General features: G+C 39.2%; 1 protein-coding gene across 2 annotated transcripts; it reads left to right on the forward strand.

Annotated features, from left to right (window-relative positions):
• The first annotated feature begins 10,948 nt into the window (after positions 1-10,948).
• THBS2 (thrombospondin 2) lies at positions 10,949-85,109 on the forward strand. 2 transcript variants are annotated; one of them, XM_075203520.1, is made up of 22 exons: positions 10,949-11,208; positions 26,696-26,767; positions 28,239-28,792; positions 30,410-30,494; positions 43,842-44,029; positions 45,520-45,660; positions 47,418-47,511; positions 47,883-48,050; positions 48,140-48,316; positions 48,842-49,015; positions 54,825-54,952; positions 55,039-55,191; positions 55,698-55,916; positions 56,485-56,592; positions 63,985-64,144; positions 67,448-67,566; positions 68,978-69,212; positions 75,455-75,682; positions 76,487-76,758; positions 76,842-76,939; positions 78,641-78,780; positions 84,274-85,109. In XM_075203520.1, exons 2-22 carry the CDS (start codon positions 26,701-26,703, stop codon positions 84,279-84,281), a joined length of 3,516 nt encoding a protein of 1,171 aa, XP_075059621.1. In that variant the 5' UTR covers positions 10,949-11,208; positions 26,696-26,700; the 3' UTR covers positions 84,282-85,109. The 2 variants fall into 2 exon arrangements, with proteins under 2 accessions (XP_075059621.1, XP_075059620.1); XM_075203519.1 differs by having other exon boundaries at positions 10,950-11,208; positions 47,880-48,050.
• The last annotated feature ends 59,070 nt before the right edge of the window (positions 85,110-144,179 follow it).

The following is a 144,179-nucleotide window of genomic DNA, read 5'->3' on the forward strand; positions in this document are numbered from 1 at the left end:
GAAACGAAGAGTCAAGAATAGACTCTGTATCTATTGTGCTGATTCCACTCATGTCCTCAGCTCCTGCCCTAAGAGATCGGGAAATGCCAGGCCCTAACTAGTTCTGGAGAGGTGAAGTTAGGGTCCCTGGAGTCCTCTCCATCGTCTATGAAATCTAAAGTCTGCGCTTTTGATGTGACTATTTCCTTTGCTACCAAGACCTTTGAGTCACAGGCATTGATTGATTCCGGAGCAGCAGGAAATTTTATTTCCAAATCGTTAGTTAATCAATGGTCTCTACCAATGATTACCTTAAAAACTCCCATTACTGTGACGGCTATCGATGGATCACGTCTCATCAACGGTCTCATCACCCAGAGTACGTCTCCAGTAACCCTTCAGATTGGTGCTCTGCATCATGAAGAGATATCATTTTTAATTCTTCCTGTTACGACAAGTCCGATTGTCCTAGGCCTTCCATGGCTTCAGTGTCACTCTCCCCAGATTGACTGGCGCACCCCTCAAGTCACGTCTTGGGGGCCTGAATGTCACCATCATTGCCTTTCCCAAGTCATTCCTCTCAAGGTACAGCAAGCTTCCATTTCAGCTATTTCACCGGGACTCCCTCCTCAATATGCTTCATTTACCGATGTTTTTGATAAAGCTCAGTCTGAACGTCTTCCTCCTCATCGTTCTTGGGATTGTCCGATTGATCTTCTTCCTGGCAAGACTCCTCCCAGAGGCCGGGTCTATCCACTCTCGTTACCTGAAACTCAAGCTACATCTGAATATATACGGGAGAACCTCCAGCGTGGGTTCATTCGACCTTCCACCTCGCCCGCTGGAGCTGGGTTCTTCTTTGTCAAAAAGAAGGATGGATCATTACGCCCTTGTATAGATTTTCGTGGACTCAATGCCATTACTATCAAGAACCGGTATCCCATTCCGTTGATCACTGAGCTATTTGACCGCATCAAGGGAGCCCGTATTTTTACTAAGTTGGATCTTCGTGGTGCTTACAATTTAATCAGAATCCGTTCCGGTGACGAATGGAAGACGGCGTTTAACACCAGAGACGGGCATTACGAATATCTGGTAATGCCTTTCGGGCTATGTAATGCCCCCGCTGTTTTTCAGGGCTTCATTAATGAGATTTTTCGGGACTTATTATATGTATGTGTCGTCGTCTACCTGGACGACATATTGATTTTTTCACAGGACCTGCCTTCTCACCACCAACATGTGGCAGAAGTCCTCTCCAGGCTACGGAAAAATTCATTGTTCTGTAAATTAGAAAAATGTTCATTCGAATTACCCCAGATTCCATTCTTGGGGTATATTGTTTCCGGAGTTGGTCTGAAGATGGATCCTGACAAAGTAAATGCTGTACTACATTGGCCCCAGCCAACTACCCTTCGTGCCATCCAGCGTTTTTTAGGTTTTGCCAATTACTATAGACGCTTCATTCAAGATTTTTCTTCCATTGCATCTCCTATTGTGGCCCTGACTCGTAAAGGGGCTAATCCTAAGCAATGGTCTACTGAGGCTATTCAAGCCTTTCAAACATTAAAAGAGTCCTTCTCTTCGGCTCCAATCCTTCGTCAGCCTGATGTGACACTCCCTTTTTTCCTAGAAGTAGATGCCTCTAATGTGGGCTTAGGAGCTATTCTCTCCCAATGCTCGGAACAGCAAAAATTCCACCCTTGTGCCTTCTATTCTCGGGGTCTCCTACCCGCAGAGAAGAATTATACCATCGGAGACAAGGAATTACTGGCTATCAAAGCCGCATTAGAGGAATGGAGATACTTGTTGGAGGGAGCTCGCCATCCGGTGACGATCTTCACGGATCATAAGAACTTGTCATATCTCCAGTCTGCCCAATGCTTGAACCCTCGTCAAGCAAGATGGTCTCTTTTCTTTTCCCGTTTTGAATTAATAATTACCTTCAAACCAGCTGCCAAGAACAAAAAAGCTGATGCCTTATCTAGAGCCTTTGCTACGTCCTCTGATATAGAAGAGGTTTCCAACCATACCATTCTAGACCCCAAATGTATCTCACTGGCTGCTTCATCCACCAAAACGCTACCATTTGGGAAGACCCTCGTGCCTTCTACTCTAAGGAGGAAAATCCTTTCGTGGTTCCATGCCTCTCGTTTTTCTGGACACGCCGGTGAACACAAGACTTTTGAGATCCTCTCTCGAAGTTACTGGTGGCCTTCAATGAGGAGAGACGTCAAAGAGTTCATTGCTTCCTGTGAATTATGTTCGCAATTCCAATCCTCCCGCAGAACCCCAGCAGGGTTGCTGCGACCACTACCCATTCCGTCCAAACCATGGACCCATATTAGTATGGATTTCGTTACTGACTTACCACCTAGTAAGAACCATAATACTATTTGGGTGGTAGTGGACAGATTTTCGAAGATGGCTCATTTCATCCCTCTGTCTGGTTTGCCTTCCTCGTCTATCCTGGCTGAACATTTCATTAAAGAGATCTTCCGTATCCATGGATGTCCATCTGAGATTGTGTCTGATAGAGGAGTACAATTCGTGTCCAGATTCTGGCGAGCCCTTTGTAAAACCTTGGGCATACGATTAGCACTCTCATCTTCTTACCATCCACAATCCAATGGACAAACCGAACGTGTCAATCAAGATCTTGAGACTTTTATAAGGATATTTTCATCAGCCAATCAAGACAACTGGGTAGAGTTACTCCCTTGGGCTGAGTTCGCCCATAACAACATGTACCATGAGTCATCATCCAAAACTCCATTCTTTGTGGTCTACGGTCACCATCCGTCTTTTCCGGAATTTCCTGCCCTCCCGCCCACCCAAGTTCCTGCGGTGGAGACTGTTTGTCAGACCTTTAAAAATATCTGGTCTCAGGTTAGAACCTGTTTAAAGAAGACATCTGTCAAATATAAATCTTTCGCGGATAAGAAGAGGCGGGCTATTCCACCACTAAAAATTGGAGATCGTGTCTGGTTATCCACAAAAAATATTCGTTTGAAGGTTCCATCCATGAAATTCGCCCCTCGTTTTATTGGTCCATATAGGATCATTCAAGTTATCAATCCAGTATGTGTGAAACTCCTTCTTCCTAAGAGTCTTCGGATTTCTAATGCCTTCCATGTATCTTTGCTCAAACCTCTTATTATCAACCGTTTTTCAACTCCTCCCTCAGCTCCGCAGCCAGTTCAAGTCCATCAGGAGGAGGATTTTGAGATTACCGAGGTACTAGATGCAAAAAGTTCGCGAGGAGTCCTCCACTTCCTCGTTCATTGGAAGGGCTTTGGTCCTGAGGAGCGCTCTTGGATCAAAGCTGAAGATCTTAATGCTCCTGCCCTTTTGAAGAAGTTTTACTCCAAAAATCCGGACAAGCCCGGTTCCAGGCGTTCTGTGCCCACCTTTAAAAGGGGGGGTACTGTCACTCACCGGACCGTGAGTGCCTCTTCCCGGACATTTAGGAACCGTGGCCGTCCACCATCCTGAGGGTCTGCGCATGCGCAGCCCTTTTCTATACTTCAGTGTATACCCCTTTAACTTAATTGGCAGATCAGGCAACCTCCCTATATTAAGCACCTGTGGTCACTACCACGTTGCCTGATCTTGGAGTCTCATTCCTCATGAGTCTCTGAAGGTGTTCCTGTATTACTTGTGTATTCAGTGCTGCTGATTCCTGTGGTTTCCAAACCACTTCTACTACTGTGGTTCCATTCCACTTCTACCATCAACTGTGTCATCATGACTGTTTGCTGATTCCTATCTGCTGCCTCCGTGCACTACAGTCTTCTACACCACTTCAACGTTATTTTATATCTATGTGACTGTTTACTCATTGCTATCCGCTGCCTCCGTGCACTCCAGCTTTTATCTCTCTCACCTGCTTCTCATCAAGTCTGTTTGCTGATTGCTATCCGCTGCCTCCGTGCACTACAGTCTCCTGCTTGCAACTCGCCTGTGTTTAACATCGTGACTGCCAGCTGACTACTATCCGCTGCCTCTGTGCACTACAGTCTCCTGCTTGCAACTCGCCTGTGTTCAACATCGTGACTGCCAGCTGACTACTATCCGCTGCCTCTGTGCACTACAGTCTCCTGCTTGCAACTCGCCTGTGTTCAACATCGTGACTGCCAGCTGATTACTATCCGCTGCCTCCGTGCACTACTCTCTCATCTCATCTTTGCTGTGCCTTCCTCGAGACTGCCGCTTTTCATTACCATCTGCTACACTTCGTGATCTACAGCTCCTGCCCTGCGCTGCACTCCTGTTTCCCGTCGCTGTTGGTTCCTGTGGTTGCTACTGGTTACCTCCGTGTGCCGCTGAGTCCTGCCGCTGTGGTCAGCGCTATCGTCCATCTCCTGCTGATCCACTCTCCACGCCTTCACGTGTTCCACTGGCCTCTACCCTCCTGTCAGCATTGGATTTGTATCTCTTCTACTACCCTCTGCTGGATCATCTCCATTCTCCTGGGTTTCCTATGAGTCCAGTTCCACGTGTTGCTGACTCCTGTGGATTCGTGTCCCTGTCGATCTACTCACCTGTGCGCTGCACCTGCTAGACCGCTGCTTCTCCTATCCAGGGACTTCCTATCCAGTCGGTCTCCAGCCGCTCAGGTACCGCTGCAATTCCCTCTGACTGCTACTGCTGAACCACGGTATGCATACTTCTCATTGACTGTGCTGTGTATTGCATATCTTGCTGGACTGTGTTTGGTTCTCTCTGGAGTCTGCTATCCGCTGAGTCTATTGCCATCATTGACTGTGTTATCATTGTGCTGGACTACTTCAAGAGACTTTCTAGATTGCAGACCTGATCAGTCATTTACATATATATATACCTATATTGTGCATATTACTGTGGATCGTGTATAAGGTGCCTGTGTATATCCTGTGTTGCAGTCTTTCCCCGTGCACCTCCTCACATATATATGCAGTGTACAACTTGCTGATGTCAGACCACTGATCCCTGTTTCCGGTATCACCTGTTCCATTATCCTCTCACATAGCAGTGGTATAACTTGCTACCGCAGACCACTGACTACCTGGATACCTCCACTTGGATTCCATTCCTTCACTCAGACAGCGGTACAACTTGCTATCCGCAGACCGCTGACTCTCATCACCTCCTTGTTTCTGTTGGACATTCCTCCTCACTATAGCAGTGGTACAACTTGCTATCGCAGACCACTGACTACCTTCACGTGTCCTTGTCCATACAGTTCCTTGTGTATCATTACCTCAGTATTACCAGTGTTGCTAGTCATAGACTTTCCTGAGCATCTCATCGGTCATCATTTCATGTTCCGTGATCACCCAGCTACCAGAGTACCCTATTACCATCTACATTGCTCTGGTAAGCCTACCATCTGGTGATCCCTGGGTAAAGACTCCTAGTGCCCGTGACAAACTATCATTCATATAGTCCTTCATTATTATCACTAAACCATAAATGTCCCATCCTCTAAAGCATACACTCTTATTTTAGGCACTATGTGGAGCACTAAACCACAGCAAATTATAGTCTGACAATTTATTCTTGTAGTTTAAAACCATGGTGTCTGCACTACAACATTGTGAGTCAAAAGCATAGAATGAGTCCATCAATCACATCGGTGCCCCGAGCTTGGCCACACAGATTGAATTGCTCTGGGACTTGCAGCAGGATTAATCTGTTGTAAGAATAACATTCTGGTAAGTATATACTTACATCACTATCACTGAGGAAGAGATGGGGAACCACAGTTTTTGATACATGGCTATTGAGTCATTCTGCTCTACTGTATTTATGAAGGCAACTTATTGAACATGCACTGTAAATTAATAAAACATTTATGATTGCTTTAAGGAATATTTCATTATGAAACTGTAGACTTTAAAATTCTTTTGATGACAAGCTACTAATTTTGGAAATCAAATTTGATGGCTTTGTAGTTTTGTCCTTCTCTTTTTGTTTTGTCCATGTATAAGAAGCATTTGGGTCATCCTGTGTCATGACCATGATAATAATTCATACAAATCTCTGAAAACATATTCAGTTACTTCATATTACTACATATTCACTTATAATCTGCACACTTGCGTTATATAAACAAATATAAGTGAACATACTTAGTTTGCAACAAGGTATAATACAGACAAATATTGTCTTACGTTCAAGAGAACTATAAAATCATAATGGGCCTGATTCATTAAAGAAAGTTAAGCAAACAGTTGAGTACGTTTTTTTACTTAAGTGTTCTGGACAAAACCATGTTGCAATGCAAGGGGTGCAAATGAGTTTATTATTTTGGAAATAAAGAAAATACTGTCTGTTTTTTCATAGAGCACACAAATACTTAGCTTACACTAGCTTATTTGTATGCTGAAATTTAACGTTGATCTAGGACATGCCCTATCCCAACAATAAATCTGCCCTCACATTTTAAATTTACTTTTGCTTATCATTCCTTAATGAATCAGGCCCGATGTCTTTAAAACAACAAGTTCAAATTTGCCTAGTTGAATTTATATTACAACCATTTATCAAACCAAAATAAGAATGGAAGGTGCCATGATTCTGTTTAAACCACCAAAACACTTGTGAATGTGGCTCCACCTCCACCTTTGCGCAGTAGAGCATGGACATTGGGAAGTTGTTATCAGCGAAGAAAATAAGAGACAATTTCACCTTAAGAAAATATTGGTTCCATAAAATAGAAGGGTTTCCTTAAACTTCTATGCTGGTACAACATTTTACATTTCATTGGAACTATATTCTTACAATCCTTAGGAGATGAATACATGTCATATATAATATTTAGTAACAACAAATACTGGTTAGCAACCAGCAATAGTCTTTATAATGCTTTGTGCTATCAACTGATGTAACTATGTTACTGTTTGCTGCTATTGCAGTGTTAGACGCTGAGGATCATTTACAAAGGGCAAAACTGCAGGCCCATAGTGCAAATGCCTTTTTATAATGTCATACACCTATTTTTATGCAACTTTGCTGTTTACATGTAAAAGTTCATAGGTTGCAGGCGAAGGTGGTGGTGTCTGTAGACATGAAAAATATAGTACATCCTGATAGGAGGAGTTCATATGCCTCTTTTTACATCTTTTGCACCTTCCAGGTGTACTTTGTCACACACCAGGCTCTCAGGTTCTGTCACTTACCTCTTCGCTGCATTTTCAAGCTGTCCCTGCAATTCTCAGGCTCTACTAATTTCAGACCTCTCTGTAAGATGCTGTCCAGTCTTTCTCCACTCCAGACAGGCGCGGGCTGGCGAACGTCAGCCCGGGGGGCGCACAGGCGGCCGCATCGCCTGTCATGTGATGTGGCCGCCTGTGCGCTGTCGCTGCCGCATCACTTGTTTAGTGATGCGGCCCGAACAGGGGTCAGACGGAGCGATGCCCCCCTGCCCCCCGGCCCAGCACGCCCCTGACTCCAGAGATCCCTCCAGAATCAGAGTATGGTCATGGACATCTTGGATTTGGTCACATGATTCCTCTCACCCAATCAGGTTATAACAGTCTCCATCACAGATACCCTCCAAAACCAATTCATGAGAGCTGTCATCTTGGACTTAGTCACCTGATCTATCCCAGCAACTCAGAGTGCTGTTTTAGCCAAGCTGACCACAGTCTACAATCAGGAATCAACATCCACTATAAAAGGACTTCCTGGAGCCCTTACTTGCTGCCAGTGCAATGTTGTATTACAGAAGCCAACTTGGTTCCAAGCAGTTTGCAGTCTTGCTATCTATCTTGCTACAGCCTTGCTATTAATCTAGCTCTGACAGTGCAATCTGCATTCTGGCTCCAGTCCGATTCCAGCACTCTGGTTCCAAACACTCTGGTTCCATTCCAGTTACTGCATTCCGGTTACAGCGATTCACTGCTAGCAATCTGGTTACTGCATTCCAGTTACAGCATTCCGGTTCCAGTCCGGTTACAGTGATCCACTTCCGGCATTCTGGTTACAGCATTCCAGTTCCAGTCCGCATACAGCAATTCTCTTCCAGCATTCCGGTTACAGCATTCCGGTTTCTTGCCGGTCCAGCATTCCAGTTTCTGTTTAATCTCCTCTGCTATGTAAACACCATCGGCACCAGTCAATTCACTACATGCAGAGGAACATTATCAGGCCACCCAGCTTTGTCCACGTATTCCCCAGTCCAGCACCAGAGACACAACCCAATGTGGGTACAGACAGATCCTCAGGCGTGACATACTTCATATAGGATAGTGCAGAAAGTGCCCATTGTAATAAAAATATTCAAATGTGACATATGGAATATCACTCGAACATTTAATTTAAAACATAAATATTGCGATATCAAAATTTAATTTTAAAGACAGTAATGGTTCTTAAAGTGTAGGAAACTGTAAGGTAGTGATGATTTTATTATTTTCACCGTGCATATTTCAAATGGAACCTTTACACTCCAAAAAAGTAGGCACAAGGTTTTACAAAGGCAGGTCCAAATACCTGAATGTGGGCGTGCTCCTTATGAACGAGGCAGACAATTAGGTGCATTTGTGCAAAATGAAATGCTCATATATTATGTGGTTTGAAAATAACTTATATTATCAGAGTTGTCTAGTAGCCTACAATGATTTGAAGTAGCCCACTCCTCTACCATCCTCATAAAAAAAAAGTTTATTTATTTTCACGTTCTGCATAGGGCTGCTGAAAGGGTACAATGCACCATAGGCTTCCCGCCAGATGCCTCTACCCGCTTAGAGATACCCCCTCACAGAGGAGGAACTAGAAAGCTGTGGGCCCCAGTGCAGGGAAGAGGGGAAGAGGGAACTGGGGTTTACAGCTCGCTAGTTGCCCCATTATCTCCACGGGCTCCAGTGTACAGCACCTGCTGCACTAATGGTAGTTCCACTTCTGCCATCTTACACACAATACCCTCCTCCCCCACTTTTTACCTATGTGGAGCAAAAAAGTTGGGGCAGCAGGCTAAATAGGAATTCTTCTATGCTGCCAATCTTCCATGTCCGGTTGGGAGTATGGCGCTGGGCTGTGACACTCCCAGCCTATCACTGACACAGAGAAGCTGTATTTATATTATTAAAGAAGTTATATTATTAAACACACCCAATCTAAACTCTTTGTTAACCAATAAAGAAGACGCACAGTGTGGGGTGTCAGGCATAGTAAAAATACAGAGTGACATAATATCACTGATTCAGAAAGAAATGCTGGCGCTATAGACGAACGGCTTGGATCACCCAATGGTTGCACTAACCCTGGTTGTGCTGTATGGAAATCTGAACCAATATGCCCAAGTCTCAGAAATTCATTATATTTTATAGAAGTATGGGAAATTATATTTAATGTCATTCTATTCTAAACTAAGCTACACAATGGTAAAATCTGATTGAATGCTGTGGGTTGCAGCACTTAAATGATACCGTATTGTAGTTTCATATACATCCCAAAATAAGAAACACTCAATAAAACATATGCATATATACTATTATTCAAGATGCAAAGTTAAAATTAATTAGCAAAAAAACTTATTTTTTCTATTTGGGATCTGTTTTGTTCACTAATGAGGTAAGATAAATATTACCATATTATTATTATATTCATAGATTTGTAAGGGACCACAGTGCTCTGCAGCACCGTACAGTAGGGAAAACAGCACATACATAAAACAGGGACATACAAAGTAGACAAAATAAATGCAGACATAAAAACAAAGGGCACGAAGGACCCTGCTCATCAGAGAGCTTACATTCTCAATGGAAGAGGGCACAACTGAAATAAGAGGAGTAAATGTTTTTTACAGTGGAGATTGGGATAGTTGTGAGGGTACATTAGTGTGAATAGTGTTATCAAGGATAAGGTCACCTCTAAAAAAGAGATGGGTTTTCAAGGAGCTTCTAAAGATTTGAAGACTGTGGGAAAGTCTGATTGACCGCGGTAGGGAATTCCATAAGTGGGGAGCAGCACGGGAGAAGTCTTGTAAGCGGGAGTGAGAGGTGGTTACCTGAGATGAAACAAGGCGCAGGTCAGAGGTAGATCTAAGAGGGTGGAAGGGAGAGTATTTTGATATGAAATTTGAGATGCATGCAGGGGTAGTGTTGTTGAGGGCTTTGTAGTAAGGATAATTTGAATTTGATTCTGGAAGACACAAGGAGCCAGTGTAGGGATTTGAAAAGTGGTGCAGCAGATGTGGAGCAGTGAGAGAGGAAGATCAGCCTTGATCTACCATAGACCCCCCAAAAAAACATCCCCACCTATCTGGACGGTGTCAAAATGCAGTAGTAGACATAGATTACAATACATGTAGTGACTTTTGAATGAATGAGGTTTCCCCTTTAATTTAGACGATTTATGCTAAAGCCTATATAATGTTTGATGTATCTTTCACAGGGAGCATACATTGCCAAAACTAAATAGAAAAGAGAGTGGAAATCATCTTGTATTCTTATTAATTTATTTTTTTTGTAATATCCATGTCATCTAAATCAAAACGTGCCTATTTTGTTTTTTTTAAATACGTAAATGAAAAAAAAAAAAAGACTAACGTATTAAAGGGATCACACAGTTATGTGTTTTAAGCCGTAGATAAGATGGACATGGAAGAGTCTGTTTGGCAGCAACACTATTTTATTTGTCTACCACGTCCACGGTCAGAAAACAGTGGCGTCAGCCTTCACATTCTGTGGGAAGAATCTACAACGATTCTCTAAAATGACCTTCAGATTAAGAAGTGGCTGCAGTGCTCAAAAGTTACTTCAACAAAAAGAAATGACCAACACGCTAACCCGTTACTTTTATTTATAGCTCCTAACACAAAAGACGAAAATGTGTCTGTCCCACACCATCTCCTTGTAACCCCTCCTTAACAGGCTAGGAATGTCCTCCTCACGCACAGAAGGAGGCAGGCTTTAGCATCACCTCAACACTGCTAGAGAATATTGTCAGGTCTGAAGAGGATTATGTCATTCCACATAGAACTGATTTTTTTTCAAACTTCTTGAAAGTGCTTCCTTATGGGGCTGATTGACAGCTTGCAGCGGAGAACTGAGTATATAAATGACTGAACGTTTCTCTCTAACCACTCTAGACAAAGCTCCCCACAAGTAAAGCTAAGCTAGCTCTTTTAGGAAACTTTAGATTTGAACTTTAAGGCATTTTATGGTCGCTTTATTTCTATTCACCTACGGATATTTGGATTGGCCACAAACAACAAGATTTTAAAGCACTTTTCAATAGCAGGTAAGGTTTTTGCTTTGTTTATATATTTTACTTTTTATCATAAGATATATTCATTTCATCTATTTTTTCATATCTAATAATGTCAGTAATATTTAATATGTGTGAAGGGCAGTTTTGTTTAGATATTTACTGATTTATTTTATTTTTTTTGAGGGGGGGGGGTAACTAATAAGCATGTCATTTATTCACTTTTATGCAACATTTTGATTAAAATTATTTTCTTTTAACCCCTTAGTTGACAAATGTAGCATAGGCAATTATAAAAGATAACCTTAAAACAAGACAGATTTATTTAACTAATGGATGGCTATTTTATGGAGATCATTTATGCAACAAACTAAATATATGTATTGAACAGATTTTAAGACAATTTGATACATTGTAGAGCTTGGTGCATTTACTCTTCAGTAGTAAGAGAGTATCACAGTAGTAGACCAACTGGCAATAATACTACACAACAATAAATTTATAAAACGTGACATCTCCAATTATTAGAAAATGATTAATTTGTTAAGCATTTGTGTCTGCTGAAATGGATAGTACAGGATGTGTGACCTGTTACACACTGGTGATGAATTGGCCGGACAGTTACTTTGCTACTGGTCTGTTAAGTTCATAACTGGCCCTAAAGGGATTCAGGGGGAAACTAATCTAATCACAAAGCTATGTTATTGTTCCAACTGAAATGCTAATCACAAAAGGAGCTATTGTGTTGTTGACACCACTTATGAAAAAAGTAATACTAATATACTTAGCAAAATTGATGCATTTTTCTTTTATATATGCAAAAGAGAAATTCAGTTAACATTAAACATTTAAGGGCAATCCCTACGGATTATGGAAATAAATAGTAGTGTGTTTTATGTATGGAAAGTATTACTTGTACATTTGCAGAGATGTATGAGCACTTTGCATTGCTGACTATTGCAATATTAAAATCTGCCATTGATGCCTTATGACCCTGCTGCTTTCCTCAACAGCTTATTGTGGTGAGTAGCTATGTTCTTTAACACTTTAAGTGCCAGTTGATTGCACTGCTGTCATCACATAGCTTCATTTTATTTTAAAGACTAACAATAGAAGAGGAATGAATTCTCTATAAGATCTTATATTAGAATCTGCTATATTTCTTTTATTTTGTCTTTTCTGCTTCACTGCTATTCTTTGTACTCACCATTTTTTTTAAAGCAATATTACATTTTCTTGAACACAAATTTGAATACAAAATTGACATGATAACAAAATATTAACTAGCTGTGTTAGTGTGCTTCCTCTTACATGTGGTTGTTTTAATAAATCTGTAAAACATGCTAAAATTTGCACTATTGTGCCCGATTTTGCTAAGCCTGCCTTTTCATGTTTTTTAAACAGTTTCTGCTTAATATAGAAAGCTACTGTGACTAATGAGTACAGTTAGGTGAATAATTAGCAATGAATGGAATGCTTTACTGGAAGGTACATGAGCAGGATTAATACAATGATGGCAGGCAGCCAGTAGTGATTCAAACACTTTTTATTTTATTTAAATAGTGGTATCTCCATCAAGTTGATTTTATAGCATGTATTTCTAGTGTACCATTAGTTTCCATACTCTGTGGTTACAAAAAGTCTTTAGAATTTTGTGATATTTATCAAAACTTTGTATGCGGTCTATAATGCATAGTTCCATTATTCCATAAGAATATTTAAATGTTGGGTGACCACCGTAGTGGAGAAAAAGCCTTACTTTACACCATGTTGCCAATCTCTCCATATCCCCATGGGCTTCTTGGGACCCAGTGCCTTAAATACTCACTTTAACCTCTTAGGATTAAAGTAACAAAAATTAGAGAAACATATAATGATTTAAAATGTAAATGGTCTCATGATTCCTCTCTTAATGGTGTGAGTTAACTCACATACACGTAAATATAAACGTTTGGCTAAAACACATCAATGGATGACCTCAGCTGCCTCTTCAAATTCAGAGAATTTTATTTAGATCTGACGTTGGCGCTGATTTGGCTCATGTGCTGTGTTAAGTGGTTTCCTTTGTTATAATTTAACATGTGTACTCTATGCACATGTGCCAAACTGTTTGTATCAAGCTGTAATCAGTTTGGCTGAAAAATATGTGTGCTCATATTACAGGAAAACGCTCTTTAATTTATTTGTCATTATCTAAAGGAATTCAAAAGTACAAGACTCAAACTCAGCATCAAACTAAATTATGTTGTCTCTTTGATTAAATACCCATTGATCTTATAATGTCTTCATTTTAATTCAACTTTATGACATTTCTGCACTTAAGTATACCATATAATTTATTTCATAAAATGATCAAAAGATAAACATGAGTTGTCTATCAATGTCTTAGGAATGTCCATTTTTTTATGAATTAATTAAACATATTTAGCTATGAACAGCAATTATGTAGTTTTGTTATTGTTACGATAATTTGTGCAGCAAAAAAAAAGGTGGGTCAAATCATTACATTTCAATGGGAAGGTTGTAAATTTCAGTTTATCATCAAAGTGCCGCCTGTCAGTCTTTTACTCTTTGAAGTGTGGGACTCATTTTTAACACATAATAGCTAAGACTGATTAGTATGATGCTCATAGTTTTGAGCACAGTAGCGAAACAACCTCTGGGTGGTGCCAGTATCATACTGGTATTTTATATGCTAGCAGTTTATTATAATGATTATTCGCTAACCTACCAGGAGGAAACACTTGCACCTTTGGGATTGGATCACAGTAATTAAATAAAATTAAAGTATAATTGTAATACTCAGCAGGAAATCGCTGATCAGTAATGGAGGGAGAAAGGAAACCCAGGGCAGGAACTCACATAAATGCACAGGACAAGTTGGTTGGGGTACTATGTTAAAATGGCTTATCAATTAAGGACATAGCAAGAGTTATACAGGGAATTGATTACAACAAGAGAATATTTAGAAAGGCCAGGGTCAATAGTCTGGAGGGGCAGTTATACATCCAAGTGTCAAATTGAAATGGGTAGTCAGCCAGGCAGGTATCTGTAGCAGGAGTCAAATAAAAGCTTAAAAAGGATACATACACAACATAGACATCATACAGAGTCAGGAATAGCATGAGGATGGGGAAAGACCTGCCACCCAAACTGTTACTGGAGAGCAGAGTTCCAGTCTCAGCGTGCTCTTATAGCACCTTTTCCCTCTGGACTGTGCTCACATACTCGAATGCCCCCAGGACTTAAAATAGCACAAATAATGTCTGAACTACAGTAGGGAAAATGATTGTTTGACATATGCAGGGCAGATAAACAAGGGAAGGTAGTGATAAAATCAAAACATGGTAGACAGAGGCTAAACAACTGAACAAGGACAATAAGTTATACTAGACACATACTAAAACAAAGACGAAAGGCACAAAACAATTTACTGAAACTAAAAGTGAAACAAAGATGCAAAAACTTTGGCCCCAAAGATAAAAATCAGGGCTGTACAAAGGAACATGGCACCAAATATTCTTGCGAACTCCTGAGTTTTAGCAGGCCATATATATGCCGGGATATTGCTGGGAGCTCATTACAGTATGGGCTTGGTAAGGCAGAGAAGACCAACACAGAATGGAAAGACAATACACGCAATGGAGAGATAGACCACATGACCTACTCTAATACTTTGAAGGCTAAGGAGCCAGGGGAGGGCTGGCAAATTTTAGCGTGAGTGGCAAGGCTCGACTCAGCAGCCTATTAGGAACATAGGGAAAAAATGCAGGTGGTCTAGTGACCCAGCCCAAGGTAGCCCACTCTGGGACTGGCCCAGGGGGCAGATGCCCCCCACCGTAGGGGCAGTTGAATCAGAAATCTTGCTGTAGCTCCAGTTTACTGTAGCTCAAACTAAAGCTACCCAAGCACAAGTTTAATGGTATAGGCAAAAACATTGTATGGTTCAGCTCATTCATGTCCCGAGGTGGGTAAGTGAACTGTGCTATTTCCAAGTTACTATAATCAGCTAATGACCTGACATGCACTGGACTTTATACTTGTCCCTATGGACATCTTATCTTTCTGGTCCCGATCAGATGTTGGACAGGACTGCCAGCCTTTTTTGGTCCAAGCAGTCAATTTAGTAAAAAACAGTAGTAACTATGTCGATGTACTTCAATAAAGTTTAATCCATATACAAAACTGTCAGTGTGTTCCAGCCCTTAATACATTTCCTGAAATCTGAAAAGCAGAAGCACTTTTTTGAAGCATGTCCATGAATGCATGGCTTGCCATTCAGCAGTTCCAGTTGAAAAACTAAGAACTTAGACATCATCTGGAGATATTGTTACTTCAAAATTCTGTATTTCTGCTTCATCCTTGAAAAATTAATCCTGGATCTTTAGGGTTAATAGGTTTAGATTTACTGCTCACATATGATAGTGAAGAAGCTTGTCATTTTTTTGTGTACATCACTTTGTCTTGACTTTAGTGCTTGCACAGAAAACATGATGGTTAGATGGTTAGATTTCCTAACATGATTTTGCCTTACATTTTCTGTAACGGAATTAAATTACCCATACTGAACTTTCAGTTAAAGCAAATGGATTTATTTAACAATGTTTATTGTTTATTAACAGTTTATTGTGTAAAAGTACATTTAAAAGGATTATTGTACAAGTGCCACTGGTTTATGGCAAGGTCCGCTAGCATTTTAGTATTATTTGGTACACTGATAAATCACTTGAATCTGGCATCATTACTTTTTGACATGATTTGCCATAAAAATAGTTGCTGTACTATGAACCCCATATGTTAGGTTTATTAATTTAAACAGTAAATTGCAGAAATTAAATGAAATATTTTGTGCATATTCATTGTAAAAGATGCGTGATTGATGTACATCAAGTGCATTAGGTGCACTCAAGTCATTCATTCATGCTAAACTCAAATATGCCTACCAAAATTAGTATAGTTTGAGATATCCTTGTATTTGCATAACTGTCTATGTGGGAATGGTTTCTGGTAGGCCTAATTACTGGAGGTCAGCCCATAAGAACAAGAGAGCATTGTTGAGTGGACTGGAGGGATATGTAGTCTGAGATTTTCAAGGGGTATGCACTCTGTGTAATTTTCAAATGTGATTTGCTTTGTGATGGCTCTGCAGTGAGCAGCTTATTTAGTTACCATACTAACATAATAATCTTTTAATGTAGAGGACTGATAAAAAAAAGTCACAGTTAGTGAATGTTAGTACAGGATGGTATGGGAATACCCGTCAAATAAGAAGAGCCCTAGATCCTCTTCACGAGGTCTTCACCTATAGCAGCCCCCTTTCTTGTAGAATGCTATATGGTTGCAAATACGTAAGCACTCCTATAGTGGTAAATTAGCCAGCACACCTGAACATAGTTTGGGCCTGGCCTATAGGTGATTGTAAAACTGAATCGGGAGAAGAACATTGCTCAACGAGCTTACTGTGGATTCAAGGTTTTATAGTTTCAATGTACTGCAAATATTTGAACTACTAATGCACATATGAGACTGGTCTAGTTATATTTAGGATTACATTAATTATTTTTACTTTGAGCTATATATGTTATCACTATTCTAGCAATAAATTTCAATGTTTTATTTTTAACCATTCCAAGTCGTACAAATGATGTCTGCCATAAGAAAGATAATTTTATAAGTCACTATATTTACTCTCTGTCTTTTTAATTAACTAAGCGCTGTTGTTTGTTTATAATCGGAATATAAGAGCCCCCTGTTGCAAATTCCTTCTCCTGGCAGTGTTCCTTGCAAACTGTCTCTTTATCCTGATAGACAATTACATTAGACTGCCAGTGAACTGTATAAGAGCATGCTCATCTTGTTCTGATAGGACAGTACGAAAGTGACTCTTAAGATCCAGATCATTACACTTCAAGTTGGAGGATGACCTTCAGACTTCAGTACAGTAGTTCTCCACAGACATTAAGCCTTGGGTTGTCATACAGAAGGCCTAATGCATCAAAAAAGGAGTTCACAAATAAGATAGTTCTGAGCCAGAAGAGGATGGTCTTAATATAACTTGTAAATCTCCCTCTAGTTGCACAAAAAGTTTTTGATTGACATATCAGACAACTTCATTTTGGGTTTCTTTTGTGTTTGAGTGTCGGCTTAAGAAACCTCCTCTTGAGTGGGCAATCCCATAAATAATTCTTATACCAACTGAGAGAGGGTGTGCTAGTGAGACATCAGAACCTGCACTGTACTCTCCATGGTGGTCGGGTCCACAATATATTTTGGCTGGTGATAATGTTATGGAAATACCCATCAGCTAATAAGAGCCATAGAACCACTTCACAGGGGCCTCACCTATAGCAGCCCTATTTCTTGTAGAATGCTATATGTTATACTATACTTGGTTGCCCCAGGAACTAACCCATATTAGTAGGGGCTTATTAACTTCAGGGTATTTGATTTAATGGGCAGGACACAGGAGGAGACCAGCAGACACAGTACAGTAACAGTGATGAGATAGTAACACTGGGTTATTTGGCAAAGGACACTACTCTTCTAACAAGTAAAATAAGACCAAGGTCAGTCAGGCAATGGTCAGGGTCTGGCAATGGTCCAAATAGAATTGTAAAGCAGAGGAACATAGTAGTTAGCAGTTAGTAGTACACTCATGCTAACCTATCATCAGCACAAATGGTAGGGAGAGAGTGATTAATGAAAGCTGAGGGAACCAATGAGATTTGCACTCCCATGGTGTTAAATGAGCCTGCTAATGTATGATAAAAACATAAAGCTAAGCAGGTTGGCAACTGTCTGGGAGCTAGTCCTAATGGGATACAAGATAGCAGTTGTTACGACTGAGTGAGCGGTGGCCCTTGCCGAAACTAACACATGACTTTACTAAAGGTCATGGAAGTTGTACATGTTCAACGCAGACAGAACAGTATCATTCTGGCACATCTATAAGGCAAATATATGCATGTTACTTTCACATCCACCACTTCTTTGGATCCTCCTTCACATACAGATACACATCCCTGCTGGGCCTATATATATATATATATATATATATATATATACACACACACATACATTATTTTTTTTATTTTTTACATATGAAACCCAGCCAGCTTAACATTTCGAACAGGACAGGAGGACAAGAGCAATCAGCAAATTATGTGTATGTGTCATATTTGTGTCCAAAAGGTAATAAATATCTCAAAGAAAACATTAATATTTTAACTGACAAATTAATTTAGAACCTGAGGCATCCAGCATTACCAAATGAAACCAGTGAGATTCTTATTCTAGTTCAGTCTTGTTAATAGCATAGGAATCTGCATAATAGTTCAAATTAAACTGATCAAAATATTGCCTGATAAAATGTCTCCTTAAACTGGCAAGTTCATTTTAGTTTAATATAGCATTTTGCATTATACATGGTAAAAGAAGGGAAGAAAATTTGTTCTACACAAAGGGACACATTTACAGAAGTCAGTGGAGGAGAAAAGTCTCTTTTTCTAGTTGATTCCATTTCTAATTTTATTTACAATGAAGAAAGTCTGATATTGCCTGACAGCTTATTGCACTCTGTCTTCCTGGTGTCACCAATATGTCTAGGCAATTGGCAATTTACAACTACCGAGTATGCTCTGGGGCAGGGACCATATAAATCTAGCTCACAGAGAAAAGATATCACAATTAAGCATCTATTTACATGAAAATAGGTTTGTTTTAGAATGTACTTGGTATTTATCAGGGATACACATAAAGGGAGTGCAAATTAAAAAAAAGGAGTAAATTTGCTCCTGGACAAACCATTTTGCAATATAATTTTGCTGCATAGAACAAAGATTGATCTCTTCATGGAGCTGTTATTTAGACCCTTCCATCCTAATTTTAAGTTTCAAATTAATATTCAAATTTGGTTTGGGTTTCAACATAATATTTTGTAGCAGGACTTGTTATTTAGCCAAAGATAAAAATATGAATTTAATGTATTCCTATCCCATCCATTTACAGGACACTTTTATCTAGAGAGAAGCCTTGAAGGAATTAGAATGGACAGTTATGTTTTCTATTCAATTTAGGGTATCCTATTTCTAAATTGCAGGATTTAACCTGCCATCACATTTCACCACTGGTCACTGGTAGTTTGCTAAAAACATCTGTTAGATCACTGTGATAAATGTCAAAGAGCAGCAGTGGGCAGCACATTTTATTTTAGCAGTGTTCAACAATTAGCAGCAAAGAACACACAGGTCTATTTACTGATCGCAATCTTTCAGTGATTCTGTCCCAGGGTGGTAAGAGATAATTTACCACTTTGCTGGGCCAATCTCAGAGGATTTACCGGACATTACTTGGGTTTTCAGCTCCATTCCATTGACGAAAACATATTTTAAAAATATTAAAATGATGAAAGAAAAAAATATTTCAGCACGTTTCAACATTAAAACAAAGCTTTATTCAGATAATAGCGCATTATTTCAATGTTTTTCTTCTGTAATCGTCATCCTGAGACATACATATAACACCTCAATGCACGTTAAGTGGAAGCTGTCACTAGTAGTTACCACTAGCGATAGCACTGCTGTCACCGCCAGTGACCTCTTGATGTATAGAATGCAGTCCTATTGCCGGAGATAGGGCTTTTTGCCCTTTAATAAATAGATCTCGCAGAGAGAGCAAGCCTGTTATTAAACAGTGATGTATGTACAATGTTGAAGCTCCCCAGACAACAATCTACTATATAAATGCCTAGTGGCGTGTGTGAAAAAAAAAACCCAAGCTGCAGCGCCACCTGCTGGGCAGAGTTATACACTGACCTATATATTTCTTGAAGGAGAAGTGACAGTTAGGAGTGGTTGGTGGTTGCCGGGGGTGACAGTGGGGAGTTTTTAACACCTTAAGTAGCTTGATGAAGGATGTGGCGATGAAGATGAAGGATGAGGTGATGGAGAAAAATGATGAAGTGGTGACATGTGGACAAAACCACGTTAAAAAAGGGCGCTTGCGTCGGGAAGTAACGCTCTTCCCCTGAGGAGGCCTGGGCTAGGCCCAAATGCATGATAAGAACCTTTTTAACACCTTAAGTAGCTTGATTTGACTAGAATGCATGAGTATCATGCACGGGTTAACTTGTGTGTAATATATATATAGTCTGATACTGCTATAATCCCTCGTAACCCGAGTGCAGTGGGTTCCAGGAGATATACTTAGCTATCGCCTTGGTGTATTGGAGGATGGTGTAATAAAACAGCCCTATCCGGCCTTACCTGATGCAAAGGGGGGGGGGGACAGGATTAAACAGGATATTCCTGACTTTCCTAGTACAGTGTATTATGACTCCTCATCTACCCCACCAGAGCCTAGTGTCTATTCTAGTGACATTCTACATGTCCCCCTTTGAGCCTGGTGGGGGCAGGATAGCTGGAGACCATACTGGAGATGGGGAATGGGAACTTTTTGATATCACCCAGCTGTAGGATAGGATTAGACCCCATCCCTCGTATAGTCAAGGGATAGATTAACATTTTAAAAAATAAGATATCAATTAAAAAAAACACATACAAAGATACCCCTCGTAAAATACCAAACTTACCAAATTACTTGCTGACATTTAAAGTGTAGCTAAATGGAATCTTGATCCTCAGTTTTCATCAGATGTAATCAATAGCATATTTTGATTATAGCTCTTGAGCCTTTCTTGATCTAGTGTTGCCCAATATCTTCTTTCTTGATATGCAATAGCTCACCAGTGATTAAAGGGAACAAATACTGCCCCCTATCCAGGATACTTGGATGGTTGAAGCTCCCAACTTGTAACATACATAAGAAGTGGTGCGAGAAATTTTCAACCAATTATATAAGTGTTTATTGCTTATGACCTAGTACTCGCCAAGCCTCTATCTACCTGACTTTAGACTACAGTTGAACCCTCTGAGATAGTCAGCACCCTCTTACACCCTCTCTTTATTTGGTCCCACAAATGAAGAGGAAGTATCTAGACTCTTCTAAACTTCCTACTCTACTCTGTCCTCTTGATCCTATACCATCACAAATTGGTAGATCTCTGTCTCCGATGCTCATTCCACCTCTAACTAAAATCTGTAATCTCTCTCTCTCTCTCTCTCTAGTATCTTTCCATCACTATTCCAGCACACAGGGATTACTCCTATTCTCCTTTGAAATAGCTGTTCCTCTGCTGAGCCACTCTATCAGTTTCTACATTGATTGCCTCTCGATCTGCACAAGATCTGTGTCTTTTTTACCTTTGCAATCTAGCTGGACCAATTTGCAATATGTAGCACTTACCCTTATGTATCAAACTCCCATTGTGCCATAGATTCTAAGCTTGCGATCAGGGTCCTCTTACCTCTCTGTCTGTCTGTGTTACCCAGTATAGTTTTATTACTGTTTGTTCTCAATTGTAAAGTGCTACGGAATTTTCTGGCACTATATAAATAAATGTTGATGATGATAATGATGATGATGGTCATAGATCTGTAAATATCTAGCCCCATATTTATAGATTACTTTCAAATAGATGTTGCTTAGTGAAGTAATACAGTAATTGATCATAAGAAAAGTCAAACGAATGTTATGGGAAAGAAAGACTATACTACTGGACTTATAAATATAATATATAATATCCAACCAAATAAAAACATGAAAATTTCTTGGGAACATCATGTATTACTGAGTGGCAAATATGTGTTAACCAAGAACGTATTTAAGTAATTTAATGTTCTAGTAAGTCATGTACTATTTATGATGTTACAGTACATTCCTATCATGAATTCATTAAAATATAATTGAGCTTGGCACAATTATAAATACTTGCCATTTATTTGAGCTGCTAGAAATTGCTTGTGTGGTCCTGTGTTATTACTTGTAGAAAGACAATGCTAGTGAAAAACAATATATATACCCTTCTGGCTTCATAAGAGTTTTGCATAGTGAAGTAACTTGGATGATTTTCAGTCTTGCCAATACATTTGTTATGATCGGGAAAACAATGCAATACATTATTTCCCAAACAGCAAACTGGATATTAAGCTAATAAGGTCACTATTAATGCAAATAGATATAAACGTCAACACTCTTTTATGTACAATATTCAAAGTCCACTAGTGTTATATATATTGACAATCAGGGTTATGTATGTAGCAAACACCTGTGTCGATTTGGAAACAATGGGCCTGTGGGACACAATCGTAACTCGTGATTGCTTGAAAGTGTATATGTAAGTATTCTGGGTTGAAGATGCATCCAGGTCTCAATAAGTAGGGGATGAGTCCCCTTGAGAACAGAAACATCCCCGGACACTTAGGTCCAACTTGCAAACGTACTAAAACCTTTTATTTTATATGTTACGAACGCAATTGCTATGAGGCATCTTTTAAGCTTGAATAACCTAGCTAATACAGCAGGAATAACGTCCAAAGAATAAAATAATTTTCTTTAGCTTTGCTACAACACTCTTGGCAAATCTTAATCTATGGCCAGGCGACTACTAAAGTCTCAATAAGAGCCTGCAAATCATTTGCAAACTTCTAATTATGTTCATCATAGTCAGCATCAGCTATTTACACCTGAACCTGACTACACACAAATAAAACCCCAACTATGTCCCAATCTGAAACTGTATGCTATTGCTTATACATTGACGACATTAGCAAAACACTTCCCTCCCTCATCAAGCCTTATCAGGTGTAAAGAGTAATAAAGTAAGTGCCAAAATGTTGTAGGTCTGAATAGTTGAAATTCAATTTCAGAGCATGCACAGTGCGACGAAACACAAAGATACGCTACACAAAACTGTCATTCGTTTCACTCTGTATCGGGTAAAATGCAATTACTTTTTTTTTTTAATCAAAAATTTTTATTAAGTTTTTGTCAGTACAGAAAAATAAACATGTTACCCACTCTACTGACTAACTCTAGTTCTAACAATACTACTTAGCCTAAAAGCAAAACATTGTATATTATGATATCTTCAATGTGATACAGCATTTCAACAACATAATCTTATACAACCAGTTCCCAACCATAGTGACCCATTTTTGGCGCATTATAGTGCCCAGCACCAGCGATCATATGATATAAGCGGCTACACCAGGCCCAAATGGGTGTGCGGCCATTATGACGAGAGCCGGACAGGAATCCCCCCAGCAGAAAGCCTTCCCCTGTTGCCCAGACACAGACCGATTACATGTTGCTAATATACATGTAGTTCAAATGGTCCCGAGTGCACCCCAGGGCCATTCATACCTTAGGTGGAGAGGAGACACACTCAGTCTGGATCAAAATCGTTCACTAGCGAATGTACTGCATATTTTGATTTTGCCAATTTAGACCAGACTTTAAAGTATTTAGACATTGTATTACGGGTCTGTTAAGTAAACCATTTATGCCCCACAGTTTCATTGACCAGGGAATCTCAGTTGGCAAATAGCCTCAATGTTGTAGCAATGATAACCTTGGCCAAACTGAAGGGATTTGTAATGTATTTGGTCGAACTCCTATGAAGCAAAAGGTCTAGGCCCAGTACAGATCCTGGGAAACAGTATTGATACAGTGTCTCGTATCCCCCCCCCCCCCACCTCTGACCAGGAGTTTAAGTCACCACAGATTCCATAGCGCTGGATACAGAATCAAATAACAAATAGATGAGGTAATACGCATAAGTAGCACAGATGAGTGTCAGTAATGCTATGGGGACTCACACAGAGTGCAGCAAAACACATGACAGGACGAACAAGGGAGTCAGACAGTAGACAGACGTGGGACAATAGATAGAGAGGACCCCACCAGCAAGAACTTACATTCTAGAGGGAGGGGTGGTGAGAGACAGTAGGACATCTGGGAAGAGATGGAGAGGGCAGATGTGGAAGAGGAAGTGATGGATAGAATGGTTAGGAGGTGGTAGGATAAGCAGCTTGAAAAGGTGACTTTGGAGTGAGCGTTTGAAGGGCTGAATGTTGGGGTAGAGTTGAGTGAGACAGGGTAGGGAGCTCCAAAGAATAGGTGCAGCACGGCAGTTGTCTTGGAGGTGAGCATGGGAGGAGGTAATGAGAGGTGGAGGTCAAAGGCAGAGCGGAGTGGCTGGGTATGTATGTACCTTGAGACAAGGTCAGAGGTGTAAGAGGGAGAAGTGTTGGTAAGGGCTTTGTAAGTGAGGGTAAGAAGCTGTAACTGAATTCTGAAATGAAAAGGGGGTCAATGAAGGCATTTACGCAGAGGTGAAGCGGAAGAGGTGCGGTGGGAGAGGAGACCAGAGAGATGGAGGTTGCAATAGTCAAGACGAGAAATGATGTGCGAATGGACCAGGATTTTGGTTGCTTCCTGAGAGAGGAAGGGATGGATTTTAGTGATGTTATGGAGGAGGAAGTGGCAGGATTTGGTGAGGGACTGGATATGAGAGGTAAAGGTTAGGGCTGAGTCAAGAGTGACTCCAAGACAGCGGGCTTGGGTAACAGGAGAAAGAGTGATGTTGTCAACCAAGAGGGAGATATTGGGAGGGATAGCAAAATTGGCAGGAGGAAAGATGATGAGCTCAGATTTGGAGACGTTGAGCTGTGACATCCAGGTAGTTATAGCAGAGAGATAGCTAGATACCTGGGTTAAGAAGGCGGGAGAGAGGTCAGAGGAGGAAAGATAGATTTCCGTGTCATCAGCATAGAGGTGGTATCAGCATAGAGGTGGTATTGAAAGCCCAATGATTAAATGAATTCACAGAGAGAGGTGGTGTAGAGAGAGAAGAGCAGAGAGCCAAGGACAGAGCCTTGGACTCCAATAGAAAAGGGAAGGGGGGGAGGAAAAGTCAGATGCATACATGTTAAAAGAGCAGCCAGAGAGGTAGGAAGCAAACTAGGAAATAGCTGTTTTGCAAAGACCTAGGGAGTGAAGGGTGGTGAGCAGAAGAGAATGATCGACGGTGTCAAAAGCAGCAGAGAGGTCTAGGAGTAGAGAAGGGAGAAGTGACCTTTGGACCTAGCTGAGAGTAAGTTGTTTGTTTGGAGAGGGTCAAAAAGAGAATAGAAAGAGAGAAAGTAGGTCAGAAGATTGAAGACATGTTGTTCGAGAATTTTAGAAGCAAAGGACAGCAGAGATATGGGGCAAATGTTGGAGAGAGAGGATGGGTTGAAGAAAGGTTTCTTAAGAAAAAGGGAGATGAGAGCATGTTTGAAGGGCGAGGGGAATATACCAGTGGAGAGATATGGCGTTAAAGAGGTGAGCAAGGTGCTTTAGAATGAAGCTACAGAAGTCAGAGGACCCCTTTTAAAAATTATTTTCAGTAGTTCCTACCAATTATATATTTAGCATACAAAATCACTCATATCTAGCTTCTCAAAAAATGTTCTATTATTTTCAGAATTACTGGTAAACATAAAAAAAGGTTCATAAACTTCATTGGAAAGGAGTTTTAGCTAGATTAGGTTTACTGTGCAAAAAGTGTTTTTACTTAACTAAATCTATACAAAATGCTACCTGTCCACTCTGTTTACTGACAAATGACATTTGTGAAAAGTGCAGTGCTTGTGTGTCTTGCATCCCTGGAAGAAGGAAACAGAGATGGGACAGATACTGTCTTGCAACAGAAACTATATGTTAGATTAGTAAATTCACTCACAGAGACATGACCAATGATGCCACAGCAAACTTAACTGACATGTTACCTTTTACTTTAAGCTTTTTTTTTTTACTATATCAACATCTCTCTAGCTGTGAGTGTGACCTTTTCTTTTACTGTTGGGGATAAAACTCCTATAAATTACCGTTTGAGCAAAACTGTAGGGAGAAGTCTTGGTTACTCTGAATGACCTTCATGTATCTATTAATTAAAAGTTGTCCTATATTTCTCTGCTGCAGTCCTCCCCACAGCCAGTACCTCCTTTAGGTCTTGTATTATAGATACAGCTCTGATGTCAACAGCATCTTCTGTAATGATTAGCGTTAATGGAATGCTGAACTCCGTGGGCCTGATTCATTAAGGAGAGCAAAGCAAAAAAAGGAGTAACTTTGCACCTTGTCAAAACCATACTGCTTTGGAGGGGGGGTACATTTAAAATGTGATGGCAGATTTATAATTGGGGTTTGGCATGTCCTAGATCAACTTTAAATTTCAGTGTGTGTATAAAGCTATCAAGTATTTGTGTGCAGATACTGTGTGTATTTGTCCGCATTTGTTAAAACAGACTTATGTGCAAAATAATAAACAAATTTGCACCCCTTGAATTGTAACATGGTTTATCCAGGAGAAAACTTACTCTTTTTTAGCCTTACTTTCCTTTATGAATCAGGGTCCATATGTCCATCTAAAAATTCACTACTTGTAAGAGTACTATTTATATCAGTGGTCAAAGTGGAAATTGAGAAGTGGCAACATGTAAGTGAATGGAATGTAATAGTTTTACAATGAAGACAGGAGAAGTAGCGGTATGGCATTCTACTGTATACCAGCCCACTGGTTTATATACCAGCGTTTCAAAATGTCTAATTCTGTATTTTCTTTCTTTTCCTCCTGTAGGAGTTATGCTGCAGAGACAACTACTGTGGTTGCCTATATTTCTTTCTTTCTGTGCTTCCCTGCATGCTCAAGGTAAGCATTTTATTTTAATGGTGTACAAATGTTTTCATTGATTCACAATTTATCCAAATAGAAGCATTGTAAATTTACTCACAATATAAAGAAAATGCTACAAACATTTTAGCACCATAGACACGACAATCCTGATTTCTTACACTACAGAAGTGAAATAAAAAACAAAAGCACCCATGTACAAAAGACTTGGGGACAAGGGTGTTGTAGGTTTAACATTCAATAGATTTCTGTTGCCATTATTCACTTTTATACTAAAACATACCTCCTAACATTTTGACTTGCAAAATCAGGACATAATAATCCCCACCTTAAACCAGTGGCGGATCCAGGGGGGGCGATCGGGGCGATTGCCCCCCCTAGCAGGGGCTTGCTGCCGGCGGCTGCACAATATGTGCAGGTCCGCTCGGCAGTGACAGTGTGCTGCCCGGCTGCTCTGATTGTGTTTAAAACACAATCAGAGCAGCCGGGCAGCACATTGTCACTGCCGAGCGGACCTGCACATATTGTGCAGCCGTCGGCAGCCTTGAAGTCAAAAAGGGGGCAGGGCCTAAATCGCCCCCCCTAAATCGCCCCAGGTAAGAAAATTTTCTAGATCCGCCCCTGCCTTAAACCAGATGAAAACCTTGTCCCCTCTGTGGCCTATGAATCGGGACTGTCGTGCCAAAATCAGACAGTTGGGAGGTATGCTAAAGCACACAGTGAAAGATAGAAATATTAAAGAATTATACTAATCTTATATGACTGGCATCACAAAAAAGGGAAATTACACATCATAAACATGGAACCCTTTTTTGTAAGTTTAAAGCTCTACTTCCACCAAGTAAAAGATTTTTACTAAGGTACCCCCTCTCCTTAGCCAGAGCTCAGGGGGTTACTCTGTGCAGTCATACTATCTAGGGCTCTTCTGTTCCTCTCCTAGCCGCTGCCAAAAACCAGGGAGGTGTGAGCATGAAGATCAATCCTAAGCCGCAACTTCTTGATTGTGGGTTGTAATTGTTCCTCTCACTCACACTTTCTCTCTTTTGCCATTTAAAGTTGGTTGTCTACATTGGTTTGCTGGTTTTGTAATACAGTGTTTTAAGGCTGCACTACCACCTAGGTAAAATATTGTTTACAAAGATGCCCTCCCCACTAGCCAGGGGTCTGGGGGCTGCTGCAGACAACCATTCTACCCAGGGCTCCAGCTAGGGGGAGAGGCACCTTAGCAAAATCTTTTACCTTTGTGCTAGTGCCGCTTTAATACATTAGCCCCATTTAGTAGTATAAATAAATATATATATATATATATATATATATATATATATATGCCTTAAGAAAGAGACCATAAGCATCTCTAAACATTACACCTGTCTGACTTATAAGTTTCCTGCTTGCAGTCCTGAGCGGGGTGTCAGCTCTGTTTTAACTTCTCTCTCTCTCTCTCTGTATATATATGATTATGACATATGTAAATTATTTGTAACTATAGATGAAGAGAAGGAAGATGAGACCACTTTTGATCTGTTTAAAATCAGTAACATAAATAAGAAGACTATTGGAGTCAAAATGTTTCGTGGACATGACCCTGGTTCTCCAGCATTTCGATTCCTACGTTTTACTCACATACCACCTGTACAAGCTGAAAAGATGAGGCAAATTATTGATCTGATGCAGCTAAATGAAGGTTTCATCCTCACTGCCACCATGAAACAAGACAAACACAACCGCGGAACAATTATTGCCATAGATGGTCCTGGCATTTCCAATAGATTGTTTGAGCTTGTTTCAAATGGACGAGCCAATACTCTGGACCTAATTTACTGGGTAGATGGCTTTCAGAATGTGATATCCTTGGAGGACGTTGAACTGGCAGACTCTCACTGGAAAAATATTACAGTTCAGCTGACGGGTGAAAACTTCAACCTTTATGTTGGTTGTGACCTTATGGACAGCTTTCGCCTGGAGGAAACCTTCTATGAGCATCTGAAAGCTGATAACAAGATGTATTTGGCTAAGGGCTCAATACATGAAAACCACTTTAGGGTAAGAAAAAACATTATTCTCATTGAAGTAGTATTTTAATTATGTTCCTGTTTGTTTTATTTAACTAATACATTCATAAAAGAAAACAGTCATTGGCATAATTAATGCAGAATACTGTAAGAATGTAATTTAATTTGGAGAGAGATCTCTATTCTAGTAAAGATAAGGGTGTATATCATACCTCCCAACATTTAGAGTCCCGAATGCGGGATATAATAAGCCCAGCCTCTGTTCCAACCAAACTCTGCCCACACAATGCCAACTTAAGTCAAAACTACACCCACGTTCCTGTTAAGTCCCACCTCACTTGTAGTCTGCAATTCTGCATGCCCCTCCAAAATCGGGATCACTGGTAGGTATAGTATATCTATTTCCAGATAAGTTGTTCCTTGATTCAAGAAGTGGATTGGAAAGTTAGTGCTGAGAAATCAAAATATGGTGCAAGCTGTGTGCATGCACAATGCAACATATTTTATGCAAGTGACGAAAAAAGACACCTCTCATCATTGATCATCTGTTAAACTAAACCACAACTATCGAAATAAACACAGCAAGTCTGATAAAATAAAAATTAATACATTTATGAAACCTCGTAACCCCTCTGAGGCCTGTGAATCGGGACTGTCGTGCCAAAAGCAGACAGTTGGGAGGTATGCTAAAGCATAGTTATAGTTATAGAAATAGTTAAGAATTCCACTATGCTTATGTGACTGGCAGCACAAGAAAGTGAAAAATTAGACATCATAAACATAGAACCTTTTTATGCAAGTTTAAAGCTGTACTACTACCAAGTAAAAGATTTTGCTAAGGTACCCCTCTCTCTAGCCAGAGGTTAGGGGGTTACTTTGTACAGTCATATTATCTAGGTCTCTTCTGTTCCTCTTCTAGCCACTGACAAAAAACAGGGATTTGTGAGTGTGAAGATCAATCCCAAACTGTAATCTCTTGATTGAGGATGGTAATTGGTCCTCCCACTCACACTTTTTCTTTTTTGCCATTTAAAGTTGGTTGGCTACATTGGTTTGCTGTTTTTTTAGGCTTCTGGGTATGGGGAGATGGTGTAATTTCTGTTCTTCCTTCCCTCACTCTCCTACACCCCCCCCCCACCTCTCTCTCTCTCTCTCTCTATCTCTCTTTATGAAACTGGAGCACACAAACAAGATGAGCCTTTTTTACTTACTATCAGAAAGAAGAGAGAAAAACTACAGTCCATTCAGTTGGACTACACCGCGGCACCTGCCCTGCTGATAATCTCACTAGGTCTCATTATTCAGCGTTGCTTGATTTTTGCTGAAATACATAATATATAAACACAGAAATACATACACAAATTTAAACAAAGGGGGTTACAACCAAGCACAAATGTGCCATAATAACCCATAATAACCAGCCATCCTTTAGCTTTGACTGATCTAGGACAAATTAGTCAATGAAAGCAAATGGTTCATGTATTGGGTAACTACACATTCGCACTTATGGAGTAGCATCGTTTGTAACCAATGTTGTATATAGTAGTAGCTGTGCTATATCAAGTGTTTTGTTTCAGTTGGTTTGATAGATGAAGCCAATATTTACTGTAAATTCTCAGAGTTAATCTGTTTTTAATTGCTTCTGTAGGGACTGCTTCAAAATGTTCGCTTAATATTTGACACTTCAGTTGAAGATGTTTTGAGGAAGAAAGGTTGTCAGCTAAACCACAGAGGTACAACTATTTATGTGCATGCCAAGTGTCTTCCGTTATCCAATTATAGTAATTTACCTGTCTCCTGTTCCTTACTTTTGACTGATCTGTAACCTTTGCGGTAACCTTGTAACATTGTTCACCATGAAATTGACAGAATACACTATTATGCAATTCATTTTCCATTGGATTGTGTCATTAGATGTTTCATTGAAACTACAGTTTTTATTTCTATAGCATTTACATTATAATTCAATATTAAATATAAACTCTGAATACAAAATTTCTCATTAATGTCTTCATTTAATGAATGTTAATATTTTATTTCATGAAGAGAGATGCTAATACAATACTCTGTTAATAAATATTGCATCCTGGGTCAGTGCCTGGAAAATTTTAAGGGGTGTGGTGGAACATGTTGGCGTGACAGCAACATATGTTTAGGGCCGGATTAACCATAGGGCTAACTGGGCTACAGCCCAGGGGCCTCGGGCATCCAGGGGGCCCTTTTAAGTGCTCAGCAGCAGTATTGATCGGTTGGGGGCGGGGGTGCCCCCGGCACGATCAATGATGCTGAGCACTTTCACTGCAGTCCTTCCCCGACGCGCTGTAGCCTCCTTATTGAGGAGATCTCGTGAGTCTCACTCTCACGAGATCTCCTCAGTAAAGAGCGTACAGCGCGCCGGAGAAGGACTGCAATGCCAGGAGAAGGAGGTAAGTGCCTTGGGGGCGGCTCGGCTCACGGGGGGGGGGCAGCTCAGATCACGGGGGAGGCTTGCATGGGGGGATGGAGGCCCCCTAAGCCCAGGGGCCTCCATTCCCTTAATCCGGCCCTGCATATGCTGTCACTATATAATCTCGTGCTGCCATCAATCTGAGACTTCAAATTCCCAGCCCTCAAGCAGTTTCAGGTTTCTTCTGCAGCAAGACCTGAACTCATCAGTGCTTGGGTAAAGGTGAGGAACAATTTAAATATTTCTGCCTGGGTTTGGTAATGCTAAATAGCAGTGTGTGGAGTTTAGGTAAGTTGATGTTTCCATTCCAAGGCATCTTCATGAAAAAATTTCAAAATGTTTTCATATTCATCACCTCTTAAGCAGTCCATTAATTACATTGCTGAAGAGATGATAAATTGCTAAATAGTCTCTGACATTGTTATTTGTTTGAGAAAGCTAAGAGATAGGAAAGGGTTGAATACTCTGGAAAATAACATATCTGTTCTTTTTTCCAAGCTTTCAACCGTGGTCAGATGTTTTCCTTTTGAGGATAAAGTTACACAAAACTCGACATGCATGTGACGTGAGCTAGTTACCAGAAATATGCAGGATAACAAATTTTGAAACCTACATATATGCCAAATATTTACACCATTTACACTGATTGTTTGCTAGGAGGTCCACTGGTTTACTGTATATGAAAAAAACGATTTACAAGAAAAAACTTTACTCAGTACTATAAAACTTTTATTATGTTCACATATCCAAATACATTGCATTCCAGTACTCAGCAGGGGTAGGTGTGTATTTAATGCTAATTTACAGACCTTAACAACATTCCCTGAAGGGACAGAGAGATATCATAGGGCCTTGTCTGTAGGTCAAGGAGCAACTTCTCCTTGCTGCTTTCATTGTCAGAGATCAACACAATGTGAAGGTTTTGATTATAAATGGCCACAATCATTTTCAAACTCATTTGGTAAGTGACAGATTAGAGGCGAAGAGATACTAATGGTCCTGTCTCCACAAGTAAAAGATTAATATAGGCTGTAATTCCATCCATCCTTTGAAGGCAGGTAATTACTATTAAAACAACAGAACTGTTGTATTTCACTAGCACAGTATATGGAACATAACCAAAAACACAGACATGCAGTTTAGATGCTGTTTTGGGTGTTACTTTTATAGGAAAAAATGACAACCTTCTGTGGAAATTAGTCTAGAGTTTTTTCTAATGTACCCATGATATATGATAGTGTTAAATAGCTCACAAGAGTATCAGTGCTAAACAAAGCAGCGGCTTAAATTTTACAATTTATTGACCAGGAACCCCCTTCTAGATGTGTGTAATTCCCTTTTCCATTCTACTGTGTATCCACAGAACATTAATGTGTGTATTAAATGTTGCAATCTATTTTATGGATATACAATATTGTCACAATTATGTGGTGGGGAAAAATAATATCTATGCATTAGCTATATTTATGCAAAAATTAAAATTTTACTAACCGACTCGTTAGTACGAAAGTTAAAAAGCTTAATGCAAAAGTCTACGTTTGTAGAAATGCACTAGTTTTAATGGAGCAGTACATGCGTTTTCCAGGTGATGAGGTAGGGATGCAAAACTTTGAATCCCATTTCCGAGTGAGATTATGGAGATGAAGTGGTGGAGAGGACACATTTAGGGGTAGTTCCCTGCTTTGCTGGGGGAAGTACAGCCCTTTCCTTCCAAAAAAACATGATTTATTTTATTTTTTTCCACATGCTTGATGCATTTACCCTCAGATCTTGTCCTATCCTTTTAATGGGACACAATTGTCACTTTCTAGCTGCAGGCAAATTTAAAGGTGCATTTCACTCAATTTAATATTAAAATAATAATTCTATAACAAACAATATATTCCTTCTATGCACTCCCTTAAATGAAAAGAGTATGAGCTGCCAATCAGGAGAAAGGTATATGAAACCAATCTTATAAATAGAGTGTACAAAACAATAACCTCCCATGTGCTAGAAAAACAATATTATGCAATGAGTATATACAAACAAATATGTACCAAATGCAAAGATATGACTTGCAAGGTAAGCATGTATTTAATCAACAAAAAATGAGCTTCTGGCCAGTAAGCAAATAAACTCTATAGTGAATAAAAAACAAAAAACATAGAAAAATAGAGACAAATAGCAAGTGTCACTGATTGAATGTTCACTTGGTATATATGGAAAATCCAAAAAGGCTATGAATTAAGCCAGTGATGAAAAACATATATAGGAATCAATAAAATTGTAAACGCATCAATCTTTCAGAATGAAAACGCTGATATTATTTACCTCTTGCGACAAAGGCAGTCTTTAAAGTGTTTCCAGCAGAGTTCCAGTAAGCTTCCTGAGTTAAAGAGTATATATAGAAAGGTTTCCTCACTCTATAGAATAGATATCCAGAGTAGATATCCAGCCGCACTCACAGCAACAGTGTGTAGATTACCGTGACTAGCAGATGTCACGTGTCAACCACATCATGTGATCTGGGTGTCTCGAAACAGTGTAAAAGTAATAATTCTATACATGTGTTGCATGATTAATTTAAAGTGAGTAGTATTTTAAGAGAAAAGCTGAAAAGTTTAAATGAATGAAGGTAGTGGCCCTAAACTGTTAGTAGGTTGGGTTTAGAAGTGACATTCCACTCACTGAATTGTGTATCACCAACCAATAACCAGGAGCGGAACTGTCATAGATGCTCATAGTTTCAAGGGGTGTAGCTGCATTGGGACCACCAATTTCTACTTAGAGGTGGGGACAACAGTCTACAAAAGTGAGCTAGCCATCTTAGGTCACCCTTTATCTATCTTGTCTGGGTCATTTCACCCTGATGGGGTGGAGCCAGTAGAAGTTACATTGCTGGTAGAGACTTTAAGAGATTCTTTGCTAGATCATCTTATATTAGTGTTTCCACTTATAAATTTTTCTCCCTGATCATCATCATTTATTTATTTATATAGCACCACTAATTCCGGCGTGCTGTACAGAGAACTCACTCACGTCAGTGTTTACCCCATTGGAGCTTACAGTCTAAATTCCCTAACACACACAGGCAGAATAGGGTCAGTTTGATAGTGTTATGCTCAGGAGAGTTCACTTAGTCTAGATTGACACAGACCTAGCAAGGCACGGAGTCTAACAGCCCCCTGGTCTTCTCCAAGAACCACCGCAAGACAGGATGGGTTTAGTGGCTAGACTAGGAGACTGCAGGTTACGGCCCTTGGTTCGGTCCCTAGACGTGAGAGAGGTAGGAGAAATGGCAGCGAAGCAAATAACAATGGCAGTACCTTGGAGATGCTGAAGCGGAGAGATGATCGGTAAAGCTGACACTCTGCAGAGAGGAGATCCAAAAGGGATGGTCAGTAATAAAGCCAGGTCTGGGACACTAGTCAGATGGACGACTTTACACAGGGATGAAGCAAGAGAATGAACAAAAGATAAGCCTGGTTCGCTACAAAGGTCAGATATCTGAACAGCAGAAGGAAGATCCAAGGAGAGTAAACAGCAGGCAAGCAGGATAGACCAACAGGAACAAGCAGCACACACAGGAGTCAAAAGGTAGGTAACCTGTTGCTCTGACAAAGGTTTAGCGTCAGAGCCTCTCTTTTATACAGGAAGGGATTTCAAACTCCCCGCCGCAGGATCATGTGATCACCCCACTCCAAGGAATCATGTGATTGGGCCTGCCACGCACCTGGAAGTGCTGTCAGAACAGGACCGAGGAGAAGGTAAGAATCCTCACAGTACCCCCCCACTTTATGGGTCGACCCTGTACACCTTAAAAGGTTTATCAGGAAATATTCTGTGGAAACGTTTGAGGAGATCAGGAGCATGGAGCTTTCAAGCTGGGACCCAGGAAGTTCCTCAGGGCTGTAGCCTCTGGAGATATGAGAATTGATTAACCTCAAATTCCTGATTTTGCACGGAAACAGCAGGGCGATCTCTGGTGCAGAGAGAGAATTTATTAATGACCACCGGTTTAAGCAGGGAAACATGGAAGACATTAGGAATCTTCAAAGTGGGAGGAAGTTCCAGTCTGAAGGCTACAGGATTTATAATTTCCAAGATTCTGAATGGACCAATAATCAAGGTGAAAACTTTCTGGAAGGAACCTGGAGCCAGAGATTCCATGTAGACAGCCAAACTTTATCTCCAGAACTGAGTAAGCGAGTAGGACTTCTTCTCTTATTAAAGAATATTTTACTGGAGAGAGAGGCTTGAGTTAAATTTTGCTTGGTGAGAGACCAACGGGAGGAGAAATCTTGAAAAAGAGAATTAACTGCTGGAACTCCAGAGGGAGAAAACTCTCTAAACAGAGGAAGTTTCGGGTGAAATCCTTGAAGAGTATAGAAGGGAGAAACAGAAGTAGCCTCATGAGAAATATTATTATGGGCGAATTCGGCCCAGGGTAATAAGTCAACCCAGTTGTCATGAGAAGGTGAAATATAACATCTTAGATACTTCTCTAGTTCCTGATTAGTCCGTTCAGTGAGGCTGTTGGTCTGAGGATGATAGGCGGAGGTGAATTTTAACTTGATACCACAATGATGACAAAATACCCTCCAGAATTTAGCCACAAACTGGGTACTGCGAACAGAAACAATTTCATCCAGGCATCCATGTAGACCAGTGTTTCTCAAATCCAGTCCTCAGGGCCAACTAGCAGTACATGTTTTCCATATCTCCTTGCTGGAGCACAGGTGTATTCATTATTGACTGGCACAGTGTAGCATAGTAGTATAATTATTTCACTGGTCACCTGGGAATCTTGCACTGTTAGTGGGTCCTGAAGACTGGAGTTGAGAAACATTGATGTAGACAGAAGATATCTTTTATAAAGAGTTGCGCCAAAATAGAAGCAGAGGGTAGGCCTTTCAAAGGTATGAAGTGGTCTGCTCAAGAGAGACAATCAGTAACTACCCAGACCACAGAGTAACCTTGGGATAACGGAAGATCCATGATGAAATCCATAGAAAGATGACTACAAGGACGATCTGGAACAGGTAAAGGATGTAGTTACCAATATGGGTGCTTTGTGGGAATTTTGCTTTGTGCACAGGTAGTGCAGGAGGAGGCATACTGTTAAACAACAGAGGATAAGGATGGCCACCAATAACTTTGGGTGATTAATTCTTTGGTCTTTTTGATTCCGGCATGACCAGAAAAATGAGAAGCATGAGCCCATTTAAGAAGTTTACCATGAAGATGAGATGGTATGAACGTCTTTCCTCTGGGAATCATTGGGCCAGTGGGAGTAGTGGCTAAAATACATTCAGGATCCAGAATTGGTTTTAGCTTGTCCTGTTCTATATCTGAAGAGTCGAAAGAACGTGAGAGGGCATCAGCTTTTTTTTCTTTTATCGTGGTCTGAAGATGTCAAATCGTGACAAAAACAAGGACCATCTGGCTTGACAGGAGTTCAAACACGTAGCAAATTGTAAATATAACAGATTTTTATGGTCAGTATAGATGATTACTGGAAAAGAAGCACCCTCCAGAAGATGTTTCCACTCCTCCAACGCTAGTTTTATAGCAAGTAATTCCCGTTCTCCTATACCGTAGCTAATCTCCGCAGGAGACAACTTCCGTGAGCAGAATCCACAGGCAGGGCCGCCGAGAGGGGGTGGGAGCGGGTACTAATTACCCGGGCCCTTGCGCTGCTGATTTTTTTTTAAAATATATTTTCTTTAAAACGTTTTTTTTTTGTTTTTTTGCGGCGGCGGGGGGATGCTCGGTCGTTGGTGGGGGGAGCGGGCTAGTTTAAAAAAAAAAAAACATACTCACCTGATCGCGGAGCCGGCATCCCTCCTCTCTGCTGTTCTGTGCTCTATTCAGACTGTCTGAATGCCGGGTGTGATGTCATGCCCAGCATTCAGTCAGTCTGGAGCAATGGAGCACAGAGCAGCAGAGAAGACCAATAAAGGAGAAAAGGTAAGTGAAGGGAGGAAAACGAGGGGGGCACAGAGGGGTTAAAAAACGGGGGGGGGGGGCAGCATGACAGAGGGGTTAAAAAATGAGGGGGGGCACAAAGGGGTTAAAAAACGGAAAAGCAGCATGTCGGAGGGATTAAAAAATGAGGGGGAGCACAGAGGGGTTAAAAAACGGGAAAGCAGCATGTCAGAGGGGTTAAAAAATGAGGGGAAGCACAGAGGGGTTAAAAAACAGGAAAGCAGCATGTCAGAGGGGTTACAAAAAGGGGGGGGGCAGCATGACAGATGGGTTAAAAAATGAGGGGGGCACAGAGGGGTTAAAGATGGGGAGGCAGCATGACAGAGGGGTTAAAAAACGGGGCAGCATGGCACAGTGGGGTTAATAAACAGGGGTCAGCATGGCACAGTGGGGTTAAAAAATGGTGGACAGCATGGCACAGTGGGGTTAAAAAGGGGGGAGGCATGGCACAGTGGGATTGAAAAAGGGGGGGGAGCAGCATAGTATAGTGTGATGAAGGGGAGCCAGATGAAGGGGGCAAAAGCAGCATGGAGGGCGCAGTGTGATCATAAGGCATGGCGATGATGAAGGGGCACATTATTGTAATATTGGAGCTGGAGGAAGGCCTAATTATTAATCGTGGATGGTATTGATTTAACGCCAGGGTTGTTTGGAATTATCTAAATGTAGCTCTTTTTTTCCAAATAGGGCCCCCAGCATTCCAGGATCCAGACAAGCCGCAACTAGAGAAACATGCAGCAACAGGTGGTGAAAGTGAGAAGAACAGGTAGGAGAGAGCAGGACAGTATGTGATATGTTGTGATTCTAGTAGGGACAATGTAAATTTTTGGTGAGTGTTGTGCCCAATGTAAGGTGGAGGCCAAGACTGAACTCTTTGTGTACACACTGCATTTTTTCTATACTACATTTTGGTGCTAGATGTCCTGAAAGTCAGGAGTGCTTGGACATATGTGACACTCGGGTGAATTGAGAGCCTAGTGATTTTGATGTGTTAGCCACGCCCCAATGGTGCATTTGCCACACCCCCAAATGCATGACCACACCTCTGAAAATTTTTGCGCCGCCGTAATTTTTTTTACCATACTCAACTATGAGGGGGGCCCCATGAATTTATTGTACCGGGGCCCTGAATTCCTCTTGGCAGTCCTGTCCACAGGACAGGATTTTTTCCATGGGGGACCTTTGGGATAAGCATCGACTCCAACGGAGGAAGCACTGGTGCGGTAGTAAAGGCTTTCTTTAGTAAATGCTTTCTTTAGTTAATGCTTTAACCACTTCTGGTGACCAAACTTTAGAATTGGCAGAGCGTTTAGTTAGAGCAGTGATAGGTGCTACCAGAGAAGAAAATACCTGAATGAATTGTCTATAGAAGTTAGCAAATCCTAAAAATCGCTGAATTGCTTTAAAGCCGACAGGCTGAGGCCAATCTAAGATTGCTTGAAGTTTCGCGGGATCCATCTAGAGACCACAGCCATAAAATATATAACCCAGGAAGGGCAGACGTTCACATTCAAAAACATGTTTTTGAGGTCCTAGATATAACTTGAGTGGAGCAGAGCTGGGGAGCTCCCTTCAAAATGTTGTATTTATATTTATTACTACCTGAATTACCTTGCATTTCAATCTTCAAGTTATTAAGTTATCAATGAGTTGAACTGTCAACCTTTTAAAAATAATTTGCAGCTTATCAGCTCTTCCAACATACCCTTGAGGTGGCTGACCAGTGTTTTTTTTGTTTTTTATTAAATGTCATCCAACTCCATCCAGTGGAAAGCCCAGAATAGGCTCCCTGGACAAAGTTCTGCCCAGCGTACACCAATGGAAGGTCCGATCGGGACCTCAACTCCTTAGTATGTTTTCTGGGATCCATTGCTACCAGGTTGTGAAGTTTTCATCCAAATCCATCCAGTGGAAAGTTCAGAACAGGCTCCCCAGTTCAAAGTTCTGCCCAGTATACACCAATGGGAGATCCAACTGGGACCCTAACAGCCCTAAAACCTGACCAGGATCCAATTGGACCAACTTGCATTGGTTTCATCCCAATCAGTGAAGGGGTGTCCAAATACATTACCTCACAAACAAGCAGACCGATGACAATTATATATAAGATATATACTGCTATTTATTATTTTTATGGTGGACAAACTAAGATAATTTATGACAAACTATGGAATGAGATGCAAAGCATATTCAATTAAATAATTCGGGTCCTGGAAGAAAAAGGTTAAGAACCCTTATTCTAGATAGTTAAAATAGAAAACTATATTTCTTGTGGGATAACTATTTGTATTCGCACTCATTGATATCTCCAGGGCTCCATTAGAAAAGGTAAAAGGACAAATCCATATGTTACAAAGGACACTGTAGGGATCTATAATCTGTTTTTAGTATTAAATGCTTGTATGATTAATAGTGCACATGTATGGTATTTTAGGCTCTGCAGGGATAGTGCGCCTAAGAAACATAATTCAGCAGACACTTTGACAATACCATATAATATATTTTAAAAGTGTTCTCTTTCAAAAATATTTTATATTTTCGTCAAACATTATTGCTTATATAGTTATAACTTAACAGAATTCATCACAGTTTAAAATGGGATAAATCTACATAGCATTATTAGAATAAACAATAGGAAGTTCATTCTCATAAGAGTTTGTAGGTTTATCCAAGGTTTATTTAATCAATGTGATTATATATAGTTAAACAAAACTTATATCTACAGAATATAGGTCAAGGGCATGGAAGCGACCTTGTACTCAATAGTTTTCATGCCCACTCAATAATATCCTACTTTAGTCATGTCCACCGTGTTATGTATGAAGGGATACATCCCTAGTAGATGGTTGGAGAGCATAGTATGGTATTGTAAAAAGTAAACAGCATTTGTAATTAGAGATGAGAGAATCCTTCCACATTTAACAACTCTGCAACTGATGGACAGAAAATGGTGGATGCATACCTATAGTGCTTCCATGTGATTATGATCCACTAGAAAATTGGCATAAGAAGCTTGACCAGTAGACTGAATTCTAAATGTAATCATTGTTAATTAAAAGCTTTCTTGCACATGTGTATACCTCCTAACATTTATAATCATGAAACCAGGAAAAAATAAGCCCACACCTTGTTCTGCACATCCCAACCCACAATTAATTATGTTTATGGAAACCCCACCCACTCTTTGTTAAGCCCTGCCCCTTTTGTAGCCGGCAAATGGGGATTTCCAGACAAAATTGTGACAGTTGGGAGGTATGTATTGTGTGATATGTGCAGCCGCGCTAGGTCCCATTACAAAACTGTCCTAAATATGAGATATATACAGATATGCATGGAGCATCAGCTATCTCTAGTGGAAATGGTGAGGTAACTTTTTAACAGAGCTGCAAAGAAATGTGAGGGTAACGCTGAACATTTCATTTTTGGGGTTCAGTGGTACGTCTTTATTTCTTCTGTATACTTACATAGCTTCTAGCCTTTAAGTATATTGTAGGTAGACACAGAGGGCCTCAGTCATTAAGGAACGTTAATTCTGATATGTGCCATATTTTACATAAAATTGCTATGCTGATGCCCACAATTGGCCAGTGAATGCAAGAACAACCAATTAATTTTTGAGGGCAAAGTTCTCTTCCAAAAGCCTACAATTTTATGGGTGGAGCGGTGAGGAGAAGGGGCATATGCATTCAATCAATGTATAGTACAGGTGTGCCAAGCTCAAGCACACGTAGCAACGTCTTATTAAAGCTTTGGGCATCTACATGGTGCGTATTTTTCTGTCGTATCACTTGCACCAGCTACAGGTCAGGTGTTCCGAGTGATAGTGATGATGTTTGGGTATACATGCCAGAACAAATGTTTGCAATCAAGAGAAACTGCATTAATGGATTTTATGTACAGTAGATTCTAATAACATTATGATAAATATATTTCAGTTGTTTGTTTTTTTTATAAATGACTATTTTGTTAACAGGTGATGATAATTACTGTCTACATATGGGACAGTATATTCCTCATATGTATTGGACGTATTCTGCTTGTGTACTGTGTTTGTCAAAGCAAAGCATATGTAGACCTGTATTCAACAAGAGACGTTTCTTCATCTGCTCCTAGTTGAATATGGACATGCATATGCACGAATTATGTGTATTTTAAAATAAAAACGCAATTTACGTTTGTTTTCCGTGCCTTAATGAATCAGGCCCAGAATATAAAATATTCAGGGAACAGGGAATTATAGCTTGAATTTTACTACAAATTAAAGTATTTACATATATGCTTGTGAATATTAAAATAATCATGTTTATAATAATTAATAATAATAATAGATCGACTTGGTGGCACCCATGGGGACGCGCAGATCATAATCAAAACACATGCATTTGATCAACTTGAATTTTAGGTTTAAGTAAACAGGACGCTCATAGAGCCATCAGTCCAAAATCTTGTGTCATATTTCCATGTCCCCTCCATAACCATAATGTAACATGTTGTTCTGACATACCCCCGCTCTCTTCTTCTCACACCACTATTTTTATTTTTATTATCGTAGATTTGTAAGGCACCATAGTGTTCTGCAGTGCTGTACAGTAGGGAAAACAGCACATACATAAAACAGGAACATACAAAGTAGACAAAATAAATGCAGACATAAAAACAAAGGGTATGAAGGACCATGCTCATTAGAGAGCTTACATTCTAAGTGGAAGAGGGTACAGCTGACCAAGAGGAGAAAATGTGGCTCAGAATGGAAGTTGCGACAGTTGGGAGGGTGCATTAGTGTGAATACTATTATCAAGGATAAGGTCACCTCTAAAAAATATGGGTTTCCAAAGAGCTTCTAAAGATTTGAAGGCTTTGGGAAAGTCTGATTGAGCATAGTAGGGAACTCCATAAGTGGGGAGCATCACAGGAGAAATCTTTTAGACAGGAGTGAGAGATGGTTATCAGAAACAAGGCGAAGGTCAGCGGTAGATCTAAGGGCGGGAGAGAAAGTATTTTGATATGAGATTTGAGAGTTATGCAGTAGTAGGGTTGTTGAGGGCTTTGTAGGTAAGGGTGAGTAATTTGAATTTGATTCTGGAGGGCACAGGGAGCCAGTGTAGGGATCTGCAAAGTGGTGCATTGTACTGTATTGTACTACAAATGGATTGTACTGCTCTGGTTTTGGGTTACTGCTTTGCATGTAAATAGCTGATAAGTGTACAGGAGGACCCAGCAATGCATTTTATAGTACATCTGCCTGTGTATAGCATCGTGGCTTACAATGTGATTGATTACCATTCCCATAAGCTGAGAATCCTGGTTTACATTATGGAAGTAATTTGTAATATGAACTGAAAACTCATACAGTCACACGATGGGACACATGGCTAGCTCCATCACTTAGAAAAAAAAACCTCAGGTAGACTGGTAGACAACTTGAGGAGGGGAAACATACAGCAAGTGGATTTTTTTACATAGATTTGAAGTTTCCTTTCAAATAAAAACAAATACCACCTTAATGTGTGTCAGAGCTATACAATAGCCTACAATATACTTTAAGATACACAGCCAAAATTATTGACCACTCATTGTACAGTTTACAGTACTGGTCATTTCAGGCAGTATTTTGCATCAGTAACTAAAGAACTGATGCCAGACCAAAATGTTTCAGTTTCTTCTGAATACTGACACAACTTTTTCAGAGATCAGACTCTTGTAAAAAAAATACTTTTCAGACAGCAGTTGAAGCTTCCATGAGAGGAAACTTTGTTTATTTAGACTGTAAAATCTCTGTTTAAGAAAGTCAATATTTTTGAAAATATCAAACTGGCTTGTAGCATTAAACTGCAATCTGTAACTTAGTATATGACATAATTTATACTATAATTTATTATTGTATTCTAAAATATATATGTTAATGTATGTTGGTGATGTGTTTATCGAAGTTTTTTCTCTTAAACTTATAATTGAAAATGTGTACTTTCTGAATAAATAGCATTAAACATTGCATTTATAAAGTGTCTGAGAGTCTAGAGCAGTGGCGGACAATCAGACATTCCTTCAAAATGGCTATACATTACCCTTAATTTGAACAATTAAAAACAGACCCAAAACGACCATGGCACCCCCAAATCACACCTCCCACTTGTTATAAAATGTCCCCCGCATGCCCTCATACCCCACATATAAATGACATTACATTTGTTTTGTCTCTGTAGACAAACCACTTGACCAGGGGCTGATCTCTGCATCGCCTGGCTCCATAGCAAAGTTCGGGTAGGAGCCAGGCGATGCAGCTGTATGCTTCTAGGTCACTTGCTCTGCTCTGAAAAGGCCTCTTGTGAGCATGCATGGCCACTACATGTTTCCACTGCGCATGTGCAGTCGCATTGAAAAGAGTACTTCCATCCCCTCTGTTCCTCTCAGATCAGAGCAGTAGCATCGGGGAAATGTGTGGAGGCTCCGGGGTTGCAGAGGGAGGCACCTGTAGCAGCCACACCCCCTGCACAGAAGTTCCACTACTGCTCTTGACATTTTAATGAGAAAAGGCAATTCTTATCTTGCATACTTACATCTTCAATATTGTTATAATTTGTGAGGACAGTCAACTTGGGGATTTATAAATCTAGGGTAATCAAATTTTTGTGGAAATCTGAGGCCAAATGTTTGATCTTCATAGGTGATAATGCAATCAGTGAGAAAACAGAAATGATCCATCTCTCCCCCATCACTGAATATGTTGGGAAAAAGGAAGATAGGCAGGTGGACTTTTGTGACCGGTCTTGTGACGAGCTAACAACTATGTTCACTGAGTTGTCCAGCATACGCCACGTTGTTAATAATCTGCTTGAAAACCTTCAGAAAGTGGTAAGTTTCATTTATCAACATGTTTATTTTTCAACTGAATACAATTATCGGGATAAATCTTGGTACAACTGATTATGCCCGATTACAACACTGCTGATTGGTCATGTCAACACAGAGTGTCATTTAGTGTTAGGAGCAAATCCAGCTAAAGGGTGCAAATGTGCACCTGGACCAACCATGTTGCGATGCAAGAGGTGCAAACACAATTTATTTTTCATATAGTTAAAGAACTGTCTGTTTTTGCATATAGTACACTAAGCAGCTTTATTTTTGTACTTTCACTTACCGTTCAGCTAGGACACATCCACCTCTCAACTCTGTCCACACATTTTAAATTTGCCCTCTTACAGCACCAAAAGGTTTTGCCAAGATGCAAAATTATGCATACTAGATGAATATACTCATAACCCATAAGGACCAAAATCATCAATAGATTCTGAATTCTATTTTGAAAGGGATGTTTTCTGCAGATTGTCTGACAAGCTTTAAATTGAGTTTTGCTGTCCCCAGAGTTGTTCCCTGATTGGTGATTTTTCGAATAGCAATGACTTGAGAATTCTAAAATAGGTGAGCATCTTGGTTGCAATTGGTAGCGGTGTGACTGTATAATGGAGATTGTAAGGGTGTTACAAGGCAACTGTAATTCTGTAACCATGTAAAATATATTACAACAGAGAACAAAGAACTATAATATAACAAAGAACTTTTAAACAATGTAACAAATCTTAAATACATACATAGGATATATCCTGTTGTGCAAGCAGGGAAAAATCTATGAGACATGATTTTATTTATGGTGACAAATCATAGCACAAATATCCAAGCCTTGACAAATCCCAGGCTCCTTTAGATCATTAGGATATCAATATGACCACTGACATCTAAAATGGCAGCATTGGCAATGATGTAGGCTGGAGCAAGGTCTACGATGCTCAGACAAGCTGAGAGACAAAGCATCTAGCAAGCGTTGTTTGTATATTCTCATTGGGCAACATTTATGAACATGAATGTAAAGGAAAATAACTGTTGACCATAACAGCCAATCAGATTCTGGCATTTCTCTGGTACGGTTAAGTAAGTGAAAACAATCATCTGATTGTCTGCTTTGGGCAATACAACATGTTTCATTTGTATTAGTAAATCTCCTCCATTACTAGATTCATGGCTTCTGGCTGTCAATAAGGTTCATACTTATGACTTGATTATATCGTTCTAAGATGATACCTGCACCCAACCATGGACTTTGGACTAAATAACATATTAGCAACTTGTCCTTGATACTTTTTGCAATAAAAAAATGTTGTAAAACATTATGGAACAAATGTTATTTCTATTTGTGTTTTTTTTTTTTCATTTTGCCAGATGCAAAATACCAGAATTACTTGTCTCACTGTTATAATTGAATGATATCACATTGCACATAATTGTAGCCAAATTATTTAAGGCATGTTACAGTATTAATGTTGCCTTCATTTAAAAAATCATTTCAGTCTGAAGAAAACCAGGAGTTGTGGGAATTGATTGGCCCAAATAAAACTTTCAGAAACCAGTCATTGTGCTGGCAGGATGGACGTGTCTTTGCTGATAATGAGGACTGGATTGTAGACAGTTGTACAAAATGCACCTGTCAGGTAACAGTACTTCAAATTTAGAATACCAGCTCTTGTATGAGATACTTAATGGAAAATGGTCAGAAAATATAATTAAATTGCATATACTATGTACATGAATAAATAGAGAGTGTTTAGTAACCTTAAAAAAGATTAGTAATTTCATTTAAATGCAAAAAAATTATATTTAAAATCTTATTTATGATCCACACTTACTTCCCTGAATCTATATATTGACTGCCTGAAAGTTCGCATTGTCTGTTCTGGTTCTATATAAGGTGACAGTGGTACAGATCTTCAGTCATACAATATACATCAACCACTATATACTATACATAATTATGCTGCACGCATAAATCCCTATGCGCTATATCACATGACATATTAGACATATTAATAAATCACTACACATTGAATATACCCATACACATCAATTTCTGAAAAATACTTTATTAATTACTTTGGTAATACATACTAATAATCCTATACATGTGTAACTCTCCCTTTCCTCTGCTAGGGTTTGCCTTCCAATCCTTGTGTGTCTTGACTGTGAATGTACTCTTTATCGTGTATTCAGTGTCACACAGTGCCTCCATCTTGGTACTGTAGACTCTTTGTGGGGTAGTGTCATGAAGTTAGCAACACCAGTGAGAGACCATGGAACCCTCCACCCAGGGGCGCACGCAGGCGGGTTTCTGGTTCTACAGAAACCCCTCCCCTCCGCGAACGAACGGGCACTAAACATTGCCCTGTACTGTACAGCAGCCGCGGCACTGTCACAGAAGCGTCCGCGGTGGTGCTGTGTTGTACTACAGAATCATGCAGTCTTTGTTAATAGGCAGTTCAAATACAGAACACTACGTCTCTTTCCCTGGTGATTTGGTAAAACATGCTCGCTCGTCCTTCTATACTCCAATTTAACACAAATGCAGAATACGATTGACACCCTGCTGCTCCCTCTCTACTTTTTAGCATACAGTCGCTTTATTAACAGCTGGCTCTTGAACACACATTTATAGGCTTTCCCACAGACAGCAGATAATGCCAAAGAGTTTGGAACAGTTTTTATCAGTTTTAAACTCAGTCTCTGTCCCCTAACTATCTGTCCCTACCCTTCACCCTTGTTATTATATCACAGTCCTGCAAAACCGTATTATACAGTATTCTTCAGGTCTCCCCATCTGTTCCTTACCTGACTAGTAACACAATACTCAGTTCAAGCAAGTCAATAGTAAGGTAAATATAGATTACTTACTCCCACTGTTCTCCAGTATCTGCATCTCAGATGGCTCCTCTCAGTTCAGCTGTCTCTTAAGCTCACTGAAAATCCTTTTCCACTCCCGCCTTACGTCTATTACTCAGACCTTCATTCAGCTCTCCAGTTGTCTTGCTGCAGAGGACTCCCTCAGAATGTCTGTCTCCCTGAGTCCCCCTATATTTCCAACTGCCATTAGTAACTGCTCCTTCACAAGCTCCTTCCCCACTGCATACTGGAAGATGTAGTTCTCTGTCTACAGGGGAGGCATCCAAAGCGCATGTGTGGCCCGCTCGGTCGCCAGCACCACACATGTTGATAACTGCATACTCATGTCATACACATCATTCTCATTTTGCTTATGTGACAATGATCTATAGTTACTGGGTCACTGTAAAACATCATTTATTTTACACTATAAGCATATTTTTAACTTTATAAAAGTCATATTTTGTTTGTTTTTTCTGTTTCAGTGAAAAATGTGTGACTTGTTTGAACTTGTATCTTTTATTTGTTTACACAGGACTCAAAAACCGTTTGCCAACAGATCACGTGTCCAACTGTGAACTGTGGCAGCCCAACATTCATTGAAGGAGAGTGTTGCCCTGTCTGTTTCTGTAAGTGTCCCTTTAGTCCCCTAATTTATTTTAAGGACTGTTCAATTTTAAACATTGTAATGGAAAGCACTGGCAATACAAGTTTTTCAGATTAGAAGTGCAAAACATTTCATACAAAATTTACATTATGCTTTTAGCTATTTTAACTTTTTTCTTTATATATGTTTCTTTACTTTACATTTGCTCAGTGACTGATAGATATCCTTATGAAGGAAATAGTTATTTTCCTCACTGTCAGATTTTCTGTTATACATTATATATACCTGTAAACTTATTGACTTTCTAACTTATGATTTTAAAAAATATATTAAATGTAGTTTGTGATAAATTGCATCATTTATTAATTGTTATCTTGTTGATTTTATTAGCAGTAGATAGTGAGGCTGGTTGGTCTCCATGGTCCGAGTGGACCGACTGCTCTATTACTTGTGGCTCTGGAACTCAGCAACGTGGAAGATCATGTGATGCTACCAGTAGCACATGTGTTGGCTCATCAATCCAAACTAGAATGTGCAATGTTGGGAAATGTGACCACCGCAGTAAGTGTTTACAGTGTCTCTCCAGTAAACAGCAGATTTGTTTTTTCATGAATCCTGGACTCCAATTCTTTTATTCTTGTCTTTAAAAGTACGTCAGGATGGCGGTTGGAGTCATTGGTCTCCATGGTCAGCATGTTCTGTTACCTGTGGAATTGGCAACATCACCCGTATTCGCTTATGCAACTCTCCGAAGCCACAGCTAGGAGGGAAAAACTGCACTGGGAGTGGACGTGAAACAAAACAGTGTGAAGGAGCCCCATGCCCAAGTACGTTTTTCTGACTAATATTTCTAATTGTGTATTTATGGTTACGAAGAGAATGCCATATTGCTACACAATTAAAGAGTATTGAATTTATTAGAGCCTATTTTAAATCACATTCAGCTCTTACTTAAGTGGACTAGTATCTTCAGTTGATAATAATGGTAATAATTTGTAAACACTGTTATTTAAGTTGAAAAACAGCATTGAAACAGTTTGTCATCTTATCTGCAGCATAAGGGTTAATTGTTTTGCATAATGCAACATTGTATTAGCAACATAAAAAAAATAACAGTTTTAATTTAAAATCCTATTATGGTGAATAGAGAGTACAGATATCTATATTTTTAAACTCAATTGATATATGTCCAGCTCAAAAGTACATAGGTTAGAATAAACTAAAATACATGTATATATGTTTATATTTCTAAATCACCATGAGGGATATGATTTGAAATTTGAAATTTGTGATTGGGAATTTATGCTAAATGCAAATTTCAGATTACAGAAATGTTCTTTCTCATATTTCAGTTAATGGTAAATGGGGTCCTTGGTCACCATGGTCTAGTTGCAGTGTTACCTGTGCTGGAGGTCTACGAGACAGGTCCCGTCTTTGCAATAACCCCAAGCCACAATATGGAGGGAAAAAATGTGCTGGAGACACAAAAGAAAAGGAGATGTGTAATAAGCAAGACTGTCCAATTGGTAAGTTATAAATGTGTGAGAATGTTTCATGATTTTTCTACTAATTACCAGCTTCGGTCTGCTGTGCAGACTTCTGGCTCTCTACCACTACTTCTCACTGACAGTGTTTGAAACCAATAAGTACTCTGGTATGGAAAAAGGGGCCAGCTGTGAGATGACAGAGATGTGCCCAGTCAATAATTAGTATTCCGGGTGCGTATTTTACTGTGTACTGGGTGAACAGAGGGGTTAGCGGGAAAAAAACATTTTCTCATTACATTTCTTTTACTGCCCTGTTGATTAAAGAACTTTTCACCTTGATAAAACAATGTTGCATTGGAGGGGGATGTAAATTTAAAATGTAATGGCAGATTTATATTTGGGGCAGGACATATTCTAGATCAACTTTAAATTTCAGTGTAAAAATAAAGCTATCAAATATTATTAAAATAAAAAACTAATTTCCACCCCTCTCATTGTAACATGCTTTGTCCAGGAGAAAAATTACTCATTTTACCTTATTTTCCTTAATGAATCAGGCCCAATGTTCTTAGAGGAGTAGCTGTTTTTGTGTTTATTAGTTATGTTTTAAGCATGGAAGTGACAAAATAACAGTTTTCTAAAGTGCACATTTGTGGAGTTCCTTTTTATATTGTTTAGTATTATTTTAGGCTTGTAGGTCCTCATATAACCATTGATCAGTAAATATTCAAAGAGGCGAGTTAAACATTACAAATGGCACAGCCCTGCTTCAAAAAAATGGCGCACTGCAGCTTATTAGTACACAAAGCCCTTGGGCCTGAGTCAGTGAGGAAAGCAATGCATAAAAAAAGGAGTAATTTTGCACCTAGGTAAAACCATGTTGCATTGGAGAGAGAGGTAAATTTAAAATGTGGGGACAGGTTTATAGTTTGGGTAGGGCATGTCCTAGATTAACTTTAAATTTCAGTGTAAAAATAAAGCTATCAAGTATTTGTATGCTACATGAAAAAAAGCAGCCAGTATTTAACTTATGTGCAAAATATTAAAAACTAATTTGCACCCCTTGCATTGTAACATGGCTTGCCCCGAGAACAATTTTTTGCCTTACTTTCCTTAATGACTCAGGCTCTTAGTGTTTAAGTTTTAGGTGCATTTATAGGAAGTGTGATACTTACATGCTTGCTGGGGAAAAGACAGCTAGGGGAATTCAATTAGCCGTGGCACAGGTAAAAGTAACGCAGGCTGCGCATTATTACTGTTATTACAGTAATAATGTGCTTAATTACCGTTATTACGGTAGCTCCCTGAGCTGCGAGCAGAAAGCCGGGTTAAAACTACCGTAATAACGGTAATAGTTTTAACACCGCGCTAATTCGGGGGGAATTGAATTCCCCCCAGGAATGTTAACAGATATTACTCCTCGTTACCTAGATGGTTCCTTTCTGCAAGAATGTATCACATACTTGCCCACTTTCTTCAGCTCCCTTCCGGGAGACAGCCAGTGGAGGGGGGCGTGAGGGGGGCGGGACGACCAAAATGACGTCATTTTGGCCCCGTTCCCTGTGACGTCATGACGCAAACGCGTCATTTGACAGCGGGGGCGGGGCCAAATGCCGCGATTCACCGGGAATCGTGGCGTTTGGGATCTAATTCTGGGAGATTGCCACACTCGCCCGGGAGTCCGGGAGACTCTCGCAAAATGCAAGTATGATGTATCAGGCTTGAGACATCTACATGCCTTTTAAAAGTGCCTAGTTTATCATTGACTGTGTTTTACAAATAACAAATGCTTTGTGAATCCCTTGTGTAATCCATCTCATCCATCTCTTCTAATATATGAATGTAAATAACAGATCTAAGGCATATTGTGACATATTTTGTTTTCTAAATGAACTGAAACTGCAAAAAAACTTCATATAACCAAATTTCAGAAATAATTTTCATAAACTTATATGTGTGATAGTGAAAGCAGGGATCTGCAGCAGCTGTTTTTATGAATTCCAATCTCAGAGGCTATATGCTTGGAGTAGAAATACTGTGCTATGTAGCTTTGTGCATACCAGATTGTGAAGAACAATATTATAGTTTTAGGCTTCACTGCAATTTCCTGAAAATTACCTGAGTTGATTTTCAGAGTCTAAGGGTGAAGGCTAAACATTTGGAATACTGGGAATGTCAGATGTGGTAACTGTAACATTAATTCTCTGAAAGTGGATAAGGAAGTGATGATAAAATACAGCTCAAGGGTAGAAACTTTATACTTCCTAACTGAAATGTAATATAACACTTACATACATCATAATCACTAAAGTAAAACATACAGAGTGAATATTTGTAATGAATTATATTATATTTTAAAGGTCAACACAATTGTAACTATGAATTTTGAAATATGGACAAATCCCAAAATGTCTCAGAAAACCCAGTGGCTTAGCTGTACAAGCCATGTGAGAGAATGCTGTAATATATTACAGCCTACAGCAAGGCTAAGTGGCTTGTTACTCTCAGATGTTGTAAATGACTTCACTGGTTTTGTGAGGCTATGTCCTTTTAGTAGATATACTGTACATTGTGAAAAAAACATGGAATAGTGGGATTAGCTCACTTAGCTGGAACTGTATATTATCAAAGATTCTCTGATTGTACAGCGCTGCTTTCAAATGACAATGTGTGCCTTTGAAATGTCAAACAGCTCATATACAAATGTTAACTGTAGTCTATACATTTTTGTATGGTAAATACATTGGATAAAAAAAACAGATCCTCTACTAAATAATGTATCAGTACACAGTTTTGATTGCGTTTAGTGCATGAAATATGATTAAAATACATGAAGGGAATGCCTCTGGCTTGTCCCTCATTCCCTCTCCTTGCCTAGTGGATAATCATAGTTTAAATAGAAATGGTTAAGGAAGTATTGAAAAAATGTTCTAAAATTAAAAATAGTAAAATTACTTGCCCTGGTGGTCCAGTGAGTTTTAGGGCAAATCCAGGCCCATTATGAGGAACATGGCAGTGTTTTGACCACCATGCTCGTTGATCAAAAGGAGGGCTGTGGGAGTAATCAGTAGCCACAGAATAGCAGCATCAGAGGTGCTTCTAATAGGAGTACCAGGAGGCAAAGTGCTATACTGGAGCCCTGATGGATTTGGCTCCCATCCTTCTGGCACCAAAACCAGCTTGTAGAGGTGGTGGTGGGGGGGGGGTGGGGATCAGGTACTGGGGACAAATGTCCTGTAAGTAATTTGGGTGGGAGATTTAAAGATAAAATCTCCTATACAGGATGGATAGGAAATTCTCCTCTTCTACCAGTGTAATGTTAAACTAAAAGCATTGATCAGGCTGATTTCTCTTGACAGAAATCAGTTTGGATTAGTTAAAATGAATTAGGAACTGGTTTACCTTTTAGCTTTATGTTGTGTAAAAACTAGAAATGTTCACTGACCCCCCCGTGTTCTGGTTTTGGTTTTGTATCTGGATTAATTTAGTGTTTTGGTTTTGGTTTTGGCAAAACCGCCCTTGCGTGTTTTGGTTTTGGATCCCGTATGTTTTCTAAAATCCATATTTTTCTCCAGCTAATATCACATATTTTTGCTTTTTTTCCCCCTACATTTTTATTAACCTCAATAACACTAATTTCAAGTAATTTGCAGTCAATTTTGACCACCTCACAGTTAACAATATTTTTTTTATACACTTTCAAACAAAGACTGCAGATTTAGAAGACCAAGCCTGCCAGGCCTATTATTTTTATTTCAGCAATGACAATTAGCAATGGAGCTCTCCTCTTTGTATGTTACCTATATAACACAGTACAATGTGACTGCAGATTTAGAAGACCAAGCCTGCCAGACCTATTATTTCTATTTCAGCAATGATAATTAGCAATGGAGCTCTCCTGAATGTCACTGGAGGCTTTGAAGAACACTGCTACCCCTCCTCTTTCTTTTCTACCTATGATGCTGCCCAACTGCACTAGAAACTGCCAAGAACTGTGCTTCCCCTTTTGTGTCCCTCTGTGAAATGGCGCTGGATTGCCGTGGAGGGCGGTACTTATAGAATCCAAAGCTCGCGAGATCCAAGATCTGACAACGTAACAATGAGGTTTTGCCTCGTTTTCAATTCCGAGGGCGCGTGAAAGGGCTCGGTACTTGTAGCTGCTAAGTTCGGGTGTGTTTAGTTCCCGGGGAACCAAGTGTGAGCATCTCCAGTAAAAATTGTGTAGAAGAAGGGTCCTGTAGCCTAAAAAGTGTATAGCATCTTCACTTATGATGGTATGTGCTCCTTCAAGAGCTATTTCTGGGCAAATAAATTTTACTACTACTAAAGATCTGCTGTGTTCCTGTGAGACATCTACAACTGTTGTGACCTACAGATAAAAACTAACACTTTATTCAATTCCCTGGCTGTCCTGTAATGACCCTAGCATCCTGAGTCAATGTCCTTTCTGCCCCGAGCTGTACTGATCTAAAGTAATCCATCAAGAGGAAACAAGCGTTTCCAGGTGCTGGTGAAGAAGCCTGGTTGTGTGCAGTTGTCTTTCACAGTTAGTGAGTAGTTGGTTTGACCATGTGGCACCAGTAGGAGTGGTCAGTAATTACAGGTTACTGACAGTAAGCAAAACGCTAAACAATCTATAAACCCCTCAACGGGAAGGCAAAATAAAACCATCCTGTTACATATTAACTCAAGTGGTGGGATAACCTCGGGCAGCTGCCCAAAGGCCAGTGTTACAGAGGGAACTTAACTAGGATGTAAATAGCTGCAGCACAGTTGGGCACACAGCATGTCCAAGTACAGTGGAATATACATGGAAAATCTCAGGATCCTGAGCCCAGCAATATGAATTGACATCCCCTATTCTACAATGAGAGATGAGATGAAAAAGGTGCTTATTATCTGGGATGAACAGCATGTCAGAAGCGGAGGAAGTTGATAGTGACCAAAATTATTGCCTATCAGCACCCACAGGTGGAACAACAAGGACCTGTCAGAGCCATTACCAATAATGGTCCCTTTAGCTGAGGACACTGCCAAGGAAAATACTTGAGATCTTAGGAAGATACATTGTGCTGTACCCTAAGGAATCCAGACTTGTACAATTAAAACAATTGTCCCCTTTTGAAGATTTAATTTGGATAGATCAGAAATTAACACAGCAGGGCAGAAGCTGCAGCTGCAAAATTACATTGATGTGTTGCATGGAGCTACCTCATGATCTCTGCTTTCAACCTACTTGCTGAACAGTTGATCAATATTAGAAATAATAGCCCTCATTAAAATAAAGAAATAGAAAAATAGTTTTTCAATTCTCTTTTACATATTAAGGATCTAATGTATTCCCTGCATTTATTTGTAATACTCTTGTCCCCTTCCTCCCTGATCTTATGCAGAGTCATGGAACTTCAGCCGTTGCAGGCATGCAGCCACTATGGGGCTGGAGGTGAGTGAAGCCCTTAGTCACTGCATATTCTGCAACGGCAGCAGTTCTGGTCTGCCTGAATCCACTATTGTCATTGAGCATGCACAGTAAAGGCCAAATTAATAAATAATGGGTAAATAACAGATAAATAAAACTCATCATCCTTTAATGGCAGTGAAAGCATCTTAAGTGATACTTTAAATGATACACTAAATAAATTAGATTAGTGATTACTCCTAACAGATCTGGACTGAAAGTTTGGTGGACTGACATAGTGTATTATAATAGTAAAGTGTAATGAAAATATGATATATTCAAAACTTGTTAAGAGTGAAGAAGCCTTTTTCTTTGGATGTATTTATGCGATGTTGACTGTTTCTTACTAGGTTTTTTTGTTTTGTTTTTTAAAAAACCTCCTTTTTACAGATGGATGCTTATCTAATCCTTGCTTTACTGGAGCTGAATGCAATAGCTACCCTGATGGGTCCTGGTCATGTGGAGCTTGCCCCCTTGGCTACATTGGCAACGGAACATTTTGCGAGGATCTTGATGAGGTACAATATACATGAGAACAGGAAAATATTGCTGGTGTCACATTATCTTAAATGCTTTTTAAAAAATATTCTTTCTTTACTGTTAGTGTGCACTGGTTCCGGATGCTTGCTTCACGTTGGGTGGCGTCCACCGATGTGTGAACACAGATCCAGGTTTCCAATGTCTGCCATGCCCACCTCGCTACAAGGGAAGTCAACCATTTGGTGTTGGATTAGAAGTTGCAAAGAAAGACAAGCAAGTAAGTGAGGCTTAAATGTAATTAATATTGGGACAGGAGGTCATATGTTATTCTATCTACAAGGGACTTAGTCAGTCATGCTAAAAGTGTATCACCTAACCTGATGGGAGATCTGTCTCCCAGTTTCCTTATGCTAACCATTAGAGAGAGTAAAGGCAATTACTTCGTCTAGGGTAGCTAACACAGTCATTAATCTCCACACCATATTTTAAAACTCCTTCGAAGAATCCTAATGAACAGCTTCTGTCAAAACAATTTGCTATTTACTATGAAGAGTGACAAGTCTGCAGTGGAATGTACAGGGCAAAGAGACCTTTATAGCAGAGGAGACTGGAATGTGGACTATTTAGGTAATTTTGTTTAGCCTGTAATTTTAACAGAGTAGGCATTATTTGTATAGCCCATGGAAGAAATATTATTTCTGTATTGGACGTAGTATTGCTAATATGATATTCATATTCACTTGGATCTTAACACATATTCATTAAAAAAAAATCTATTTCCAGCAATGTGAACCTGTAAATCCATGCAAAGACAAAACTCACAACTGCCACAAGTATGCCGAATGCATTTATATCGGCCACTTCAGCGAGCCTTCCTTCAAGTGTGAGTGTCGAACAGGTTATGCAGGTGATGGCATTATTTGTGGGGAAGACTCTGATTTGGATGGATGGCCCAATAATAACCTGGTCTGTGCTGCCAATGCAACATATCACTGCAGCAAGGTAAGTAAAACATGTGGTTGATAAATAACTACAGATGTAACCAGCAAGGCATTGTCTTCCAATGCTGGGTGACTTAAGTTTCCTTGTGAGTTCCCAAAATGAAATTCCCTGCAATATGTTTTTCGCTGAGAGAATTGTATTACACATGTCTGTTGAATAAAAGTGTGCAGCACATGCTTAAATTAACAAATCTGTGCTTGGAGCAGAGGTAACTGTCAATCAATAGCATAAAAACACAGCTACTGCAGAATATCAGAGAACTGCAAGGGATTGACAGTTACCTCCTCTCACACAAGAGATGCTGCCGATAGTAAATATTTAAAAAATCGGCAGGGTCCCTCCCGAATGCTCAACCATCCCCAATGTTACACAGTCTGGGCTGGTTTCCACTGTACAAGGAGGCCACATATATAAAGTCCCTGCTATAGTGAACCAACTTCAGGTTTCATTTAGTATCATACCATGGGAAGAAATGTAGTTCAAATTCAAATAAAGAGATGACACTTTAAGGAATAGATTAACATTTTTGTATTGCTTTACTTTATCAGCACTGCTTTCTTCTTTGCAGGATAACTGTCCGCTCCTGCCTAACTCTGGACAAGAGGACTTTGACAAGGATGGCATGGGAGATGCATGTGACAAAGATGATGATAATGATGGAGTAGATGATGAAAAGGTAAGGGCAAATGTAAACACATTAATGCCTTTATAGAAGTGATGTATCAGTTCTGTTATCTAACTGTTATGGACAGTAGACTACCTGCGTATAAATTACATATTTTGTTATGTAGACCGCAAAGAATTTCTCTTTTGAGAAGTTGGACACATTAATGTGATACAAAAAGGCATCTCAAAAGTCAAAAAATATATATATACTGTATATATTTTTGCAAAACATTCATATAAACATTTTGCATTGTATATACACATAGTCATTGTTCTTTGTTATTTGCCATATTGAAAGTTATCAGTATATCAATATCATCATCATCATCAACATTTCTCTATATGTCGCCAGCAAATTCCATAGCACTCTACAACTGGAGACAAACACAGTAATAAACAATACTGGGTAATACAGACAAAGAGATAAGAAGGCTCTGCTCACAAGCTTACAGCCTGTTTTGGGGAAGACCAGTAAGGAGGGAATTGTTAAAGTCTATGTAGGAGATGATGAGTGCATGAATTAGAGGTTTTTTTCTTGTGTAACATATGTGCATATTCTGGAAATGTTTTTTAAATGCACGTAACATGATTTAAATATAGTCGATGTGGTGAACAAATGATAGTTCTGAGTCACAGTTCTGAGGATCACATATAGGAAGCAATCATGTGGGTGGGATTTAGGGTCATGTTGTGAACAGAAATAGAAATGTCAGCTAGATAACTTCTGTTGGTGGGTGGGAATATTATTAACTCTATTTTTGAAAGTTGACGAGAGGACATCCAAGATGAAATGGCAGAAAGACAGTCAGTAACGCCGGGACAACACAGATGGTGAGAGATCAGGAGAAGATAGATAAATTTGGGTTTCATCTGCAGAGATGATACTGAAATCAAAAGGAGATTATTCGTTTTCCTAGAGAAGTGGTATGGATAGAGAATAGCAGAGGACCTAGGACTCAGCCTTGTGGTACTTCAAGTGATAAAGGAAGCGAGCAGAGGTGGATCCAGTGAAATTAACACTGATATAACAATTACAAAGGAAGGATGAGAACCAGGATAGGACAGTGTCTTGAATACCTAGGGATTGTTGCATTTGTATGAGAAGTGAGTGGTCAACAGTGTCAAATGCAGCAGAGAGATCCAGGAGAATTAGAAGTACATAATGACCTTTAGTTTTAGCTGTGCTCAAATGATTGACAACTTTAGTCAACGCAGTCTCTGTGGAGTGTTGCAAACAAAAGCCTGACTGAAGATGGTCCAATAGGTTGTTTGCAGAAAGAAAGCATGTGAGGTGAGGGTAGGCAAGTCTTTCTAGAAGTTTGGAGGGGCATGGGAACTGAGAGATGGGACGGTAATTTGAGAGAATGTTTGGGTCAGAATTTTGTTTTTTCAGTATAAGCAGTGGTTCCAAAACTTTCTCAGTTCGAGGCATCCTTAGTTTCACCACAATTTTACCAAGGCCCCCCTAAGCCAAACTAATTACCGGGTAGTCCCGTTTTTTAAGTAGTTGGGTCAAAATGACGTAAGATGTATTTAGACCCCTTCACCATCACATTGTGCCCCTTCATCATATCACCGGGCCCTTCACCATATCACTCTGTATCCCCTTCGCCATCTCACACTCTGTCCCCCTCTTCATCAGCTCACACTCTGTACCCCTCTTCATCAGCGCTCACTGTCCCCCTCTTCATAAGTTCTCACTCTGTCCCGCCTTCAGCATCTCACTCTGTGTCCCGCATTCAGCATCTCACTCTGTGTCCCCCCTTCAGCATCTCACTCTGTGCCCCCTTTCAGCATCTCACTCTGTCTCTCCCCTTCAGAATCTCACTCTGCCCCCCCTTCAGCATCTCTCTCTGTCCCCCCCACTTCAACATCTCTCTCTGTCCCCCCTCCTTCAGCATCTCTCTCTGCCCCCCATCAGCATCTCTCTCTGCCCCCCTTCAGCATCTCTCTCTCTGTCCCCCTCCTTCAGCGTCTCTCTGTCCCTCTTCTTCAGCGTCTCTCTCTGCCCCTCCCCCCCTTCAGCATCTCTCTGTCCCCTTTCACTCTCAGTTCATTTACTTACCTTTTTTCCTCATTTTCTGCTGTCTTCTGTCCTGATCTCCTCTCTGCTGCTGCTCCTCACTGACACTGTCGGACGTGATGACGTCATGCCCGGTAATCAATGAGAACAGTGAGGAGGAGGATCCAGCGCTGGATTAGTAAGTCCTTTTTTTTTCGAGGGTGATCGCGGCACTCCTTTGACAGCGCCACGGCACCCCAGGGAGCCGCGGCGCACACTTTGGGAACCACTGAGTATAAGGATTGGTCACTTCTTCTTAATTTGTGTCAGAGGGTGCTGGGAAGGAGTTGAGCTGATTGCTTGGCGAGGAAGATGATATCATTTCTAGTATGATCTTATCAATCTTGTTCTTGAAGTGGGAAGCAAGATCATGGGCACTGATAGTAGTCGGAAAGTTTGGGGTGGGAGGGTTTAGAAGAGATTAAAATGTGTTTAAAAGGTGTTTGGATTTAGAAACCTGAGCAAAGAGCGAATGGAAGTATGTTTGCTTTGCAGAGTCCAGAGCATTTCAATAGGAGTGGTACATAGAAGTATGTGTGAAGAAATCATTAGAGGTGCGATATTTACACCAGTGACATACTGCTTTACAGTATTTTGTGTTACTTTAGTGTGCCACGGCTGTCATCAAGTCAGGAGCACGTGGAGCATGAATGCTTGCTGGAGCCATTTGATCAAGGACTGTTGCTAGGGTTTGGTGAAAATGAGGTACTGCCATATCAGGGAAGGAGAACGTGGAGATTGGGGAGAGAAGGTGTTGGAGAGAGGTGGAAAACTGTTGAAAATTAATAGTTAAGATTTCTGTGGGTATGAGGAGGCTTGGTAGAGTTTGACAGCAGAGAGGTTAAAGGAGTGGGGGTGAGCCTATAGCTGTTAAGATGATGATCCGAGAAGGGGAGGAAATCAGAAACTGAGCATAGTCTAGAGAAAACAAGATCAGGGCAATGGTCATCCTTATGAGTAGAGGATTCAACTCACTGAGAGAGGCCAAGGGAGGAGGTTAGAGAGAGTAGTTTGAAAGCAGCATTGGAACATGGATCACCCAGGATGATGGTGGGGATGTTGAAAGATAAGAAGTGAGGGAACCCTACAGAGAAAGGTTCAAGAAATTGTTGATGCGATCCAGGGTGGCGATAGGTAATTGCAAGACGCATAGAGAAAATTCCAAATAGCATGTACTTCAAAGGATGTCAGTGTAAGAGATGGGATGTTTCGTAGATCTCTGGAACTCTGAATGTGCACTGTGGGGAGAGAAGTACTCCAACTAAACCTCCTTGTCTGCCTCCAGGTCTGGGGGGGAGAGTGGGTGAAATAGAAGCAACCAAGTGCAAATGCAGGTGAGGCAGTATCTAATTGTGTAAGCCAGGTCTGTTATTGGTAGAAGGTTGATGTAGTTTGAAAAGAAGAGGTCGTGTATGGAGGTAAGTTTGTTACAGACATAGCGTGCATTCCAAAGGGCACATTTAAAGCCCTTTGGAAGAGAGGGGAGGCAGGTGATGTGTTTGAGGTTTGCTGGATATTGCTAGTGTTCTCATATATGTGTATTGGAGGAGTGTGGGAGACCTGGATTAGGGGATATATACCCAGCTAATAGAAGCAGAGAGAGTGAAAGATAAGTAAGATGTTTGTAAATGTGTTACCTTATATTTTCTAAAAACATACTAGTAAGTTAATTGGCTGCTATCAATTGGACCCTAGTCTGTGTTTCTGTCTGTCTGTGTATGTTAGGGAATTTAGACTGTAAGCTCCAATGAGGCAGGGACTTATGTGAGTGCGCTCTCTGTACACCGCTGCGGAATTAGTGGCGCTATATAAATAAATGATGATGATGATGATTATACAGGCTGACACAATATAATAAAAGGAGTTTCAGAACTACCACAAAAACCCTTATTGGTAAAAAGTTCTCATTATGATTTTATGTGATTTGAGAAGTACATGTTGGAAAGATTTTTTTAAAGGCCTATGAGTGACTTTTTGTTTTCCTGGAAATTCAGACAGATCCAGTTGCCTTCTGTCTGCTGAGACTTGGGTTTCAACCAGACACTTTTGGCCCACGGCACATGTCTACTTATTATAACTAGTAAATCTTCTGTCATGTGCAATGCTCTTGTTTTTCGTCTTCTATTTCACAATCAGCTTGCCGATAATTGCAAAAGTTCACACTGCCATTACTACTGCATTCACAGTAATACATATTTTAGTTGGAGCAAATAGAGTAGCTTAGATATGGTAAGGGTGAGCATACTTTGAGATATACTGATGCGGGTTGAAAGCTAAATGTAAGAAACTAGATAAGAATGGTACAAATTTTCCATTGTTCTATTTGTGTTTTATAGTATACACTACATTTGTGTAACAGCCCTGTGGATAACACACTTTACCTCACCTTTATAGCTTCTATGCAGAATTTTACAGTTTTATTTGCTATTTTTTATGCAGTAGCACATTGAGTTTTATCTAGTACAGTACACTAAAGAGTTCTAGTGCCGTTTTCCTTAACTTTCTAACTTACAGTTCTTGATTTGGTGTCTGGGAAACAAGGATTCACAGTGGATTCACAAGCCTTTTCTTTGTTTCTGATGACACCTCTTTCCTGACTTAAAATGGATAAACATAAGTGGTTGAATCAAATGCAGTCACAGCACTCATAACATTATAAATTACAATTAAAGCAGCTTGAAATCTATAAGTTGTATAGTACGAGAACAAACTAGCTCCTGTCTACACCTCTTTGAAGTGATTATTGCTCTTTATCAAGGCTTTATTGGCTACTGTGTCAAAATCCTGACTTACAAAAGGTGATATTGAAAGGGTTTGCTAAAATAGAACTGCAAAAAAAATACCAACAAGGTACAGGATTGCTCACACAACTTTATAAATTGATCTGCTGCATTCAACATTTTTGAGATATTTAAGTTTAACGCACACGTTGCCTACAGGCTCTAACATAAACCTCGTAATTTGTTGTTCCCTCTCATGTCATGTTCATTGCATAGCATGTGAAATCATAAGAATGTCCACTATTGTTTTATTACATGCCTGAGGAACTATATATGAGAGTTAAGCTCATCCATACCCTATTGTTATGCCAGGATCCTTTATCTCAAGAATCCGAACACAAAAGAGAGTTGGTATTTTGGAAAGCAAATAATTTTAAACACAAAATAACCAAGTCAATAATATTGTTTTCATACCAGTTTGAGTTGTATGTATGTACTGTTGTGTTGTACTATGTATAAATATACCATACTGCTACTTCCCCTACTGCCTACTTTGTAAAACTTTAAAATTTCATTTACTTACATTCCATTATATTTTTACTTTTCGCCACTGCTAAATCTCCATACCGACACTCTTAAATTTCCACTTCGACAATTCCCATGTAAGAGACAGTTTCTTTGTGTAGGGCTATATTATATCCTCACTCATAACTAATTTTTGTTTGAATGCCAAATTTGTTTGCAGTTTCAAGGCATGTCAATGGGGTCAAAATTTGTGCCCAGCTATACCAATATTTTTATGGTGTTGGGAAGAAAATTACATTTATAATTCTTCTGAAATAAATGGTAAGAGTATGTTTTATCAGCACTATATTGATGATCTAATAGTATACTGATAATATTTAAGGCCAACATTTGTCTCCCAAACCTAGGGTGGTTTATAGGCGAGCGAGTAATTTAAAGACCATATTGGCCCCTAGCCTCTTGAAAAATTAAACAAGTAACAATAATTCCTTAAGTAATTTATCTAATCATCCTCTGTTGTGTGTTATAAATGGACATGATCCCTGTGAGCGATGTAATACTTGTAAACACATGGAAAAGTTATTCCTTTATGAATAATGGTAAAGATTACAAAATAAATAGCCGAGTCAAGTGTATTTGAACATATGGTCTGTGCGATTAAATGTGGTTGTAATCTTACATATGTAGGGAAGACTAAAAGGATGTTGAACATCAAGATACAGGAGTATATATATATATATATATATATATATATATATTTCATAGAACAGACCAGCAAAAGTAGTGAAGTAGTGACTTTCTTCAGAAAAATTTATTGAAACGGTCGTTGGGCATGTGTAACGCAATGTTTTGCTAATTACATTTTTTTCTTATTCAGTCTTTTCAATAATTGTGTTGGTCTGTTCTATGAATTGGACATTGTGGATATACAAACTTTATTAATGTACCTTCACAGTGAATCTGGTTTTTCATTTATGTACTGTGTGCTTCCTCTCCATGGATTTTTCTATACACATACAACCACAAAAGACAGAACAACGTTTTAATTCACAAAATCATTAACTTACATGTGTGTCATTGTCGACATCATAGCTACGCACCCAGCTGCCCAATGACTCGGTCTGCGTCATCACAGAGAGGAGGGTGGGGCCTGAGGAATTAGTTGCATCATCAGGCCCCATTCACTGCAGCGCAGTGACAAGAATCACCTGCACTAGCTGTGGAATCACATCATCCAGGCCCCACCCACTTTACAAGAAAGAGAAGCTGGATTCAGGAGGGTGGCCTACTCTCCTGGATGTCTTTGAGTACTACACAAAGTTAGTAAGTCTCCCTGACGTTCTGGGAGAGTAAGCAAGTATTGTAGTTTGTGTTGCAATGCCCTCAAAGTACAGCGCTGCGTAATATGTCAGTGTTTGTAAATAAAGACTTATAATAATATACAGAACACTATTGTCATGTATCTTTACAATCAAAACAAGCTTTAGCTGTCAAACTATAAGTTAGTTTATAAAAACATGGACTCTCATTTTCAGAGATTGATGATACATGGTTCGCGTGCAGTGTTATATAAAGTTTAAACATTTTCTGTATTTCCACTTTAATTGAAAATGTATTTACAAAAAGTGAACTGCAACAGCATAACATAGCTGTTTGACTATTACTGTGACATTTATACCTTCCTATGCCTCTGGTGGGTAGTCTAACATCCACTTTTTGATGGTTGAAGCATAGGTAATCCTTTTGTGGTATCAGCAATGCAGAAACAGCTACAGGTCAACTTAGGAAAAGAGCCAAATCTTTCAGGATCTGTCACAAGCTGCTTTATAGCAACACATATTAAGGCAGATATAGTATAAAAAAGGATTTTAGAGTTGGTGTTGAAACACAAGGTTAGTTTGTCAATTAAGTTCAGTGTATTAAGGTCGAAAAGGCAGAGAAATGTAATTTAGTAAAGAGGAGGAAAAGGAACTTGGTGAGAAAAGACAGTACCCATGAGATTGCATCACTTGTGTAATATAATAGCATACAATTTAACATACAATTATATTATGTCTTGTTAGGGTAATAATGCAATTTAATTTTTATGTTGCAGGATAATTGTCCTCTGCTTTACAATCCACGTCAGTATGACTATGACAAGGATGAAGTAGGAGAGCGATGTGACAACTGCCCATATGTGCACAATCCTGCTCAGATTGACACTGATAATAATGGTGAAGGAGATGCTTGTTCTGTGGACATCGATGGTGATGGTACGTTGTCAAATCTTTTATTATTTAAGTTATATGTGAAGGTGTTAGATGTATGTTTGATAATATGAATACATTTCTGTTTTTTTACATTTCAAGAATAGTACTGACTTTTCATGTAATACATGTCTGTAAATTGGCCAGTGATGTGGTTGATACCAGACATTTTTTCACATTAGGATATTTTATTTAAACAACACAGTAGCTACACAGAAATGGGTGATCTTAATCATTCTGCTGCCTGTTGTACCAATTGAAATGGTGTCCTTTACTAAACTGTGGGTTTGAAAAAGTGGAGATGTTGCCTATAGCAACCCATCATATATCAATTATTTAGTACATTCTACAAAATGACAAAATCTGATTGGTTGCTATAAGCAACATCTCCACTTTTTCAAATCCACAGTTTAGTAAATATACCCCCAAGTGACAGATCTTGAATTGGATGCAAAGAATTCTCTTTTATTTATATGGAAATATATGTACGGACACGTATGTCAACATTGTTATTATACATGCTAACTTAAATATATGCACACCACAAAGTTGCAAGGTACATCCCTTAGAACCTTCTTGTGTAGATGCAAAATAAGATACACTGAAAGCAAAATTCTGATGTATCTCAATTGCGTAGTTAATGCTTGCCTAATCTCTCCCGAATTTCGGGGAGCCCACCCGTACTTTCCAGAAGAGGAGGCAAAAAGATGCAATTTTGAAGCCCCGCCCCTGCTATAAAATCCTGTGAATTTTTGCAATAGTGTCGCCACGCCCCGCCCCCTTCTACCCCCTGTCACGTAACATGCTGCTGAAAGTTCCGCTGCCAGATGTGCACATATGCATTGCATCAAGTTTTGCATAAGGAGTGTCTCCATACCCTAACTGTACTGTAGTTTTCTCATGAATGTCCCTTTTACATCTTTGAAAGCACAAAGGGCCAATAGTGTCAGTTACGTGCTCCTGAAAATAGCACTGCCAGGTGTGCGCAGTGCGCATGTGCAATATTGCAAATTTTGTGTGTGGTGCAAAATTGCAAAGAGTAAATGCAGTTGTGTCCAACTCTTAATCAGCCTCTAACGTACAGTTGTGTGCTAACGTTTGGACACAAAATGCTTGTTTCACTGAATCTGTAAGTGAAAAGAATTTAACATAGCCTCTGCATGTTATACATGTAAACATAGCATATTTCTGCACATTTTAATGTACAGCTACTATGTATTTACTGAATTTAACAGGTTAAAAAATAATATAGTAAGTAAGGTATCTGTAAAAGTTAGCATACCATTTCAGTCTGTACTTGGTAACACATCTTTTGCAGAGACCACAGCTTCCAAATTCTTCTTGTAGCCAGCTAAACGTCTTTCTATTCTTACCCAAGTTTTTTTCTATTCTTCCTTGCAGAACTCTTCTAGCTCAGAAATATTCTTTGGTCTTTTTGTATGCACTACATGTTTGAGATCTCCCCTATATATTCAATAATATTTAAGTCTGAGGACTGTGAAGGCTATTGCAAAACCCTAGCCTTGGAGAAGCTTTCTTTTGCCACTAGCTACCACACAAGCCCACTGCATAGATCCAGGGACATAACACTGCATCGCATGGCCCCTTTGCTGAATTTTGGGAGAGGTGTGGAATTACCAACATTGCAGGGGGTTATATGACCTGGAGGGGAGGGGGCCCGATGATGCTTGTCCATCCACCCACAGCCCCCCGCTTTGCTCTTCTGAGGTTCCATGGGAGCAGGAGCTTGATCAGCGAAGCCCTGTGCTTTTAGTCCTGGAAACAAGGCTTCACCGTTCATCGGCCCGCGCACATGTTCTGAAGAGCAGAGCAGGGGCCTCGGGACCAGATGGATCCCTGAAATGGTGGATAGTTAGATATATCCCATTCTTACCGGTTGACATGGTGTTCTTTTCTTCTAATGCTTTACCTGCATTACTCCAAATGTATTTGTGGTTGATGCCAGAGTATTAAGTTTTTGTTTTAGCAGCCCAAAGCAATTTGTTCCAAAAACTTTTTAACTTACTAGAGATGGTTTTGCATACTTTTAGTCATGTAAAATAAACTTTTTTGTAAAGAAAACCCCACAAAACTCTGCACTGTGCACCACAAGTCCGGTGTCAGCTAAATCTTTCTGCAGGTCTTTTACAGTGCTATGTGGGATACAGTTTGCCATTTCTAAGTAGTTCTATCTGGGTCTGCCAGATCTTGGCTTGGCTTTTAACAGTTCCCACTTTGATAGTTCCCATTAACTTCAGTTTCTTAATGAGTTTCTGGCAGTGGAAATTCAAAGCTGGAAGCATTTATATATTTTCTTAAAGCCTTCCTCTACTTTGTAACAGTCAGTTAACCTATTAAAGTCGTCATGCTGCTGTTTAGAAGAGCCCATGTTTGCTGGCACAATAGCCTGGGAGGTTGGAAGGGTCAGGTTATTTATTCAACTGTGGAATTATCTTCAACTGACTTAATTAAGGCCAAACGAGCCAATCAACTTTTGAGAACTGTAAAGTACTAGTGGATGAACTGCATAGGTGACGAAACATAATCACATTCACTGTTTTATTTTTTTTCCAATCTGTTATATTCAGCAAATAAATAGTAATCATGCTTCAAAATGTGTAATGTTTACTTATGTACGCTGGAGAGGTTGTGTAAACTTCTTTTCAATTAGAGATTCAGTGAAACGTGCAATTTGACAATTGGTGTCCATTTTTTGCATACAACTAAATGTTTGCGTTAGTGTATTAAATCCTATGGAAGACATGTATTGTCACTTTAATTATCAATCAAGTTTTAGATCAATCAATTAATCAATCTTCATTTACATTTTGTGGAACATGATTTTTTAAATGAATTCCCTACATTTTGCTGACCCATAAATGGTATCCATCCTGTATACAATACTGTTTACAGATGTACACCTATTGCATTCCATTTGATTATCTGTTGATGTCTTGCTCTGCAGAGATCACTTATTTCTCACGTTGTTTTGTGGCATATTGACTGTAAAACTTCACACTTTTAACCTAACAGGAAATTTACATTCTTAGCCATGGACAATGGGATGTCCCATAGGATCTTCTGTTCTAGTGTTCTAGAACAGATATTTAATGCATACTAAGAATCCTCTCGTACTATCTGCCCCCAGCATTGACATTTTCCCATGTGGTAAATATTAAATATATAAAACTTGCCATAAAAAGGACTTTTACTTGCCAAAAAAGGAGACAATTCATACTTGATTTAAATCCCTGAATATCATAACAGACTTTTGGTGAATTAAATAATGCAATCTGTACTTCTTTTCAGACATCTTAAATGAGTTGGATAACTGTCCATATGTGTACAACACTGACCAAACCGATACAGATAAAGATGGAGTGGGTGATCAGTGTGATAACTGTCCTTTGATGCACAACCCTGATCAGGTATGTAGCAAGTAGAGCAGAAACTATAGTAGTTTAAAATAAGAGTTTTTATTGCTAAGATTTTTTTTTGTCAATTTTAACACAAACAAAACTGCTCTAAGGCTAATTAATATAGTATGAAAATATCCTGGCTCCACAGCAAAATATGGTCATTTTGTTTTAATCCAGACATTAGCTGTGGAATGTAGAATTACTCAGTACCTCCAGGCTGAATAGCTGAAAGTAGTGAAAGTCAATGGCAGTCATTCATACCCAGAGGCCTTTGTTTAAGCACGACAGTTCAATGTGAATTTCAGAGCCTCACATTTCTTTTTCTGAATGCCTCACATACAAACTCAGTCTTGTGAAAAACACAAATAACCATTGTGTTTTGGAAATCTGTTTTCGGTAAGTGAAAATACAGTCGGGGTTCAATAGATGATAAATTAGTCTTTTGTTCAGTGGTGGTCCACCACGTTGTAATTTGTGTCACGTATATAAATGAAAATAAGCAGTATAAAGAGAGTACAAATAAAAAATGTCTTAAAGTTTTGAACAAAATACTTCTAATACAAGGTAATATTCTTTCTTTGCCATAAGAGGAGTGATCTACAAAATAGTATTTTCCAAATTTGGGCAAATTATAATGTTGATATATGTAACTCATGCATATTAAAAATTCAAAAAGAAGATTTTTGTAATGTTATCTATGTTATGGAGCCATCTATCAGAGAACTTTGCATAATAGGTGCTAGTTTAGAAGCTCCGGATTCACACCCTGTTGGTGTTGATGTGGGTTCAGGTTCAGTTATTGAGTACTGTCTGGTTTTAGGTATTTGTGAGACCAGGAACCACTTCTAATCACACACTGCTGCTTACTATTGCTGACATCCAGGCTTCCTAGAGACAATATACAATTAAGGGTTAATGCCCACACTATTACTATTTCTTTATCACACATATACAATTCCAACTCAGTACAAGTAAACTGGTCAGTAATTTATAGTACAGATGAAACATGTTTATTTGAACTTGACGTACATTGCACATGGTGTGCAAGGCCTACTCAGATGTACGAATATTACATTGACATACACAGTATATTCAGTTGGTGGAACTAAAATGGTATGACATAGCATTTTTTTCTCCACACCATCATTTGCTGTGTCTGTTTGTTTCATATAAATGTGCTGGAACCATATATACTTCCTGCATTGTATTTCACTATGAGCTTAAAATAACTATAATTACCTGGAACTTTCACATGCTAAGTTTTCGAAAATACATGTGAGAAACTTGCCTTTATAATACCTGTATATAATGTTTAAAGTGTTTCATCAGGAATTCTCCAGGTGCATGTGGTATTTCACACCATTTCCTTGCTGTGTACTCAACTGAGATTCTATCCTCTGTTATGGCTGTTTACGTTTAGACTGATGTGGATAATGACCTTGTGGGAGACAAGTGTGATAGCAATGAAGACATTGATGAAGATGGCTACCAGAACAACTTGGACAACTGTCCCTACATACCTAATGCAAACCAAGCAGATCATGATAAGGATGGGAGAGGGGATGCCTGTGATTCAGACGATGACAATGATGGTGTGCCAGATGACAGAGACAACTGTCGACTGACCTATAATCCTGACCAAAAAGACTCAAATGGTAAGACATTATAGTACAACCTATTCTCTTTTTGAGTCAGGTAGATAAGTGTATGATGTTTTTAATGTAATTTAGAGCTAGAGGGCCTGATGCTAAGTTAACTCTATGCCAGATTGTGAAGCGTAAAATTACGAAGATTTGTACTGCGCATGCTCACAAAGAGAGTGCACGTATATCGGAACATGCAGAGTTTCTTTGATCTAACAATTGTGCCTCCTTACTAGTAAGGAGGTGCAATTGTTAGATCCGAGCAAAGTCTAATGTAGGCCCAGTACAGTATGGGCTTATTTTCATGCAATTATGGCTGAAGCAGACAGAGATACATATTTATCTGTTAGGAGTCATATCTTTTGCATCTGCAAGAGCATGCTGATGATGACAGTCACCAGCACTAGCTAGCCGCTTCTGATTGGCTGATAGCAAATTCACCTCTAAAGCTGATAAATGCTACATTGATTGAGCATGTATAAAATGATTTTGTGGGTGTATTTAAAAAGACAATGTTTTGCTGCGTTCATTCGTACATGAGAAGGAATATTACGTCTGCTGTATTATATCAAACCTAATAGTGAATGCGTTTTTCACTATCGAATCAAATGTTAACAAACTTTTCTTGTGTTTATGATCTGGGTGAATATATGCCTAACGTAAACCTGGCTCATATGCTGCAGGTGCAGAGCTGGATGCATCTTGAGATTGCTTTGATACAGCATATGGGCGTAAATACTTTTCTTTATGCCCAACATACATCCAATTTAGCATCATGTACAGAATATTTGAATGGAAATACAATAAGTTGATCCTTTGGTGGATTTATACTTTCATTTATGATACTCGCCATTGTCATACCCTATGTTCCTTTTATGCTCAGATATTGGGGATAAAAGAGTTAAAAGGTTATTAAAATGAGGACTCCATCATCAGCAGTAACATTCACAATCTGTAGAATTTTTCCTAAGGAGTAAAAATGTTAACAATTAATAATTATTGCCAGATTGCTCGGCTTAGAGGGAAGTAGTCATACTGAAAATGGTTATGTATAAATGTCATTTTAATATGAGTGATAGGTACACTGTCTGTTCTCCATCATAAATCAATCAATAATTATCTAGACAAATCCTTTACTATAATCCAATTTGTTTTTGTAGCTACAAAGCAACACACAGAGAAGCAATCAATATGATATCTAAGATCAAATTGAAAAATATCTTTAGATTCTAAAGTAGAGAAGCTTCAAATCAACTTTTGCAAGTTGCAGTTTTTCTGCATCAGTTCAGATATACTAAAAAAGAAGCGCAGATATACTTTACTCTTGTATACCCTTTTCATGCTTCATATAGTTATGAGTTTTGCTATTATAGCTGTTGTTTTCGCATTCAAGTTTCAAACCCTCTAGCAATAAATTTGAATGAAACAGGATACAAAATGAGTAAAGCATTGCGTGAGATATGGTCTAGGCTAAAGAATTTTTAATCTTAGTCAAGAATATCACCAGATTGCTTCTAGTTTTGCATAGCACCTGTATTGTTTTATTTAAACCTGGAAAGCTAGGCTGCTTATTCCCTTTAATTACAATTAAAAAGGGTTTTTACAGTCACAGACTGCCAAAAGGAAGCACATAGTGGCTTTTATGGACTAAGCGCACTTGCACACTTCATATTACCTGGATGCTCCAGGTTTCGATTTTAAAAATATGTTAGCTATAATGAAGGCAGGTTGATTTGCTTTAATTCAAAGGAAAAGTAGACCGTGCAAGTCTTAACTTTATGTCAATGTGTGTGCGATAATGCTGCTCTTAATCTGTTTTGTCTGTGCCCAACTATGATATACCTGCATTTCCTTGACGGAAGCTACTGGTGCTGTAAAGTAATGCAATTTGTTTGTGCATTTTGAACATGTGCAATTCCAATGTTCCTGAAAAAGAAATGTCTAAACATTGTCTATTTCCAGTTTGCCCAAACCCTTATTAAGCCTTTCACTGTCAAGGATTCAAGCCAAATTTGCACCTCAGAAAGCACACATCATTTTTTGCACTGTGTTCGCATTGTGGGGACCTATTTCAACAAATTTTATATTGCTTTTCTTTATGGACTGGATTTTATTTTGATATCCTAGTTGAGCAAATGCCTATTTGCCTTATTGGACATTATACAAAATTGTTGCCTTTTTATTATTATCATTAATCTTAATTTAAAGGGCAACACATGAGGTCCTCAGCACTGTACAGAGGGCAAACAACAAGACAGTACATGATATAACAGTACAATCCAGTAAACAAATAACACTACTGCTATGGAAGCTTTCAGGAAACTTCCATAAAGCCTTACCCAACGGCAGGGGACCAGCAATTAAGCACTTGAAACAGAGTAAGAAAATGTCTCACCTTGGTGCACCATTGGTTCAAGTACTCAAAGCCGATCCTCCTTAGTGCGTCGGGTCAGGTATAATGGACTTAGGATCTCGGTCCGGGACCTCCAAAAATGTTATGGAAGTTTTCAGGAATAATTCAAAGAGGAAGTCTCTTCAGAATATGCTCTGTTTATTCTTATATGCGCGATACAAACCATTCAATTCAAGCAGAACAATTGTTATTACAAATTAACTTTGCAAGCCTTTTAAGCCCCAAAACCACAAACTAATACGTAGATAAAGCATCATATAAGACTTTGAACCAATAATATCACTTCATTTGACAGGACCACTCAACATCAACCAAAATCCCCCAGATACAGACATAAATCCAAGTAGACCTTGCCACATCTTATCTGGTGTAGACTTGCTCACCACAACTTCTCTGTTTCCCATCATAGACAATGGATAGCACATTTCATTTTAGACAAGTTGCAATATATAAAATATTATAGACATGTTTCCTCATATACTTTGAGCAACACTGGCCAAGAAGCAGAAAAACAATTTAATTTGCCAATATATATAAACTGTAACTTTGTTAACGCTTATGCATCGTACTAGTGTTTTATAACCAGCTTTAATTCAACTTCCATTTCTGTGAGTTGATTATCCATATTAACTACGACTCACAACACAGCTACTGATAGCCTGAAAAAAATGTTTTTTATGACAATATTTTATGATAGCTACTTTCACAAAATCTGTCTATCTATCTATCATGCAATACTTTAGGCTGGTCACATACCTGTAAACACAGACTTTATCACTAGGGGCGCTGTAGCAGAGATCACCTGGGTGATCATATCCTTATCGCAGGATACACTGATAATGATGCCCCATTGAAAGGCAGAAATCATCATTGTTTTCTGCCTGTCACGGGGCATCATTATGATGTATGGGCAATGTGATTTCTATGAGATCACTTTGCCAGTACATATTCCTAGATGTCCAGGTTACTATTTATACGTCAGCCAAGTGTCTATCAGCTTACTGAAGTCCACTGAAGTGGCAAAAAAGAAATATTTAATTTCTGTTGATGATAGTATAAGACCCTTAGCTTAAAGTAAAAAGGTAGTGCTGACTTAGAACTGTCCATCAAATTCACTAATAAAATCCAAATTTTTATTGATAGTCACATGCTGTAAACAGCTCCTTACAAAAGAACAATGAGCAATAATACATGCAAATGAAGGACTTTAGGATTATACATAAATTGATAGAATTATAGCCAAGTCAGGATCAGACAAGGAAAAAAACTTTATTGCATGAGTTAGTAATGGTAGAAAGTGGTTTAAAAAGAAGGCATCTATTTTGTCAAGAAGTGTTAGTAGCTCTGTGTACTTGTATCCTGTTTTATGTGAGTTCTTACACAAATAGAAAAATCTGTGAAAACAAGATTGATATTGCAGGCATTGTTTGCAGTGAAACTGGTTATTGGGTTTTTGAACCATTGCATATACTATTTTGTAATTAATGTCTTGAGCCCGAGGGAATAGGTAAATTTCTTATTAGATGAGATGGTGCATTTTAATTCTTATTCTCTCTTATGTAAGTATGTGGGAGGTGTGTTATGCAATTTGCTGTAACCATAAGAAATGTTACATAGTTGGTTTAGATGCCCAATCATAAAAACATTTTTGGCAGGAGTTAATATACAAGACACTATTAACAGACTAACTAAATCCTAGTGTGTTCTTCTTACATCTGAGACAGTTCATTTAAATCTTGACAACCCTTCAGTTAAAGAACGATCATTCACATCATATAATGAATGCAGTAAATGCTTAATATCCAATAATTGAAAATGTTCGGAATGTTCTTTTTTTTTTAAGATAAATTTACAGCATATATATATTAATATAGAAGAATTTCTTTGATATTGTGCCTCTGTTGAAGGTAACTCAGGGAGGTGATACATTGGATATATTGATATATTGCTAAAATCTCATGCAAAGGAAAAGGAGGTGTTGTCTATAGCTGTTAATCATCATCATTTATTTATATAGTGCCACATATTCTGCAATGCTGTTCAGAGAATATTTGTCATTCATTTCAGTCCCTGTTCCAGTGGAGCTTAGTCTAAATTGCTTAACACACACATACGTTAATTTTGTGGGATGAAAGTACAGCATCCGTAGGAAACCCCTTGTAAACACACTGTAAGGTCAAAAGTGTTAACCACTGAGCCACAGTGCTGCCAAGCAGATGATTTCTACTCTTCACTAGAAAATGACTGAATCTGATCGGTTGCTATGTAAATCACCACCATTTATATTTGTATTAGTTTCCATAAATGTACCCCATTGTATTTTCTGCTACACGGCACTTATTAGAGATTAAGTGAAAGACCCACATTGTCTGCTTTTCACTAATCGCTACAGATCAAAGTTCTGCTATACACTTAACATCAGTTTAGAAGTTTGCCATACACTGCCCACCAGATTAGAGACTTGCTATACACTAGCCACCAGGGGGTAAATGTATGAACCTCCGGATTCTTCAACTCCGGCGAGTTCAGCATCTTCAGCGCTTAAATTTAAAGCGGCGCTGCCTTGTAAAGGGAAGTTTCCCTTTACAAGGCAGCGCCGCTTTAAATTTAAGCGCTGAAGACTCTGAACTCGCCGGAGTTGAAGAATCCGGAGGTTCATACATTTACCCCCAGATTGGAAGTCTGCTATACATTTGCCACTAGATAATAGAAGCCTGCTGTATAGTAGCCACCAATTTGGGGGTCTGCTATAAACTAACCACCAGTTTGAGGGTCTGCTATACACTAGCCAGAGGATTGTAGGTCTAATGTACATGAGTCATCTTTTTTGAGGCCTGCTCTATATACAAGTCATCAGACTAGAAGTATGCTTTACCAGTCTTGTACACTATTCACAAAAATTGGCTCTTCATTAAATAACTGGCACTGAAATGAGCTCTACATTGTCTACTAGCCAATAAAAAGGCCTCTGTATTGTAGTCATCAGAATGAGAAGTGGGCAGACAGGTGCCAATTTTATCAAGTTATAGGAGGCCTCAAGATGCCTTTTTTAGCCCTGCATATATTGGCTGCCTCTCCATGACTTCCAACAATCAGTTGGTGTCAAGTGAATCCACTGAACCCTTAGTGATTGCTCTTGAAAACTGCAGATCTACAATGTATACTAGGCATGCAGTAATGTAAACTTTCACAAATGGCTATTTAGCTTTCTGAGAGTAAACAACTCACTAATCAACTCTTGTGTCTCAATATGATTACTTGGAAGAGCTCTGGATATTTCAGATTTTGGTTTCCCTGTCTTTTAGCATGTATTACAACTTTCCTGTGAAATATACTCATTTTTCACCTGCAATCAAATATAGCCTTAAGCTTATTTTATGATTTACTGTATCTTGATCCTGATAGGGAAGCCACAATAGTATGCGCTTGATATTAAATATCCATCATGGAATGTTGCTGCAGGCAACCATGTCATGGATAAAAGACCTAAGCCGGTCATTGCTAAATTACATACCTTGCAGCATGCCAGAATATAATGAATCAGGGAGATCTGCCTTTATCCGTTATCCCTGCCAAGATTACTCACAGCAAGACACAAAGATTAATAAGTACTTTCTTATGATAGATTCCACCACAGACTTTCACATGAAATGAAGTGGATTGAGATAAATATTTTTTTTTTATTAAACTGGAATGATTTCAAAATCGTATTGACAGTGGCTGTAAGAGGTAGAAAAACAATATTATTTAACCTTAGCATTTTGCATGTAGCAACTTTTCACATTTTTCTAGAATGTTATGTAACAATTAAGGTTAAAAGCTCTCCAATTTTTTTTTACAGGTGATGGGCGAGGTGATGCCTGCAAAGATGATTTTGATAACGACAGCGTTCCCGATATATTTGATGTCTGCCCAGAGAACAGTGGTATTAGTGAAACTGACTTTAGGAAATTCCAAATGGTTCCCTTGGATCCAAAGGGGACAGCTCAAATTGATCCCAATTGGGTTATTCGCCATCAGGGCAAAGAACTGGTGCAAACTGCCAATTCTGATCCTGGTATTGCTGTAGGTAAGTAAATTTAATATAGGGAGTCTTTCCAACTTAGACAGGAGCCTGTATAAAAATGGCCAAATGGTGTTTCCACATACTTCCTCACTGAAGATTTCTGTAACTACATTAAGATTAAGGCTACAAGCCTTAGGGTACATTATTTTTTTATAATACCCAACATTTAATTAGCAAACACAAACTTAATAAGCTCATTCCTTAGTCAGCAAAGTTCTTTTAAACACCTGCACTCTACTGGCAGATACCACACCTCCTGCTCCTCTTACTGAATCGTGCAAAACTGCCAAGGATTCCTCCACATAGAAGTCTGCTGTACCAGAGAAAAAACACTTGCAGAATGTGCACATTTGAGTTGCTTTAATATCCTCAAAGACAAAATGACCGACTGCACATAATAACCAATGAGACAGCCTAAGCAGTAACTTAATAACTGGTTATATTGGATTGTGGACAGAGTCTACTGATCTTCTGTTTTGTCATAATCACAAGGAAGAGTAATTGTGTAAGTTATGGATCTTTCACTTGTTTATTTATGAACTAATGGTAGAAATAATATTTATTCAAGACCACTTACAGCAGTATCCACTGAAACATAGAAGGAACAAAACTATCTACTCTTGATAATACGGGACAAGTTGCATCAAGTTCAATGGTGGAGTAATAGCAAATATTGATGTAAATGGCATAATTTGGCATAATATACTGCACTGTATATATTTATTACATCCATTGCATAGCTTAAATTGTGTATGGATAGTGGATATGTTTCCAATGTAAATAAACATTGTCGTATATTTCTCATAGGCTTTGATGAGTTCAGCGCAGTGGATTTCAGTGGAACATTCTATGTTAACACAGACCGTGATGACGATTATGCTGGCTTTGTGTTTGGTTATCAGTCCAGCAGCAGGTTCTATGTGTTCATGTGGAAGCAAGTCACACAGACATATTGGGAAGATAAGCCATCTAGGGCATATGGGTACTCTGGAGTATCATTAAAAGTAGCCAATTCCACTACAGGCACTGGGGAGCACTTGAGAAATGCTCTGTGGCATACTGGAAATACACCAGGAGAGGTATAACTAAATTAAATGTATAGCAATGGTTTCACAAAAATGGAAGTATTCAGTGTATTTGAATTACATTCGCTCTTTGCTAGGTAAGAACATTGTGGCACGATCCCAAGAACGTTGGCTGGAAAGACTATACTGCTTACAGGTGGCATCTGACTCACAGACCAAAGACTGGTTTTATTAGGTAAACCATTATTTGCATAATATTATGTATACAATGGGGTTTATTTACTAAGTACAAATGTACATCAAGCCATAGACACCATTCAGCAATTAGCTTTGATTTATGTAGACAAGTTAGACAATGAAAGTATGTGTCTTATTATTTACTAAAGGTTATATTAGACATAGCAATTTTGCACTTTGTTAGCAAATATTTCCCCAATATAAAGTGTTTTTAATGTTAATATTAATTCTTTGTAAAATGTGCTCATTTGTCATACTCAGATATTCAACATATAGAAATATGACCAATTAATTAATGCAATTTAGTATAAAATAAAAACATGGACCATTTTAGTGTTGTAGGTTGGTGTTATAATTTTATGTTGTCTGATAAATTGATGAATGTAGCATCACCAACTAACATTAGTTGTTGAATTATTGTTTAATTATTATTGCTAACTTATTAAGCTCAAATCTTCTCTGCAGCAATGTACAGTAGGGAGAGCAGACATACATTGTGTACAGTACATAAATATTCTTGGCACAAGGGGGGAGATTCAGTTGGCCGCAATGTGCCACCGGATATCACCACAATGTCCAGAGGTTAGATTTCAGCCTCAACATCGGCGCTATGTGTCTACGTGGACTGTTCCGGAGACACTTCTCTCTGAATTGAATCTCCCCGAAAGTGAAGGCCCTTTTCTTAAAATCACTAGTGGGAAACCAGCAAAGAGACATAAACAAATAGGTCAGCCACTTATAAAGATATGTGGTTATAAAATTGTCAGGTGCTCAGACTATGTATTCATTTGCATTTGTCCCTGTCCTAATTGAGCGTATAATCTAATTATTTCAATACAGAAACACACATACACTTGGATAAATGTTAGTCAGAAGCCAACTCACCTACAAGCATGTGTTTGACTATGGGAAACCCAGAAGGAAACCAAGGCAAACATGGGAAAAACATACAAACTCTATGCAGCAGCATATCAACCTGGTCAGAATTTAACCCGAAGCCCCTGTGCTGTAAAGCAGCAATGTTATAACTATGTATTGCACTCTTAACTTGATAAATAATTGCTTTCTTTATCATATCATTGTCTTTGCTCTTGATTCCCCTCAAGTGTACCATATTCACAAACAATGTGTTGAGTGGGAGGAGCCAATATGATGTTTATGAACACAGAGCATTTTTTATCGTGTAAATTTCGCTCCACATAGAGCAAAGTACTACCCACATTGAGAGCATTCACTATAGCAGCTCCCACACATCTAAAACTGAGACTGTAGGGCTGTATATGTTAGCATCTTTCACCATTGATATGTATTTCCTTCACTTGTATAAAGCTGCCTCTTTTTTCCACTTTAAACATTTTCCTCAAACATTGTACATTTTTTGTTAGCATGCCATACATTCCATTATATAATTACAAAAGTGGAGACCCAAGAAGTGTTTAGATGATACTTTATGAGGAAGAGCATGGAATAGATTTGGTAAATAAGTTTATTCACTGGTTTATTGGTTTCTACATGACATACATTGGCTTTCAGCCCAACAACAATATAATCTACAAATAAAAATAAAACATGGACTGACTTGAAAGATTTGGAAGGAGAGCAGTGAACATTTCTGAAAAACCAGAGACCGTGCTTTGATTTTTCTACATGCCTTGCTACATATCTCGTATATATCTCAAGTTTATTTTCTGCCCTATAGAGTTGTGGTGTTTGAAGGAAAACAGATCATGGTAGACTCTGGGCCACTCTATGACAAGACATATGCAGGTGGACGGCTGGGACTCTTTGTGTTCTCCCAAGAGATGGTATATTTCTCTGATCTCAAGTATGAATGTAAAGGTTAGTATTCTATTTTTAAAGCCATATTAGAACTTTTTACTGCTTTTATTGCTGATTGTCGCTATTTATCATTATGTTTTATTTTTTTAAATTTTGTATGTTATGCCACAACATATTTTATGTCTTCTTTTTTTCCTATTAGATATTAAAATTGTTAGTAAAAAAATCAGTGCTATACTATAACTATTGAATTTGCTCTGAACCCTCTGATTGTTAGAGACAGCTTAAACAGAAGGGCTGACACTGAGTTGGGTGAATATTGGACATAATTTCCGCTTTAGAAAGCTGCATGTAAAAATAGCGTATTTACTTACATATGATGAGTTCAACTCTGCACCTGTAGCATATGCGCCAAGTTATGTTATGCTTACATACACATACACACAATCAGGCCATAAGCACAAGAAACGTTTGTTTACATTTGTATTGATAGAGAAAAAATGTATTCGCCCTTATGCTTAATTAAAATAAAAAACAAACAATATAATACAGCAGATATATTATTCCTTCTCGAGTACAAATGAAAGTAGCAAAAAAATTTTTTAAAAAAATACGCCCACAAAATCTTATAATATGTGCACGAACATTGAGGAAAGCACCTTTCAGCTTCAGATGTAAATTCACAATCAGAAACAGCTAGCTAGTGCTGGCAACAGTCATTATCATTAGCATCTTTCTTTGCACCATCCCTCAGGCACTGGCGATTGATCCAAGTTTGTCAGGCATATATGCATCTCCAAGCGAGTTTTTCTATTTGGAATTAGGCGAACACATCCTTACTGTACTCTGCCTACGTTAGACCGCCCCTTCCCTCCCTCTGTCCAACCTCTCTGGCTGTTGTCAGGCGCAAGTATAAATCTGCATATGTGGGTGGCTTATTTTGTGAACATGCATAGTACAAACTTGCAGATTTTACCCTAGACAAATGGCCATACGGGCAACTCAGCAACAATGTGTAAAAGCGAAGTCATCTAAACATCTATATATTTAACAAACCAGTTGTTTATTAAATATAGAGATTGTAGTCTAGCTCAAGCCCTGAGTGCCGCATTGTTCAACCATTGTCAATATAAATAAAATGGTAGCAGAGGAAAATGAACCTCTATTAATTATTGAATGGTTTCCAGTTTCATCACAGCACAAAATGGTTGTGAATTAAGTCCTCAGTACTGTGCAGACCACCTGTGTTTGTCGATCAGATAAAATGGCTTAATAAGATGTTACACTGTAATATATCACAATAAGTTAATGAGACTACAAAGACTATAACTTTCACTTCTTTCCCCAAAAGATTTATGACTCTGGTGGAAAACAGAGACTCCTTTTATAGACCACATAGGAATGTATATTAAAGTTAAAAGAACAACATTGTAAAGTATTTAAGTTTAATAAGAGTAAAAAAAATAGACTATACAATGATATAAGTGTCATGCTATGGAAACAGAGCTGGATAGCATTTGGCTGTTGTCTCTGATCTCACTGGAATTTATTCATAGAAGTAAAGCCAATCTATAAGCATTTTATTAATAATCCCATATGTTTGTAGAAAGCATTATGTCATCTTTCTGTGTACATCCAAGAAATTAGTTCTCTTATAAAGTAACTGTACAACGTCTATGCAGAATTTAGTCACTCAACATCTGTTTGCTATCACAATGAATATTACTGTGAAAACACTAGTGTATATTTGCTCTTATGATCTCTAATACCCCTTCTCCTATGGTGTCATAGGTATAAATAGAAGTATAATTATTGGGATGTATGTTTAGATGAAACCTCTAAGATTCATTTAAAAAGGCAAATGTACAGATACAGGACTTGATGTTAAGTTGAACCAGTGGTAGTCACGTTTGCAAATACGATAATCCCAACAGCATTTAGAGCGACAGTACAATTCCGATTGCTGTAATTGCGACCTGCAATCAATTCCGACTTGATGAAAAACTGACTTTGAAGAATTTCAGCATTCCAACATAGTGTCAGTGAGATTCACATTTATGCTATTAAGGGGGCAATGCGGGGACCCGCCGGGTGTCTACTGTCCAGCCCTTTCTAAAACACACCTGCCGACATAAATGCAACAGTTACTCTTCAGTGACGTGAATCTCACTGACGCTATGTTGGAATGCCAGAATTCTTCACAGCCAGTTTTTCATCAAGTCGGAATTATTATTATTATTATCATTTATTTGTTAGGCGCCACAAGGTATGCGCAGAGCCGCACACAGAACTAACAGTAGACTTTACAGGGTGAAACCATACAGAACAATGAACAAAAAGTACCAATACTTCAGAAACTCTGGCCAGTCATATGCAGTAAAGACGGAGCGGAAGAACAAGTATGGAGATAGGAGGGGAGGGGGCCCTGCTCATACAAGCTTACATACTAAGGGAGGGTAAACAGACCAGGCACAAGAGGAGCCAGTTGAAGCAAGAGGAGAGAAGGGAGGACGAGCTAAAGGGAGGAGATGGGGGTTAAGTAGATGGTTGGTAGGCTTTGAGGAAGAGGTGAGTTTTGAGTGGACGTTTGAAGGAGCACAGAGTAGGAGAGAGATGCATGGAACGAAGGAGGTCGTTCCAGAGAAGGGGGGCTGCACGGGAAAAGTCTTGGATTCTGGAATGGGAAGAAGTGATAAGAGTGGAGGAGAGGCGGTGGTCGTTGGCCAAGCGCAGGGAGCGGGCAGGAGTGTGAATGGAGAGGAGGTTAGAGATATAAGGGGCAGTAGAGTTGGAGAGAGCCTTGTAAGTGGTGGTGAGGAGTTTGAAAAGATTCTGTAGGGGAAGGGGAGCAAGTGTAAGGCAAGGCAGAGAGGGGAGACAGAGGAGGAGCGGCGTGAGAGGAAGATGAGTCTTGCAGCCGCATTGAGTATAGAGCGGAGGGGGGAGAGAAGGGAGCGGGGGAGGCCAGTGAGGAGGAATTGACTGTAGGTCACAATTGCAGCAATTGGAATTGTACTGCTGATAAAAGTGCTGTCGGGATTATCGTATTTGCAAACTTCTACCCCAACCAGTTGAACTTTACGCCAGTTTGCATAGTGTAAATTGTGCCAATCCGCACTGTGCATGCCCACAAAGACAACTGATGCATATGTGCCAATGCAGTCTTGCACATACCTGGCACTTCCATTTTCATGAAAGGGGCATGTAAACACAGGCCAAATACAAATAGAATGTGTTCACACAAAGGTGACTCATGCAGACCAGCAGATAAATGCATATATTCCTGTTATACCACTTTCACATTCCCCCACGGGCAATATCCCGGGTATATGAACCCAGGATATTGCCGTGGGACAGAGCCTCGTACCTCAGCAAATTCCCAGGTTGACCGGGTTCACACTGAACCTGGGTCTGCCCGGGTCTCCATGGCAATATCACAAGACGAGCTTTGATTGGCTCCTCTTGTGATGTATTTTTTTTTTTTCTTTTTTATGTTTTCAATAGCTTTCGGTGAGACACAGGTTTTTCAGCTCGGGTGTCATCATTCAGACTGTAGGCTACCTGGCTCGGACATGGGAATAACCCTCCAAAAGACCCAGGTCTAATTCCCGGGTCATCCGCCCCAGGAATTAGCAGCCTTGACCCGGGCTTTTGAATGTGAATGGGGCATAAGAAACATCTTCTGCACTTGCTAGAGGACAGGTTCAAATACACACTAATGATGACTTGGCGTAAACCAGGCGCATATATATGCTGCTTATGTGTATCCAGGCACATCTCGGGATGGGTACGGCTCTGCATATGGGGAGAAATGCGCTATTTTTGTGTGCGCTTTTTGTAAGAGTAATTTACTCCCACTTTTGTTACCAACTCTGCATCAGCCCCACACAGTGCAAATACTGTTTTTTCTTTTGTGGTGTCACGTAACTGTTTTTGCTTGTTTGGCTCAATTAGTACAAGTACATGTTAGGATGGCACCTCTGTGGGGGTGCAGCAGTTTATTCCTTTAGTTTGAAGTAGATGGGCAGATCCAGGCATTCCATGCTGAATGAATGCTGTCTAATGGAACTAATGAGCCTAATTCTGCGCTCAAATGCAAAAAACTAAATTAAATGAGATATTATAAAAGCTGTTAGCAGGAGGACACTCCTAGTTTTGAGAGGTGTTCCTAGCCTAGTGAATGGCTGCAAAGCTATTTTTCATTTGCAAAACAGGTTTTGCACACCCATAAGTTTATGGTGATTAAACCTCTGATGTTTCTTTTTATACAATACTTAGGCATACATTTCATGTGAAAGTGCATTAATCTAAGAACAAAAGCTATGTTATTAAACCATCAGAAAGTATAATTATTAAAGTAAAATTATTTAATATATTTATCAAACCTAAAGAGCAAGAGTTAAGGTGTTACCCATAGCAACAAATCAGAGTCCAGCTATCATTTATCTAGTACATTCTAGTATGTACCCTTACTCTAAATAATTATTTAAGACATAAATGAGGCGTTAAGGAGATATATGATAAGGGAAAAAAAGGAAAGTAATAGGCAGGGCCGGATTAAGGGAATGGAGGCCCCTGGGCTAAGGGGACCTTCATTCCCCCGTGAGGGCCCCCCTCCCCGTTATCTGAGCCACCCCCCCGGTGAGCTGAGCCGCCCCCCAGGGCACTTACCTCCTTCTCCTGGCATTGCAGTCCTTCCCCGGCGCACTGTACGCTCTTTACTGAGGAGATCTCGTGAGAGTGAGACTCACGAGATCTCCTCAGTAAGGAGTCTACAGCGTGCCGGGGAAGGACCGCATTTAAAATGCTCAGCAGCATTGATCGCGGCGTGGGCGCCCCCGACCGATCAATACTGCTGCTGAGCACTTTCAAGGGCCCCCTGGATGCCCGGGGCCTCTGGGCTGTAGCCCAGTTAGCCCTAGGGTTAATCCGGCCCTGGTAATAGGCAGGGGGACTGCTGTACTGGAGACACGTGATTTCAGTCAGGGTTTTCTCTTGGTATCACTGGGTTTCCAACACATAACTTTAAAATGTGCTTGCACTAGGTGTTTGACACTGAAAATTATATGCTGGAGTAGATCACTTGTTTCAGTTAGAAACCACTTGTAGATAGGGAGGAAATACATTCAATTAGATAGACCCTGTCAGAAAAAGTATTTAACCAATGTTTAATAACAGGCAACATATTATTTTAGATAAGTGACCCTTAGGGGCTAAGGGCAATATGTATAGATATTTATTCCATTTGATTTAGCAAAACTTTATACCGTGCAACCACAGAGATATTTTGTTTTTTTGTTTCATTTATGGACATAATTTATCCTCCACAAATAATCATGTACTTTTGCACTGCAAATATTAGCCAGAGACAACAATAAAATATTTTGTTTCATCCAGTAGTCCATTTAATTGGAAATGGATGAAAACTTGCATTTCCAAAAAACACACATGTTGAAAAAGACTTCTCAAACATGACAATATCATTTAATCAGCAAAACAGATCTTCTTTTAAATATTTTTTTTTATAACAATACCGTTTTATTTTGTTTACAGATTTTTAGGATCTAGTTGACATTATATGGGTACTGTGCTGTACATCCTGTGCGACAAAGACACCTCAACTCAACTTAGTACTCCCAACCATCATTAACATTACCTGTTGCCTGCGTGGAAGGTAATGCCTCACGTAACTTCTAAGAACTGACTAGAAGAGGAGCAAATTGAAAAAGTGAGGAGAGGAGGAAAACTGACTTATTTTACAGTATTTAGGTTTATAAATCAGCAATATAAAGATGGGTGATTTTTTGAAACATTTTCAAATGAAATAATGATTGACATGCTGTTATAATGAAGATGTAATTTATGTCCCCTATTATGTTTTCACTAACTCACTCACTATTTTTGATATGCTGGATATATTATATTTGAAAGACATCTTACCTAGCAAGTTTAATAATATGCTCATCCATTTCAACTTTTGACTTTGATCATTCGGGATTGTATATTTGTAATATTGACATTTGCCATTGTTATGTTTGTTTAAAAAAAAAAGAAAAGAAACTAAAAAAAGTTCTGTTTTCTAAGATTCATTACTGTTTATATGGTTTTTAGTAAATGGAAACATTGTACCTATACCATATCAGATGACCTAATTGTTTTTGGAGGAATTGTTGGCATGTTTTATAATATACTTATTCCTTAGCACCTTATACAGCAAAAAAAAATGTAAAGCCAAGCGTAGGTTTAGTTTAAATACTCACCTTAATATATAGACAACAGAAATTTACAAAATTAGCTATTGTAGTGTTTAAGAGTAAATTGTAAACATATTAAGGTAAACATACTTCTATGAATTAAACAATGTTGTAGCTAAAATTACTTTAACAACATTTCAAATGAAAAGCAGTTTATTGATTGGTGAACCTCACAAAACATTCCAAAAATGTTTTATATATGTTTCTTGCAAATATTATAAAACTATTTTTAGGTCATGATTTAATTTTAGTATTAAAGTCGAAGAAGTTACAAATACATAACTTAGTGATTGTTTGCAGGACCGGCTCTGACATTAGGTTAACCAAGACTGTTATCTAGGGTTCCAATGGTTAGGGGCCGCCTAAAACACCGGAAGAATGACATGATGTCACTCACACAATGTGTTAACGACCCTCTGCAGCGGCCCCTCAAAGAGCTCCAGCCGCTGACATGAATGAGAAGCATGTAGCAGCTTCTTATATGTGAAGCCTCTGGCTGCTGCTCCTCAATGTCAGTTTTAAGCTTGAAGTGTGACACTTGGCTGTGATATCACAGTCAAGTTCCACACTCCCAGTCTGAGGTGCAGAGGATGCCGTCTCCACCTTCTGCCCGCCAAGGACAAAAATCAGAAAGGGTGGGTACGTAATGCTCGAGTGGGGCGCCACTTCCAGGGGAGCCTCCAGGGCTTGTGTCGGCCCTGATCGATTGCCTCTGAGACTAGTCGATTTTTTTTATGAAGTATTTTTTGGCATCTGTAAAAATATGATGGATATGTTATGCGACAAGTAAGCAAATTAGATCTGTATTGTGTTTTGTTTAATTTGATTGCCAAAGAGCATAAATTATGTCAATAATACATGTAACTCAATTATCCCTAGCTACAAATGTTTGTCATACATACAGCTGCAACCAGTCAGAATGCTTTCAAACCTTTATTATTTTACGCTATACCTGTTTCAAGCTAGAAATAAATTATTATAGGATAGGCTGGAAGAGCCTTCTCCATGTATAGCACTACACTGACTGTAGCATGATAGAAATGAAAAGGGGATTTCAGTTGTTTTTTAATTCAACCCATTTTCATACACTTTTTTATTACCATTCAGCCTTCTGTTCATAAAGTTGAAAAGTATTGTCTATTATAGAGATGAGCAAAATGTTCACAACAGTTCCACAAAATAGTTGCCTTATTTCATCTTTGGCTACAAAATTATTTTCTTAATTTGGCCTTAAGTTTTCCCAGCTCTACCCCAACTGTACCAAACAGCAAACTGACACAGACTCAGCTAATTCTGTTTACAGCAAGTTTTGCTTAAACTTTGCTCATCTCTTATATATTGCAATAAAAAGATAAGAAGGTCTAGTCTATGAAGTATAAAGGTTATATGCGTGATATAATACACCATACAATTTGTATATCTTCATAAGACAAAATGACACCATAGAAACATTTATCGATCATGCCATCTTGCCATAGTTAGATTCTAACAGGGTGAAAGGACGACCATAATCGACACACTGCAGGAAAATAATGGCATAAAGAGGGCGACGTTGTCAATTTATTGCGCAGTGTGGTTAGGGTATAAGAAGTAAATCTCATTGTAGTAAACTTTCTCTGCAGAATAATATATTGCGTTTGCACTGCTCTGCAAAACAAGATGTTACATGATGTTATATATAAAACGTGTATTTTACGCTTAATACAAACAGACATGTTTACTATATATATATATATATATATATAAAAATATATACACATATAAATATATATATATATATATATATATACATACATATATATACACCTATATATATATATATATATATATATATATATATATATTTATATATATATATATATATATATATATATATATATATATATATATATATAAATGTGTGTGTGTGTGTTTTTGGCAACGGTTTGGGAAGAATAATAGATAAACTTAATAATGTTTTTCTTTTAACATAAAAGACAAGGGAATATATATTGTTTCATTAGATGACCTTCCTCAGGGACAATCACAAACATCACATGGTTTCTGTATATGTTCTTGTATTGAAAGAAAGCTAACATAAAAGCAATAGTTGTTATGTGCATCTACACAATATATGTACACTTTTTATAACGGAAAGCACTCTCTGGGAGTGACAAAGGTGAGAAGTTCTGAACTAGGTGAACACTCTAAATGTGACTTTACGTCACCCACAAGAACATCTATAGTTTCATATGTCATAGCCTGCAAGTATGAGCATCTAAACCTAATCTTACAAAAAATAACTACTAATAACATTCACAAATATACATGGATGTAAAAACATTTCAATAAAGCCTACTGAAGTACACTGCAGCCAACATCATAATTGTCAGATATCAGAGATTACACTCAGCTGCATAGTAAATGTAAAAAATTATCAAAATCTCAGGTTCTGTGAAGGCATGGTAGATTTCACATATACATTTGTGAATGTTATTTTTCTTTATTGGATTAATTTGTGCTGAAGTTTATCTTTAAAAATCTTTTATTCAAGTCTAGCACTTTAGGTGGAGACGGTGGTCAAGGAATGGGGAATCAGGTTGACACCTTGTCTTGCCCCAAACTCACAGATATTGGGGTTTGAAGGAAAATCCTATTGTTACTCTATTTCTTATTAAAGTTCACTTACACAGCGGCAGTGGACACATACATTTATCTTAACTAGCCTCTGCCTGCTATGTTATGCCGTGCACCACTCTGTAAGGAAATATATATATCAACTGCTTTCACATCACCTGCTGATTTACCATTGACTTTATCCTTTCATCCTAGTCGATTTTGTAGTTATATAATAACAATGTACATAGGAGTTTTTATTAATGATAGTGGAATAACGCAATTTATTCTAGTCAGCAACAAGGTACTCAATTGCAATATAATAATTTTTATATAAGATATGCAAAGCATTTTTAATAGATAACACTTACAAAAATTATTTGATGTACAAATAGGATGTATTAAGGGAATTGTGTTATATCTGTCACAAGTTGTATGAATAATTTCAACCCACATTTCTTTTTATTGCTTTTTATGCAGTGAACTTTGTGTTCTGGATTTATTGCACATTTATATAATTATTATGAATCCATGTGCTGTTTTTTATTGTCGTATCTGCAGCTTCTTTTTTCAACACGCTCCATTAATTCATTAAATGTATGCATTGTAATTGATGTGGAGTCTATTTGGGGTTTGTTCCGCAAAGTACTGAGTGGAACAAAAGATGTTAATATTAGTAGACTGTACTATATATTTTTCTCCTTGTAAATTATTTATGTTTTTTTCCTTTACTTATTTTAGCTTTGTTTAATTTTTTTTTTAAAAGTAATTTTGTTTGACAAAGAATGTAAATAATTATTTATTTGTTTATGTGGACAAAGCTTAAAAAATACTTCATTTAGCCAGATACAGCCTTTCTTTTTTATATCTTTTTCAAAGATCCATAATAGGAAATAAACTACAAACAGAGGATTTAACAAAAGATTTCTCTAGCAATAAAATTATTTCTTTTGGGTGCACTTTGTTCATTTTTCTTTACAGCTGAGAACTTTTTGGACAGTACTTACCCTAACGCAATCATTTAATACATACTCATCACCTTTATATGTGTCATAAGTTACGGTTTAATTGTATTAAGAATATAAAGAAGCCACTCAGTTGCTACTAGCTACAGTAAAACATGTGTTGACCACGGTTACACTCCACCAAACACATTACATAAATATTTGTTCACACCTGGTTCTTCCTAGGCAATGTACAGATTGTGAGTCTAGCTAAGAAGTATAATACTGATTTTATTAACAAAATCTATAGATCAGAAGGAGGACAATACTATTTTGCGATTGTGAATTCAGTGTAGTTCAGTTTTCATTGTTTATTATTTTATTTTATTTTTTTACTTATATGGAATGTCTTCTTGGGGAATGTTATGTTTCTATTGCTTGAAATAGCACATTCACAAACTGGAACTTTAATCTCCACATAAAACCTTAATTTTTTTTCTATACATGGGCCTGATCTACAGCTAATGAATACTCAGAGGCTTGATCAAAATTAAGTAAATACATCTGGGGGTAAATGTATCATCCTCCGATTTTTTTCAACTCGCCGGAAATCCGCGACTTTGCATTGAAAATTTAAAGCGGCGATGGCTTGTAAAGGCAAACTTGCCTTTACAAGCCATCGCCGCTTTAAATTTTACCTGCAAAGTCACGGATTTCCGGCGAATTGAAAAAATCGGAGGATGATACATTTACCCCCTGGTGTTAGGTAGAGGGCACCACCAAATAAGTGGGATGAAACATGTTTGTTTTTGGAAATTTGGATCTCTAGATTCTGATTACAAATCAATTTATTAATTAGTTCATATCAAGTAGTGCTAAATAATTATAATTATATTGAAAATAATGTACCTGTCTAAGTTACACATCACTTTCATGGCTACGTTTTCAATTAGTTATCCTTGTTAAAAAAAGATGTATTTTTAAAAAGGTTGTACACCATCCTGTTCAAAATTGAAAAGGCTTTCATGTTGATAAAGGTTGCCAAAACAGTCATTTTCCATGTTACATAACTCTAAATGGCCTCTCCTTTTTAACATTGTCCTACCAATTGTCAAAAGCAGAGATTAACAATTCAAGTAGACAACGCCATGTAATTTAAAAAATCTAAAATTGATTGTACAACCTAGGTGAAATATTAATTGCAATGTACAGTTATTAACATACATACTATTCTTAAGAAAAATCAGCTAAAAAAATGTCTCCCTCCAAAAATACTTATGTATTATTTGAAATAGCTGTTGGTGTGGGTAGATTGACCTGTGATACTGATCTTCTGTGATCATTCAGTACATGGGTTGTTGACTGTTAAATTAATACTCCTGAATATATATAATTGCCCTGAAGATGTATAACATTGTCCTGACATGTAAAAAGATGAGTATAGAAGGAACTATAGTTTTTTTAACACAGTAAAATGTAAACATATTTTTAATGTGCAGCAATATATAGATAACAGATCATTAAGATTAAGAATATTGTATTAGAAAGTTTATGCAGTTCAACAAATTAATAACTGTACACCCTGCATATTCTTAATATCCTTTACTTTCTGTTTATGATTGGGTAAATGGGTTAATGGCATAAGACAACCAGTGGGAGAAAAAGTTAAGAAAAACAAATTGGTTATTTCTACATACACTAAATGGCCATAAGTATGTGGACACCTGAAGATTACATCCAAATGTGCTTGTTAACATCTTATTCCAAAATGGGCATTAATATGGAGTTGGTCCCTTCTTTGCTACTATAACAGCCTCTACTCTGCAGTGATTCCCATCCATTTCCCCCCAAGAATTTTAGTGAAGTCAGGCACTGATGCTGGGCAATAAGGCCTGGCTCGCAGTCAGCCTTACATTACAAATGTGTTCGATAGGGTTGAGGTCAAGACTCTGTGCAGGCCAGTCAAGTTATTCCCCACCAAATTCAGGAAGCCATTTTTTTATGGACCTCGCTTTAATTATGAAAAACAGCCCCAGACCATTGTACTTCCTCCACCAAACGTTATAGTTGGCCGTACGCATTCTTTAGGAAGCGTTCTCCCGGGATCCGCCAAACTCAGATCAATCTGTCAGACTGTCAGATGGTGAAGTGGGATTCATCACTCAAAAGAATGTGTTTCCACTGCTCCAAAGTCCAAAGACAGTATGCTTTACCCCACTCCAGATGATGTTTGGCATGCACATGGCTGAGACTTATGTGCGCCTGCTTGGCCATGGAAACACAATCCATGCAGCTCCCAACCAACATCAATACCAGGCTGGTGAGAAATACTACAAATATCAAATTCATGATAAAAAGATAAACAAATAAAATATAAATACTTAATATCAAATAAATGATGAAATAAATGATAAACTGTTGAATTCAAAACTTCTGAGCAATAAAATATGACTTACATTTTCATAAACAGAGGCAAAACTATCTCTAAATTACATTTGATCCACAAATAACTGTGGCAAAAAGAGACAAATGTATGAAAGGTTTTACAAAGGAAATTCAATAAGGAGTATTGAAAACTGCAGCGGTAATATAGTTTATATATAAACAATATCTATACTCGCTGGCTATAAGGAGGGTTGCCCGAAACAATAAAGGGCCCCTTGACAATTTTTGATCACAGTTCCCCCTCCCACCTTGAGAGATGAGTTTGAAAAATGTTGTAAATTGTAAATGAAGCGCACATGAATTAACATATATTGATAATTTCTGAATGCAGAATGGCCAATTGAATGAAAATTATCTCCTCCCACATACTGCAGTCAACACCTCTGGTTCTGATTGAGTGATACGCATAGAGAGCAGTAGCCATTGCATATTATGTTTGTTATTTTATTCTTACTGAATTACAAAGAAAGAATTGATTTAATAAAGTGGTAAAAGAGGGGTTTTGTTTCATTAAACTTTTTTTTCATTTATTAAGTTTTATTTATTTGCCTATTCTATATTAGTATATTCTATATTTATTAAATATTAATATAATGGAGGAGTGGTTTTAGGTCTCTTCCCATTTATACTTGTACCACTGGATGGCAAAGCTGCTACCCCATGATCATAATTTTTTTTTACCATTACTCCGTTACCCATAGCCCAAGGATAGCCCAAGGATGCCGGGAAGAGCTCCACATGAATACAACATGGGCTGAGTAGCTGCTTAGAATTGAGGCCCCTCAGTTTTTTTGTATGCAGCATAGAGTCCCCATCCCTGCACTGGTCTGGCTGGGTCTGGTTCACACAATGAAAGTGGGTACTCAAGCTGCCGCCTTCTCTGTCATAGTGAGACCTTCCAAATCTGTCTGACCTGATACTGGTTTCTGCTTAGCAGGGAGATGCCATGTTAATTCTGCTGTTTTAGTGGGAATGAGTTAGGCTGTGTAGTGGTAGTTCTGGTTATGGATTCTGCTTACCTGGCCCATTCAAACAACTGATTGATGATGATGATTCCCACATTTTTCTAAGAACTCATCTAAACACCAAACTTAAGTTGCTAATGATGACTGTTGGGGTATAATTACTAAACTGCGGGTTTGAAAAAGTGGAGATGTTGCCTGTAGCAACCAATCAGATTCTAGCTATCATTTATTTAGTACATTCTGCAAAATGACAGCTAGAATCTAATTGGTTGCTATAGGCAATATCTCCACTTTTTCAAACCCGCAGATTAGTAAATCTAGCCCTCTTATGTCTTTGCTCAGGACACATCTGTGTACTATAGTTTAGGGTGCATATATCTTAAGATACTGTAAGTTCAACAGACACATTTTTGCATGTACATTTTTGACGATTTCAGTACATCTCTAAATGACACACATTGTCCCTAAAAGGGAACAGCATGTACCGCTTTTTAAATTCATTAAAAAAATTCAATACTCTTGCCTTGCAATATTGCTTAGTAATATGCCCAATAAAATGCACATTTGGACATTATGCAAGTTAAGTATGCAAAAAAATACTGTATATGAGGTCTGTTAAGGGATTCACACTGCACATGTTAAACAATAGACAAACTGGTAAAATAACAATTAACAACAGAAATTAAGAAATATGTAAATGATTGCCACAAAAAGAACAACTACAACAGCATATAACACACATACAATTATAGCAATGGATTAAGTCAGTAATGTTATAAGGTCACTGTGAGAAAGTGTTAGTTACAAAAAAACGTGCAAAAACAGTACATACACATTCCCAAGTAAGAAAACATTATTGTTACAATAAGACTTATCTGAGCATGCGTGACATGTAGTTGACAAAGAGTTAATCACATCTGGTCTGACTAAAAATTACTACAACCCCCAAAATTATGTCTCACTCACACAATTATGTACCCAGTTCTTCCACCACTAAGATGTTTCCAAAGCTGACACTACAGTCATGGCCAAAAGTTTTGAGAATGACACAAGTATTGGTTTTCATAAAGTTTGCTGCTTCAGTGTTTTTAGACCTTTTTTGTCAGATGTTACTATAGTATACTGAAGTAAAATGACAAGCATTTCATAAGTGTCAAAGGCTTTTATTGACAGATACATTAAGTTTATGCAAAGAGTCAATATTTGCAGTGTCGACCCTTCTTTTTGAAGACCTCTGCAATTTGCCCGGGCATGCTGTCAATCAACTTCTGGGCCACATACTGACTGATGGGCGCCCATTCTTGCCTAATCAATGCTTGAATTTGTGGGTTTCTCTGGGGAGTTTCCTGGTCATGGACCCAAACTTTCAATATTTTGATCCTTGAGCCACTCAGTTATCTCAGGATGCTTTACTGTTGGCATGACACAGGACTGTTGATAGTGCTCACCTTTCCTTCTTTGGACAACCGTTTTTCCGGACGCCCCAACAATCTATAAGGGGATTCATCACAGAAAATTACTTTACCCCAGTCCTCAGAAGTCCAAACCCTGTACTTTTTCAGAATATCAGTCTGCCGCTGATGTTTTTCCTGGAGAGAGGTGGCTTTTTAGCTGGCCTTCTTGACACCAGGCCATCCTCCAAAAGACTTTGCCTCACTGTGCGTGCAGATGCACTCACACCTGCCTGCTACCATTCCTGAGCCAGCTCTGCACTGGTGGTACCCCGATCCCGCAGCTGAATCAACTTTAGGAGATGGTTCTGGCACTTGCTGGACGTTCTTGGGCACCCTGGAGTCTACTTCACAACTATTGAACGTTTCTCCTTGAAGTTCTTGATGATCCAATAAATGGTTGATTAAGGTGCAATCGTACTAGCAGCAATATCCTTGCCTGTGAAGTCCTTTTTGTGCAAAGTAATGATGACTGTATGTGTTTTCTTGCAGGTAATCATGGTTAACAGAGGAAGAACAATGATTTCAATCACCACCCTCTTTTTATAGCTTCCAGTCTGTTATTCTAGCTTAATCAGCATGACAAAGTGATCTCGTACTCATCAACATTCTCACCTGTATTAACGAGAGAATCACTGACCTGATGTCAGCTGATCCTTTTGTGGCAGGGCTGAAATGCAGTGGAAATGTTGTTTTTGGGATAAAGTTCATTGTCATGGCAAAGAGGGACTTAGAAATGAATTTCAATTCATCTGATCACTCTTCATGACATTCTGGAGTATATGCAAATTGCCATCATAAAAACTGAGGCAGTAGACTTTGTGAAAAATAATATTTGTGTCATTCTCAAAACTTTTGGCCATGAGTGTATGAGGAAGTACCCTGACTTATCTCAAAATAGACTCACAGTTTAAATGAATCAGATTTGCTGTAACACAAACAGCTATATGCCTTAAATGTAGTGCTTAAACAACCAAGCTAAACTGGAACATACAAAATGTTATTAAATTGAGTGTAAAAAAAAGGTCGCAAAGCATGTATATAAAAAAGGAGGAAAAAGACATACGATAATAATTGGAAAATAGTTACATAAAATTAACAGGAGGAAAATAGAAAGTGAAAGCTCCCACATTTTTGTGTGACTGCACAGGGGAAGGCTGAAACATGGCCAGGTATTCAATAACAAACTGATCCTCGAGAGATGACTATTTCTTATAAGAACACATTACCTTTTACACATTATCTTCTGTCACAACCCTCCCACCTTCTCTATGTGGAAACTAAAAGAAGATATGTGTGTATGGTAATTCATTTTATGACTTTTATGACCTTATTCAAAACACATTTATATTCAGGACACCTAATAAATAGTATATATTTTCTCTGGTACATCATATAAATATAGGAATGCATCCAGTAAACAGAGCAGGATCTGCTATACAGACACATATAATACATCATTAAAAAATAGAATTTCCTTAGAAAGATACATTATTTCTCTATGTTGTCCCTCAGGCTGGTATTCATGGTTGACATATTTGAATCATCTAGCTCCATAGATTATGAATTTGTGCAGCGGTCCACTCAAATTATATAATAAAGCTCCAAAGATTATAAAGACCTAGCATTGTAACAAAACTCTTTATAGGCATAGTATTTGAAGAGTGCCATGAAACCTTATCTGACTTGATGATCTTATCTGAAATTCCTTTTACTGGGGTCCTAGTTCTCAATAAAATATGCACAACCCAGATATGTGACAAAACATTGAGATAACACCAAGCTCCTTCAAATATAAACATTCCACGGGCCTTGAAGTAGATTCCTTATAGTTAACCCCTGGTTTACTGCCACACAATATTGTCACAGGATAGAAACAATTGCTATTTTGTGGAGTAAAGATTTATATAATTCTATTTTATTTCCTTAACTCTTTATTATGCGTTAATCACAGCAATGTTCTAAACTAAAGAATGAACAAACCCCTACAATGGATTAGTAGATAGAATTGTGTAGTTGTTGAAGTTTAATAATTGGATGAGCGAGGTAAGCAATATTTTCTGCACACTACTATCGATTGTGATGCAATTAGTATGCAATTGAATAATAATCTTAGCAAATAACAGCATGCAAATAAGTTTAATCTATTTACTTCCAAAATATAATGTGGTAAAGAGGTAATTAATGTTTCCAATATGTTAATCGCATAGAGTTTGGTCTCATTCTGTTCCCAACTGCATGAGAAAGTTTCCGGTATTATTTATGAAGCTTTCGCACATTGTGAACACTAGTTATAACTAATATTACCTTTCATACACCAAATAGCAACTTCAGAGAAGTCATAAAAGAACCAGTTTATACAGGTCCAGGATCAGGAACCTGAGGAAAGGACACCTTGCCACATATGCTAAGATGACCCCCACTTCAATGAACAGTGACCAGAGGTATCAGCCTATGGGGCATCTAGTTCTTGGGAGGTCATGTCCCATCGACCTATAAATGTGGACCTTAATACTGTAACTCTGTATCTTTGTGAGGTCACTGCTTTGTAAAGCAGTACAGTGTATAAAAATGTTGACCTCTGGTTTTGGAAAACAGAGCGCTCTAATAAGATTGTGTTAGTACTAACAGCACAAGCATATGCATGCAATTCTTTGCCCTGTAATTTATTTTGCAAATAAAGCCTTTGTGTTTTGGAACCACAGCGATTAAATCTTTATTGCAAATGATAATAATGGACTTAACAGTTTGGGGGCTCTGAGCGGACTTCACACTACTCTAGGACTCTGTAATACACAAAATGGTATGTACACTGGCGCTCCCGTTCTTGAAACACAGAGAACTTCTAAATCAGAGAGATACACTCCCTCAATCCTCTCATCATGTGAGGTACATAATAAAAAAGAAAGAAAACCAACATAGCATAATAACGTAAAACATCAAGTATAGTCCACCACCATTATAGGCATGTATGGAGTGTTCAAAACTTGGTGATGATAATAAGTTTCAATACAGCACCCGTGATCCTTCCTCCAATTTCCTCCCCCTCAGGGTATGAGCTTACATTCAGGAAGTCAAATATAGGCCTGTAGAATAATTCTCCGTTTCCTTACAGACGTCTCAGCACGTGTGTTGTCACACTCCACTCCAAACATATAGAAATATACAAAAGAAGGAAACAAAGCAACCGCACTGGTGCATTATCTCACAAATACATTTATTCCTGATAAAACAGTGCAACTAGTAAAATCAATGAATATGATCAGAATCAATAAAAATGGCCCCGTACCAAATGTCCAAGATAAAAGTGCCTGTATACAATAAAACACTGCTGCAGTTCAGGTCCAAAGTACACGATAATGTCACCTGGGCATTTGATCATCGGGTCATCAGCCAACGCGTTTCAACCCAATATCCTGGGTCTTTATCAAGGCATGAGGACTCGCAGACCTACGGATTTATCACCAAAGGAAGACGCGTCACATAAGGAAAGAACGCATTTAGTTCTATACTTTTATTTTACATCTTGTGTTGATAAGCCAAATTCCTGCTTCAAGAGTTTATAAGAGGTGCCGAAATGAACCTGGAGGAACTAAAGTAAAATTGTTTTACATAGTTCTCTTCTGCGATTGCTATGTACAGCATTTCTTTAAATTGCAGATTTTTCATTTCTATACTGCCACTGATTTAAATATAAAGAAAAAATTAGATTCTGTTTGATAATATAGTAAACTACATTGTTAATCGTATCTGGGAAAGAAAGTTGCCAGCAATAGGAAATTGTGCTAACAATGTGTGTGTGTGTGTGTGTGTGTGTGTGTGTGATGTGAAGGGAAGAGATTTGTTTGTGAACCATTAAAAAAGTCCTCAGTGGAAGAAAGCGTTAAGGCCGGTGGGAAGAGTGAGGGAACAGAGCTTTAGAAGCGTTTAGATCCACAGACGTGCAATCGTGGGCATGTCAAAGCATACCAATGGAGATAGTGTATAGCGCTCCTATAAATAAGAATTGTTATTCTCTTGATCAATCCTCAGCATTCCGAAGGTTTACAGACCATGAGAGCCAGGCAAACACAACAGGTGGGCACATTTAGAGTTGGTACACAACCCAGATGGTTAATAGTATGGTCTAGCCAAGGGACTAAGCCATTAGAATATGGTACATAGTATGCTATGTTATACATTTTATATATTAAAATTAGAGAGAAATAGCAGAACTCCAAGGGTCTGCAATATACATTTAGGAAATATGGTCTTAAAGCAATTGTGTATTGTGAGACATTTAGGAAATATGCTCTTAAAGATGTGGAATAAAAAAACCATTCCTAATGTTGGTTGCTTTGATCCGGAGAAATTGAATACAGTTAAAGATCAAATTTGTATGTTAGGTTCACGGAAATAGCGAATTAAACATATCCCATGTTTAAATTTATGACAGTAGGAGGCAAAGTTTGGTGCAAGAAATTAGCACAGGCGGATAAAGGAAATTGTTCCAAACCTGAGTACGCAACTTATTGTGGATAGTAACAAAAGTACAGACAGGGAAAACAGTAAATCCTGTATATTAAATCCTGTTTGGGGAAAAAGAAAATGTATTAATTTTAGTGAAGGGGATGGTGAGTAGCATGTTTTAATCTCTGTAATAGCTCATACATTTTCAGACATTAGGAAGGGGGGATACTGTTCTACCTTCATTTTCTGTTACACACACCAATAAACTTTCCCACATACTAGTAAGCATTGGTATATCCATTGTGCAGAGACAATAGTTTCAGTTATTAGAGATACTGTAAAATTACACCCAGTGCAGACAATAGCTGTTCTCAATTATATGATAGATGAGGATGGGGTGGGTCCAGTCAGATATTTGGTCATACATTGCCCTTGGAGTGACAATAGGCTAGAGAGAGATTAGCATCAGGGACATAAAACTCAATCAATGGCAGCGAATGTCATGTATACACAAACTAATCTCTGAAATCTGGGCTACACCTGTAATCTACAGATGGTTAAATTAATTAAATTAAATCAGAAAAAGGAACCAAAAGTAAATATGAATATATCTGGTACTAAACAAATTTCTTTTTTTTTAGACACGGGGCGGCCAGATCTGTATTAACTTCTCTAAATGTATTAATCACCAAGGAAAAATGCTCTGGGGATTCTTGATTATAAAAAAACTTTTGAGGTGTAGTGTACAGAAGCTGATGGTTGTGCAGCAGGATTCTTGACATAATTCAACTGTCTATACATTGCATGTGGTATCTGCCCTACTAAATTCTGCCTAAATTATATATTTCTCCTGAGTAAAGTGTACGAAGGGTGGAAGGAGACCAGACTCTGGCTTAGGGTGAATTTGGTAGGTATACAGATAAGCATGATTGAATGGAATATTTGAATCAGCCGTTTACTGAAAAAACCTGACATAAGTGACACCCCCTTAGAAAATCAGATTTTTTTTTATGTTTTATGTTCAATATTTCTCAATGTTAGGCTTAATCATGGGAAATTTCCCATGTTTGGAGAGTGCTCTGGCCAATGTAAGGGGCAGGCTAAGACTGTGAACTCTTTCTGTACACACTGCATTCTTTATATACTACACTATGCTAGATGTCCTGAAACCTAGGAGTGCTGAGACAAATGTCACGCCCTGGCGAGTGGGCACTGCTCCCTTGTGGCAATGGTGTACACAACAATGCAAGGTTTTTTTTCTGTAGAAGGGTGGCCTAGCGCAAATTGTTTTTACATGCTCAACTATAAGTGGGGCCCCATGAAGTTGCTGTTACGGGGCCCTGAATTCCTCTTGGCAGCCCATATGCTTACATCACCGAGAGTCAGCCAATCATGCTCTCTCTATGCCAGAGACACGTTTCTGTGATTGAAGTATATTATCCAGTAGAGAGATGAGGGGTGTTGACTTTCTTCATTCTGATTGGTTAGTATGTCCCCATTCAGGGGAATTGTAAACAAAAACTTAGTTTGTAAAGATCTGCAGTATGTTAAAGATATTCATAATAAGGTAATTGTACAAAAAGGACCAGATCGCTGTAACAGCAATAGCGGGGTAATCTCAATTTATAACATATAATTCTTGTAGTAATTATAAATAAATTCTATTAACATGAAGTACATTAGGATAAACCACTGGGTTCCCTATAAGTTTCAACATATAATCAGTTTAATACACAGCACTAAAAGTAACTAAACCGAAAGATGTGAAACCTTACAAACAATCATTGCAGGGACCAGTACAGTAATTACTACATAGTTATTGTATATGTAAATTATCGGATTATCACCATATTAATTAATGGAGGATATATAAATGTTTTGTTACATGAATCCCTATAAATATAGGATCTTATTAAATGATAAACATGGCCATAGATAATGATCCATAAAAATGGGAAAACAAAATATAAAGGTGCAAACAATAATATCAATCAAGAAAAGTGTCCATATACTGTTAAGTGACATGTAGATGTGGGTAAAAATTATTGTTAATGTGATTGGTGAAAGGTGATATAGTAACATGGATACGAGTAAAGTAATATACTACAAATTAAATACTGTGTTAGAAGGGTCGAATAGTAACCAATTTAAAAAGAAAAAAACATATTGATAATAGATAATATTAAACATAAGGTGCAAGTGCGAAGAATGTGTTTAGTTAAGTATTGATTAGATAATATTAGACAAAATGCAGATGTTAAAATTGTGTTAACATAAATATGCAGGGCATGTAACCATCTATATTTATATATATATATATATATATATATATATATATATATATATATATATATATATGTAAATATAACCCTACTATATATATAGGGTCTATATATATAATATTTAAGGGGAGGTAAGTGCCTTAAGATTACAAATAAGAACTTTTTGTGAAAATTCTATAATCTATTTAGCTGGTCTAACTCAAATGGCAACCATATAATTGGTTTGGTCATTCAAGCCATAAGGTATAAGGCTATTTATTAAGAAGATATTTTTAGATTCTCTTTTTAAAAGTTCTTGTTGGAGATTACCCCCTCAATTTTCCATTACATTGGCTTTTAATGTCTCTGGATTTCCCTTGTGACAGGGTCACTTTTTCCATTACAAAGGTTGTTAATGTCTCTGGATTCCCCTTGTGATCCTGTCCTTATTGCTTTAAACAAATTCACTGCCTGTTTAGAACAGATAGATTGCTTGGCTGTGTTATCCCTTTAGATACCAGTGTGTGAAGTGTTAACTGTTTTAGCTACCAGAGCACAGAGTGTGTGCAATTGGGTAATTAGGTCATAGGCGTTCTACGGGCCTTATAGATAGATGGTGGCAGAAACTAAATGTGTGAGAATTGTGGGAGCAGGTGCCTATGTTGGGGAATGTGGGGAATGACCAGATATATTTGTAACCTTGGAGAGAGGTGAGTGCAAGATTTAGGCTGGAATTCTGTGTGTCCCTTTACAGTAAGCTTCGAAATCACGAGTGCGCAGAGGGCAGTTTGTGACAGGTAAAGGTAGTCAGGAGTGGATTCCTGCCAAAATAGAATATATATATATATATATATATATATATATATATATACATATATATATATATATATATATATATATATATATATATATACACTTTCTGGGGGGGTCTGGAGCACTTAGGAAAGGGGTGCCCATATGATGTAACATGGTTATCATTTTAGACAAATACACAGGTAATACTGTATACACTATTTGGTGCACATACAGTGTGAAGCAGTCGGATTTGGTCCTTGCAGTCGGACCAAATCCTGACTAAGCGGGACAGTCACACAAATTTGGGACTGCTCTCTCCTCCCTATTCTTGTCGCTTTCACTACTTGTTGTAGCTGTTGTCTTTAGTTGCTGCTTGTCTCGATCCTGGAATGTTGGGGGCCCTATTTGGGAAAAAATGGGTACGTAAAATTTAGAAAACTCCAACCATCCCCAGCATTTAATCAATAAACCCACCTTTTATCATTAGGCCTCACTCCAGACCCAACATTAAAATAATAGCACTCACATTTGATAAATAGATCTTATTGCTGGATCTAGTATAAATTACTTATTGTAAAATTTAGAAAACTCCAACCATCCCAAGCATTTAATCAATAAACCCACGTTTTATCATTAGGCCTCACTCCAGACCCAGCATTAAAATAATAGCACTCACATTTGATAAATTTGATCTTATTGCTGGATCTAGTATACATTACTTATTGTAAATAAGTTACGTATACGTAAATGTCACGAGCCGCGGCGGCTCTGGGCACCGACCGCGACTCGCTTCCTCCATTGGCCCCACGTCCCAGCCATAGCCTTGACGACCGGGACATCACTTCCGCTTTGTCCCGGCCGTTGCCAAGGCAATGGCCGGGACGCTCTCTATCTGCAGTGATGTGTCCCGGCATCTAGGGCAGCCGGGGGCGTGCGCAAACTAGTGTAATTTAGCCTCAGAAGGCTAATTAGTTCTCTGGGGGCTGTGGCATTCTCATTGGGCCATTCTCATATATAAGGCAGGAAGGGGCAAGCCCTTCCTGCCGGTTATAGTTCCTGCTTTGCTGCATACTATCCTGCTGTATCCCTTGCTCTCTGTTAACCATTAGGATTCTGATTATTGTTGCCGACCCTTGCCTGGATATCTGACTACGATTGATTGCCTGTGCCCCTTGATCTTTTTGCCTGGACTGTTACGCTGCTGTTTTGCCTGTGACCTCTGACCTCGGCTTGATTGTTGGATACGCTGTCTGCTGCCGGCCCTCGACCCTTGCCTGGACGTCACTCTGCTTTCCTGGGTTCTCCCCAGCCGGTACACATCTCACGACCCTCTGTTAGTCTGTGGCCAAGTCTGTCCCCACCACTAGGGGCAACAGTGAACACCAGACTTTCAGAGCAGACTCCGGGTTTTGCTGTACTGGTTGGAGGGGTTCCTATCAGTAAATTATTAGCGCAGTGAGCTAATTTATATCATTGCAAATGTACTGAATTTGAAACCTTGTGATATTTCTGTATTAGCAATGTACTGATTTCTGAGACAATGTCACGTCTTTCACTAGGAATATCACTGACTGGTATTGGTGTTACTAAACTGGGAGGCGTGGAGTCTAACGCACCACCGGTGCGCAGGTCGCAGTTCTCCCAGATAGTTACCAGAGCAGCGAATGGAGAGTAGTCAGACAGGCCGAGTTGAAACCGGAAACGCGGTACCACTGGAAGAAGGCAGAGAGTAATCAGGGACGGTCCAAGGTTAATACCAGTGCGGTCAACGAGGTACACAGGGAGATCCGGAAGAGAAGTCAAGCTAGCCGAGGAGTCAAAACACTGGAGAGCAATCAGGATTAATGGAAATAATGCTGGAGCTGGTGGGAACCAATACTCTGGCACCCTAATGGTGCCAGAGTGAGTTTAAATAGAGGCAAACAGGAAGCCTTGGAGAGGGGAAGTTCCGGCGATCAGTCTCAGCTGATCGCCGGGAAGCGTCTGGGTTGCCTAGCAACTGAAGCGGCGCATCGCGCATGCGCGACATGTGATCGCGTCCCGTTGCCTAGCAACGTGACTTGCGGCCAGAGGGCGTCCGTCTCCGGCACCCAGTGGAAGTGCGGAGACAGCACCTGACAGACAATAGGCCTATGCCAGGGGAAAAAATGTGTTTTCTGTGAAAGCCTGAAGGCAGGTAATCTCATGTTAATTAGACCTTTTCATCTCAGTGACCAACACTTCTCTTTAGTCTGAAAGACAGGTGGGGTAATTAATCAAGAGATTAATGTGAATTTTGTTAAAGCTTAATTTGAGTTAACTCCACGGTGAAAAAATATATTACCTCCTAAAGTTAATTATTGAAAGGGATCACACGTTGAGGTGACATCTAAGACAAGGGCTGGTTTACCACCTGCCATGTTAGGGTTAGAAACTTTATAAAAAGGAGTGCTGTTTGACCTTGTAGTATCATTCCATCTGTAACTCTTGAAAGATCGCTAGCAACACAAACTGGCATTTAACTATCCTTGAGCTAATAAAACATCATTGCTTCAAGATTCTGCTTCGACAACTACTTACCTGCTGTAATTCCTGTGACCACAAATTAGTCCAATCTAATCCGTTATCCAATTGTTCTGTGGTTGGGACCCAGTATCCAGTACCAAAGCTTTGCCTACTACCTGCAGCTCTGGCCAGTGTGATAGATCAGGGGCAACCATCCACAGCAACCCTGATCTGGAGGCAAGAGGTCAGGGGAACCAGCCCAGGTTTACCAATATGGGGGTACACTAGCAGCGGGACACGGAATGCCGCAATGGAGTCCAGTGGTGGGAGCAGTAAAAGTCACTCCTACTGCGATTAGAGGGTGCATTTGTGAGAAAGAAGGGGACCGGTGGCAAGGCAAGTTCAAATGGTCCCTAGCAACACACCAGACAGAGTGGCTTAGGAGGTCCTTCCTATCACAGATCTATTTCCCTCCAACCAGCCTTGTCATTAAATTAATAGTATTTCCGTTTAATAAATAAACCTATTTCCCTCTCTCCAAACAGCAGCAGCAATAAAAGAAATAGCATTTACGTTTAATATAACCATTTCCCATAACCATTAAATAATTCAATTTCACATTTAATAAATAACCCTCCTCCAGAAACTCAACCAAATATTCAATTAATAGCCCCAAACCACCCCAGCACTAAATGAAAGGTCCTGTTACCTCACTTAAATTAATAGGCCCCACTATTAAATTAAATAGCAACACCATTACCCAACAAATAAATTAATAGCACCCACCATAGAATAATTAGCCCCCACCTACACTCCACCATTAAAGGAAGGCTTTGTCGATGTTTGGAAAAGGAATAGATACTGTTAACTTTCTGGAATGCGGCACAATTAATAAACACTCTAGGCACCTCAACCAGCCCCAACATTAAATCAATAGTATTCACATTTAACAAATAGGCCTATTTCTCCTAATAACCCCCAACATTACAAATTTAGCACCTCCAGTACATCAATAAATACCATGACAATACATTATTAGTACCCAAATTACATAAAAAATAACCCCCCCCACACACACACACACTCATAATACATCAATACCCACCCACATTACAGCAACCAGCATTACCCCCACATTACAGCAACCAGTAATACCCCCACATTATAGCAACCAGCATTGCCCCCACATTACAGCAACCAGCATCACTCCCACATTATAACAACCAACATTACTCCCCGCATTGCAACAACCTGCATACCCCCACATTTCTGGAACCAGCATTACCTCCCACATTACAGCAACCAGCATTACTCCCCACATTACAGCAACCGACCACTAATAGGCGATGGCCAGCTCCATTAGCTTTCAGGTCCTGGTAGGATGTAATGGCGAGTCCGCAGCGGCCCATATAGCCGTCTGCATTTGGCCAGATGGCAGTCCTCTCTCCCGATTTAGGCGGGACAGTCCCGATTTGAGGTTTCTGTCCCACCATGCAGATTGGGGCAGTTTTGTCCCGATTGGACCAGAATGGTGGGAGGAAAGTATAAATCCCTTTACTTATATCCAGTGATGAACGGGTGTTGTATAAGCCCAACAATTACATGGTCTAGCAAGGGACGGCCAAGTGATTGAGGAGCAAAATAAATGCTTGCAGGGGTGTGGCCACACCCTTAAATGATATAACCACACCCCTGTTGTTACATGGCCACACCCCATAATCCTCTTTATCCTGATTTGAACAGCCACAATGTTGGGAAGTATAAATTATGGGATTAATCATGATTTATTCCACTTTTTTATTAGTAGATCAACTTTACAATTCTCTTTGAGATAATATTACCTCTATAGTAGGTATGTGTTTAGCATGTGTAATCCCAATTTATAAAAAATTGCACAATTCTGCTAATTTACTAAATAATCCTATCTACGTATTAATTGCATGATTTCATTCATTGTTTAGTTTAGATAGTGTTTTCTTACTTGGTAAAAGGTGGGTGTGCGGTGTTGTTTACAATTATTGTATCTTAATTATGGGGAGGGTTCTTAAAGTAATTGCTGATTGAGAAATGGCTTATTGCACAAAGCAAAGTAACCTTATAGAATGCTATAACTATATGAGTATTAATTTAGTTTTTTTTATCCACTTTTCCATTAGTAGATCAGCATCGCCATTCCCTCCAGATAATATTATCCATACAGTAGTTGAGTATTTTTTATTTGTACTTCCCATTTATCAGTTTATTGCATGGTACTACTAATATATCAAATTAACCTACTAATCCATTGTATGATTACAGCTGATTTTATAAATTCTTTATATGATTCTAAGTGAAATTCTTATCAGCAAATTGTTATTTATACATTGGTCTGTAGGACTGGGATATCATTTAATTGTCAATGCATCAGTGATATATAGCAGTATTTTGGATCCTTTTAAATAATGAGCTCTCTGTGTAATGGACATTATGTCTTTGAGAAAAGTCAGTTTTAAATAGAGATGGGCGGGCTCGGTTCCCTGAGAACCGAACCCGCCTGAACTTCACCTATCCGAGTACTGAGCCGAGTAGGCTCAGTACTCTGGCGTCAATTCGGAATAGAAATCGAGGCAAAACATCATCGTGACGTCGTCGGATCTCGGGGCTCGGTTCTCACGATATTAGAAATTCATAAATACCCGCCTCCACAGCAATCCATCAATATTTTAACAGAGAGAGAGAGAGAAGGGTTAGGTCGCAGGCAGCATTAGAGCAGGGAGAGAGCAATTATTCTAGCAATTATTCTTGCAATTGTCTAGCAATTCTTCTAGCAATTCTTCTAGCAATTCTTCTAGCAGGAAGAGAGGAGGATAGAGAAGGCATTTTTGCAAACATTACCAACTGTTTGGGGTGTCATATTCCCTCCTCCAGAAACTATTTTCTGGCTGCAGAAATAGAAATATACCAGCAGTATAAAGTTTGCATTTTGCACTACAAGTGCTTTGGGGTGTCCCATATTCCCCAGTGTGAAACATCAATTTTTCTGGTGCTGAAAGTATTATCTAGCAGCGCTATGTATTTAATATTTTGCACTACAAGTGCTTTGGGGTGTCCCATATTCCACGATGTGAAACATCAATTTTTCTGGTGCTGAAAGTATTATCTAGCAGCACTATCTATTTAATATTTTGCACTACAAGTGCTTTGGGGTGTCCCATATTCCCCAGTGTGAAACAACAATTTTTCTGGTGCTGAAAGTATTATCTAGCAGCACTATCTATTTAATATTTTGCACTACAGGTGCTTTGGGGTGTCCCATATTCCCCAGTGTGAAGCATACATTTTTCTGGTGCTGAAAGTATTATCTAGCAGCACTATCTATTTAATATTTTGCACTACAAGTGCTTTGGGTGTCCCATATTCCCCAGTGTGAAACAACAATTTTTCTGGTGCTGAAAGTATTATCTAGCAGCACTATCTATTTAATATTTTGCACTACAGGTGCTTTGGGGTGTCCCATATTCCCCAGTGTGAAGCATACATTTTTCTGGTGCTGAAAGTATTATCTAGCAGCACTATCTATTTAATATTTTGCACTACAAGTGCCTTAGGGTGTCCCATATTCCCCAGTGTGAAACAACAATTTTTCTGGTGCTGAAAGTATTATCTAGCAGCACTATCTATTTAATATTTTGCACTACAAGTGCCTTAGGGTGTCCCATATTCCCCAGTGTGAAACAACAATTTTTCTGGTGCTGAAAGTATTATCTAGCAGCACTATCTATTTAATATTTTGCACTACAAGTACTTTGGGCTCATTAAAATGGATTCAAAGCAGTCCACATATGAGCAGGATCAGCAAGCAGGTGCTGGCACCAGTCCTGATGGTAGGCTTCCCTGTACATCATCTGGTAAAGCCTATGTAAAAGTACATAGTCTTTTTAAATCAGGGAAAAAACACACCCCCAAAAAAATGTTACCGTGTTGAAGCAAAAAAGAACTGTAACTGAGGAAAAGTTAACTGCCGATAAAAAAAAATAATTGCCAACATGCCATTCTACACACGCAGTGGCAAAGAAAGAATGAGGCCTATGCCTTTCTCTGTTAGTGGCAGATCAAAAAATGTTACTGAGCCTTCTTCTTGTACGGTCACTCATGACCAAGCAAGACCAAGTACTTTGGAGTCCAAAAGTGGTGAAGTGGTGCACAACTACTGTTATGCGTGAAAGCAGAGCTGCAAGAAAACAGTAAGGCACTAGAAAAATATATGCTCAGAATCAGAAATGACACCAATCCCTGTGGAGAGTCCATCCACTAGTGGTATGTGTAATTGTGAGCATTCTGTTAGTGTACCCGTAAAGAAGGGCCCTTTCAGCATTTCTGCAGATGTGTGCCTTAACAGCCCGAGTGTAGCCGGCGATACACCAATTGAGGATGCCACTTTGGAATTGGAAGAGTATGAGGGGGATAGCCGACGATGGCGCTAATGAGAATGTTGATGAGGATGAGGCTGTTTGTGTAAGTCCTGCACCAGTGGAAGCAGTTCTGGCACGTGACAAGAAGTCAAGCCATTGTCAAGCCTGGGCATAGAACTAAAAAGCCACTTCTTATGTGTAGAATTATTTCTACCCAAATACTGATAACAGCGGTCTAGCCATTTATATTGTATGTAAAGCAACAGTCAGTCGAGGGAGGGACCTTAACAATCTTGGAACCTCATTCATGTTACGCCATTTGATGCGAGTTCATGGCAAGGTGTTGGAAAAAGCTGAGAGTTGTGTAAAAAAAATAACAACAAGCAGTCCATCATCAGCTAGGACCCTTCTCTCACCTACATCCCGACTCCTGCAATCTACACCCACAATACCGTCCTTATCAATATCCTCATGTCAGGTGCCGTCTCCGCACCTCTGTTGGGTTTTGGAGACGGACGCCCTCTGGCCGCATCTCACGTCCCGTTGCGTAGCTGTCACTTGATCGCGGCGCTCGCGCATGCGCCACTTTTGTTGCCTAGCAACCCAGACGCTGCCCGGCGATCAGCTGAGACTGTCGCCGGAAATCCTCATACCTCTGACTTCCTCTGGTCCTCTTTATAGACTCCACTCTGGCACCATTAGGGTGCCAGAGTATTGGCTTATTCCCTGCTCCAGCGTTTTCCCTGCTTCTAGATTGCCTCCAGTATTGGATTCCTTGGCCTGCCTGACTACTCTTCTGGATCTCCCTTGTACTTTGCTGCCTGCACTGGTATTGACCCTTGAACCATTCCTGATTACTCTTTGTCTTCTCTCCGTGGTACTGTGCTTCTCTGGTTTTGACTCGGCCTGTCTGACTACTCTCCATTCATTGTTCTGGTAACTCTCTGGGAGAACCGCGACCTGCGCATCACACGCATCAAAGCCCATACCTCCTTGCGGGGGTCCCTGGTGAACACCGGTGGTGCGTTAGACTCCGCGCCTCCCAGTTTAGTAGCACCAATACCAGTCAGTGATATTCCTAGTGAAAGATGTGACATCTCAGTAGCAATCGGAGTGAGCCCTGTATCCAAATTGGTACGGCTCGATGACTCCTGCACTATAATTGATTCCTCTGAAGAATTCTTGAGCGTTAGTCCCACTGCTGCTGCTGTTGTTGCTACTGCTGGGGGTGAATCTTCTTCCCATAAGCAGCCCACTAGTACTTTACAACAATTAACTGTGAAACAATCTTTTGTTAGAGGAGGCAAGTATGAGCGACAGCAGCCACCCAGTGGCAAAGCGGATCACAAACGCCATGACGACTATGCTAGTGTTTGATCTGCGTCCAATATCCACTATAAATGCAGCTGGTTTTTCAAAGTTAATTGATGTTTTGTGTCCCTGTTCCAAAATTCCATCGCAACACCATTTTTCAAGAAAAGCTATTCCTCAACTGTACAAAAACGTTCGTAAAAATTTAATAATTGGGCTCAAAAATGCCATTCTACCCACTATACACTTAACCACAGATATGTGAACAAATGGAAGTGACCAAACCAAAGATTATATGACTGTGACAGCCCAATGGGTTGGTCAATCGCCTTCACAAGCAGGAACAGCAGCAGCATGTACACCACTATGTAACATTTCTCACAGACAGGCTACTCATTGTATCACCAGCTACACTAACAGGCATACAGCTGATAATTTTTTCCAAAAACTAAAGGATGTCATTAATACATGCCTTATACCACTTGGATTCTCCCCAGGATATGTTACTTCTGATAACACCAACAATATTTTGCAAGCATTACAGCTGGGTGAATTTCATCACATTCCCTGTTTTGCTCACACAATAAACTTGGTGGTGCAGAGCTTCTTGAAAAATAACCATGAGGTGCAGGACATGCTTTCGTTGGCCCGTAAAATTTCGGGACATTTCCGGCATTTTGCCACAGCATGTAGGAGATTGCAGCAGCTTCGCAATGATCCAAGAGTTATTAAAATCTTGAAGTCGGATCACTATGTTTTGGCAACTGTTCTTGATCCGAGGTTTAAGACCTACATCGATTCAATGCTTCAAAATGACCGAGAACAGTTGCAAGGAGCTCTTCGTCAGCAAGTTGTCCGCTGAACTGGGCCTTGGTTTGACGACGTCTCCTCCTTCAGTTTTTCAGGCAGCTGCTGCTCGGAAGAAATTGCACTTTCCAAAGAGAAGCAGGGATGACGCAGGTGGCAGACCACAACAGTTTGACATCTGGGCTGGTTTGAAAGATTTCACCAAAAAAAGTGTGACCTCGGCCACAACTCCATCCAATCCTAATATTAACTTGCAAAGGATGGTGGAGGATTATTTTCAAAAGTTAATTGATATGGAAATGTCAGACAGTCCCTTTCCATACTGGGAGGAAAAACAAGCCATTTGTAAACCCATGTACAAACTTGCTTTGCAATACCTAAGCTGCCCACCCTCCAGTGTGTACTCAGAAAGAGTATTCAGCACAGCCGGGAACCTTGTCAGTGATCGACGTAGGAGGTTACTTCCTAAAAATGTGGAAATGAATTACATCTTCCACGAGGAAGGCCTTAACCGGAAAATTCATCCAAGTACTGACACTTCTCTAATGGCGGATTCCAGCGGAGATGAATTAATAGTCTGATATACGCACTGATGAGGGTGAGGATGATGCTGAAGATGATAATGACATAATCTTGACAGTGACACTTCACAGCACTGTTGGTCTAACATGCCTTTAGGCCATTTATAGCTGTCTTAGTGGGGGCCCAAACACATCAAGCACTTCAGTCACAAAAGTGGCAGCCCTTGTTGCTGAAGTGCTTGGTTTGTTAAAGTGTGCATGTCCTTTGTAAGATCCAACATATGGGTGGGTGGGAGGGCACAAGGACAATTCCATCTTGCACCATTAATCTTTCCTGGCACTTATGTGTGTTTCTGCCATTACTCTAACAAGCCCATTGTTAGCTTGTTTAGGGAGGGCCTAGCAGGGATTAAACTGTTTTTTTCTGAGTTTGCACTAATAAGTGTAGGGTGTAATATACACCCTTATAGAAGAGCTGCTTTGATCATTTTTATTTATCTACAAGTCTTTGCAGGTTTTTTTCCTTAATTTGCACTAATAAGTGTAGGGTGTAATATACACCCAAAAAGAAAAGGTGCTTTGGTCATTTTGATTAATAGCGTCCTTAAGGCAGTTCAATGGGGCTGATTCTAGGCTCACTGATGAACTGGCTTTTTACTGTGAATTTCAATAGCTCCTTTTAGTGCGTTATCTGGCACCCTGGATTGGTGTGTGTCTGATAAAAGCACGGATCCAGGGGGTTCAGTGCTCGTTGCCATGTTTTAGCTGTAGAATTACCTCACTTATCCAAGAAACAGGTGCAGCGATCGATCGTTGCCATGTATTAGCTGTAGAATTACCTCACTTATCCAAGAAACAGGAGCGCTCGTTGCAATGTTTCCTAGATGTGGTAGGAACTGCCGTGTGTTTGAGTCATTGCTCTGTCGCTTACCATCCAGCCAGATCACTGCAGTATTTGGCTGAAAGTGTATGAAAAGCATATTGTGGCCTGTGAGATGGTAAAAATGGAATGGAAATCACTGGAATTTAGTGTTAGTGAGGTTAATAATAATGTAAGTACAAAATAATAACAAAATTATGTGATTTTACCCCAAAAAATTAAATTTTATAAAAAAATAGCTAAACAAAACCAAAACACGCAAAGACGGTTTTGGCAAAACCAAAACCTGAAGCTAATTCAGATCCAAAACCAAAACCAAAACACAGGGATCAGTGAGCATCTTTAGTAATAACCATCTGCTGAAAAGATCGTGACTCTGCACACTCTGTAGAGATCTGCCTACACTGCTGGTCTTGAGTATGTACACACTTTCACACTTGCCCGACTTTGTTACATCGTTAATAGTGATTTCTAGTCCGTTTCTACAATCAAATCAAACGATATGATAAAACATGATCATGGGAGAGTACACACTAATGCGATATCGAAGCTGACAGTCGGTTAAAAAATATGTAGTGTGTACCCAGCTAAAGAGTTTGGCAATGCACAGGTAGAAAAAAAACTTTGCTGTACAAATAGGGCATTTACATCTTTATTTTGCGTTACACATACTTTACGATACGTGCAATTCAAAATAAACATGTAAATGCATCCTCATGAAGATGTGTAAAGGGCATCAAGACAAGCTTTAAGCATATCATGATGTGGCAACATACTCAAGACACCGTTCATTATCCATAAATTGATGTAAAAAAAAAAAGACATTTTCATTGTTAAAAATATGTTTAAATAAACAAATGTTCGGCATGGAGCTTAATTCCCTGGAGAATCAGGATTGCAAAAAAATGTGGGCCCTCCCTTAGGAGAAAACAGCCCTTACTAAAAGCACTGACATCCCCGCTGGTGGGTGTTGGGATAATAGTAATACATTTTGTAAACTTAACAATGTACATGGCCTATGCTTAAATGCCCCTTCCCTCCCCTGTTTCAACTGCAAGGTAGCGTAAATCAGGGATACTCAGAAATCTTAAATTGAACATAGGGATTAAAAGGAAGGATGAATTTCCAAATTTAAATTTTACATTGATCTTCAGGATAGTATTTATGGATTGTTCAACATCTAAATGCCAGACAGGTGAGATGGTTGCAATTTTTGTAGAATTTTCTGTTTTGAAGCACCTATGTCCAGGAACAGTGAATAGGGAGGCTGATGCCTTATCCCATCAAGCTCAATAATTCATAACAAATTATAGGTCTATGTCAGTGGTTCCTCATCCTGGTTTCTTAATAACTCAACTCAAAGAATGTACATTTTATGTTGACCATCCAGGAGTCAAATGAAACAAAAAATTCATCCAGGGAACCGTTTGGTGGCCCTGCAAGATTTCATTAAATTTCATTGTAGAACACTATCTAAAGGACAAATTGTCATCTTGATGGTAGTAGACCATCTGATGAAGATCAGACATTTTGTTCCATTACCATCAATTCCCACAACCTCTACTTTTCTGTCTACAGTATTAAGCCTTTTTGGACGTCTCAACTAAGTAATCTCAGAATGTCACAAATACTGTAAGCTTCTTGAAATAGAACTCCATTTAATATCTGCCTTTCAGTTTTAATCTAATAGACTGACAGAAAGAGTGAACCAAATACTTGCAATGCTTTTCATCATACCAGAAATATAATTGCGCTTATCTTCTTCCTTGTAAGAGACTCACCTGTAACTCGCTCCTGTTCGCGATCGCAGCCGCCACTCTGTTCTTCCAGGCGATCAGCGCTCGGCTTTGGTCATGTGACACAGAAGCGGGGAATTTGAATTCCTTTACCCTTTATATTGCACACTCTGACACACTGTTTGTGTCAGAGCAACACGTTACAGCTTGGAGTCTGCCTCTCCCTCTCTATGTATCCTGAGCTGCTTCCTAGTGTTCCTTCATGTGTGACCTCTGGCTTGTCAGACCACTGCTTCTGGATTGCTCTCTGCCCGTGCTCCTGTGTATCTGACCCGGCTGTTTTTACTGACTACTCTACTGCCTCTGCTCCTGTGTATCCGACCTGGCTATTGATTCTGACTACCCTGCTGCTTGTGCTACTGTGTATCCGACCCAGCTATTGATACTGACTTCTCTGATGCCTGTGCCTCTGTGTATCTGACCCAAATTTTATTATTGTCCATTCTGCAGTCTGAGTATCAGTGTATCTGACTCTGAGACTCTCCTGAAACTAGTATATCTTTAGTGTAGCCGACCCGGTGTTCCACTGAGACGTGATGGGAGTCTTGTGTGTGTGCTGATCTATTTCAGCTAAATTATCCTGCCTTTCTTTACCGCTTTCGAGTCTGCTCTCCGGATTTCCCATCTACAGTCTCCCACCTATTATGTCAGGGGGCTAACCTAAGGGCTGCGACATGCGGGCCTCCGGCAGCAAAACCCATCCCGCCTTGCGGCATTTCTTGTTGAAGACTGGGAGGTCCGTTAGACTCCGCACTTGCGGAAGGCCTGTGATAACTCTGATTAATAGGAGTCTCCCGCGAGAAGTAACTCTCCTCTGCTTATACTAATGGTCAACACCACTCTATGCTGCCAATAGTATTCATCCCTATTTCTTTCCAGGCTGTAAAATTACTACTAATGTACCTTCTGACAAACCTTACACAAACAATTATGGACTTTCTTGGAGAGGTTGTAATTTTTTACAATTGATTTGCTAATAAACAAGCAATGAATCTTCCCTATTTTATGATCAGATTAGGTCAGGCAAGCTACAAAATATCAGCACCATCATCATCATTTATTATTATAGCGCCACTGATTCCGCAGCGCTGTACAGAGAGCTCACTCACATCAGTCCCTGCCCCATTGGGGCTTACAGTCTAAATTCCCTAACACACACACACACACACACACACAGACTAGGGTCAATTTGTTAGCAACCAATTAACCTACCAGTATGTTTTTGGAGTGTGGGAGGAAACCGGAGCACCCGGAGGAAACCCACGCAAACACGTGGAGAACATACAAACTCCTCACAGATAAGACCATGGTCAGGAATCGAACTCATGACCCCAGTGCTGTAAGACAGAAGTGCTAACCAGTTAGTCACCGTGCTGCCCATGATAAAATATATTTGTCCACTCAGTGTTTGACCCACTTTAAAAATTCTTACTTTTTCACATTTACCTCCTCAAATCTTTTACCCTTAATACTTTTTAAGGGCAGTTTACTTCAACCACCTTTCGTCAATGTACATGGCAACTAACAATTTGCTGTTGATGAAATACTGGACTCACAAATCCACCATCATTATCTTTAATGTTCAATTTCTTTGTTGGGACATGCCTCCTAGGAAGATTCATAGGTATATATGGACAATGTCCATGTTATTCATGTTTACAAAGCTTTTTACCTAAACCATTCCTCTAAACCCAAATGTTCGACCAATGTATTCAAATGCCTTATGCCTCTGCTTTTGATCATCTTATTTTGGAGTCTCATAAACATCACCAAATATTTCACTTTATGGTAACATTTGGAGAGTATATTTTTGGGAAAGGGCACTGTCAGAATCTGCACGTTATAATAACTGTATTGTTATGAAGTTAGGACATACTTGCCAACTTTGGAGAGCACCCCTTGGGGAGATATCCAAATTTGTCTGTGTCTTGGGGGTGTGGCCACATTAATTGCATTGTTAGACCCCACCCCTGCTATGCCATACCAATTCCGGCCCATTATAGCAGGGGGTGGAGCTAGGATGCCGCTATTAGTCCCGCCCCCACCCACTTTACCGACGAAGCGGGCAGGAATCAGGAGGTTCCCTTGCTTTCTTAGGAGTCCAGGAGAGCTCCCCAAAATTTTGGAGTCTCCCGGTCATTCAGAGAGAGCAGGCAACTATGAGTTAGGGTTAACCAAAATAAGGTTCTTCCAGGAAGTGAATCCTAGAATTTTATAAGGGCATTTTCCACTCTGCCTTGTTGTCAGAATATTATGCCTCCATTTAATATTTCAACATTCATGTTATCTGATTTCTTGTGCATCAGTTTTTGGCTTGTTATACCAATTCTTCTGACTTCTCCCATTACTGACCTCAGCAGTCTCATGGCTACAATTTAGTTTTGCTCCTGTTGCTGTTTATTACATTAGTAAATATATCTCCTCCTGTCCAGCATTCACATTCACCAGCACTCCCAGCAGCATCACATGTTCATCACACATCTGCACGTGAATGTGGTTTACCTAAGCTCCAGTGAAATCTTTCTAGAAAGCCATCAATTGCTACACATATATTTACATTTAATTAAAGTGGCAGTTATTGCAACAACCCTGGTGAAAGACAGATGTTGTGTCAATATTTAAAAAGGAAGGAAGTTATAAACTTAGTCTTGGCAATACAGATGATGTCACTGTTTTGGATGCTACTAAATCATTTGATCCACATAATAGTTTGGTGATAAAATCACTAGGACAAGTGGAAAACACATGTGTATGTGCAGATAAATGGCTGAAAGTTAGGAAGCAGAGGGTTTATATAAATGTAACATATTCAGATTGGGTTAACGTTAATTGTTATTTGCATCAGGGATCAGTGCCATTCCTTTTTTGTTTGTTTTAGAGATCTTCTAATGATCTTCTAGTGCAATGTAATGCCTTAAGGCATGGGTAATAATTGGATCACTAAATGTGCAAATTGATCTGACAGCTTGGTCAGAAAGAGCTGTTTTCATGTGTGAAGATTTGTGTCAGTTGAAAGGAGAGACATCACATATGACTTCTTAAACATAGAATCAAGTAGGGTTGTCAAAATTTAGTGATCCAATTTCTCGATGCTGCAAATCCTTGGGTCCTGGCGAACTGAGTAAATAACTTGATCTTGTAACACAATGCTGACTGTCATGCCTGTTACCTCTAGCAAACACTTGTTTCACAGCCAATTTTGTAAAGATATGCTTACACTTCTTACTCCACTTTTATGTAGATGTATCAACCCCCAACAACCACAGTTGTAGCATGCAAGGATGTCTCTTGGGAATCATGAATTGCATTAGGGAAATCAATTGGAATTGGAAAATTGGGTGATGAACTATATCCTAATAATGAGGAGGTTGAAGATGAAGGCGTTGATGCCGGTGAGGATTGCAACTGTCTATCTATTTGGCTGCTATCTGATGCTGGGCTGGTTGCTAGTATTCACAATTTCCTACATTTGGAAACACAATTTGAATGAACTTGCTGCAAATGTTGTAACAGGGAGAAGGTGCCTAGGTGATCAATGTCCCTACCTCTACTTATTTTGGTCTGACAAAGGCTACAGATGCCTTGACTAATGTTGTCTGGGTTGGAATAAAAATATTCACAAACAAAAAGTGCTTTTTTTCACTTTAAGCCCTGGCATGGTAATGCGCTTATCAAGGGCATGTGGTGGTGGTAACACTGGCTGCCTTAGCCTTCAACACAATCATCATTATCATCCTCCTCATTATCTCGTTCAAGTACAACACAATAATTTTCAAAATTATTTTTATGACACTGCTCCACAATATACTTCTAATGTGTTCTTATTTTTTAACAAAGAAATTGCATATTTTTGGGGAGGGTTGTGCTGCTCATAGTCAAAGAAAAGAACACTCTGTTTTTTGGTGGTACTGCTGCTCACACTCAAGCACAGCGCTCTATTTTATTGCCCGTTGAATAAAGATATCACTGACTGCACCGACAAAATTTACTTTCAGTGCAAAGAGAAAAAACTTTATATTATGGAAGAAAGAAATATATTGTATTTTGAGAGGTCCTGCTACACTGCTGCTCACACTCAACAACAACACACATTTTTTTGCACCCTAAATAAAGAGGTCATTGCGACTGCCCCTCACCACATTTAAAATTACTTGGACTAGAAAAGAGAAAAGATTTTATAAAAAATAAATGTATTTGCTTTTTGGTAGGTGCTGCTCACAGTCAAACCCTGTTTTTTGCCTGCTTCATAAAGATGCCACTAACACTGACCATGTTTTTGAGGTGTGCTGCTCAGAGTCATACAGCAACAGCACCCTGTTATTCTCCACTAAATTGAATTAGATAGAAATATTAGTTCAGAATGATGTCCCACTAAATAGAAATACTAATTCAGAATGATGTCCGTATATAGTACTATATAATATATGTATAGTATACTATACTATACACATACAAAGTAGCCAGTACTCTATCTAAATGCTCTGAAAGATTGACACCCAATCAATCAGCAAACTATTCTAGCTGACTGATCGCTACAGAAATAAACTGCATTAAAAATAATCACAGCTATTGTTTTCTATGTAAAATTCCCTATTTCAACCAGTCTAAAGTTCTAGTCCCTCTCTACACATTATTTTAGGAGCACAGCCTGCAAGTCACCCTCCTAACTACAGTCTGTCTGTTCTAAAATAGCAGATGAGAACAAGAGGAAGGCTATCTTACAAGATAATTTTTTTCCCCGGAAATTATGTTTTGCCTCGTTTTCAGATCCAAATTGGCCACAAGAAATCCAATCGTGTTTTGGTTCTACTCGGAACCCGAAAACTCAGATTTATCAGATTTATCAGAATCCGAACTGCTCATCTCTACTTCTAAATGCTTCTTCCAGTATGATAACTTGCCATGCCACAAAGCACATGTCATCTCAAGCCTGTTCTATAAACATGACAATGATTTCCGTGTGCTCCAATAGCCTCCATAATCATCAGAACCCAATGCAGTAGGGCAGGTTTGGGATTTGGTGGAATGAGAGATTTGCAGAATGAATGTGCAGCCAACAAATCTGCAGCAAGTGCGGGATGCTATCATCTCTTATTGAATCTGTGAAACCCCTCTAGTACTGGTGTTGTGCAGTCACTGACTTGGGGTATTCTGTTTTGTGATGCCCCACTCGCTGACGCCTTATTCTTCTATTCCGGATATGGTTTCGGTGTGGCAGAGGGCCCCTGAATACTCAGGTGTTTGAACACGATGAACGTGGAGTGGTCACTAGTGGTGTGCAGTGCAAAGTCAAAAAATGTTGGTTGCCAGATCATCTCAAAGCAAAAACAAAAGTTTTTTTATTTTTATCACTCTGGCTGGTCTGCGGCTACACATGTCCATACGTAGCAAGCTGTGATGCACTGTGTGTTCTGACACCTTTCAGTCATAGCTAGCATTAACTTTTTCAGCAATTTGTGCTACAATAGCTCTTCTGTGGTATTGGATCAGAAAGGTTAGCCTTCGCTACCCACATGCATCAATGAGCCTTGAACACCCATGACCCTGTGGCAGGTTTACTGGTTATTCTTCCTTAGACCAGTTTTGGTAGGTACTAACCACATCATACCGGGAACACCCCACAAGACCTGTCATTTTGGAGGTGCTCTTCCCAGTCATCTAACCATCACAATTTGGCCATTGTAGTGGGAAAATCAATGTTATTCACTCCACTGGTCGGTGGCTTTGATGTTGTGGATGTGTGTATGTGTGTGTGGATATTAAACTGACCAACTCCTGCCAAAGTCTTCCCATTCTGCCCAGTCCTAACATGATCGAGTGCTATTTTATCTTGTTTAACCGTGCTTCTCCATTCCCATCTCCACCATTCCGTTTTCTTCTGCAGTAGCTTCTTTGCGGTCCTGCCGACTGCTCTTCAATGACGTTATAAATGGATCACCATTATAATTGTTTTTTTTATTAAAGGGGTTGTTCTGTTCAGAATACTTTTTCTTTCTTTCAGATATTGAGTGATATTTTTTCATCTTATTGACATGGAGATCTCTGCACTGCTGAAAAGCTGTGCTTACAATGAGAAAGCCGTTGATCACAGCCCAAACATAGGTTTCCTCTCTGCCACTATTAGTCTGTTCTCTCTGACACTCATTTGTGTGCTATAGTCTCTAATATGACGCCTCTGATGAGCAGCTTGATTGACTGCATATTATAACTTGTGAAAACAAAATTCTCCTAATGTGTATCCATTGAGAAGCAGAGTCGTGTGGAAACGTTAGCTGTGTTATAATTCTTTGATTCACACTGTTGCTCTGTACTCTGATTTTATATCTGCTACACATCACAAAATGCACAAATTGGTCAAAATCACAACTCGGGCTCAGTTTTCGGAAAATTGAGCCCACCCAAACATAAGCCGATCTGAGTACTGCTCGGTACTTTGACACACCCTTGGAATTGAAAAAGAGGCGAAACATCATCATCGCGTCATTGGATCTCGCAAATTTTGGATTCCATAAGTATCGCCCTCCATGGAGATCTGGCGCCATTTCACAGAAAGACTCAGAGTGGGTAGCAGGGTTGTTGGCAGTCTCCAGTGCAGTTGGGCAGCATCATAGCTAAAACAGAAAGAGAAGGAGTGGCACTGTTCTTCAAGTCTCCAGTGACATTCTGTAGAGTTAAAGCACACACAGAAACAGGAGAGGTGGCAGTTTTTAGAGCTGAAACAGCAATTCAAATAATAGGGCTGGTATTGTTCTTCAAAGGCTCCAGTGACATTCTACAGAGATATAGCTCATACAAAAACAGGAGAGGTGGCAGTGTTCAGTGCTGAAAGTCAAATAATAGGGCTAGCAGTTTTCTTTAAAGTCTCCAGTCACATACTACTGTGCCATAGCTCACCCAAAAACAGAAGAGGTGGCAGTGTTCAGTGCTGAAGCATCAATTCAAATATTAGGGCTGACAGTGTTCTTAAAATTCTCCAGTCACGTTCTACTGTGCCATAGCTCACCCGCAAACAGGAGGGTGGCAGTGTTCAGTGCTGAAACATTAGTTCAAATAATAGGGCTGCCAGTATTCTTAAAAGTCTCCAGTCTCATTCTACTGTGCCATAGCTCACCCACAAACAGAGGAGGTGACAGTGTTCAGTGCTGAAGCATCAATTCAAATAATAGGGTTGGCAGTGTTCTTAAAGGTCTCTAGTCACATTCTACTGTGCCATAGCTCACCCACAAACAGATTAGGTTGCAGTGTTCAGTGCTGAAACAGCAAAATAAAATTGCCAACATGCCATTCTAGACATGCAGTGGCAAGGAAAGGATCAGGCCTTTGGCTTTCTCTATGAGTGCTAGTTCTGCAACTGTCACTGAAGCATCTTCTTGTAAGGTCAGTCAGTTAAAGCCGAGCTGGAAAAAAACAGTAAGGCATTAAAAGAAAATGTATGTTCAGATTCAGAAATGACAATGTTAAACAATCCTTTACAAGAGGAAGCAAGTATGAAAGCTGTCACCCAGTCGCAAAGCGGATCACAGACGTCATGGCGACTATGCTAGTATTAGATCTGCGTCCAATATCAACTATTAATGCAGCTGGTTTTAGACAGTTAATTGAAGTCTTGTCTCCCCATTACCAAATTCCATCACAACACCCTTTTACTAGAAAAGCTATGTTTCACCTCTACAATAAGGTTCGTAAAAATGTAATTATAGGGCTACAAAATGCCCTTCTACCCACTGTACACTTAACCAAAGATATGTGGACAAGCGGAACTGGGCAAATTAAATATTATATATATATATATATATATATATATATATATATATATATATATATATATAAAACTGTTACAGCCCACTATGTTGGTGATTCGCCTTCACCAGCAGGAACAGCTGCAGTGTGCACCCAACTACGTCACATTTTTCAGAGGCAGACTACTCTGTGTATCACCGGCTTCACTAAGAGGCATACAGCTGACAATCTATGATAAAACCTAAGCAATGTCATTGCAACATGGCTTATCCCGCTTGGACTCTCCTCAGGATATGTAATTTCTGATAACGCCACCAATATTGTGAGAGCATTGCAGCTGGGTGGAATGAGGTGTTGTTGATAGCTGCAGTGAACCAAAAGATCCTTTGGATAGCGCCCAGGCATTCATGCTGGAAACTGGGGAGGAGGAGATGGACTGGGGATGAGAGCAAACCATGTGTATTTGGACATTGTCCGGAGGAAGCTCAGAGCTCAGTTCCAGTTTCATGTGAAAATAACCAAGTGGACCTGATTTCAACAATTGGCCTTGGAAGGCCTAGAAAGGCTCCTAAAGTTAAGGAAACTTCGGATAACATGCCAACATCGGCTGAGGTAGAGGTGCATGCAAAATTCACAGCAGAAAAGTCAGTATACGTTTATTCAGTGTGAAGACATGGAAGATAAATTGAGCAAGTTAACTATGTGCATAAAGAGTGTGAATTAACAGCTCCAATGCCTGCTTCTGTGCCTGCTACTACTTTAACTATAATGTCTGCAGCTGCTACAACTACAGTGTCTGCCGATAGTACAGTGTCTGCTATTAATATAGTGCCTGCTACTGATACATCTGCGTAGCCTGCTACTGCTACGGCTGCAGTGTCTGCTACTACAGTATCTGCTGCTCCTGCAGATACTGTGCCTGTGTTTGAAGACACCTCTGTTCCTGCTCGAGAGGCAGAGATTATTGCTGCCTGAATCGGAGGCGAGTGAACTGGATGAATCATCATTATCATCGTCATCATGACCATTTATTTATATAGCGCCACTGATTCCACAGTGCTGTACAGAGAACTCACTCACATCAGTCCCTGCCCCATTGGGGCTTACAGTCTAAATTCCCTAACACACACACAGATTAGGGTCAATTTGTTAGCACCCAATTCACCTACCAGTATGTTTTTGGAGTGTGGGAGGAAACCGGAGCACCCAGAGGAAACCCACACAAACACGGGGAGAACATACAAACTCCTCTCAGAAAAGACCATGGTTGGGAATTGAACTCATGACCCCAGTGCTGTAAGGCAGAAGTGCTAGCCACTTAGCCACCGTGCTGTGAATGATTGTATACAGGTTCTGGAGTCAGATATTTCTAAGATAAGGAAACAAATTATGCTTGAAAATAAATGGAAAAAAAGTGCTTACAGTTGTGACCTGCCCTGGGTATGCTTTGGAAATTGACCGCCTGGAGGGAGCCCTGTCCAAGAAGCAATGGCATTTGCAAGACCAGTTACAATCATCTGCATTGGAGGAGATTATGTCAGAGAGGGAAGAAACCTCTGCATCTATGCCTTTGAATGTACCTGTCTTGGGTCTGCTGGGCTCAGCGGGTAACCCACTATATGATCTCATTCGTGAGCTAGAAGGGGAGCCGCCGCCAATGGGGTCAATATGAGGCTGTGAGCGCTGAAAGGGGAGGTGATGGTTTGCTGGCAGTTAATGTGGCTAGACTGGAAGGCTCCCCCTTTGTACCGCTTCCCACTAATATGGTGCGCTCTGCCCCTGACATCCAAAGTGTGTGCCCAGCTACGGTAATGAACGCCCAGCCTGTTTCAGACTCAAATATGAATAAGGGTAAGATTACGGTCAGGTGCAGTATCTACTAGCCAGTGTGGTGTGTGCTTGTCTCGTCTCTTGGCAGGGGTTATCCCCATGTGTGCTGGGAATGCAGCTCCAGTACTGGTGTCTGTGGCTAGCCGTTTGTTCCTGCAGTTCCTCTATTAGCGTGTGATGTGCGACTAAGCAAGGTCTCAATAGAGCCGCTCTGAGTGTAAATCAAAGATAGGGGATTGACTCCATATATGGCCCGTTGCAGATTCCAATTAGAACTAAGGATGCGTGTAAAAGAGTACAAAGTCTGCAAAGAGAATTCCTGCCATGTTGCTAAGTGCAAATAAGGTTAATGGTGTATGCCAGAATGTTCAAGCTCCAACTGTGAGTAGTGATGTACTAGGTCAGTAAGTGGTTAAGTTTGCTACAGTCATAGCATCCTCTGATTCACTCACTCTTAGTGCAGTTTCTGCAGATCCTGTACAGTTGCCCTCTACCCCGGTCCCAGCAACAGTACCAAGTGTAATATCTTATCTGGGGATTGTGTCTGGGGCAGCAGCACCTTGGCCTCCTCCAGTGACTCCAAGAGGTCAACCACCAAGGTGGAGAAAAGTGGTCAGCACGATGGCTTAGTGGTTAGCACTTTGTGGCTAGCACTTCTGCCTCACAGTGCTGGGGTCATGAGTTCAATTCTCAGTCATGACCTTATCTGTGTAGAGTTTGTATGATATCCCTATGTTTGCGTGGGTTTCCACTGGGTGCAGCGGTTTCCTCCTACACTCTAAAATCATACTGGTAGGTTAATTGGCACTTGTACAAAAGCCAAATGTAATCTGTGTGGGGAGGAAGGCCACCCTTTTGGTAGGTGCCCCCATACTTCCCATAACGTTGTTGATATATCTGATGCTGATATTGTAAGAGCTGTAGAGCTGATGGAAACTGTAGATACCTCAGGCTGGGTGCTCTATTCAGGGTCCGGTATCCTTTCCTGTGTCAGGCCCTCCCCAGCCAGTGTCTGTCGTGCCTCAGCCAACATGTTCCAGTTAGCAAAACACCAGGTCCAGTGACAGAAGAGCCTTTTGTGACCCAAAGAAGGAGAAGAGGGAAGAGGGGGCGTGCCCTAAGGGAGGAGGGCTTGGTCTTGTCAAACAATTTTTTGAATCTTTCAAGTGATAAGGAAAAAGACGGTGAGAGGGTGAGGAATGGAGAAGGTGAGCTGGTTTTTAGGCCCAAAATAGTAAGGAGGAAAAAGGCTAGAAAGTCATCCCCCTATGAGGCCCCCCTTGTGTACCAGAAACCTAAGGACAGGTCTAAGAAGAAACATGATAAGACAGCATCAAAAGAGGTGGAGATATTGGCAGAAAATTTTATTAAGGAGGCACTTGTAAAGTCTACCTTGTCAGTTGGGAGATTTAGCTCCTAAGTTCCCTGTCGCCTCTATTTCAGACCCTTTAACTGCACCCTCTAGTGAGGCAGAACAACCCATCTCAGAATTGTCTGTCCAGGACTCCACCCTTACGATCCCCCATATGCCCCCCCAACACTATTCTGGAGCCTAATCCCATGGCCCTGTCCCTCCTGACCTGCAGGAAGCTGCTTTGGTTTGTCCGATTCAGGTGGTGCACCCACCTGAATTAGGTGTGGTAGACAGGGCAGTTGTTGTGGATTTACCCTCCCTAGCTACTGCTTCTAGTGTTGTTTCAGTGGTTAATGAGGTATCCCTATAAGATGAAGGTGAGGATATAGTCCTCCTTGATGATGTGGTAATACCTGCAGGTGTAGGAAAAGGGTAGGAGCCTTTGGTGCTTGAACCCAAGGCTCCTTAAAGAAGAAGCGATCAGACAGTCTTTTAGTGACTTCTTTGAATCTTAAGAGTCACTGCTAGAGGCTGAATGGAATAGGTCTGAGTGGTTGGAGGTATGTAAGAAGAGGACAAGGAGCTTCTTCCGTAACCTTGCAACCAGAAAGAACTTGTTAAATGAAAATGCCTACCTGGCCTTGAGAAAGAAACTTGGATTCTTGATCTCTGAGCATGGAGACAGTGGGGAGATCTCCCAGGGTGAAAGCTCAGATGAAGGAGTTACAGTACGACCGGTTTGCCTTCTTAGTTATGGAGAGGGATTACGGGAAGTACCACTTGCCTGATGCTTATCAGAGCTGTAGGAAGTTGGTCGATGCTAAGGAGGTGATGTGCTTGCGTGATGCTGGGGGTGCTCTTGGGAAGGATAAGGAGAACATTCTAGGTGTCGTGCAGTCCTTATACTATGCTGTTTTGTCTGAGAAGCCACTTATTAGAGAGAGGATGGATCGGTTTCTGAGGGAGACACCTGGACTTGAAGACTCTAGTGGTTCACTTGATGCCCTGGGTGATGAGATATTGGCAGACGAGTTCAGAGTGCCGATAGACAGCCTGTCTATGAAGAAAGCACCAGGACCGTATGGCTTGACCTCCTTGTTCTTTCATACCTTTAAGGACCTTCTGACCCCCTGCCTTGTGGAGTTGGCTAATGAGAGCCTGGATAGAGGAATTCTTCCTCCCTCCATGAGGCTGTCTGCCCTTATTTTGTTATTCAAAGGGAGGGACCCATCTTGTTAATGTTTGGGTCCGTCCTTCTCGGTCAATTCGGGTGTAAGGCAAGGTTGGCCCTGAGCCCCCTTCTGTGTTTGCCATTGACCCCTTCATCCAGAGGCTAGATGGAGGCACTGCAGAGGGGGTATGACTGGGCCCTGGTCCTCCATTGAGGGTCGTGGCCTACGCCAATGACATCACTGTTGTCTTGTCGAGACCCACGGAGGCATTGGAGGTGACAACCAGGAGAAGAGCAAGTTTTTCCGGATGGGGGAGGAAGGCCAGCAGTTTGACCTTCCGGATACTCTCCCTCGGGCTAGTCAAGAGATTGAAATCTTAGGCATTCGATTCGACCTTGGTGACTATGCCAGACAAAATTGGAAAGCCAGACTGGTTGAAGCCGCCCAGAAAGTAAAAAGCTGGTAAAAATGAAAGTTACCTCCTGAGGGAAAGGATAGATCTGATAAAAACCTTCCTTCTGCCAGTCTTCTTATACGTTAGCTATGTGAGTTTCTTGCCGAAATCTTTATGGGCCAGGGTTCATGTCCTGTTCTTCCAGCTTCTTTGGGGGAACCGGCTGAACCTCATCAAGCGATGAAAAGTTTCTGGGTCTGACATGGATGCCTTTCCACCTATGTGACTCTTGGCTTAAAAGTGACAAGGTGTTGGCGCCTACAGGCAATGGGAAGTCAAAAACTTCTCTAGAAGGGCGTTAGAGAGAAGAATTTTGCACTCTCACTTCTCGAAACCACTGTCACTAAAAGACTGCCCGGGAAATATGTGCTCGGAGGGATTAGCTCTGGTCAATTCCTGGAGGGTTCCTCCGAAGTATTTGGACATTAACTGACTCTCTTTCCATGGGAGATTTTACATGAGGGGAAATTTGAAGTATAGAAATGCTGATGATTGTGGCTGCCCACGAGAGGAGTGTCAGGGGAAGGTGGAGACCATGGACCATTTCTTGCTCGAATGTTTCTTCAACCTAGAGGTTTATAAGAGGGTTTCCAGAGCCTTGGGCATTCCCTGCCTTTTGGGGCTTAGTTACTCTGAGTGGGTGTATGGAGCACTTAAGGGTAGGTGTTGGAATATTAATTTGACTACTTTTTTTCTAGTTAGCTTAGCAGTCCGGGATTTCACATGGAATGCACGGTGTCAAGTGTCCATCCGTCAGAAAGTCCTTCCCTGTGAAGTGATGGTGGGTAACATTCTTCATGAGGTGTGGAAAATAAGGGATATGGAGAGGTCCCAGATGGACAATGCAAGTTCGGTCAGACTGTGGTAGGGTCTGATGCCTCCGTGAGGGAGTCAAAGTCCGAGGTTCTCTTCATCCAGCTATTCTGTCCTGCACCCCCATAGATATTGTTCAATTAATTATTTTTTTTTGTACGGTGTGCGTACACTTAACAAAGCTCTGGTCAGTTTATCCTTGCTTATTGTAAAGATTGTTGTGTGGTATGATGGTGTTGTTTGATTTTTTGATATTGATGTTAATAGAGTAGGTGATGCGGTCAACATATGATTTTAAATTTGTATTTTTGATATTTATTGGACTTTATATTGGCCTTTTATTTGGGCATACCACTCCTAATTTCCTAAGTTGGTTTTTCTGGGTACTGCACCTTGTTTAAGTTTGTTTGTACATTTGTTGCAAGTGCTGAATAAAAACATATCCATCTCATTTCCTGTTTTGATCACTCAATAAAGTTGGTGGTGCAGAGCTTTATGAAAAAAGACAGGGACATGCAGGAGATGCTGTCTGCGGCCCGTAAAATATATGGACATTTCCGGCATTCTGCAACAGCATGTAGAACAATTTAATTTGCCCTGCCCCCAACTGAAGCAAGAGGTGGTAACAAGGTGAAATTTCACCCTGTATATGCTTGTGAGGATGGAGGAACAGTGAAAAGCCATCCACGCTTACTCCACAAGCCATGACATTGGGAAAGGAGGGAGAACATATTTTACACAAGCGAAGAGAATACTCTCCATGTTGTGCAAGGTGCTGAAACCATTCAAGTAGTCACCTGTAAAGTGAGTTCAGACACTGCTAGCTTGAGCCAAGTGATACCCTTAATTAGACTTTTGGAAAAGCAGCTTGAGAGACTGAAGGAGGTGCTGAAACAAAGCAATTACACTAAGTATGTCGGACTTGTAGATCAAGTACTTTATTCACTTCACCAGGTTCCAATAGTTATCAAAATCACTATTGGATCAATACATTTTGATGACTGTGCTTGATCCTAGGTTGAAGAACTATGTCTTCTCTTTGTTACCAATTGACCCATATCTCAAGAGATGCAAGGAGTTCCTGGTGAGCAAGATTATAGCTCAAGTGTTATGTGATGCGTCTCCTCCTTCAGTTTCTCACTCAACTGCTGCTTAGCTTTTCAAAGAGACCCAGGGATGATGCAGATGACTCAGCACAACATTTTGACATCTGGTCTGGTCTAAAAGAATTGACAAAAATGTGATACCTCTGCCATAACTCTACCTGATCCTACTAACAACATTCAAACGATGGTGGAGGATTATTTTAACGACACCAGAGAAATAGACACATCAGACAGTCCCTTTACATACTGGGAGGAAAAAAAGGGAATTTGGAGGCTCATGTACCAACTTGCTTTGCACTACCTAAGCTGTGTAATCGGAAAGAGTTTTCAGCACAGCCGGGAACCTTCTCAGTGATCAGCGTAGGAGGCTACTTCCTCAAAATGTGGAAAAGATGATGTTTATAAAAATGATCTACAATTTTCATGAGGAAAGACTTTCCGGGCAATTACATCCAAGTACAGAGACTTCTGTAATGGTGGATTCCAAGTAGGATGAATTAATATTGTGTGAGGATGATAAACAAACTGATGAGGCTGAGGATGATGACAACAACATCTTGCCACAGTAGAGTTCATTAACAGCACTTTTAGCTTAGGTGCCTTAAGGCCATTGTTAGCTTGTTTTGTGGAGGCCCAAACAAAGCAAGCACTTCAGCCTCAAAAGTGGCTCTCCTTGTCGCTGAAGTGCTTGGTTTGTTAAAGTGTGCATATCCTTTTTAATATCCAACATAAGGGTGGGTGGGAGGATCCAAGGACAATTCCATCTTGCACCACTTTTCCTTTCAGCTACATATGCTATATACTGTTGTGTGCTTTGCAAAACTTAGCTTTCGCCAAGTCACCCACTGTTGATGCAGATCGCTCAGCACAAAATCTGGTCTGGTCTGCTGTAAAAGAATTGACCAAAATTAGTGACACCTTTGCCATAACTCCACCTGATCCTAAGATCACCTTCCAAAGAATGGTGGAGTATTATTATTATTTTTTTAATGTTATAAAGACAACGGTTTTATTAACAAAGAACAAAGTTGCTTGCAGAAGTAATGTAAGTATGGATGTCTAAATAGAAGTGTGTATGTATTACTTAAACCTTCCACTTTGCTGCTGTTTCATCAGTATTACACAAAGAGTTTGTAATCTGCACTTTACGTGAAAGGTACGTAGCTATATTTTAATTTTTTGGGGATTGGGGCCGATTCGAAGCTCAGTGATGACTTTTCTTTTTGCTGTGAATGTCAAAGGCTCTTTTTAGTGCGTTGATCCGATATACTCATCCGATATACTCATGTCAGAATGATAACAGCCAATTTTTGGACACTTGGCAGATTTACCCTTCTGAAGTTTGCTTTCAATCACCCTTTCAATTGCTTCTCTCTCGTATGTGTGACCACATACTTTGTTTTTCACTGAGTTCACCATCTCCAACACTGTTGGGCTCAAGGCAACTAAGTTATTTATAGCTTGTTTTTTGGGGGCCAAAACAAACCAAGCACTTCATCCACAAAAGTGACACTCCTTGTCGCTGGAGTGCTCGCTTTGTTAAACTGTACATGTCCTTTTCAATATCTTACATAAGGGTGAGTGGGAGGGCCCAAACACAATTCCATCTTGCACCTCTTTTCTTTTCTGCCACTGCTGTGTGGCAATGTTTCCTAGATGTGCTAGAAACTGCCGTGTGCTTGTGTCGTTGCTCTGTCGCTTATCATCCAGCCAGCTCGCTGCAGTCTTTGTCCAAAAGTGGATGAAAATAATATTGTGGCCTGTGAGGTGTTCAAAATTGACTGAAAATGACTGCAAATTATTATTATTGAGGTTAATAAAAATGTAGGAACAAAAAAGGGCAAAAATATGAGATTTTAGCATATTTTATCTATTTTTTCTAAAAAAAATCCAGATACAAAACCAAAACCAAAACATGAACTTAATCCAGGTCCAAACCCAAAACCAAACCAGGGGGGTCAGTGAACATCTCTAATTTTATCTGCTCAGATGTTCCTGATTCTATCACTGAACAAACTATAAAAAATGACGTCTGGATATTTGAATCCATAGACAAGCCACTGCCATTTACCACATTACATGATTTAAGGTAATTTATAAATGCTAACTCACAGCTCATATCTATATTAGAATTAATGGACATTGTGCATCAGGCTTTAAAATACTTTATATTAACTTCTGACAGGAAAATATTTTTAATTATTACTTCCTTTAATGGGATTTGCAATACTAGAAGGATACTCATAATCCTTCCTCAAACTATTATGTTTACCCAACATAAGAACAGTAGTGGATTAGTGCAGAATTTAACTATGCACTTACCATTTTCTCCCAGCTCCTCTTCACTGGCAGCAGGGGCAGACCTAGGATTTTTTTTGGGGGGCGCATTTTCATTTAGCTATGCCCCTCTCTTGCTCTGATTGATTGGCCCGGCTTGCTCTGTCCCCTTCTTCCTGATGATCGGACATCTCAGCTGCTAGGGGGTGGGCAATATCCCGGTTCGCCTCCCTCTGTTGTGACATCATTGCTTCACGTGTAAAGATACAGGGAGCCAGGCACCACTCGACACTATGATGAATTTCCCGGCCAAGATAGAGGGTGGAGTCTTGAATCTCAGTAGCACCTAGCACTTATTAGTCTCTATGGTTGTAATGTACCTGTCTGCTGCATGTGTTGAAGCCGGTGCAGAGCACACGCTGGAGATGCGTACAAATCTCATTGTCAGGTTACAGCTGTGTTTAAAAAGAGCGTGTACCTTGACACAAGTTTCTTTATTTAGTATGTAAAGAACTAATGATATCATTTTTTATATGCTAAAATTGCTATTTGCTGCAGCTCTGTGTTATGTCACATAGTTGGTCCAAGGGACCCCCTGAGAGAAGGAAGGGGGTCTGGGGCCTGTGAATTAATCCTCCCTAATAAATCGAATCTGGCTATATCATTGCTAAAGGGAGGTTCCAGTGTTCTGGTTTATTGGAATGTGGAGGGTCCATTTTTTGCACAGGTGGGTGTAGTTACATTAAGGAGGGGATTACATTTTTTGGATGCATAAACCTTATTACAACTAATATGCTGTGCTAATAGTGATGTGACTGTTAATAAATTGATCTATGTAGGATTTGAATTAACATTGTAAGGTAAATATCTTTGTCTGTTAAAGTGGTAACTATGATGGTAACTTCCTATCAGATGAACAGCTGATGGATGGTGTCACGAACACGCTCCCAGCTGCCGTGACTTTGGGGTGTTTGCTGTATGAGGTCACACACGATTTCAGCCAGCAGTCTCCCTCACCTATCACACAGGTTCTAGACTTACGGAATCGCCCCCAAACACAGCGCTCTCACACCCCCAGACACTTCAAGGTTCAGCCACCACATATTGGGTACGGGCTATAGGACCCCAATATACTGTCCCACACTGGCACACAGGCTTCTAGTTCCACAAACTAGCAAGACTCACACCAACATACACAGGGAAAACTCTTCACACCATTCAGACTGTTACCCAAATGTAAATACAAGCACACACAGCTTGTTAATCAAATGTATCAACAAATCACACACAGGGTAACCTGGATGAGCAATCTCTTCTTAACAGGCTAATGAATCCGTTAGAGTATCAAGGACGAAACTTATTAAATTTTAGATTTAATATACGAAAATACAGGGCATTCAGATATAAAAAAAATAATGAATAAACAATAAATATATTGACATAACAAGCAAAAACAGTGTAAATAAAAAAAGGATTACATTCAGATTTGCACTTACATGAATTGCATTCTGGCCAAGGGGAATTTGGCTAGGAAGATGGACAGCTTATCAATGTAACTTGATTTCCCCAGAAGTCTGACAGTTTTTCCCCTCAGAACACAGATTTTTAAGCAAACTCAAATGGGATGGCTTTCACTGGGGCAGTGTGAATGCTAATGTGGGGGCGGAAATGTCCCCTGGGTGTTACCTCAGGTTTGGTCAAACTATTCCTAAATTTTGACCTGTTGGTAATTCTTCACAGATATATCTCAGAGAAATAACACCCCCCTCAATAAACCGGTCATAATCTCCCGCACGTTTAAATACCAAATATGATGAAATTACAAGAGTATCCAATCTCATTCTAAAATACATGTGCCTATGGCTATTCCCTGTGTAGTTGGTATCTATGTTTCAAGACCCTTGTGTGGTTTTTGCCCCTCAGTACGGAGTGGCATCCAGATTTCCCAAAATATGAACTATAACAACATTTTCCTTTGAAGGTCATATTTCTATATACCTGTATAGGCTTTCACATGCTGCCTACCAGGATCTCCAGCTGTGATTGGCACCACAAAGTCTATTCAAGTGTCTAAAGCAAACAGTGGGATGTCCTGGAAGCTGCTAAAAGTGGCAGGCTTATCTCCTCACACTGGGATGTAAAAAACCTTCAAACACAATTACATCAGACTCTGCGTCTTTAACTTTCACACTACCTTATCAATGGATTAATTTGATACAACCTATTTACACTGCAGTTATGAATTATCCCTTATAAATAACTACAAGCTCTCTATGTTCACGACAGATGGCATAGTCCCAGAAGGAATTTACTTCATAAGGGGAAGAAAAGAGGACAATGATCATCAGTCTTCCACCTTCCTCCTCTTATTAAAGTGGGATTATTCCACCTGTAATAGTGATATTCTATCCAGAGCTATTATTGCAAAGGGAAAAGGACAAAATTATTATGATCAATTATTCTGGAAGCATGGACTCAGTCTGCTTAGCCTCTTAACCTTCTGGTTCTATTACTTAAGATATTAAATATCCAGTGAAGATTAGTGGAAAAGTGTATGCATCCTCTCCAAGTTATTTACTGCAAACTGAATTGAAATTTATTTAAGTTAAAATTTTCATGTGTTGTCAGAACAATGTAATGTACTGGTAGCACACATTAGCACCAGAGAAATATTTCATGCAACATTTTAAAGTGGTAAATGCAGCATTAAAACACAGTGTTGGGAATGGCACTATTAACTCTTATTTGTCATATTTCTAATGCACTTTTCATGTATGTATTAATCTGAAAAGAATACCAAAGTGGATGGGTGTGAAACAGCCCTCACACCTGCAGCAAAGTAGTCCTAAGCAGCTCACAAATCACATGATCCTCCTCAGCTGCTTTGTATCTGGAGCAGGCATCTCACGACTGCCCAATCTCCAGAACATCACCTGGCATCCATTTAGAATAGGTTCATATGATTTATATCTCCTATGCACAATATTTTGTAACACAGTGCTCTTACAGCTGACAGAGCTTACATTCTACATTGAAGGAAAACTGTGGTAAAATGATAAAGGGCTTCCTGTTGCTTTTTCTTCCTGGCCTTGAGGGTTTGCTTGAACCAGTCTGTATTATAAGACTTCTTCTCTACCCAAAGCTATATTCCATTTAAAGCTGAAATAGGTGTTTCAGAGCCTACCACCAAACTTTTTCTGAGAATTTTCCCCATCCATCTCCTTAATATCAGCTGCAGCTTTACCACTTTTTTAGGGGGTGTTTAGGGGTCTTTGCCTGCTCCCCTGTCTCATTGACTCTTCACCATACTTGCCTTGACATGCACTGCACCTTTTCTCCTTAATATTCGTCACCTCACCATTACCGGCCTGACCAATCCAGTTTCTCTTGTTCCCATGACAACTCACCCTTCTCACACTTGCCTGTGCACCCCCTGTCTCCACTCTGCCCATGGCACATCACCACACAACTTGCCTGATCCCTAATCCCTACATCATATTCCTGGTCTGGCCATCTTTTTTGTTTCTTTCCAATATACTCCTCTTTTCACCACTACTCTGCATTTAAATGACTGCATTACATCCAAATTTGCTGAGGGGCCCTGATAGTGACTTTACGTGATTCTGACCGATTGCCAACTTCTCTAACCTTTTGCTAGGACTTTTGACCATGCTTTGAATTGACATCAGCCCTTATCTTTTATTTGAATTTAGAACATTTTCTGGATATCATCTGCACTGACCTCTGCTCTCATACTGACCCTTGTTCCATCTTTTTCTGGCCTGTGTGAGTACATGCATTTCTTTTGTTATACAGCCCTTTATATTATTCTGATTGGTGTCTCCAACAGTTATGGAGCCAACGTCTATCTTAGAATTTTCCTCTATCATTGTTGTCCAAAACAGACAAATGAGGTAGGCAGTTTTTGGTCTGGTGCCCAGGGAATAAAGTCAAAAGCAATAATTACATCTGAAATAAATAGGCCCCTAGGTATTAAATCATAAAAAAAACAAAAAAAACCATTTCACAATATTTTAGCTGCAGCCAACTCAGAAAGAGACTTTTTCCATAATATTATTAAAGTTGTATTGTTATGTTTTCTAAAATTATAGATGTGTTGGCATAAAAAGTTACATCGTTGAGAACAACAGACTATTACCCTGGAGTTACAATTTAGAATGGATCCTTTATTTGAAAGATGTTAGCATGTCTTTCCAATTGACTCTTCAAACATCCATTTGTCTTGTCTATCCAAGTGTGGTCTTATGTAATACAATTAATTATTATGAAAACCTTTTTTATGTTCCTAACCTTGGTAAGTAAATTGCTGCTAATTTATATGTGCCATATGATTAGACTTAATTTTTGAGGATTTAAAAACATTTGGAATGAAAACTGGGTCTATAAACTAAGCTAAAAAAGGGCACATCACGGTTTAATAGGAAAGAGAGAGAGACATAAAGAAACAGAGTGGATAGATTTAGTGAGATAAACAAACTTTATTCTAAAATGTCAGCATCAAAAAATTTAAAAACAATTATACCTCATAAACTATCAAATAAACCTATTAAGGAAAAATACTAGTATAAAATAAAAGCACCTTACTGAACTAAGATGAAAATGAGGATATAACCAAATTAGATAATCAGATCATGGTGCATGATGTGTTGGCTATTTGTCTGCCCAAACAGGAGAGATTTTATTGTATTGACACTATCTATTTTTAATTATTCTGTTTAAATTGTACTTAATTATAATAAGTATAATATATATTCTCAATATAATTAATTTGTACTATTATGTGGGAATGTCCTTTCTCAATCTGGGTTACTAAACTCTACCCAGCCACCTTTTCAGTTTGAAGTCACATCTGTCCTGTATATTCTATATACAGTTCAATTCCAAGTTCCTGCTAACTTGTAACTATGCCATTTTACACAGTGTAGGTGATTAAAATTTGCATTTTGCATGCTCACAAAGAGAGCGCAGTATGTTCACAGATGCAAACTTGCATTCAATTGACATTTGCACCTCCTTACAGTTTATAAGAAAAAACAGGAATGGGGCCAGTCTAAAGTAGGCCAGTAAGTGTATGTTCATGCAAATGAAAGACCAGCACAGAGATGTATATATGCCGATCAGGATCCATATCTTTAGCACCTGCCAGTAGCAAGAGCCCAACAGCAGAGATATTAAAAAAAAGACAGGCCCAGAGTGATGGTTAGTATACATAGGAGATGTTGGCGTGTATAAAAAGTAGAGAACTATAATACACAGTAATGAGCCATACTGGTGATTAGTATATACATAAAGACTCATGCACGTGGCTGATATACAAATATAAACCCATATTGGTGGTTGGTATACAAACAGGGAGCCATTTTGATGCCTGGCATTGATAGCGTTGGTCCATGAAGCCAGGACTGGCAATGGGATCTCTTAGAGAAGGGGGCCTCATTATATGCCTATTATCACAGCAATAGGCAGATATTATCACCAATTATTTCATAGGAAATAATGGTAGAGCAGTTGAAACAATTTCTATAGATTTTTTAAGACATATATATATTATAAAGTGTAAGGTATTGTTTACTAGGGTCACTTTAATTTGTTATATATACCGTATTATTTTTATATTTTTCATAATATAATTGCTTAGAATCTCACTGGAGGGGACGTTGAATAAATGGTTCATATATTTTGCTTTTCATTTCGTGAAATAGCTGAAATCATGGGCCTGATTCATCAAGGCACACATTCTGAGTGTAAATCTACTCTGCGCACTCAATTCAACAGGGAATGGATCTGAAGATATGTGCGCTGATGAATTTGGGCGTAGGTCTGCCATGCTATACTACACCAGACACTGCAGGATACGTCCAAAATCTAAGCGGATTATAAATTCACAAAAGTACGCACAGAAAAATTCTGGTCCGCGCTGAGCAAATGTAGGGTTGCAAAGCAACTCCTCAATTCCTTCTTACAAAAGCCAATGGCAATGAGACTGATGGTGACAATGATGGTGCTAGCAAAGAAACTGTGGCTTGGCCATTTTTTGGCACATGAAAGGAGAGTTAATGTTGATTCTTATAATACCCCTGAAGATCACTATCACATTGTAACACTACTTACTTATGATCCTTTCAACTGCTGTAAATAAACATTGATGCTTTGTCAAAAACGCACTAGAATAAATAGGATCCAACTTAGTCAGCCTAGTCTGAAGACACCCGCAGCAGAAGCAAGAAGTTTAATGTGCTGCAGGTGTTCACCAGTGACCCTCCCCAAGGATGTTTGGACTTCACTGTGAAGGCTACTCAGGTGCAGCCATCTGTGCATCATGTACCAGACATGATAAGTGGGTAACTGTAGTGGTAGACAACCAAAGTCAGCAGGAAATAAATAGGTAAATTATCCTGAGTGTAAGTTTAAAGGTATAAGCATTCCAGGCACAAGAAATAGGTACAGGACAAACTAGCAGAAACACAAGTAGAAGTGATCCGGGAGACAGGCAGGATCTCAGACTAATGGTCTGGCAATGCTAAGGTGCACAGATCCCATTTAAATACCCCACTTGCTGAGTGATGGGGTGAAGCAGCTTAGTGAGAATGCGAGGGTATGCATGTTTGCTTGCCATTACTCTATGTCAGGCATTGAGAAAGAAATTGAATGGTGCAGTGGTGAGAGGGTTCTGCTCGACGATGCCAAAAAGAGGAGCTGATGAGTGCATTGGGATCGAGCAAGGGCACCGAGAAGTATGGCGCAATATATAATTAATTGTAATTACAGATGTTCTTCGTTTTTACCACTGCTAGGATCTCATATATTGTCCTTAAAGTTTGTAAAGATGTGACTACATAAAGATATCTCTGATGTAGGGGATGATAGTGTTTCAGGAGTTTCAATGTCATCTAAACTGTCAACACAGGCTAGTGAGTCATTAAGTATTTATATGCTTCACTTATTTCTAGAAAAGTAACTTGTCCCTCTATTTTGCTTTGGGGCTAAATATATTTTCTTCATGCAAGTCATCATTCACTATGAAGCAAGTACAAGTAAACTAAATATTGTGGCTTCACAAGAAAACAAGGGCTTTAATTAGAGGATCTAGAATACTGATTAGCACATCAAAAATTGTGCTTTGTGACAGTGTGTTGTAGACTATACAACAATTGAGATCCCCATATATATTTGTATTTCTAAACCTATACAGGTAATAGAGTTAATGACTGGTACCGGGGGCATAACATGTGGTGCACATGCTCCTTGGCACAAGTATCGGGTGGTGGGCCCCATCAGGGGCAGGAGGACACCATTTTTTCTCCCTAAGAGAAGTGTGGATGTCGCAGAAGTGACACTCTCGCCTTATTTCAATAATAATGTTGGTGAAGACAGCAGCAGGCCCACCCCTATTACATTTTGATGCAGTTTCGTCCTACAATTTCCAGGAAGTGCAGCCTCTTCTTGTGCACAGTGCACATACACACCCCGTGACCTATGGAGGAGGATTGCAAGTATGCACAATTTTCTGAATTTAGTAATTCTAGCCCTATAACCCTACTATTCCTGTAAATACCCTAGCAGTGGTAAGATTCGACAGGTTTTGCCAGTGAATGTTTCACCAAGCAATTTCCAATACTGTTATGGCGGTACTTGTACAGTTGTTTCCTATTCTGTTAACAGAAAACAGGTTAAAGTCATTTAATCATGTAAAAAGTGCTTTATTCTTTAAATAAAATATTTATTTTGACGTATAAATGTTTTTATTTTATTTTTTAAGTAAATCTTATCTTTTTAAAATAAATAAATAAATAAATAAATAAATACATACAAATTTCTACTTTAGTGGAAATGAAAGTCCAAATCTGGGAAGTCGATTCAAAGACTGGACTGGCAAAGCGTTGAGTTAAACCTCACTGCTTCCAGCCAGCATCATTGTGACAGCTTTATATTTTTGAGCAGTGCTAGCGTTAAGTTTTTTTAAAAAAACTGTGTTGATAATGGATTTTGTTATCGGAATGAAAAGCGGCAATAAAAAAAAGGTACATCGGACGGCCTGCTTGTGATACCCCCGTCCCCGTCCCTCCCCAACTATTTCTTTGTACTGTATCTCTTGCTTTTAACAGAAAGAAAATTAATTATGCTCACTTGCCATCTTGATAACACTAGTTTAGGTAAGCGGCATCAAAATTGCTTTACTATAAAAACAGAAAAATAGCAGTAATTGATAAATCATGTCTTTAAATGTAGTTCTTGTGATGTGTCTTTCTTAGGATAGTAAGGTACCTTAAAATATCAGACTTGTGATTACATAACATTTTTACCTTGCATAGCAATACAAGCATTTCACATGGATGGCTCAGCCCCCCTGCACTTGTCTGGAGGAGCAGCAGAGGAGAAGCAGACAGGTCAGAATATAAGCTTTATAGTGAGTGTACCTTCAGTCAATTACTGTCACAATACTAGGTGGAACTAGTAGGATTCTTCGCAGCCTGCGTGGTTTGACTCTACCCACCACGGAAATGCCTAATCTAATTAGGTGAAGATGTTCAGCAGAGAAAAATTGGATTCATCAGGATTTGAGAAATTTATAAAAAGATATGCCTGGCTTCTCCATAATTATGGTATGCATAGAATTGAGCACCTTATTATTCTTGGGCTCTCTACACTTTAATACTACACTATCAGATGCTTTGTTGTTTATTATCAATTTCAGATGTCCAAAAGAGAGCTTGTCATCTTTCCTCCTCTTAGAGTTGCCACCTCAACTCAAATCTCCCTCAGCATCATTAACACCACAATTTCCTTAGTGTTCCAAACCCGCTGCTTTAGTGTAACAGATTGACTCTGATTTATTCCTAATATCCAGTCTGTCTATCTCCCATTCCTGTCAGCTCCAGCTTAGAAATATTCCCAGAATACACCATTTTCTTACCCAAGATGCTACAAAAACTCATCCATTTGCTCATCATCTCCTATCATGACTACATGACGAGCAGCGTTCTCCTATCTGGCATTTCCCTCACCGATCTATCCCTGCTTTAATCCTTTTTAAATGACCCAGTAAAACTAATCTTCCTCTCTTGCCACTCTACATCTACCACACCCCTTTTCAAATCACTACACAATGTCTTGGTAATCTCTGGCCTGCATATCGCCTTGTCTCTGGTAACTACCTCTCACTTATGGACATAACACACTGTGACAGGATTGGTTTGATACAGGATACTAGGATTAACTAATCCAACTGTCACCTGCAAATTAAATACTTTGTTTGCTCTTTTGCCTAAGTAGATAGGTTTGAATTTATTTACCTTGATAGACTATGTTACATTTTGCCTACAAACACATTATTTCTTGGACATATATAGATTTAATGACATTGGGCCTGATTCATTAAGGATCTTAACTTAAGAAACTTCTTATTTCAGTCTCCTGGACAAAACCATGTTACAATGCAAGGGGTGCAAATTAGGATTTTGTTTTGCACATAAGTTAAATACTGACTGTTTTTTCCATGTAGCACACACATACTTGATAGCTTATTTGTACACTGAAATCTAAAGTTGATATTTGTGTGCTACATGAAAAAACAGGCAGTATTTAAATTATCAAAACAAAATCCTAATTTGCAACCCTTGCATTGTAATATGGTTTTGTCCAGGAGACTGAAATAAGAAGTTTCTCAAGTTAAGATCCTTAATGAATCAGGCCCATGGTTCTGAACTAGGAGATGATGGACTGATATTTAAGTGGAGTACCTCAAGGTTCTGTGCTGGGACCACTCCTTTTTAATATATTTATTAATGACCTTGGTGATGGTTTAGATAGTAAAGTTTCTATTTTTGCAGATGACACTAAACTCTGTAAGGTAATAAAATCAGAGCAAGATGTAGCTTCTCTACAGAGGGACTTAAATAAACTGGAGGATTGGGCGGCTAAATGGAATATGAGGTTTAACACAGATAAATGTAAGGTTATGCATCCAGGGATCAAAAACAAGAACGCAATCTATAAATTAAATGGAATTAATTTAGGAGAATCTATAATGGAAAAGGATTTGGGAGTGCTCGTAGACAGTAGACTTAGCAATAGTGCTCAATGCCAAGCAGCAGCTGCAAGGGCAAACAAAGTATTGGCATGCATAAAAAGGGGCATAGATGCAAGGGAAGACAGTGTAATTTTGCCACTGTATAAATCGTTGGTAAGACCTCATCTTGAATATGCAGTACAGTTCTGGGCACCACTCTATAAAAAAGATAATTTAGAACTAGAAAGGGTTCAGAGAAGGGCGACAAAATTGATAAAGGGTATGGAGTCATTAAGTTATGAGGAAAGGTTAGCCAGTTTAGGCATGTTTACTTTAGAAAAGAGGCGTCTAAGGGGAGATATGATTACTATGTACAAATATATTAGGGGTCAATACGGAGAGCTTTCATGGGAACTTTTTACCCCAAGGACCATACACAGGACACGTGGTCATCCCCTAAGGTTAGAGGAGAGGAAATTTCACAACCAGCAAAGGAAGGGGTTCTTTACAGTAAGGGCAGTCAAGATATGCAATTCATTGCCAGGGAAGGTTGTGATGGCAGATTCAATAGATATGTTTAAGAAAGGGTTACACAAATTTTTAGCGGAAAGGTGTATCCAGGGATACGACCGTTAATTTAAAATAAAGGATAGTATCGGATATAGGGTAAAAATTAGATTGCAATATTGAGTCTGGGGGGATTTTCAAAATTGAAACAGATTGGCGATTGCTTACTCTGGATTAATTTCAAATATAAGTGCAGGATCGCAGGAGATCCAAAATAGGTTGAACTTGATGGACTGGTGTCTTTTTTCAACCTCATCAACTATGTTACTATGTTACTATATTACTTCAGATTCTTAAATTTCGCCAGGTGGAATGCATGTATCGTATTTGGAATACAAAATGTCTGACATACTGTTTGCTGGCCAGCTGTTCCCTCCCATTGAAAGCTGGAAGCCTTTCCATTATACAAAAACAAGGGAGGAGTTAAAACAGGGAGTTGCTCTGAATCATTTTGAATTAAAACTTTCATCAACTGGTTTGAGCAACCATTGTTCTCCTCTTGGCTATGCTAGATACCTGGGCACCATACCAACAGTGTAGAAACCAGCAACTCCACCGACTCCAACTCCTAGAAATCTAGCTAAGGCATTTGATCTCAAAGTAACCTTGCAGAGTGGGCTTTTCACAGTGGGAATTTTGGTCTAGTTAAAAGAGCCCTGCAAGGGAAAATGTGGGTGTTTTTGTTTATTGTGAGCTTGGTGTTGGAGTTCTGTCTTCTACCAGTTCCATTGTGAATCTAGATCACAACTCTGCATCTTAGCCACATCTTAATATGAACATCTTAAAATGGTGAGGAGCTGCATATTCATCTGCCCACATAGTATGCCTACAGGAGTAGAATGACTGGTGTCCAACTTCTACCATCTCAGTAGAGTGCAAAGGCCAAGCAGCCTGGATAAACAAATCGAATTTACAGCTTGGCTGGGAATTTCCATTCAAATCTATGAGACTTATAACTTTGCAAAGAGTTTCTAATAGTCGTCTACTGGGCCAGGAGATATTGCAAATATATCTTTGACGGGAGTCAGCCTTCGGAAAAATCCAGTCTGAGTGCTTCATTACCCAAGTAACAGAATCAAGACCACTTACAGTTTAACTAGATCTTTTCTTCAACTTGGGAATCATCCTCACCACTACAGAATAGGAACCTACAGCTTGCCCTGAGAGAATTTGCATCTTGAGATGCTGTGGGGATTCTATTGGAGCCTGGTGATAGTTCCATTGTGCACTTGGTAGTTTTTTTAACTGTTTTTTATTGTTTGATATTATTTACAGTTATGTTTTCCATTCTAGACTCACACAAAAACAAAAGATCGGTCCTCTCAAGGGATGGAACTCTTTATATTAATTATATGTATAAGAGAATGAAGGTATTGGGAAATTATGATATATCTGTTGTGAGGGGGTGCTTAACCAACAAATAACACTAAACACAAAGGAATGGAATATCATATAGGACACTCACAAGTCAAGATTGGTTTCACGAGCACTCCTGTTCCAGAAAAAAAAGTGCTTTTATTTATTTTTTATTTGTTTATATTTTTTATGGATATTTAAGCATTTAAAAGAATAACTTTATTATGAACATTTTTAAAAAAATATAGCTATTGCATACATGATAATACTGGTTGTAGGTGAAATATTTAAAATAATATAGATGTGAAAAATATGAAAACTAGTCAATGTAGATGTTTTTAAAAGAAAAATTACAGACCCGCTGTGGGAGCTGACGTGCTACTTATACAGTTCAGTGTGTTGGTCGACTGGTGTGGAAGGTAATATTGAAAAGGGATTAATTCATATTAAAATTCCATTGGTTGCACAAATTCCCTATATATGCTTTATTATGCATACACTGTTCTAAAGTTGTGGAGGGGGATCTGCTCCATAAATGAGAGAAATTGAGAGATAGGTCTTACTGATTATATAAATACCTCTTACAGGAATGGTTATATACCCCCTGTATACTTTATTAATAATCTGACAATTGTATCAAGGACCTATCAAAAGAAAAGAAAAAGCCAAATAAAGGGGGTAACCCTTTAATTATTCAGTGTATTTGGATTCCTTTTATTAATTAGAACAAGTGGCATGCATCCGTACAAATAACAATGTGAGTTAGGCTATTTCCCTATGGTAGATAATCTTATGGAAAACAGTTGTTTCTGTCTCTAGATCACTCTATGTCTCTGGATTAGATGATCAATTTCCACTTAATTCTCTAATTGGCTTAAAGTATGTCACGCTATGCCCTTATAGATTGTTGTTATAGCTAGAGGGAAAGTGATCTCATTGAATTCAGCAGCATGAATATCCTGCCTGCAAACTTCCTAAATAGGTGGTGAGCAGGCAATCTGTTGATCGTATCCCCTCCCCTCTTTTGGGAATTACCCGACCACTCAACACTGATGCCTTAAATCTTAGATTTGGCCAATCGTATTGTTGTCATTTGATTGGCACAGTGGATTGCCAATTGCTGTGAGTTCATAGGTTTCATTGATTCAGAAGCATAGTACATTAGTACATTATTACTTATGTGGAATGGTCATGATCTTCAAAGACGGGTATATGTAAAAGTATGTGGATTGTTATTCATAAATAAACTTAAATTAAAGGCCTTATCTTTAGTCCCTTTTTCCTTTTTACATATTATATTGAAGCATTCTTACATGAGAGGAAATTAATAATATCAGAGGATAGAAATTGACATATAGCATCTTTTAGTAATGCATACGAAAATATGTGTAAATGCGTGTCACAGCTTAGTGCTAATATAGGATACCTTGTGCGTGGACATAAAAAAAAAGTGCTAATACACTTAGGCTAATAATATACAGTATGTAGTAGAGTCTTAACGTTATGTTAGGGGGAATGGGCTTGTTCAAGACTTATGGAGTGCAGTGATTAATGTGAAAAAATTTAATTAAACATATTGTGTGCATTCATTGGGAGTAATAGTGATAATACTTATACTGGTGATAGTGGAAAAATAAATGATGGATAAATTATGTGATGAAATTTAAAAAATATAACAAGGTGAGTATTGAGTGTAATGTAATAAGTGAATACTGAGTGAGAGATGGTGAAATGCCATTATTGAAATATATAGAAAAGTATTGCTATTATTTGTGGTTTAGCTACTAATGTCTGCATGTTAAGTATAATTTTATTTTGTTATGCTTTTATTCTTTTATATCATTTTTAAGGTGTTAGTAATGTAAATATCACTGTGTTATATTTAGTGATTAAAGTATTTTTTGCTTGATGTGTTATTACTTTAATTCCCTCTTTTTATTCTAACCCTCACTTACTTTCCTTCTTTCCTTGTTTGTCTATTCAGTATTTTGGGTCTCTTCCCCTATTGGTCCTTATTAGATATTAATCTATGTAAAAAATATATTTTATTTATATATGTTGATCTATTTATTCATTTATTGGTTAATCTTTTGTTGTTTTAATTCTATTTTTATTCTCAGTTTATTGTAATCAGTAGTCTATATATTTACTACATGTATATCTTAAATGAATGAATTATTGATGCATAAAATATCATAAATTGTACAGCATTTCTACCTCTTTTATTAGTTAAAGAAGGTTCCTAAAGGGTAAGTGGGATCAACCCAAGTCAGCAAGTCTCATATGGATTTTGTATTATAGCTTACAAAATACATTTGTGATATTAATTTTTCGATAGACTCCTTACATTACAAATCAAATCAGATGGGTCACCACGGCCTTACTATTAGAAAGTGTAGTCATTCATGAAA

The sequence above is a fragment of the Mixophyes fleayi genome, chromosome 3 (genome assembly GCF_038048845.1).
Source record: "Mixophyes fleayi isolate aMixFle1 chromosome 3, aMixFle1.hap1, whole genome shotgun sequence".
Classification (NCBI taxonomy): Eukaryota; Metazoa; Chordata; class Amphibia; order Anura; family Limnodynastidae; genus Mixophyes; species Mixophyes fleayi.

Excerpts from the sequence above, each read along its gene's own strand:
- THBS2 (XM_075203519.1), top strand. The coding sequence starts at position 26,701 with ATGCTGCAGAGACAACTACTGTGGTTGCCTATATTTCTTTCTTTCTGT. Across the intron at positions 69,213-75,454 it reads TGACCAAAAAGACTCAAATG|GTGATGGGCGAGGTGATGCC; the intron begins GTAAGACATTAT and ends TTTTTTTTACAG. Across the intron at positions 75,683-76,486 it reads TGATCCTGGTATTGCTGTAG|GCTTTGATGAGTTCAGCGCA; the intron begins GTAAGTAAATTT and ends TATTTCTCATAG.